This window comes from Strix uralensis, chromosome 7, assembly GCF_047716275.1.
Source record: "Strix uralensis isolate ZFMK-TIS-50842 chromosome 7, bStrUra1, whole genome shotgun sequence".
NCBI classification, from domain to species: Eukaryota; Metazoa; Chordata; class Aves; order Strigiformes; family Strigidae; genus Strix; species Strix uralensis.
In genome coordinates, this window is record NC_133978.1 from 10,123,911 (window position 1) to 10,268,089 (window position 144,179).

Consider the following 144,179-nt stretch of genomic DNA (forward strand, 5'->3'; position numbering starts at 1 on the left):
TCTTTTTGGTAGAGAGGTCTCTCTTCCTCAGCCAATTATTTTTCATACCCTTGGTCCCTGCCTTGCCTAGGCAGCTGTACAGAAACTCTTAAGAATCTACAAACAGTTGCTAAAGTTGGATCTGGATCCCTTCCAGTGAGGAAAAAACATTAAATTGAACTGGTTCTGTTTACTACAGCTGTCCCAAGGTCAAAATGCTCAAGAGAAGGGATGTTGCAGTTACAGTCACAGTTTAAAATAGATTAGAAATAAATAATACAATCTTATGTTTGGTAACTGTTTAAATTCCATTGGCTTACAATGATGTGGAGAACTAAAAGTTTGATGGGGCAATAGCAGGTTTCCCCTTGGCTTCTTACTTCACTCCTTCACCTCTGACTTCTACTATCTTGAGTATTTTAATGAAATAAAATTAAAAAGTCACTGTCTGCTACGGGCTTCAAACGTTAAAATAAAAATGCCACAGTTCTGTCTCTTTTTGCCTTGTCTGCAAGCAACTCAGACAATGTGCTATTAGTATGTGTCTAATATTTGGTAGCAACAGAAGACAGGAGTCAGGATTTTGGTAGTTTAGTTTTTACATCACGTTTTACTTTTTATTCATTGACATCTCAGTTATACTAATAAATAGGGCCTCAACACTGGGGAATTAATGTATCAGCCACAAAACCTCTGTGAAATGGGACATCATATCTGTATTTTCAAGAGACGCTTTAATGCTAAATGCTTCTATTTTGGCGTAAGCAGCTTGATAGACCTTGGTCTAGGGCTTCTTGGGTATAAAACACTCACATGTTCTAGTCACTTCCATTATTGCTATGGGTGTACCAGGCTCTTCTGCAAGAAAAATCTGGTGTCTGAAATTGATCATCCAGAAATGTAGAATGCTTTTGAAGATTTGACTTTGTGTCTTCATCAAGTTCATATAGCAATTTTATAGGAATCAGAATGCAAAATTCAGGACCCCAACTCTGTGGTCTTAACGCCAATGCACCACTTAATTAATTAAGTGGGTCATTACTTTTAATACAAAAAGAATTTTTTTTTTTCAAAGTGAAAAGAAATGCAACTAAACAGCAGTATTCTGTGTGCTGCTCGATCACATCTTGTTAATGGAGTATTATGTTGACACAACAGCTTTTATCCAGGATAGTAATTACCATATCGCATAACTGGTGGTGTCAACTGAGCACTGCAGTGAGTTCAATTCAGAATTATTCTGTCTCTGCTCTGAGCTAAAGAATCAGACTTTTAGTCTTACTTTTAGCCTTTCTTGAACTGCTTGGATTAGGGGTTTGACAGGAGCCTGTTGGCCTTTCTGTTCTGCTCTCAGGAGCATTGAAGTCACACGTGAAAGGGAACCACAGATTAATTGAGGGTAATCTTTAGTGTACTCTTTTCTGCTAGTCCTCCTTAAAGGCTATTGTGAGAGCACAGAAGCATTAACTTACAAAGTTTCAGGGTCATTTTACACAGAGCCTTTTGTCATGGTTGCTTTTTGATCATAAACTCCATGTTGTATTCCACCGATGGATCTGAACACATCGGGAATAGCTTTATTGGCAGTTAAACATGTGTTCATGTAACTTCTACATACTAAAACTGGGAGGGCAGGAGCAAGGCAGAGAGAAAATTTCTGTTCTTTTCAAAAAACAAGAGTGATTTAACATCTTGTCAGATGAACAGATCAACAAAAGAGCTTAGTCTTGGAGTTTTTCTGATCAGATTAAAGGGTTTCCATGGTGGTAGGGAACTTTACAAATAGAATCAAATATCAGAAACTCTGTGGAAGAAGAATTCACTCAGAGGGAATGTCTGTTAAATTACAACTATTTAATTAAATAGGTCTTCAACAGCAGATGTCACTGAAGCCTTAAAATTTGAGGGAGGATTTCAGAAAGCAGAGGAACTGAAACAAATGAGCCTTGGTGTTACTTTAACCTTGAACATAGTATGTACATCACTTCTATTACTCTGAGAGTCTCAGCTATAGAAGATGCAACAAACTGATATTCTTTATTGCACTCATTATTGTTGTTAGTGATATATTTGACTCCAGCTTCACTAATTTATGCCTGTGTTTATTTTTTTTTCCTTAAAATTGACTTTTATATCGACAACTCAACTTTATCAGCAATAATATGTGTAGAAGGTATTAGGATAAAGATTATTCATATTAGCCTTCAATCTTCAGCCCCTGATTAGACTTGGCCTATTCCATACAACTCTCAGAATCTGTTGTTGTAGCCTTTTTAATATATTCACTTAACTACCAGTAGTGGTGTTTTTCTGTTCAGAGATCCTAGTGACAAACGATGCTTAAAATGCCAACTGCTCTCAAAGAGACAGGATCACTGAGAAACTGTGTTTGTTTGTGGGCCTTGGGGCATCTGTACTGATGGCTGGCTCAGCTGTGAGTCTGTCTGGGTCTCCTCTCTCTCCAATGTGGGTCAGCCAGCCGCTGTGATTTTGTCAGCAATGGTAGGCTCAGATGCCTGTGGTTTGCAGCCTTGTGATTATATCACGGGGGCTGGCTGCCCCAGTGACCTCAATCGCTCCGGGACACAGATCATCCCTTGCTGAGACAGGGTTGAGAGAAAGGGTCAGGGCAGAGAACCCAGAGAAGGAGCGTCCTAAATAAGGATATTGGAGATTAGTCTTCACATTGTGTTAGAATGATATTAAGCTGCTAAAGTGTCCCACTTTTCAGGTCTTTTTAATAATGCTGCTTCAAATGGAAGGAAGCTTAATATCTGTGTTTGTATCAGCCCTGATTGGTACAGCCCAAGACAAGGAGGGTGTGCATAAGCAGAGTCAGACTGATTTTTCTGTGCCAGATTTTAACCTTTCCTTATATTCTGCCTTTTTCTTCATCCTCTATTAATATAATGCAAATGCAATTCAATTTTCTAAAGAGAAATTGACCCAGGCTCTCTGACTGCTCTAAAATAAAGTGAGTGGACAGTCACAATCAACTAGGGCCAGTATGGGTAAGTCCAAAAAATCCATATGGATGCAGTTATAAAATATCTATATCTGGTTATGTATCTTGGAAGCTTGCATTTTTAAACATCTTTTGATTAGGGTGTCAGACACAGAGTTATCCAAGCTGGCACCTTCATGGAGTAAGCTTAGGAGAATGAATCTACAACTTTTTGTTTCATACCCCGTTGAGATGATTTGCATAAGAGAAATTAGATGATGTTACAAATGTCACACTCTTTCCTGTTAAAATGTGTAATGTGAAAAAGGCTAAATTTTTTCCATTGGTTTCATCTGCTGGTATTAAGCCACTGAAAAGAAATCAGTAATGTTTCCCAGGCTCTTCTGTATAGTTTCCTAATACAAAATGTCTGAAAGCACCATTACTCATTAGAGTAATTCATTCCTGATGTCTAAAAATAATCTGGAGCAAGGTCAGATGCTAAAGTCCTAACCTTAAAGTGTAAGAATTGCAAGCTGTCCCATGAGATAGCAATTATAGTCTGAATCAACAGATAAATATGCTGGATTTAGGTGAGGTGAAGAGGAAAGGAAAAAAAGCAACAGAGGAGGCATAGATTTCCCCTTCTCCCATGTGAGCACAGTTGGATGTGGCACAAAAACTCCCACATCCTGTGATCCGTTTGCCATCACATGGTTGAGCAGATCTTCCCTCCTCTCTCCCTCTTCTCATCACCTCGCATGGCAGGGTTGGCTCTGACTTTGCCGATAATCACAGATATGTTGCTTTCTTGCCCAATGCAACACAAGAAGGCTGAGCTATGCTCAGCTAACACGGATGAATAATGAATACTGTGCTGAAGATGTTCAGGCTCAATCCCTAAACGCTTTGTAAATCATTGGAAGAGTTAGTAATACTCCTGCTTTATAATAAGAATTCACAAAAGGATACTCTTCACGATTCACCTCAGAAATTTCAGAGCTGCTTTGCTTTGAGGGAGAAAATCTCCCTGCACTGAGCTGACAAGATTTCCTGGCACACATACAGGCTGTGTTTCATACCTTTGGTTTTGGCTAAATAATTCCAAATAATGAAATCTATAACTATGACCGCCTGTTGCTTGTGAACAGACACAGGTCAAGAAGACTTCTCCTAATTCTTAGCTGTGCTCTCCAGGGGCCACTGGGAGTATTCCTAGACAGACTCCATATAAACAAACAAGCAAAAAAATGTTAGCATTATACTGTAATATTGTCACAGGTCCTATAAGACATTGTTGAAGAGTCTCACCATCTCAATTTGTAGCTGTTTGCTTAATTGCTTCAGCTCTGAATTGCTCCAGAGGAAGAACTCTCAGGCACAGACATAAATGGGGTGGTATACAGATGCTGACAAACTATTTAAATGCATCTGTGGAGTAAAATACAACTTACATAAAGAAGTAACAGTCAATAAAGAGGCAGTAGGTTATAGTGAAAATAGAATTACTAAGGGGAATAAAGACACATCACAGGCTATACTGTAGTCACTGTATAGGACAACAATAAAAAAAATCATACTATTTGAGTAACAGTACATGATGGTAAGTAAGTAAAGATTGGAGCACAATGTATGTACCCAGAAGAAGGTATGTGCAATCATATGCTTGGAGTTTCCTGAATAACGAATGGTCAGCCATTTAACTAGAGAATGTCTCAAAACCATTTTCATATGCGATGTATGTTAACTGGTTGGCAGCTACTGAGGAAAGAGCATTTGAAAACATTGTTTTGCCTTGCTGCTCTTATTCTGCACCTGTTTTCGGCAAAAGGCAATTTCAAGAATTTATTGATGTTTTCCAAATAAACAAAACAGAGTATCAAATAAACCACATACATTAAAATATGTATTGATTACTGACAAAGTACATTTCAGAACTGATCTGAGTGGTGTTATGCCCACCTGCAACAGTTGTGCTGTAATGAAGGATTGTACCAACTTGCTAACGGGCCAAGAAGAGAAGCTGCGGTGGCCAGGACAGCCAACAGGGTCTTTTATGTTTGTTTTGAGACTCGCCTCAGTTCCCAGCACTGCAGAACACTTCTCCAAAGCAAGGATGCTTTGCCTGTCCTAAATTTAATCTAGTGGAAAAAATCTTCTAGATTATTACTGTGTTCTTTACTGACCCTCAGCTCTTACCAGTAGGTCTTGGTGCCAATATCTTAATTTTTCATTTTATGCTGCTTGCTTTAACAATGTGTTCTTTGGCAGTCAGCCATGTCTACAGCACTCTGCTGTTAAAATGTCTGCTCTCTACTGCAGCTGTCCATTTACTTTATGGACTGATCAGCCAGTAGAATGTAATTTAAGAGAATAGGAATAAGTCATAGTTGAGGGCACAAAGTATCAGCTGATTTGCTGTATGCGTATCTGTCCTTCAGAGATTTTTGAACCTAATTTGTCATACTACATGTTTATTTTTTAATTAGTGCATAATGTGAAAAGAGTGACTCGACAAGCTGCACATAGTGGGTGAATAAAACCAATGCGGCCCTTGTGGAAATACTCTTGGTACCAGGAGCACCCAGGAATGACGCAGTTGTCAAAGTGAATACAAAGCATAATAGTTCTCTTACTTAAATGTTATTACAGGTCTACAGGGCAGAAAAATTTGAATTTGTAATGGCATTAGCTTTAACATTTAAATAGCGCAAAGATGATCAATTCTTAGGAGACATTCACATACTAGATTTTCTCTTGTAATTGCTGAGGTCTTATCGGGCCAAACCAAACTGTAAGCTGGATTTTTAAGCGAGAGACATTTCATAAAATGTCCTATTTGCCTGTAACAATGGTTGTTGAGAGAGATGGTGGAGACGGTGGCTTACTGAACTAATGAAAACATTGACTGATACAATGCAGGGACTGGGTTGACATCATGTCTGGTAAACAAGGGAATGAGAAATTAATGGATCATAATTGATGTGCTGGCAATTAGAACTAACTAGCAGACAGGGTAACAGGGAGCTGACTCTGCTCCTTGTGTTTTCTGAAGTCATTAAAAAGTGTGGGAAGTGGCTCTGGGGAAAGGCTGGGAGGATGGAAGGAATTTCACTGTTATCTTTGCCATCTTTAATATCCCTGGGATTTGGAGAAGCCCACCTGCTTCCCCCCACACCCTCTTCAAAACTGCATCATTACTGGGCCTGATCCAGGGATATACATTGATTAGATAAGCCAGAGATAAGGAATATTGAGATTGCAGTCTCATCTCCACCAGCAAACAAAACTTGGAAGACCTCTTTTTCCTTCTCTGCCTTATTTTTATTCTCTCATGTTTTACTTAATTCCAGCATTAGCAAGACATGACTTACTCTGTCTCAATATTTCCATAAGCCGATGGCCTGTAAAGCAGTTAAAAGCAATGACTGAAATGGCTCAGCGATGGTGTATATTTGCCAAGTCTCTGAGCAGCCAGTGGGACTGAGTGCTTGAATTCATTCCTCTAAGAACAAGGTGGCAAGTTATAAATAAAAGTATATATGATATGTATTTTTATATATATAAATAGATGTACAACATTGAGGCAGGAAAATGAATGATAAGAATAAGCATAAAACCAAAATATGACTCTATATTCTTAAATTTAAGTAAAAACAAGAAAGAACCACACCTGTAATAAAGGTAATTTTTTTCCCCTCGGTAAGAAAATAAACATCTTTGTCGACAAAAGATCTCCAGTATATTCTTTCCTTCTCATTTTTCCTCCAGTTTATTTGTAAGCTGACCAATACAGAATTTACTATGCTACTCAAAATATAGTCTCCTGCTGTTGACTGTATTTTGATATGGAAATGTATTCTGACTTGCATATATTATTTTACAGAACTCAGTGTTGCAGAGCAAATGTAAAAACTATTCTCACTAATCTGTTTTTATGCTTTCTGTTTACTATACACATTGATGAACTTTTAGTGTTAACTTCATTCCCTCTTGGCAGTGACCGAAGACTATCCAATATAGAGCTTTAAACAAATTATTAGCTTTTGAATGAGTAAATTTCACACGAAATTGCATGCTCTATAAAGACAAAGGTAATGGATAATAGGATCTTTATCTCAAAGGAGTAGTAAAGGGAATATAGTGAGATTCAATTTGCAGTCACCAACTGGGTCACATCTCAGTGAAGATGATGTGTTATTTCTGACAGACAATATGGTCTGACGACTATTAAAAGACCAACAGAGTAAGTTTTAGTCCTAGTCTAGTCCTCTGTGATGAAACTTCCAGTGAAAACTGGTACTCTCCGTGGTTATCAGTATTTCTGGCTTGTGACCATGTGCTCTTTATTCTATGAAGTCGACTGCTATGTTAGTAGTTTTGGCAAAAAAGCCATAGACTAGTTAGACATGAATCCTGTAGTGTCTTCTCCTCTGAAGAGGATTTCATAGCTTAGAGGAGGGATATGTTGGCAGTGCAATATATTCCTTAAAGCTGTTTCTAAGTCTTGTATAAATATAGGATTTTGGTTTTCAGGTTTCTTAATCTGGTACCTTTATCATCATAGCTTTCTAAATCTGTAAGAGGCCCAAATCCTCCTCTGCTGAATTATTAATCATGGAAAGATCTGAAAAGATCCACTGATATATCTGTGGGTTGTTTTACTTCCAAATTAACTTTACTCTTAGAGTTGATGTTTGCAATCAGCTGTGGATCTCTTTAGTAAGTCTTGGTGCATGTAAGCTGGTATCAACATACTTTTGGGCAACAACTTGGTGAAGGACCAGGCAGCTGAGTGTTTTTTATGATCTTTAACAGTATTAAGAGATTAGGTACATTTTTTAAAAATAAAGACCTGTTGAGGATGAAGGAAAAATGATAATGTCTTCTAATATGCCCTTAACTAAAATACTAATGTTTAAAATTTATTTATGGGACCACATTAATTTAAGCAATAATTCTGTAGGTTTATTGTGCTTAAGCCAGAAGTTTATGAGGATGGGAAATGTTTGTATATCCCTCATGAACCTACAGAAAATATGTGTATAGAATAATTTAATTTAAATTATAATTGAAATAAAATACTACCCAAGCTGATATTGAATTTACAATGTGTACCTGGAGGAGCAGGACAGAACTAGAAGTGTCATGGGACTGCAGATCCTTGCTCAAGCTTTTTTTAAAAGCCTGTAACCTGGGCTACTAATGCACTAAAATTGCCAGGTAAGCATTTCTGCATTTAAAATGGCAACGAACTTCCATGACTCATGAAATGGTACCTATTCATTCAGTGACAGAGAGATTCACATGTACCTATAAACACTGATTTAGAAAACAGATCTAAAGATCATTGTGCTTCTATCGGATGCATAGATTTTAATTCATTCATTGATTATGCAAAATATATTTAGCTAAGTACTTAAAATTGGCCTCAGGTGTAAAATTTTACAGATTGCAATTGTGTCTCCCCAGTGAAACTCGTATGTATCTATCTATCTGCGAGATGTCCCTGTATTAGCATCAGTAATTAAAAGCAGCATGAAGTGAGTGCAAAATAGGCGCTTCCACCACCCCAGGGAAAAATAGCAGGCCTATTTTTTTTACTTCAATATTCCAAGAGACCTGATTTCTTGCTAACAGGGTTGCCTTCTCTTTCTGATTTGGAAAACCTTTTTCTGTCTCATTTTGTATTTTTCTGTTTCCTCTTCTTTCTAGTCTCTTATTCCCCTCTGTCTTCTCCCATTTTGGACCACTCTGGGTCATCATAATATTCGCATCTGCAGCTGCTTCTATGCTTTCCACAAGCAGAAGACATCCAGGACACTGGAACTATAAGAGAATAACAACTCTGGGGAGAACTAAGGTTCATTTCTCCTAGCTTGAGTCTGCAATACTGCTCATGATTTAGATGCATCAGCAGCACATGCTACTATTTTCTTAGTATTGAAATATGTCACTTTAAATGTACACTATTACACTACCTCTGCCAGGATGAAGGGTACAGTTATTTATTTAGGTGATTATACCTTTAAAGAACTCTGTCCTAAAGAAAAGGAACACAAAAACTTTTTTTTTTCATCTAATTTCTCTCTTGTGAAGTATTTTGAAATCAGTAAGAGAAATTCAGTTGCTGAATTTTCACATTAACGATGGTCATCTTTGAAGATTTTCACAGGACTAGTAAGGTGTCTTTTATAACAAAAATTCCTCCAAACCCCCTTTCCCTCTGGATACCACAGTGTGTCTTGAGTTAATTATGATTAGAAATTCTGACTCCAAAAGGAAAACTTTTTTCCCCTTAAGTGCTTTCTGATGAACACGAAGAAAATGATATTCCATGCAATGGTGTGTACATTGTATGCCACTTACACAGCAGCAGAATCTGGAGTCTTGGTAGGAATTAAGTACTATAAACATACAAAAATGCATGTCACTGCATGCATTGGAAAAGCCATATTTCCGGTAGTACCATTTTCACTTTAGTAAGTGAATTATTCAGAAGAAGATTCCCCTTTCACCAAGATCCTCCTTTACCCATAGACACCATATTCAAACCCAGCAGCTGTCATTATATTACTGATTGAATTGTCTAAAATATTTGTCCTCTTTTTTTTTTTGCAACTTAGAGAGTCATGGAGAGTATCATAACGTTCTTGAAAAAGGATTGCAATGGATTATAAAAATGTAGCATAAAAAAACCCCAACTGATGTCTAAAAAATGTTTCCAATCAAATACACAGTTTATATCAAAGGATGGAAGAAAGCCAGACATTCCCTAAAATCTTATCCACCTCTCTGTGCATTCTTTGTAGGTTTGTCATTTATTAAGTGGTTATCTAATACAACTTTCATTATGTCCATCACTGCAGTTTGAGTTGGTTCTGCACTTTAACTGCATTCTCAGTAAAGAGATATCCTTCAGCTACTTTGTGTTGTCCTCTTTTTCCTCACCTGAGACTCTCTCAACCTCTGTTCCGAAGTTCTGTTTTTAACCGTAAACATTTAGGTGAATATCCACAAATATTTCTTAATTTACTCTCAGTTGTTACTGTCAAAGCTTTTTTACACTCAGTGTATTGGATTTTATGCTCTATCTCTACACCAGTTTGGTATGGGATAGAGTTTCATACAGGGTATTGCACAGTTCAGTACTAACCGTACTGATCTGACAGAGATCAGTGGTGGATTCCAGCTTTGTCCCTGCCAGTAGCTTGCCAGTTTGATCCTGGTGCCTTTCTGTACCTGTTTATTTAAAATGAATTAGAAATAGCCTTAACTCTGTTACAGCATATTCTGAGGATGCATTCACATTTGCAGAGCAGCAGAAGTTCACGATTTCAAAGACCTAGAGCAAAAAATATTTTTCATAGCTATCTTTATAGTGAGACTGAAAGAGCAGAAGTTTTATTCACTTATAATTTTGCATGTAACTTTTTGTCTGCCAGCATTTTCTGTTTCACAATGTAGATTGAAGACATATTTTTAGCCATTAAAATGCCAGAGTCATGCTGTTTAGAATTTGTCCTTGAGCCTTGTGACAACCATCTAAAGCATACCCATTATTATTTATTGCATGCATTTCTAAAATGGTTCAGTCTCTTTCAAACTTACTCCTATCTACAGTTAGTAATTTTTAACTCAGAGAATAAACCTTCAACATCTCCTGGTTTAAAAGTACAGCAGAACCTTGCTCAGTGCCTTACTAGATTGAGCAGTGATTGAACCTCTGGTGCCAGTATTTCAGGAAACTGTCAGAATCTCTTGGGCTAATGTCTTCAGAAGTCCATAAATCAGAGTCAGGTGCCAGCTTGTAAGAATAAAATTTCTGTTTTGTCTTTGCAAGAATCCAGCTTTCTTACTTGTCAGGAAAGCAAGTGCTTAACACTAATTGCAACTGAACTATGTCTGACTTTGAAAACAGTTTCCAGAAAGATTCAGTGTTAAGGAAGGACCTTGGAGACAGACTGATAGCTTATCCTCCAGCCTACGCTGAGATGGGCTAACCAACCCCACTCGGAGGAGCAACCACTAGTGACCTGTATAAATTATATCTCCAACTGCCCAGGGTTGCTATTTAGGTATCGTATAATTACCCATTTACATTCTCGACATGATTCCCAATGACTAGAACAACTTTGTTTATACACACACACACATATACACAAACATACATATATACACATATGTATATATGTAGACATACGTGTGTATCAGGGTATATGTAAAAGTTACATTTTATATATTTTTATTTACACACACATGCATAGATAAGCATTGCTTTCCTGGGTAACTAGAGCTAATAAAAAAGGAGGGAGGAAGTATAAAATTAAAAAAAATCCTTATAAAATATTTTCTGAGATAGTATTTGATGATTTTTCCAAGCAACTATGATTTTGAGCATATAGTGTTACTGTCCTTGATGTTCCTGTGGAGCTCTGAAACATTCAGTTAATTACTGATTGGTCATGTACATAATTTTGGATAAGGTCAATGCTTTTCTCAGTGCATATTACTGCCATGTGCACAAGAGGAAAAGCAATTGCATCCTTTAATCTGCATCTTTGAGCTCTTTGTTTTTCATTGCCATTTAATACTGAAAATGTAGTCTAATCACTGAAAAATGGAATTTCAGCTTTCATTTTTTATCTTCTGATGCTTTCACATGTTCAGACAAGAAAGGTTAGGGTCAAATATATAAATGGAATAAAACTATTTTTAAAGTCCTGAACTGTATTTTGAAAGTGCTCTTTGCTACTGGAACAGTCTGCTTTAAGTCTCTAAGTTAACTAAAACTAATTATTTGCATATAAAAAAATATGATTGAATTAGTATTCATGAAAACCATATCACTTTATTTAATTCCTTTCCGCAGTCTGCTTCAGCTATGAATCAAGACTCAGAAAAATGTATGATTCCTCTTAAAAGGATCCTCTCTGGCGTGAAAGAATGAGAATGAATTAATGTTTCATCTGAGGAAGTGGGAAGTATCCCCTGTGGCCATTTCTGGTAAACTGGAATCCTGCACAAAGTATAGCTCTCCCTAAAGGAATGCTCAGGCAAGGACTGTCCTGTGGTGCAGAGCCAGCAGGGACAGCGAGTGGGCTGAGAGATGAACCAAGCTCAGGGAGGTGCAATACGGTCCCCATCTATCAGGCGAGAGTCTGAGCTGTTCTTTCACCTCTCCGGGAGCATCTGTAGCCTCAACAGTTCAGGCTGGTGTGGCCAAAATCTCTGTGAAGGACAGCTACAGCACAGGATCACTTCGTCATCTTTTCTGTGACCTCTGTTATCTATCTGCACTGCTAAGTAGATAATTAAATTGATCAGAGGACATATTTTAATCATTCATGCCTCCTTATAGTATGCATAAGCATTTCATTTAATACTTTCAGTTACTATATACTTTTTCATATAATTCCCTAGTCAGTGGGAATTTTCCCTAAGAAAGGAAGGTGGGATTAATCTATAATTCTGTCTTAGGTTTCTTATATAGTCTCTCACCATATTACAGAATATCTGTCATTGGTAAAAACAGTATCTAAAGAAACAAAACTATTAGCTCATAATGGTAATTGCATACACTCCTTAAACCTTCTAAAGCAAAATAACAAGTGTTACAATGAAACGGATGACAAGATAATGCAGGAATTTTATTTTAAAAGGGTTTTGATGGAACATCATATAATCAAATTATTGTTAGGACTGGTTAAAATTATTGGCAATCCTAGCAGAGGGGATAACACTGAGTTTGCCTGGAATCAAACTGGTGTGCTTCAGCTGTCTTGTCAGTTCAACATACAGACTTATCAGTGGGGGCATAAATGAACAACTGCACTTTGTATTGCATTTATTTGTGTGCTAACAGCATGTAGAAATCACCACACAATCCAGGTGTCTTTTGTCATTTTTTGAACAAGGCTCAAAAGGATCACGTTTCGTTCTTTGCCTCTAACTGCTGAGTGATGCCGACAGTCTTCCCTGTGGATGAATGTTAACGTGAATGCCGCACATTGAGCAGTCAAATGAAAACAAACACATAAATGTGAGATGCTCTTACTGTGTGTATTGTTTTCCTATATGGTTTCTTTCCTTTTACATTTTATTTCTTAATATGTATAGCTCTGATGCTACATCATCCACTGCATTCTGTGCTGACTATAGATTACTACTTCTGCAAAGTTTGGGATTAAAAACTGTAATGATATTGTAAAATGGAGCACACTAGCAACATAAACAAAACAGGTTTCATATCATCTTTGTTAAACATTTTAAGGATTTTAGTATTTGAAATTTTATTAAATAACGAAATTAGCAAAAATACAAATTATCCACATCAGTTTAGGATTAGCATTCATTTAAAACAGGATCCTTTGTAACAATGTTTACATAAAAAGAAGACATATGATGCCAAATATATTTTAATGTTTTTACTGAATTCTACTGAGAATTGAATTCCAGTCAACTTTTCTAATTCTGTTAAATTTTGGAGGCCATTTGGATGCCATTATTAGAAATATAAGTCTGTTAATTTTTGTTGTGTAAGTGAATGGTGACTTCACAGATTACATAAAAAAATCCCAAACACACTAGATAAATTTCCATAACAATGTCAGTAGCAGAAGGCTATTTTTTGAGTTCTGAGATTATCAGTCAACCATTCAGTTATAAACACGATAAAAATGTTTATCTGGCCTGATTTAGAATAATTTATAATTATACAAAAGGAAATAATTTCCATACCTGTAAATCAAGGTGAAATAAGAGGTTTTATTTATGTTTCAGAATCCTCAAAAATCCCACTGACTTACTGGAAATGTTAGGCATTTGTATTCCTTTGGATATCCAGCCTTTGGGAATACAAATTAAGTTGCAGTGAAAAATAAAGAAACTGTATCATACTTACATGAAATATATTCTACACTAATTCATTTTAACGGTTAGATACTGAGGAGCAGATGTTTAAAAAGAAATGAAAGACAGCGCATTTGGATTTTAGAAATGTGCAATATGATTTTAATCACTGTCTGGAAATGCTCTTCTGTGTAAAAATGCTATGTATTGTAGGAATATGGCTACTGAAAACACACAGGAAAAAATTGACAGTATTTTACAAAGTAGCTTAACTAGACTGCTTAAATAGTTTAACTAGTTTGTTTAAATAATTTAGACCTAAGTAGGTCTAAATTCTTTTGACTAATGTAGTGTTTTGAAGCATTACCCATGGTCAGCCCTTGAGAAGAAAGGGCAACAGCAGCAGCAAGGTGTAGATTGCCCGAGGCAGGTTTTAATGGCAGATTTTACTGAACTGGTCCAGGCTACTTCTGCCATAGCTCTGCCAGAGTAAAGACAGGATAACATCAAGCATGTGATCTTCATCTATGGGAGTTTAACTTACATTTGGTACACCTGCCTTGAGAGAGAGGGACAGAGACAAAAGCTTTCTGCCCACTTGTTCATTCACATGAGACATACTAAAAATAAGAGAGTTGTTTAGGCCTGTGTAACTTCACTGTTTTTCACAGCATGAATAGACAGCGTAATGCATTCTGAGCATCTCTGAACATCGGCAGTGCTAGCCACAGAGTAACACACTATCGAGTTTTAAAAACAGACATCTTGAACTAGTATTTAAATATACTTTAAGCAATGTTCAGAAGAAGAATTTGACTTAAAAAAGACCAAAAAAACCTTTGCTGAAAGGAGAAGGGTGAGAAGGGTCAGTTTGTCATTCATTTGCCAAAACCATAAATACAGCAACATTGTCTTTGCATGTCCAAGGCAGACATCTGAAGCAACTATATAAATAAGGAAGCAGCTGCCAACTGGTAATGAACGTTCTGCACTTCCAGTTTGCAGAAATACATGAAATGGAAACCAATCCAAAGTTAAAAGAATGAACAGGGTTTCCCTTCAAACCAGGCTATGATATGGATACTGACTGGAAAATATTCTTATTTACCATAATCCACAAGGTTCATACTGTATGGCCAGTTATTTACACCTGTCTCAGTAACTATCAGCAAGTCAGCTGAAACTAAAGAAGCCAGCAAGGTTTTACGGCTGGATACTCTCAAAATACCTGTTCAACTATTACTAGGAAAGCTAGGCCTCCCTAACGCTCCCTGCACTGAACCTGCTCATACTTCAGCAAATCTGTGGGAAAGTGTGTCCTTGACTCATAAAGTCCCTGGCCTGCAAACTGCTGAGGGCTGGGAGAGTATTTGTGTGAATATCGCTATCTGCTCCTCCAGCTCTTCAACTCTTCTCTGGGTGGCTGGTGATATCCACTGCTGTGTCCCTGCTTTTTGGAGGCAGCACAGTGGCAGGTCAGTGAGTGAAGTGGATAAAACAATCTTCTAGTCCAGCTCCTAGGTAATATAAAGTCCATTTAAACCAATTTAGAATAAAATCAATGGAATGTAAAGTCCTCAAGCTGAAGATGTATCAAACATTAAAATGATAAGATACTGCACTTAATCATGGCTAGATCTTAGCTAGATCTTACTCTGTCAGTACACATATCAAGTCTATCTTTTGAGTTAAATAGTCAGAAGCTGGAGTTGTGTATGTAATGATTCCCTTTTTTGAAGTTATTTTTCAAAAACTGTGAATTCTGCTTAAAGACTGGATCTTAATCTTTAGGCTATATAAGCACTGTGGAAATCTGTTAAATGTCTAACAGATAGTGGAGGCCCTCAAATCTGTCCTCAAATATCTCCAGGTTGTTTTCTTCTTTTATATATGTAGTTTTCTTTTAGAGTTTTGTTTCATAATAATTTTCAGATAATAAAAGTATGAGCTGGAGTTAAAAAAGGTGGTTATACCACCACTTCTAGGTCAGTACGTATAGGTTCTGTGCCTCCTTTGTGTTGGTTATGAGTCCTCCTAGTCTTCTGATCTAGCTGAAAAGTATGATGACAGGGTACGATTTGTTCCTTGATCTCGTTCACTGTGCATTTGGGTACCTGCCTAAGAGATGCACCATGGAAGCTCCACAACAGCTTTGTGAGCCAACGCTTGAAGTGTTGGGGCTGAACGAATACCTGCTAGTGCCCACAGAAAGGCAGTGGAAAATTTAAGACTCTCCCAGTGAGTCTCTAATACCATTTCACTCTCCCAGTGACTCTGTAATATAACTTATTTTACTTTTGGGAAGGAAATGGAGAAGAAAGGTAGCTAGAGGAAATTTCACTGGGAACAGCTAAGTCGTTCTGATGAACAAAAAATCCAATCTATGCTAATGCAATTGATGTTTACATTAATGCTCAGAAGCTGAGAATGACTGAAAGAAAGGATGGTTGTGTGGTTAAAGCAATGACGCCTGACTCAGGAAATCTGAGTTCATTTCCTGGCTTTGCTATCTCTTTAGTTTTGTGCAAGAGATTTAATCTCTCTGCTTGCCTTTTTTTTTTTTTTTTTTTTTTTTTCCTTCCTGTACCACAGGGAATTGTGCTCCAGATTGTTCTAAGAATAAATGCATTAATGTGGCTGGTACATTTAAGTTCAGGCAAAGAGACATTCAAAAGCTTCAGTTCTTGTTCCTGGCTTCTTAAAAAAGGACCTTCTACTCTCTGCGGGGCAAATGTCCTGGAGCCTTCACACCCTGTGTCTAGAAAGGTGGAGGCACTTGTAGTGCCTGGGCTGACATCTGTAAGCAGGTCTTACACCCTGGCAGCATGCCCAACTCTTAGGCAAGAGGCTACGGCAAATGATGCTTATCAATTACAGGTGGTGTGTTCTTTTTCTACATGAACATAGCTTGAAGCTACTGCACAGTTTTCTTCCTCTGGGAGGCCTGGTGAAGCAGGCAGACAAAAAATTTAGAAGTACTGGCAGTCAAAACTTTTGAAAAAGATGAAACGTTGAAAATCTGAAGTTGAAGCACAACCACAGAGATGCTGAAATGGTACAACACATACACGAAGATCCCAAATCATGGGAGATGCAGAAACACAAGCCCCAAAAAGCGTGCAGGCAGCTAAGAAAAGCATTGAGTATAAACGCTGAGTCAGTTAAATGACCCTGAACCATCTCACGTAACCACAGGCAAAGAACTTCCTGACCTTGCAGAAATTTTTGATATTGTCAGTGCCTTCTGATTCCCGGCACAGGCTGAAAATTTGAAGAAATCAAATTCGCATGTCCTTCCGCAAGCACCAGCATGGAGAAAGCCTCGTGTCCTGTGGGTTTGCATCTCACTGTTGACTCCAAGAGTCCTTCCAGGCTTTCCACGTAGCTGGGAGATTTGCGAGGCCTCTTTTCCATTTTGACAACCACATTTGTATTTGATTCGGCCAACGCGCTCACTAATTGTCAGGGCAGACGGGAAACCGTGGCCAGCGGGCCCGCAGGCCTCATGGCCTCGAGCCCGGCGTGACCCTGTGCCACGGCAGCCCCGCAGCCAGCCCCGCCGTTACCGCGGGCGGAGGGGACGCGGGGGCCGTGGCGGATGGCGTGGGCAGCCCACGGCCCGGCTGGAGGGCGCTGCGTGCTGGCGGGGGGGTGAAGGGGCTGAGCCGCCGCCATGAGGAGCCGCCGCGCCACAGCGGCGGTGGCGAGCCGAGCGCGCGCGCACGGCGCCTGACGGGCGAGGGGGGGGGGCGGGTCCCACCGCTGGGCGCGTGCCGGCCGCGCTGACGTCAGGGTGAGCCGAGGGGCGCGGAGGGGCGTGGGGAGGCGGCTCGCGCCGCTGCCGGGGCATGCGCGGCGGGGCTGCGCGCGCCGGCCCTCCCACCGCGGGCCGGGCCCGGGCCGGGCGAGGCGGGACCGGGCGGGGCGGCCGGTACCTGGGAGCGCAGAGCGGCGCGGCCCTGCCCGAGGAGGGGACAGCGCCGGCCTGCGCCCGTCCCGGCGGTGAGTGCGGTGGCGGCGGGGGTACCGCTGCTGCCATCCCCTTCCTCTCCCGCCTTCTCCCGGTGGGGCCCGCTGCTGGGGGTCTCCTTGCTGGCGGCGAGGGGGGAGCGGCCGGTGCCCCCTCCCTGTGCCGCCCCCGCCCTCCCGTCGGGGCTGGGGTCGTCGCCTCGTGCGGGGGATGCTGCGGCGTTACCGGCCGTGCAGGCCGCGGGAGGCCGGGGCAGGGCGGCGGAGGGCCCGGCGGGTGGGGCGGCCGCCTCCTGCGCGTCCCTGCCGGGCGCAGCCTCACCTCTGGGGCGGCCTGAATGTCGCGGAGGCTTCCGCAGCGCCGCTGGCTGCCGGCCGGGCCACCGGGGTGGCCCCGCAGCTGGCGGGGCGTTCGCAGCCGTGCCAGCTCGGCTGGCGGCGTCCGGGGCTTGCGCTCGGCTTAGTCAGCTGCGCGGCGCCCAGGGGTTAAGGGCAGTCTGGCACGGCAGGCCTGTCGCTCTGTTCCTCCGTCGGCTCCTGCTCAGCAGTGGTTTATGCGTCTTTTAATTCTGTGTTTGTTGAGATGTATCTGCAGGTATATTAGGAAACAGCTGCTGAAGGCCGTGGTCGCAAAAAGGGGAAGAAGCAGAAGTATCCAGTATGTGGTTGTTCAAAGACAACAGTTTAAAAAAAAAAAAAAAGTATGGTGGAATATCTACTTTAGCTATAATCAGATTTGCTTACAACAACAAGGGAATATGATGCAGGTTATGGCAATTTTGCTTTAATGTCACTAGGACTTTGCTTTCATCATCCAGAGCCTGCTGTTAACACTGTGTTCTGTCAAATGTACTTTGACACACAATGAAACGTAGGCAACTTCAGCCTTTAACTTTGAGTTGGAGCAAGTCGAGGTGTTTATCTTCAGTTAAAGAAAGCAAATCTGAGTGGGAACTTGATGCTGTAGCAGAGCATTAGTGTCTAGGCCAGACACCAAATTAAGGTAAGGATTGTATATCTGGTACTCCATCTGGTACGTCATATAAAGATGTTTACTGCTTTTCAGGGGAATTGCTTCACCTTGTAGGACTGGTGCTTCATATTTGTAGCAGGTTTGTGCCTGGTGTTTGTGGGCTCTGAGCCTTGATTTAATGCAGAATGGAATTTTTCATTATGAAGATATTAAAAGCGAAATGAAGTTGGATCTAAGGGCTTGTTATGTTCTTATAATTTGAGAACTACTTTACATATTCTCTGAAACTTTAAAAATATCTCTTCTGGAGTAGTCAAAAATACAAAACTCTTCATCATATTAGTGGGAGGCAGTAAATATTTACATCTCTTGGTGATACTGAATGAAATTGGACAGGTATTTTCTCATTTATGTAATGATCACATAACTCCAAATTCTCTGGGCCCATTTTGAATTTAATGCCTCCAAGCTGAAGAGGTGAATGACTAACAAACAGAATATTAATAATAACCAGTTTCCTAACTGATAACCAAGGATCTACATGAATATCCAACTTGCAGTAGAAAAAATGTTTTTAAAGTCAAAGTTTAATCTTTTCTTGCAGTTAGTACTTTTATAAAAATTCAGTGTTTGGGCTCCAAAAACTCCTGAGTATTGTCTTCTAATTGTCAAGCTATTTAAACAATAGAAGTGTTTCAGGTTTAGAAGACTTCTGTATTTGATATTTTTGACCACTCTAACACCTTGGGTTTTTGAACTGAAGTAATAATATGTATGAATATAGAAAAAATTATTAGTAATGATCTTAACTAACAATGATCTTATTTAATGTATTGTTATACTAATGAGTTATCCCGTTTAATGGAACTGTTCATTTAAAAGTTCGCTGGAGTAAAACCTATTACTTTCGGACCTGATCATCGTTTAAGAGGGATTGGTTATTTGGAATAAACCACTTAAAACAAGTGTTGGCACTGGCTCTCTAGATAAAAACCCATCATGTCATCAGTCTTCAGATGAACATTGCTCGCCTAAAATCGTTAGAAAGTGTGGATCTCTGAAATTGGAAGAGATATGAAGGAATAAAAGGTAGCCAGTTGCAGCAGTGGTTGTGGTTTTCTCTTTTAGCCACTATTTGGAAGTGTAAACAGCAACACCATCTTAATTAGAAGCTTTTAGGCAGGGTTAAATTCTGTGCCAACAGGGATACTAAGAAGATCAAAATACTAATGGTGTTTTTGATAATTAGGTTTAAAATCCTATATTATATTTCAATTGAAGCAATTAAAAAAGCTTATGTAAATCTCTGGATACCTTAACACATGTATGTTACAATAAATTCCCAACAGCATTAAAATAATTACTCCGAAGTTGAAGTTTAGCTAGTCAGCGTAGGTCTTTGCATTTCTTTGTACCTCCGGGACACATAGTCCAGCTCACTTTTAAACTAATATCAAATAGGTGCTTTTTGGAGGACATTCTGAGAATATTGTTTCCTCCCTGATCACAAGTAGCTTGATTTGTAGAGATCTGGACTTTGCTCGCTAGCTATTCTGTATTCTAAAGGGAGGATTCAGCTGGAGCAAGTTCTGTGGGTAATATTCTACAGTAAGTGGAGCAAGAGAAGACTTTGTCAGGGTGGGGGATGCTTATCCCTGGTCACATGGGGAACTGGTGTCACAAGTTCTGAGTAAAATGCTTTTTTCACTACAGATTGTTGGGATTTTCATGAGCACTTAGTCTGTGATAAGCTGAGGTAGTTTTCTGCAGAGTGCATTCTAATGGCTTTGATTGAAGCAGAAGTATGGTTAATGTTGGCAAGATTCTCACTCCAAGGAAGCTTGGCTTCTTAGCCAGAGGAAAATGGCTGATAAGATTTTACTTTTATGTGGTGGTTGAATAAGTTATAGATCTGGAATAATCCTTAAATTGCAACCAATTTCTGAATTTATTCCCTGAAGCAAAAGAACTCCTATGCTTTTAGCCTAATTAGCTCAGATGGCTTGTGACACACACAGCACAAGTTATGGGAAGTGTCAAGGGAGAACCAAATATCCTGGGTTCTCCTGACTCAATAATATCATGTGTACTTTGAGCTGGAGATTCAAGAATCTCTTCTAGATGGATATAGAGATTCTTTCTCACTACAATGTGAATTTGCATGATACTTCAACTCATGTTCTTTCTGTGAATCATATTAAAGATAGGTTTTATTTAAGTGCATTTTTTCTCATATGCTGAAATTATTATACAGACATGTTGATCAGTATTTGTGATGATTTGGGGTAACCTATGGCTTTTAACTAACCATCGCAGTAAGGCAAACTTGCATAGATGGAACCTTGGCAAGCCAAAGCTACTGCTGTTAGTAGCAGGAGACTTGAGGATAGGACCAGAATCTTTCATCCTGCATAGCCTTGTCCATCAGTAAAGAGAGTTTAAAAAAAAAATCCTAATTCCTCTCTGTAATCTTTCAGTCTTGAAAGCTCTGTGAAATGCTAGTTTATAAAAATAACACTTTACCATGACTAAATTTGAGATCTTGATTAACCAGAACAAATGATATGTATCAGCTTCCTTTATATTCAAGTAAAATATCAGCATAGATGGCTGTCTCTGTGTAACTCTGTAAACTAATGTGGGAGAAACTGCTCCTGTGGATAAACTGTCACTAGTAACTGAAGTTACACATGTCAGTTTCTTTGAGAATCTTTTTTTTTTTTTTTTTTTTTTCCCCCCACTTTCAAATGTATGAGATACAACAAGTATCTGTAGAAAACTGACCTTGGTAGGTACATTCAGAGATAACTGTGTTAGTGTATCGGATCGATACAAGTGGTATGTTTGGTAGCAAGGAGAGCAGAAATCAGCGGCTGGTTCTTGCAGTTTAGGGAGTTTACAAGTAGTTTTCCTCAGGAGTCTGTACGAGGTGATGAATTAACCCTTAAAACAGTTATTAGTACGTCTCTGCAACTCCTTGCTTAAGGCAGTCATGGATGGAAAAAGTTTGGGGGCTCAAGGACAGGTTGGACAAAATACTGGAGGAGAGATCCGTGGAGGGTTCCTAAACAAACTACATCAAATTCAAGAAATCCTATGAATTGAAAGTAGTTGAAAGTTGAGGAAGTCCCATTCTATGCTTGCCCTGTTCATCCTGTTCCTGGTGCATTTCTTTAAGGCTACCACAGGAGACAATGTGACTTTTTATTCTTCACCTTTAAAATAAGATTGACTGCTGGAACTGTATGGCTGAGCTGGAGAATTGAATCTGGACATTGAATTGCCATGATCCAAACCCAGAGAAACATTATGATTTATATAATATTTCAAGCTTATCTGGGGTTCACTTGCTGTCTTTCATGAGAGAAGTTTTAAAGGTTTTCTTTGTCAGTCCTTTTTCTAGTGTGTTTTTTTAATCTATCAGTGACTGATTTAACAATATGTTTTTTTAAAAATCTGTAGCAATGGTTTGACATGTTCTTGATTCAGGATCGTGATTTTGTGGGGAAAAAAAACTATGTTGAAACAGCATTGGCAACATGTAGAAAAGAAATTCCCAGAACTGTTTTCTTCTATCTTCCTTCTGCTTCATCTTGTCTAGTCTTGCTCAGTTATCACCTGTGAACCTCTTCATGCTTACTGAAGATATCTCAGTACCTGTGAGTCTATGCATTACATGCAGTCTCCTTCAGTTATCTCTGCTTGTCATTCAGCTTAACCTATAAGTAGAATTCTTACTCAGGCAGCAGTAGGAAGAATGAGCATGTGTGGCTGGAGGGGAAAAAAAGATCTTATGTATTGGTGGTAAACACAATCTTGTCGCAGATTTAAACTAATGGGAATTCTTAAGGTACCTATGTAGATAAACTCTTCAGCAGTGGTTTGGATGGGTAGTATTGTTCCTGTCATTAGTCATCATATAATTGATACAAAAATATATTGAACAATATCTGTTTGTATCACCGTAACAGGATTTTAGCTCAAGATGGCTCAGTGTTCTTATATGGAGAAGATGCACCAGTTGAGTAAACAAGCTAGAGGAGTAGGATGGACAAGGTGGCAGTCTAAAAAGGGGTATTTCCATTTATAATCAGTTGTATTCAAAGTTTCACTTAGCTTCCAGCCTGCCTATTCTTATCAGCAAGAAAATCCTGCTCCAGGTAGCGTGCATTGCTAAATAAGTAGCAGAAGAAAGTAACTGGAAGCTGACTCCTTAGGTTGTTACTGGTAGAGATTAGGTTGTTAATGGTAGAGTAAATCTTTCCTAGTGGAGTTAGAGATGGGAGTGGTGGTGTCAGTGGGTAGTTCTGAGGGAAAAGGGAGGCTCCTCTGTTTTTAAGTGAAATATGTGCCAGGCAACCGCAGGTAATCCTACTTGTTTGCAGAATGACATTGCTTTTGTGTCTGAACTTGGAGACAGATTAATCTGTTTTGTAAGAATAAATTCAGAAAGATTGAAATTACCAACGTGAAATGCTGTTGCTGAAGCAGTAATACCTTCAGCAAAACAGTGGCCTGTTTCTGCTATCAGTTGTTTCGTTACTGACATAATCACAACATTTTTGAAAGGAGAGACTGAGATGCACCATTTCACTTCTAGAAAGCTTGGATTCTAGACTGTGATTGATGTTTGGGGTTATTCAGTTGATTTTAACTACAGTATAAAATTTAATTTGCTGTATAAACTTTAATATAAACAGTGATGTCAGCTTTAAAACTTTTCTGAAAGGCAGCTATCTACATCAAATGGGCAAGATCAGAGTCTTTCAAATATGTATGTACACGCGCAGATACATATACACAATTATGGGTTATCTTCTAGGATGGAAATCTTGGCAAATACAAGCAAGTGTTAAGACAGCATAGGAGAGTAACCTAGATATAGATGCCCTTTATAGTCACAGTACTTTTGCAGGGACAGTGCTTGAATAATATGATAGTTTCATTCTTTCTCTGTAGCTGTATGACTTTGTCTTTAGGTTGCAGAACATTAGATCTTTAAGGCAGACAGATAGTGTATGTCTCTTCTCAGTTTGGTCCCCTTCGTGTTTATTATTCTTGCAAATTTGGTAACAATTTAAACTGAATAATGTCATCAAATAACTGAAGCAAATAAAGACTCTCATCTCCTCGTCAACAAAGATTTTGAGAACAATGCATCTTTTGCAGTGCTGTTAAGCTACCGTACTGAAGAAGCGTGGTCTATATGACTTGCTCACTAAGGTTGAATCTGTTGAATTGGTTCTGTTCATAGAAGGCTGTTCCTTGTGTAACATAAATGGAGTAATCCACATAATTTAATTCCTTCTAGCAGGAGTGTTTCTGCATTGGAGCTAGGTATATCAGTCATGATTGTGTCAATTGTTTCTGCTTCTGATTTATTACAGTGTATCCCACCCATCTTTTACAATGCTTTGAAAGCTGTTCTTGGGGTCAGCACACCTAAACCACACCTTTTATCAGCTGCACCTTGTGTTCTCTGGGTTTCCAGCAAAAGCCTTGCTGTGTTCTGGATCTTTGAAGAGTAGGCTATGCAGGAAGTGCCTGGTGTTTATGTCTGCAGGTACGGAGTTGACATCATTAGTTCAGAGTTAACAAGGTATGACTGTGCTACATTTGGATGAGGGATTGGAAGAGTGTACAAAAGCAAACTTAAGGATAACCCAGTGTCTGAGCCACCTCTAGTTCTTACTAAAGGTGTTTTCCAAAATTCTGGAAAAGTCAGAATAGACCTATGTTTTGTCTCTGCTGTGGCAGGAAGAGATCTTTTGAAGAAGGGAATTGATGTCTTCTTCCAAGAGGATGCATCAGATGATAGCTTAAGAGAGAAAATGTGCTTCTGCAATGCTTTATTCCAGTTGCACTAATGCAGAAGAGTAAGTGTCATTGCATTTCACGTCTCGTTTATGAATGAACTAAAATAACCTGTATCAACGTTTAAGAGGAATGTGCAAGTGCACTGTTTCAAGTCCAGTTCTTCCTTTTTGCAGGACCTGATATTCTCCTTTATTGGGACTAATATATCCCTACGCCCAAGTATCTTATTCCGTCATCTTTTCTTTGTCCTGAAGCTGCTCCCTTACTGCAGCTGGCTAAGCGTCTGGACCTTGACTGCCTTCTGCCTTATTAGTCACGTAAGAATGCAAAAAATCAGGGCAAATTTATCTATTTGAGAAACCTTAGCAAAGGTCTTACTTGTAGCTAAAATTCGCATGACTTTTTTTTCCAATAAAATCTTAAGGGTTTTATGATAACTCAAATCCTGTTTTATTTTAACCTGTTGATAAGGTTTGATGTAAAAATTTGGGGTTTAAAATGTATAGTCTCTATTTTACTAATATGCAAAGCACAAGTGGGCAAACTATTACAAAGCACATTTCTGGGCGGATAGCACTTAGCCCTGTTTTTTCCCTTCCTTGAGGTGCCTGATACTCAATGTAAATAGCATTAATGGCAGAGTGGATTGAGAGTGTGGCCCTGAGGGATATGAATGGAGGTTTTGATTCTTGAAGTATTCTGGTAGCTACAAAATAGAGCTGCATTTCCCTGTTTCTCTTTCTCCAGTAAGGGCTTGTGTCCTCTAGCCTTACAAAGCATTAAGAAACTGTATTCTGATGAATAACAATAACGCTTTTAAAGATTGCAAGGAATGTCATATCTTTTTACTGTATTGACTAAGATACTCTTCAGTGTAGAAATACAGAAGCCCTGATCTCTTCGTGATATCCTTCTTCTGCTCTCCCTTTATCTCTATTCATTATCATGCTCTGCTTACATTCCTTGACCTAGTGCATTCTGACCAACAGTAAATAAAATTAATCACAACAGCAGCTTGGCTAACTGATTTGCTTGGTGTTTATTAGATCAGACTTTCCAAGTGGATAGAACATCAGCACACCTGAGCATGAGGGAGGAAGACTAGAAAAGGACTTAACTCTAAGCTCTCTGAGATCTGGGAACAGAATCTCAACTTCGAACACAGAAGAACAAAATGATTTCAGAGAAATGGAACAATAAGCATTAAGTGTCTTGGAATTTCTTACCGTACTTCATGACTCTGGTACCTTCAAAAGGCAGACTGTCAAGGATGATAGTATTCATCACTATGCAGTTTGGACACAGGAAAGGGAGAGACAGTAAAATTCATGGATGTCTTCATAAAGCATTGGGAATTGATTCAAGGACAGATGTTTTGGAAACACTGAAGATAAGGAGGGAAGGCTTGGAGGGTTTTACTGCAGAGCTGATAAATCTTACTGGACCTTGGAGTTGAGAGAAGGTGGCTTTTTTGACTGAACTGGAGTCAGTCTGTGCAGGGTAAATAATACAAAAGAATATGTGACAGTTGTAAATAAATACTCAGAAGTTCCATCTTGGAGCCATCAGAATTTCTAGTTATGTTATGATTCAGTTCAATTCATACAACATGTACAATTTCCTTAGGATTCACCGCTGATTCCTCAGGGCTTGTCCTGCCCAGAGCAGGTGTTTGCTAGCTAGATCTCCTGCCTGTTTCTTTCATTCTGTTAAGCTCCCATGGTCCTCTTAAATCTGAAAATTGGCTTGCAGCCATGCTACCCATCATGGAGTGTTCCAAAGTACTTGCTAAAGAAGCCTTTTGTTGCATCTGTTGCAGGGGCCTCATGATTTTTCCCTTATGTCATTCAATACCTCCCTACGCTGATGGAAATAAGATATTTTCACATAACTGCCCTGATGCATTTTTAATTACATTCTTAAGAAAAATAGTTCTTAAGTTATGCCTAAGTTTCACCACAGATCAGTGGTGAAGAGATCTGCATACTGGGTGTCCTGAATAGAAAAATAAATAAGCAGAAGTTGTAGTGTTAAAACAGAGGTGTACAGAGGTTGTTTTTATAAGCTATGCACAGTGGACAGAGTTGAAATACACATGCACTTCAATTCACAAAGGCCATGTGGTGTATCTAGATTCAGCAGATGATAATTAGAAGTAAACTACAATCTTGTTTCAAATTGGCAAGTTTCTTTTGTGTGGAGGGCATCTTGGTTATCATGAAAACCAGTGGGAAGTTAGGGGCAGCTACCTTGAGGCATGTCCATAGCACCTTGAAGAGCTGGTCTTGTGTCTCAGGTTTCAGCAGGGCTCTCCTGTTAGAAGTGTGGTGCAGAAAACAGGATATAATTGTTACTTAAGGTAGTAGATTGTGCTTGCCTCAAGCCATCTGCTCCTTGCCTGCCGTTTGCTCTTCAGTTCCCAAGGGTGGGCTTCACTCATTTTCTGCATTGCTTGGGCAGTAGTTAACAGTTCTTCTCTCTGCCATAATGTAATGCTGCGGCCAAGTAAGCTTTTTGCTAGAGGAGATAATTTAGGTTACCATTGAAGAAATGTTCTCACCTTCCTGTTCAAGCTGTTTGTATACTAGAAATGTGCTTCTGTTACCTAGGAAAAAGAATGAAGGTCCTTAGAAATTCTAGCACCGTAGAGTTGGCAAGACCAATATACATGAATATTGGTAAACTGCTGCTTCAGATCACCTGTCACTGAGATAAACAAGTAGAATAAATAGATAGATTCTGAAGAAGGCAAATAATAGGAGTATAAGGTCTGGCTTGGCAAACGTCATCATTAAACTTCATTGGCTTCAGTATCATCCAGCACATGATGGCAGAAATATGAACAAGTCATTTATTCAGAGCTTCATAGCAGTTGTTCTGTCAGTCTGCTCACACTAATTACCAAAAAAATTGGCAGATTAATAATTGGTGTTTGCTGATATACGGACACTGATGGACATAATGTTTCTGGATAGGTAAGGAAGCTTGTGTACCGCTATAGCTTCCTGGCTTGTTACAGACCCAAAGGAAAGTACCATTTTTGTTATCTAGAAGCAGCAAGGAGGTGTTGACTGTCTTGGTTTTCCAGCACAATCCTGTTACACAAACTTGTGTGTGTTTCTGCCTCAAGAAAAAAGTTCTTCGCGCTGGGAAGGAAGTTGCTCTAAGAAAAGCATCTTAAGTTAGCTACTCAGTATTCCTGTTTAGGTGGTCTTCAAATTGAGAAGACTGGAACTTGGCATAGCAATAGTTCTGCAGAATTGCTCTTGTCTGTCACCAGTCTGTCAGACATGTTTCATCTGGCAGCTGTTTATTCCACACTGCTGTGACAGTGGGAGGGGAACTTTGTCCCCTCATAGTAATCTGTTTGGAACTTGAAAAGACTATTAGCTCTATGATGGCATGGATCATAGGAATTACAGTATTTTAAGGTGCCCAAATGTTGATATGTATGAATCTTAAACTGTCTTTTGCTGTAATAATCATTCCACAAGATGTAATGCAGAGTCTCAGATGCAAAACTGAACTTTGTTGAGAATCTAATATGTAGGAAACTGCCTTCTTGGTGCTGTTGAAATGGACTGAATGAAGTTTAAAAGTGAATGTTGTGTTTGCTAGTTGAAACTAACACTGAAGAATCTTGTTGAGGTGTAAATAATCCTATACAGAAAGCACAAAGGAGAGTGAGAATGAATACCCTTTTGCTTATCACCAGGATCTTGAATATCCGTGAAGGTAAGGATGTAGCAGCTTTTCAGTTAATTCAGATTATACTTCAGAGAGGGTCTGTAAGTTTTAATTCCTTTTCCCTGGATCATTATGTATGACTAGGCTCTTTATAATTAGCTTACTTCACCATTAGGCTTGTGTGCAGTAGATAATGTATTTCCCAAGGCAAAGCATATAAGACTTGTTTGCCCAAATGTCTGTTTTAAAAAAATCCATAGATTGCTGAAGTCTTAAAAATAATTTGGCTTTCTTTACAGTACAGGAGAATACGATTTAAATTGTATTGAACCTGGGTTTTGTGGGATGCAGAAATCATACTATAGCTTGTAGGTACTGTTCTTCTTGATAAGGGAATTTCATTGTTAGGCTAATGTAATTTCTAGTAGTAAATATATGTCAAAATTAAGGATGCTTAAGAGAACTAAATAAGAAAATTTTCTGGGAAAAGTAACATCTGCCAGACATGATACTGTTAAGTTTTGGGTGGTTTTTTGATGGCATTGTTTTTCAACTAAACAAATGCAACCTGGAATTGAAAAGGTGACACAGTAGTTACAGTTATGTAGCTAATAAAACACAGGCAGGTATTGCTTGTCTTTTAATTATCTGAAGTGTTTTAAGCAATCAGTACAATTTTCTTGAAGATAATGTTTTGTCTTTCCCTAACTAAGGATAAATGAGCAAGCACCCTTCCTAGAGAACTGAAAGGTCTTCCTTTCAAGTTTAATTTGCAGCACTTGGTGGAGGATTAAAGTAATCTAATTAAATGGCTTCATTTAAATTTTGCAGTCACCTAAGAGATGGAGGACAGATGTGTAAAGGGAATTATCCATAAAGCATGAAAGTTAAATTAGCAGGTTTCTAATTTATAATTTAGAAGATTTCTTTGAGACTTAAACCTTTCTGTTAGAGTTGGGATATCTTTTGATGGATCTGCAGTATGATGCTTGCTGTGAATGAATTCATCATGATGTTAAAGGCCACTTTTTATGCATGGAGTTATTTTTTAAGAAAAAGTGTACTTTATTGCCTTTATATATGTGACATAAAGTAAATATCTTTGATGTTAACATTTGATATTAAAACATAATGATCTTTTCATTTCCAAGGTATACAGGTACACTGTAGGCAAGTTCCTTGTTTATGTGTACAGATACATGAATGAGATGCTGTGAATGCTTTTCTTAATAGATGATGTTGGTCAGAGTGTTTTTGAGATAGGTCTAACATGAGACACCTGAATCCACATACAGGCACATACTGTATACATAATGAGTTAAACGTTTTGCTGTTGCTGGGGGGAAATACCTGTGTGTTTCTTTACATGCCTAGGTGAGGGTTATGTCTCTGGTGTGCAGGAATTCACTTAGTATTTGAAAACTCTGGATTTGTGTGTTTCTAAATGGAAATGCGCCCTACCAGTTGTAGGATGTGGATTCTGATACTTTCACTATGTTGAGAGCCCCTAAAAAGCCATGTCTCTGAGTATATTTCTCTGTATCTTCTTAATGTAGATCTACTTCCAGAAGTACAGCTCTGGGGCATCCTATTCATTTACAAAATCCTAAGGGTACTTTGGTTTGCATGAATTTAATGCCACTTTGATTTTTATCTTAAGTGTTTCTTAGTGAGGTCTTGTAGCTTGGGGAGTGACTCACTTTAATGCTTGCTGTGGTTACACAAAATATTTTCTGTACCTTGGATAGGTATAATGTTACTTGCTGTGTGTTGATTCTCATCATGATTGCCGTGGTTTAAAAATTTTCATGGGTTTTTCAGTCCTGCCAGCTATGTGTAAGTCTGTGAAAAGAGAAACGCAGGTAATAGTTTCAGGGAATAGCATATGAACAACTGCAATTCTGTGTCTTTACACCGTTGTAAGACCATTGGGTGGAACTGATGAAGACGTAAAATCCAGGCTAGCAAAAGCAAGATACCCTTTTACTACTGTCTTGGAAAAAAGAGAAACCTACTCTTGCAAATACAGAATTTAACACAAGAGTAAAACTTGTTTTAAGACGCAACATTGAAAATTGGAGACTTCTCAAGGCCTTACTGTTTGTATTGCGAGTCTTTAATAATAGAATTTAGACAACTTGTTCATATTGTATAGCCAGGCAAAACAACAGACTAAGTGTGTACAAAAGGGTGATACAGACATAGTTGTCCAAATAGTAGGATGGATATGTAGATGAGTGTGGAAGAAACAGAAGGCAGTATATAAAAGCAAGGAGATTGGAATTCTCAAGGCAAAAACTTCTGAGGCAAAGGTATATCTCTAATGCAGATATGGCTTTATAAAATAAATGTGATATAAAATAGACCAAAGTGACATGACTGTAAATTGGGATACAACAAATCTTCATTAAAGACTGTAGTGGAGTGCCCGTATTCCAAATCAGGTGGATGGGAGCAAATTCAAGATACAAGGGAATACATGAATGCTGTAATTATCTTTTTATCTCATGCTTCTGTAACTAGAGTGATGTGTTCATGTATCACTGCACAGAAGTAAAACTTCTGAATTCACTTACTAATACTGGCCTGTACCTCAAGTCTTGTACATGAATAAGAAGATGGCCAAAGTAGACTACAGTTTCCATAAAAAGAGGAAAAAGTGCCTAGGAATGTTCATCTTGAATTGGGGATATCAATAAGATCTGGAAAAAATGCTATGGTGAAGGTGAATGATGAGTGGTTATTTTGTATGTCATAACAGACATTGCGGAAACTGAAAAAACATTTTTGAAAAGTTAGCTTTTAGTCAGATTTTACATTATAGTTTTTGCAGTTTTACATTGCTGACCACAGGTGTGTGCTATGTTCTATTTGTGGGATTTCTTAAATATAAAGTTTTAAGTATGTAATGTAATAATTGTAACACAGTTGAAAAATTCAGTTTGCTGCTCAAAATAGGTAAATAGAAAAAACCAACTCCTTTTTGAGCTTATTTTCTAGAGTTCAAAAGGAGGTTAAAGGCAGTTTATCTAGAGAACAAAAATTGGTGGAGGAACATGTGACATGAATGACATATTACTGCCAAATAACTGCTGGCAATGGGTATTTCTCTGGAGTTTACAAAATTTGCATGGGTTACTTCGTATCACCACGCTATATTTACACACAGGAACATAGTAAACGTATAGATGCAAATGTATATAAAATTATTGTTTAAGGTGTGGTTGATCCAGGTCTAACTTTTTTTTCCTTTTCCTTAGATTCAAGCACCATTTAAGGACCAATGTACCCAATAGCTCATGGAAGAAAAAAATCAAATCAGGACATCCTTGGTTTCCAGGCTACCGAAATATGGAACGAAAACTTTAGGAAGTGTTTTGCAACCTATGCCAAATGGGACAGCTGTTAGTTTAGCAGGGAATAATGGTGGCAAAAATTTCGGCAAGCACAATGGCACTGTTCGCATGTCTTCCTTTTCTTTCAACTGGAAAAAATCAAATCAATATCAACTTCATGATCAAAATGGGAAAGAGACCAACTCTAAACATAACTCTAATGAAAAATTAATTGATTCTGAGAAGTGTTCTCAAGGAGCATTGGGTAATGATGTGCTCAGGGTGGGTTTGAACAGTACTGCTTCAGTTGCATCAAAAGCAGCAAAGCAAACCAATATGTTTGTATCTTCTACTGAGGAATTAAACCCAAAGTCTTTGCCTGGACTTCCTAGTTCAGCAAAATTCGCCAAAGGTACCCTGTCAGGAAGGACCTCATACTCTGGACTCAGTGCTCCAAAATCACATTTAAATGGGTTTTATGGAAATAGGCCAGTGGTAGGTTTGCAGAGACCTAGAGCTAATTCCAGTGCCACAAGGACAAGTTCAGGAGAAAGCCTGGCACAATCTACAGACAATAGCAAGGCTTTTTCCTGTGAAAAAATGGTAAGATCACAAAGTTTTTCACATTCCATTCAGAATTCTTTCCTTCCCACTGCATCTTTAACCAGGTCACATTCCTTTAATAAAGCTGTGGATCTTACAGGGCCTTACCATAGTCAAAACCTAGCTGCCAGGACATCTCAGAGGTCGACTTTGTTGTCAAGAAATGCTCGGCAGTTGGATGTACCCAATGGAAATGAACCTATGAAGTATGGATTTACCAGGCCCTACTCTGGTATGTCGGCTCCTTGTTCAAAGAAGCCCCCACTGTCAAATGGATCTGGGTCAGCCCCTTCTTTTGGATATAGATTAAGTCGGCCTTCTCTGCTGAAGCCTACCAGGCAGCGATTTGCTGGAAATATCATTGTGGATGGCAGCAAAAGTACAACTTCTGACACGTGCATTGTGGAGAACTCTGAAATTTCAACAAATATTAATAGAGCAATTGAGAAAAGCAGTATTATAGAGAGCAATGCTCAAAGAACAGAATCTGATGAGAGCCTACATGAAAGTGTGGGAAAACATGGGTCAAAAGTCATGTGTATGAGTGATGATGGAGATGAAATATCTATATCTTCTTTGTCATCCTCTGAAAAAAATGATTTGAGTGAAGACTTCAGTGATGATTTCATAGATATAGAAGACCCAAACAGAACTATACAAATACAGCAAAAGGAGAGCTGCCTTCAAGAATTGGAGCATGGGAGTATAACATCGATTGAGCCGTTCAGTTCTCTCAAGGGAAGTGAAGGATCTTGCTGTAATGCTGACGACTGGCTTGATATAAACGTGTCTGGTAAATACTTTCTGTTTAAAATTTTACGTACTAAATCAAGATTCTGTAACTGTAATTGAGTTGTTTTATATAATTGCCCATTGCTTGAGAATTGTTTCAGAATGGAACTTGGCTCTGTGCTGGACCATTTGTTTCTTACAGTACTTTGCTGCATGATAGCTATCTTTCCTAAGCATGACTTTGAAGAGCTCTTTTTCTTTGGGATAAGAATAAATGATACCTAATTTAACCACGCTTGCAGTATGGTTGTAGGATTCCTCATATCCTTGCTTTTCCATGCATTTCTCTGGACTAGTGATCTTTTAAAATTTTTTTCTTCCCCCCCTTCCACCTGTGTAGGCAGAGAACAGCTATAACTGCTTCTAAGCAGTGGGAATATGTGTGGGGTGTCTAAATCAGTTAAATTATAAATAGGAATACCATTGTTCTTTTTGTTTCTTGTTTCTCCTGATGCATGATATAAGTTCTTTTAAAAGCCATATTATCAAGTCTCTGATGGGCTTCTCATATTACACACTTGTTTTGAGAGAAGAGGCAGTTGAAAGATTGGATCCAAAGGATATACTTCTGGACTCACCTTCTAATACGTTAAAAAACTACAGAATTCTAGAAAGTAGCTTCATGATGGGTGAATTAGTGCAGTATAAAAGGCTAGCAAAGATGAAGGTTGGAAGGGTACTTTAGTTGTAGCTACCAAACAAGCTTGAGCTTTTTTCCCCTCTAGGATGAGTGAACAATACTGTAGAAGGCTTTCAGATATTTCTGTTACAGTACACTTTCAGAAAAGTTAACACCCAATAATACACATCTTAATATTTATATTTGGAATATTGGATTGCTTTTGGAATGTTAACTATTCCTGTTTTCTTTAAGCAGTGGATGACAACAGTGAAAGCACAAAGCATACTGCCGAGAACGTGATTTCTCCGGAGATGAATTACAGAGCTGGGTCCTCTTTTGAGCTTTCCCCATCTGACAGCTCTGATGGCACGTATATGTGGGATGAAGAAGGGTTGGAACCTATTGGAAGTGTCCATCCCTGTGGAAGCTACGAATCTTCAGAAATGAACAGCATAGTATGTATTTATATGCATAACTTGCATAATTATAGTGTTTTGCATTTACTGCTTAATAAGTATATTTTAAAAAGAATTAATGTATTTTTTTACTTCATAATTGTTTCTTCTTTCCTCTGTAGTTCATAGCTTTTTGAAACTTCTTGTTTAGGAACTCCTGTTTCTGGATAGGTGACCTTGATTAGACTGTTTACATTTTTTTTTTTAAAATTATTATCAAGCTAGGACAGAACAGGTCTTTCCTTATGCGGTCTCATGGTAGTGCTCACAAAGAATAAAGGAATGAATTTCTGCAAATGATAGGTTAAATATCTCCTACCAATCTAAACCTGGGAGTGAAAATAGCTATTGCCTACCTGATACTTTCCATCGTTTTGTTTCTCTACTGTATATTTATAAGACCCTTTTGAACTGAAGTTTATTTTGATTTCTCAGTTTGTTCAAGCATAGAATCTTTAAGGTAGATACCTGACTGTAGCTCACTGTAGCAGGACTCTTTGTATGTCTCAAATGTGATACACAAGATGCATAACTACCTTTTTCTTGTTGCTAAACTTGTAACTGATCTGCAAGAAACATCGTTCAGTCTGAAGAATGGATGGAGAGTTGTTGCAGTGCGGTGATCCTCCACTGAGGTCAGGGAGCCAACCTTGGGATTGTCCGTTCTTCATTGCTTTTCACTGTTCATATTCTTTTATCCAAACAAACTTTTGAATTAAGCAACTCGGATGTTATTAACATGATAGTAGCAATCAGAACTTCTAACAAAAAGAATCTGGTGTAGTTGATGTGTCATGCTTCAGGTGTTTCAGGTGTATTGGATACTGTGTCACCACTGCCAATTTAGTAAGGTAGATACCAGTTTTGGACTTGGACAGGGTTTGTGGCACCTACTCAGACTTTGATTTGTAATTTTAGTAGGGTTGTCTGCTGTAGTCCAAGAGAAGAACAGCAGAGATTTCTCCTGAAAATTAGGTATAGCTGTGTAATTATACTTTTATATGTAACTACACACAAATTCCTGATGTGTTTTCAGCTACTTGTGGTATTGTTTGCTTTCTGTCTTAAACTATGATGTTGGGATGTAGTGCTTAAAAGTTTAGAAATGGTTATTAACTTTTCATGGTAATTGTGGCCAGCTTGGAAGAGCAGTTTGAGACTTTTCTGGTATGTACTTTGTAGCTTTATTGCTGTTTATAGGGGACAAAAAAGTTTAACGGAGGCCACTGCAAAAACAAACACCCTTTTCCCCGGGCACATGCATGTACATGCTAGGAAAAAAAGTTATAAAACTTTGATCAAGTTTACATATTTTTTGATACATACAGTATAATTTATCAAACAAATGAAAAACATTACTTTCCCATGCTTTTGGGCTGTGTATCTAGGTTATCTATAAGTGTGACCTCCATGCATTAATTTGTGCACGTGTATGAATTGATAGTCAATCAGTGTTCTGACTGACAGAAGCTGTTGTAAGCCTTGTGGAGCAGAGGTACATTAGGAGCTTTTGATATTTTTGTTCACTATTTTGGTTTATTCCTTTATTGAAAGTAAATAGCTTTTAGAGAGGGCTTGAAAACGGCAGAATGTACTTTCTAGGTTTTGAGGATGTGGAGAAAGAGGGCGTTGTAAGTAATACTGTTGAATCTAGAAAATTTTATGTTTGTTGCATGTTTTGATTTTTATCCTGTTAGTGTTCCAGAATTACAGTGCTTACTCTACTGTGGATTTTTATCTTAAATGAGAGAAACATCAATAATACATCTTATTTTTACAAGGCAGAAATGTATTTTCAGTCAGCTTTGTTTTTGAGGGCAAATTGTAGCTCTCAAATATTTGTTGAATTGCCTTTTAGTGGTGGCTTTCTCCCCCTGTGCTTGTTGTTTTTTGTAGAAAACATGATATATTTGACTTCTTTAGCCTAAAGATTAAACACCAATTGTTTTTAATCTGAAGGTGCAGAAGAATTACTGATACAGTTTTTCATTATTTCTGAAGAATTATGTTCTTGAGTACGTTAGTGTAAGCTTTTGTTCCATGTTATTCCTTTTCTCTGCAGGCAATGAGTGTGAAGACAAGTTTAAAAAAAAATAGAACTGAAGGCGTTGAGAATAATCATTGTGATTAGTCAGCATATCAGATGTTTTGATTGCTGGGAGATAGGTGATCAAATTATGCGGTTTCTATCCTCCAGTGTGGTGAGGGTAAAAGCAGTTAATATCTGTGTGTCAAAATCCAGTTGATAAGAGTCAGATTTAAGAATTTGGAGTGCTTGAGCTAATGCCAGCATGACAGCCCCTTGGAATTAATATTTCCAGGGAAATCTCCAAAGCAGATAATCAGGTCTGGAGTTTCTGTGGCATCAGATTGGGGTGAGTAGAAGCAATGTAGCCAAATAACAATTCAGATAATTAGATGGTGAGTAATTGGTAGTGTTTAGTGGAATTCACCTTTTCTTTTAATTTCCATCCTGCTGTTGTATTGTTTGTCTTTTAAGCTGTATCACCCTTAGCATCAGCAAATATTAAACGTTTTTCCTAAACTTTTCTATAGATGGCAGCATAGCTCTTAATGGGTAATATTAGATTAGAAGTGTTTTGACCATCTTTGAAAAGGCAATTTTTGCAGAGGGGATTTTAACTAGGCTTCTGAAATAGTGACCAGAGTAGGAAGATAATGGAAGGTGATTGCTGGCTACTAAATCATATTGTTCCTTTTTTGGGAGAAGAAAAGCAGATATCTTTGCTATTCTTGGTAGAGTTTAGTTTTAAGCATATAGTGGGAAAAAAAATAAAATAAATTTGGCCTCCTTCAGGACAATCCTTCTGTTCCTCACTGAGCCAACAGCTATGGAAAAAATGTGCAATCCAGTGTTGACGGTTTAAAAGTTATACAAATCTAAATAACCTCTCATAAGATGATGCCATGGGAGCTTACAGCTAAGTAGGACATGCATGGGGGTTTTGAGACGACGTCAGGATGAAAATGGGCTTATTCTTTAATTGTGTAACAGAACATAACTTATTCCACTATCCCTACTTTTGTTTCATTTCCAGTTTTGAAGGCAACAAATCAATTGGTTAACATTCCAAGAATTGAACTCCCTTCAAGTTTTAGGAGCATTCATTTAATTGGTATTCTTTATACTCCTTTCAACAACTGGATTTTGCTGCTGAGAACCAGATCACTGATGCTATTTCTGCTCCATTCTGTGTGAGAAGACTGAGGCTTAGCAGAGCAGTTGTGGTGGCTCTGTAAATTAGCAACATAGATAATACTTGTCCACATGTATTCTCAGTTAACGTTTAGCTGTACTGTTTGCTCATGTCCTGCGTTTCAGCTACCTACTTCAGTACCTAGCTGCTTTACCATTTCATGGCAGAAAACTGCTCAACAATGTGAGATACAACTTCTGCTGTGTTTTGTTTGTGGGTTTTTTGTTTTGGTGGGGTTTCTTTGTGTTTTTTAATACAGGCTTTCATCAATTCTGTTGCTAGCTAACTTTAGTCAGGGACCAAGTTAAGCATTATAATGAAAATGTCTCTTCACTGCCACTGAGTGAGTAGTTATAATGAAGTTTAGATTACAATTATTTAAAAACAAAAAAGGCTTGCAAATGAAATTAAGAGTACAGAAAGGGGAAAAAAGCCAAAAAACCCCCTAACAAACCATAATGTGGATCTACACATTTGCTGTGTCTCTAGCTTTGAATTGTGCTTATGATCATAATGTACCAGTCTTCATTAAATAAAAAAACCTTACAGTTTACAGAGCAAAGCTGAAACCAAGATTTTTAAGAGTTCTTAGTTCCTGTAGATGAATTCTGTTTCATTGGAGGGTGAGACTGTGTTAGTATTTTGTTTGCTTGTGCCTACTCAGTTAGCAGCTGAGAGGGTTAGCATTCCCTCAGTAGAAGTCTGGTAGTTACACAACTGAAAGACTGAGTGTCTGATTTCTGTGATGATCTTTGAAATAGCTGCTTGGGACTGAAGTGATTTACTTCAGAGTGCAGGAAACAAATGGTTTTTCCTATTTCTTGGAATGAGAACTTGGACTATAGTACATCAACCTTGCTGCACTTTTGCTTTCCTGAATTTTTGTCTGGAAATACTGTTCAAAATAACATATAAGTAATGTAGCCTAAAACATGCATCCTACTGGAGTCTCATTGCTCCTTTGCTTAACTGATAATAAAGCACCCTTGCTGTAGCAAGGTTTCAGCTGTTTAGTTTTCTCCTGTCCATTGTATTAAGTAGACATACGAGAAACATAAGCTTTAATATGTGTTCGTTCAGAGTGAAGCTTTAAATATTTTTGGAAAGTCAAAGTGCTTATTTACATTAAGAATAGGATAGATAATACAGTTGTTATTGTGTGTATTGTTCTGAGGTATGTGCTTTTTTTTAAAGACACTATGATATTCTAATGCACAATAGTCTGCAAGAAGTAGAAAGGCGAACTGAAAATATTCCACTAGCTTTGTCTTCTTTCTTTAGTACTCTAGAGAATAACTTAATGTGGTGTGGGTTTTTTTTTTCTTTTAAAGCAATTTCATTTGGGCAAATAGGAAACTTTTATGAGCATTCTCTGATTATCAGGTCATATCAAGACTCTATCTTAAAGATAAGAGATTGAGTCCTCTGACCCCTTGTTACTGTAGGCTCTAGTAACAATATGAATGTTTGTGCTATGTTAATTTTTACTGAAATAAATAAAGCCAGTATTTTAGGTGTATATATAGAGTGGCTATCAATGTAATTATAAGGATATAGGATTATGGAATAATAATTGAAATCTGGCTTGAAGAGACAGATGGGTTTTAGCTGCTTTGCTGAGAATTTAATTGCTCTTGGGATGAAATCTGGTTCTCATTGTATGAATCTGTTTTGTCATTTATTGACATGTGGCCAGAATTTTAGCCAGAGTGTGAAATAGTTACATTTTTCTCTTCTTCCTAGGCAATTTTTTAAATCTCATAATTTCTTTTTTACTTTTGTTATGTTTTTTTCCCTTTGTGATTGAAATTTGGGAAAAGGCAATTCTGAATTAGGTTTTGAGACTGGGCAGAATGCTTTCTGGTTCGAGAGGCATAGGTACTCACAGTGAAATATGCTGAAATATGCTCTACTTAACGAAAATAAGCTTGCTAAAATGGCATTGTTTAGTTAAATCACTAATTTCTTCCAGTAATTTAGGTATTTACAAGTAATTTAGTGTTAATTACCTTATTTTTTAATAATTCACTTCTCAAAATGACTTTATAATAAGTAAGCTTTAAATTGCCAGTTTGATTTCTCAAATCAGTAATTTATTACGTGAATTCTGACTTGTGTGTATTTCTAACACATTTCCTTCTCTAGAGTGAAGTGTTCTGGGTATTGTCTTCTACCCGTCTTTCTTTAGTTGTACATTCTCTTCAGGAGGTTAATGCCAAAGCCATAGCTCTTGTTCTATGAGAAACCGGGCTTTTTAAATTTTAGGCTGTTTTGTTACAAGCTATAGTAAAAATACAAGTGCAAGTAAGTTTATGATAATGTGAAAGTATGGAATAAAACAGCTATTTGGAAATGTAAGAATTGTTTCTAAAGTAGTGTTTTGGAGACTTATGAAGTGTGAATCCCTTAGAGGTTACCATTTGAGATAAGCTATCTCTTGCCCAGTGTGGTTTTTTGATGGAACTATGTTATGCTATGATAGAAGCATTGAAATTATTTTGGAAACAGTGTAATGCTAATTCCAAGCAGGTAAATATTGAGTCTCCATACTGTGCTAGCAGTGCTTATATAACAGCCATTGGAAGCATTTTCAGCACAAAATTTTTCTGAATTAAAAGCAGTGTTTACAGACTTGAACACAAGTTTAGTATACTGAAAATGAGTTGTATACTCATGAAGTTTTTCATAAGAAACAGTGGTTGATTTATTGAGGCATTCTGTACAGAATATTCAGAAGGTCTTGTGCTTTGTTTTCATCCATTTAACGGGGTGTATTGAAACTATCTTTTCTTGACATAGACATTTCCTTGGTTTTGCTAAAAAGAGCAGCCTTGAAATGAGCCCTTAGTGCAAGCTAGGTTCAAGAAACACAAAAAAAGCAGTTTCCATCTAATGAGCTAGTTGAAATTTGATTCCTTTTTCCGCTCTTCATGTTGCAGTTGAAGTGTCATAAGACTTTAGGATGCTGAAGGTAAATGTAAAAGAAAAGTTAAAAATAATTGTTTTGATGTAAAATCTGCATTTTCATATGAAAATATATATACATATAATTTTATTAATGAAAGAAAATATCTTAAATTTACTTAGATTTTTCACGATATCTTTAAGCCATTACTGAAACCCCTAGACTTCCAACATCTAAGGCTTTTTTTCTCCCTGTTCTTGTATTTGCTTATCTGTCTGCAAGTTGATATTAAAATCTTCCATTAGCGAAGATGTTCCAGTCAGGAAAGACTTTCACGCCGTCCAGCTCTTCCCCGCCCCCCCCCCCCCCCCAGTAAGAGACAGAATCAACAGAATATTTTTGGTCACCAATAGATCGAGTGCATAGAAAATAGGTCACTGTTCTATGAGTAAAGATGTCCCAACTGGTGATCTGCCACACTTTGTGACCTTGAGAGGGTCTTAGGGAGTCTGTCTTATTTGTCTATTTTTAGAATGATGGATGAATTAACACCAAGTATTGCTATTCATTTTTATCATGAGTATGTATTAATTGATATATTTTTGATTCAGTGAAGAACAATAAAGAACTTTATCAAAGCAGAGGACAGCATTAAAAATACACTTGTATTTCTTTTTCAGTCTGTACTCAGATGAACAGTGTTGACTAATTGCATTTCCTCCTTTGTTAGAATGGATGTCTTTTGGCTAACCAAAGGGTAAGCTGATACAGAGGATTAATTGCATTGTGTGCTCCTATGGTGCTTCCTTAAAGTAGTTTGTGTACTTCAACTGGGCACTTTCTTAAGAAGGGTCTGAATTTGTTCTGTGCCTGAGACCAAAGGATGGTTTCACCTCAGTCAGTGCCATTCTGACTTGAATTCATTATGACACTAATATAAATACACACTTCTAATTTTGTCTCTGGTTAGATAATTTTAAAAAAATTATTTCTTTGCTAGAGAATTTGGTACAGGGACCGCTGATTACATGACTAGATGCCCAGTACTTTAGTGGACAGAGTGAGGTTGAAAGGAAGGAGAAGTCATTATTCTTGTGGTATAACAAGAATAAGTATAATGGCTCTAGTCTTGGGGAATCTTGTCATACCTGTATTAGAGTAATTTGGATTTTGAAGTAGCTGGTCCTTTTTTGGCACCTGAAGGTGCTGCCTAAGAAGCCCCTGAGACCCCACACATTTTAGTCTTTCTTGCTGCTGCCAAGTTTATCTGGCCACTGTTGTGATATAACTGGACTACAGGAAGAAACTTGGTGGCAATCTCTCCCTATAGGTATGTGAATTGATGTTAGAATTCGTTAGTACATTAGAGTAGTGAGACTGAGAATGCAGTACCAGTGTAGGGGGAGATTTTTATCTACCTATTACCTAGAAAGTATTTAAACAAACCAATGATAAAGGCACATCAGAAATCATCTGATGCGGATGTGTAGATATCTATGGGCAATAACTAAAATTCTAGAGGTGTCTAATCAGGTGTGGACACACTAGAAAACACAAAAGTATCTGTGAACATCCTGGGAAGTGACTAAGAGCAAACCTAGAGGGTGTCAGATACTTTGCTGTTTGTATGGTTCTTTCTACATTTCCCTGTGTGCCCAGCATACTGGAGACCATTTGTACGGACGGAGCTGTATAGCACATAGCATCACTAATGTGGAGTGGCAGTGTGGAGTTCTGTGTGTTCTGCTTCTGCTCAGAGAACTTTCATTTGTTGCATTCATCACCAAAGAAATCCTGTCCTGCAGGACAGAGTGAATAATTCATTGGTTCTTCACACCCCTTTACCTGAAAGCCTGACTTCTGGGTTTGTAAGCCAGTATTTTTCTTGGCAAGAGACATTGGTGCAGCCCTGGAAGTGGTCTGTGAGATTTTTAACTTTAACTGATGCATTGTAGAAAATAGCAAACACTGTGCCTGAATTTTACTTGTGATATAAAAGGATTTCTTGGGAATATATTTTCTTGGTAAGCTGCCATTTCTGCTTTGGAAGTCTGTATGAAAGTTTTGTCTTACTCTGTTTTCTAAAATTTATAAAGTTCAAACTTTCTGCTCAGAAATGCAGTGATTCTGTGATTGGAATCTAATACAGATGTCAGCCTTGAAAGGTGCTTTTCATTGGCATGCATCTTGTGCTAGCATCTGTGTGCCACTTACCTGAAGCTGGTGTTGCTGGTAAACTCTGTTTAAACTCATAAGGTCACGTCCAAGTTCCACCCTTGTTTGTCCCAACATCTTCATGCCATGCTCCAGAATCTGACAAAAATGATGCTGACTCACCTGAATTGTAGTGATCTAACTTCATAGTTTTCATTAGGTTGATATAATTGATTTCATTTTTCCAATATTACAGGTATAGGAATCTCTGGCATTTGTTTTTCATATCCTCAGTTTCTAAAAACCTTTGTTATGGCTAAAAATGTGTATCTGGAAAACCATTAAATTACTTGTTTCTGATTTCAAAGCCTCAAAAGTCAGTGTCACCTTCTTGCATTTAGCCTCCATTATGAACAGGTAATATTTGTGGACATATTAAATTAGTGGGAGCATTCTTGATCAACATATCCGCAGTTATGGTTTTAGTAGAAAACTGCAACTGCTATGTAAAACTCAGTCTCTATTATTACTTGTCTTAATACAGAATAAGGGTACAAGCTTGATTCAATATGTTCTGTTAGCAGGGTTCCTCAGTCATTCTTTCGGCAGAGTTTGCAAGCAGACGGTTTTCTGCTCGTGGCAGAGAAAGGAAATGTTGTGAAAATAGAGACTGATTTCAGAGGTGTACTGCGCTCAGAGTGAAAATAGCCACTGTCTACCCTCCCACCATTGCTCTAGTCTTCAGCTTCAGAGCTCAACTATTAGAGCAATGGGAGGTAGTAAGAAACTGAATTACTTAATGAGATGGCATTTCTGTCTGCGTCTTGTGTAGTGTACATGTCCCTGCTGTCAAATATTATCAAGAGGTTGTATGACTATTACAGTGCACAAAACCTCTTGTGATGTTGGTTTGAGAGGCATGATGTTTTGCGAACAAGCTTGTATGGCAAATTACCTTTTTTCCTTTGGGATGAGAAAGTACATATATGCCTTTCAGAGCTGCTTGATTCAGAACTGACACAGTAAATCTTCTCATGCTGTTTTGGCTGGTAGAATCAAGTAAGGCATGTTCACTTGTACTCCTTCGTTTCATTTGTGGGAGCCATTAATGACAGCTTTGAATTTGTATGGTGGAGAGAGAGCAGCAGTTGATATATTGTGTGAAATATGAGAATAAATACTGGTAGAAATTAGCACTTCTTTTATTTCATAAGTTTGAAAGTGACATTTCCTGTATGACTTGGTAACTGCATATCCAGTGTTACATTTTAATAGCTATTCTTTTCAATTTTTTTCTTTGTTCTACCAAGTAGCATAACTTTTTGCTTAGCATAGTTATGCTTTCTACCAAGTAGCATAATTTTTTTCTTTATTCTACCAAGTAGCATAACTTTTCAATAACAGGAGGACTTAAGTGTACTTCATCTAACTGTATTGCTGAATTTAAGTCTTGTTTTGCCTACTCCTTGGAATTTAAGTGTTTTCCTTACTCCTAGGAAATCTTCAAACCATAGTGAGCAAATAAACATGTGCCCAAAGAGATCAGAAGTCTTAAAGTTGGAGTATTTTTCAAAGTTATCAGTATAAACAAGAAAAGCGTTTTAAAAAAAAAATACCAAATTGAGACAGACATTGAACCCATCTAACTGGGTTTCTGAATGATTTACAGATAATTTGATTAAAAACACCTAGATTGGTGCACAGTCTCCTTTTTCTTTTTACCTAAAACTGTGTCCTAATAAATTATAGGAACATTGGTGTTGAATCTTCTTCCAAATTACTTTCTGTTGTGAGGCATCAGAAATGTAGGGGAGAAGCAGTTTCTTATACATGTTGGGGTCAATTGTTTTTGTAGTACATGCAGCTCTGGTCCCTCGGTGTGAAACGTGAACACCCAATTTCCGTTTTACTGTCCCCATAGTTCTAAATACGAGATGCACTTCAACGTCTTTTCAAGAATGCTTAACGTTACATTCGGCCCATATTGATGCCAACTGCAATCTGTCATCCTTCTTGAGACTGGAAATTTAACAAAGCGCCATATGAGGTGGCTCTTAGTAAACAGCGTTTCAGTGGTTTTGTGTTCTTGGTTCACACTGAAATGTATCAGGATAAAGTAGTGAGAATATACTTCTGTAGCAGTGCAAGTAAGTGACAGGACTATTCCTGTGTTAGCAGTTCATTTAGAGATTGGTCAAAATAAAATTACTTGAAAATAGTTAGGAGGTATTTGAGGATTGTTTTGTTTTTAATTAGAAGCAAGCACATTAAGCTTACTATAAGAATAGAACACATTAGTGCTGCGTAACAAGTCATATTCAGATTACCCCAAAAATCTAACTAGGGTATAATTAAAATTTACTACATAGAGGAAACTTAATTGATCTTCTGGTAGCAACACTGCCCATGGTGTTCCTCTGAATTTTGAGGTTATGGTTTGGTTCCCTTCTCAGCTGGGAGTTACTTGAAGCCTCTCTGTTTTCCTTTAAGCTGAACCTCACACTAATACAAATGCAAGTCAGTGGAGTGAGAATCATTTACAATTATTTTTGCCAGTTAAGAGTATTTGTAATAATTACGTATTGCTTTATAGTGTAATATGCTCCATTATTTGTAGGTAAACTGTAAAAGTAATGCTGAACTGATATCGGGAGACTTCTGAAAACAGACTGGAAGCAATGAGTGGAAAGGATTGCTTTTCCTTGGCCTCTGCTACTTATGTTACTATTTACGCTTACTGCTGATGGCTTTCCATTATTAGGCTCAATAGTAAAATGGAAACTTTATACTTAAAAGCATCTGCCTATTTAAAAAAAAAATTAGAGAACGTTCTTAATTTTTCTTGGAATTCTGCAGAAAGATGGTCAAAACGCTTCCCCCTTGTTCAGTTTCATTTTTGTAGGTTCACTACTGAAGGCTAGATGGCAGTCGAGGAATGTTTTTTGTGGCTGTGGGATTTAACTTGTGCTGCATGTTTGGAAAATGCTGTTGCTTAGGAATTGATGAAGTCTCAACAGAATGGTTAATACTGCTGGTTTTCTTGTGTGTCTCCCTTCATCATGCTATTGAATTTCAGATTTCTTACAGTCTGACATGTGTTTTTATAATTAAAAAAGTAGCAAGCACAGCTGCTTCTTGAGGTATAGTGGGTAATAACCTAATAATTATTTCCTATCTACTTTTAGTAAACCTAGGTAGAACATACAATGCCTCTGTAAAAATGTGTTCAAGAGCAGTAAATCTTTATATCTGTTGTATCTAATAGTTAAACATAAAATGTCTTGGTTTTTCAAAACAAAGTGCTTGTTGCATTTGTTGTCATGGCAGCCTTCCATTACAGAGCATGAACCAAATGATGGAATACTAGTTTGGATGTTGGACTTAATTATCTTTAATGTGACTTGCAATGTATAGCATTTAAAATAAATCTCTTCCTCTCCTATTTTTTGGTATCTGGCAGAATTCTGCCTTTTCTCTTGCCTGTGTGGTTTTCTCTGTTCTTATGACTTTGTTTACAATGGGTTTTTCTCTTCAGTGCTATAGCATGGTATGTTCCTTCCTGTGTCTGTACCCTCTGTCTCTGTTTTCTGCCTTCACTTAACAGTTCTGTTCAGTTCTTATTTAACGCTGCCTTTTTGGAGACTTGTATTGAATTCCTGTTTCTTTACTTCTCTCTTCTCTATCTGGGGTGTTGTCGAATGCTGAAAACAGCATTGAAAAAGACCCTGGAAGTCTCTCTCTACTGTCAGCCTTGAATTGTATTTGACTTTAGCAGTTATCCTTTAGCTGCCCTCCAGTTGACAGATTTACACAGTCTGTTTAGTGTTTGTTTTTTAAAAGCTACCTCCTTTTTTTCATTCTTCAAGTACCTGAAATGATACTTTGTTAGTTTCTGTACTACTCTTAAACTCTTAACTTCCTTTGAGTTTTTTGGACAGATTCCTCCATAGTTATCTCGTTTTTTCTAATGCTTACCTTCTGCTTGTTGAACTTTTCTGTGGTCTTTTTTTCAGGCTGTTTTTTCTCCTTAATCTCTTTTCAATGGAAAATTCCAAATCTTTAATTTTTAGCATCTCACCAGAAGAGATGCAGCATGTGTAACTGCACAGAAAATGAGTGTGAAAATGTCTGTGGAATTTCATGCATCTAAAGCTGCTGGTTCAAAAGAATGAAATAGAAAACAGTGCCTGTCTCTTAGTATAGCATAAGACTTGCAATACACTTTGACACTATAGATACATGAATCACTTTCAGATGCAAAATAGTACAATTTCTTCTCATTTCAGATATTAAAGCACAGAGAATCATATAAACACAGTATATTTTTGTTGTTCTGCAATGATCCCTACTTTCAGTCAGCTGAATGAACTCTTGTAGACAATAAAAGGCATTCTGTTTTGAAAGTAGACCACATGTTGATTGTAGTGTTGAAATGTCACACCAGAAGCATCCAGCTGGGAGATCTTAACTGCAGAGACATGAAAAAGTAATAGTACATTTCATCTGGGATGCTCTGATGCCTTAATACTTTCTTCATGTTAGCTGCAGATCATACAAAGAGAATCGATATGAATAACTAATACAAAGGTTTAAAATAGTGTTCTCTATGTTAATGTAAGATTTCTTTGTGGGTATTTCTGCCATACTGGGGCTGTTGATGGATTTTTTTTTTTTAAATAAAAATATTTAGATGCACTGTTCTATGTAATGAAAATGTAATCTAAGAAAACCTGTTGTATTACGACTAAAATGAAAAGTAGTATGTATTTTTATATATGTGGAAAAGATAACTTTTCACATTTTTCCAGTGATGCTTTTTGTCAACAAGAATTCAAATTGTGGAGAAATGACTGCAGAGGCTTTAGTTCTCCTTCTCAGATTTTTGGAGTACTTGCCCTTCTGATGCATTGCAGCTAAACCCTCCAGTTTAGACAAAACAAAAGCATATAAGGCAGGTTCAGTTTGAGAGTAGGTAATTTTTGATGTTCTAAGGAGACTTACTCAGCACTTAACAGAGCTAGTTTGAAAGCTGTCTCTTACTTTGTGGTGGTTTTCTGTTGTTCAGAACTAGTGTCCTGTGAATCAGTTTCTCTTTGTTTTTGTAATCTTCATGCTCTTTTTAATACTTTTTTCCAGTAAATCCTGGAAGCTAGGTATCTCTAGCTGGCCTCATACTCAGTTCCATCTTTGCCGCTTCATATAGTGATAGGACTTTACTATGCAGTTGGGCTGCTGAGATGAGTATCAAGGCTGTATTGTGATGCTTTTCTTAACTTCAGAAATAACGAAGTTTGCTTACTCTGTAGAGACACTTGGACTTGAAGTCTTTGGCAAAAGCTACGATGTCTGTTCAGCTATCTTATCAACACTTTTGTGGATAACGATCTCAGAAGGAGCTTTGCCTTTTTGTTGCTAAGTGATAGGATGGGGAATTTCTGAAACTGAGTTTGTTACAATAAAATACAACTAGGTGTACAATGCACTACCATAGTCCTGTTCTAAAGGGTCCTCTTGTGCATCAGAAGGATGTTTTGAATTGTCCTTATGTACAGGAATTGTTTGGTGCTTTTGGTGCTGCAGGCATGAAGACTCACACTGCTGGGTGAATCAACTGAGTAACTGGCTTGAAATATGAGGTAGTACTTAGAGCCTTAACCATTGGACTACAAATTGAGCTTTGTATCCCAGTGTCGATCCCTTCATCCTCTGTTGTTTCAAGGTTGTTTTCCTTTTTTTTTTTTTTTTTCTTTGAGGAGGACTTACTTTATGATTACTCTTTTCTCCTGTGTGGTATTAGGCAAAATCAATATTGCTAAATTTGTAGTAGTATATTCATTGCCATAGCATCAGACTCATGTAAACACAGTATCGTGGCTTCATTGTCATGCTAACATAGACACCAAGTGGTTTATTTAAACAGGATCTCTTTGGTAGTAGTAACAGTATGGTGACATCTGACCAGGATGTTTGACTTTTTTTTTTCTCTTGACTTTTTTTTTCTCTTTATTTAATGTAATGTCACAAGGACGTGTCTGTTATAAATGATTTAGTGACTTTGACTACTGCTTTTCTAAGTTTACAGAGAAGTCTATTGTAATACAGAGATGCTGTTTTTTCTAAGACTTGTTTTTTTAATGTGAAATTATATTTTAAAAATGTCTTTCTCATAGTAATTATCCAAAAGACGTATAAAAGTAATTCTTGTATTTTGGAGATTCTGATAGAATTCTTTTCAGGGGGCTTTTTATTTATGCATATTATTTTTCTTTTTAGGATGATTTACATGTCATTCTTTAAGCCACTGCTTAAATTGCTCTATGTTAATTAGTTTTTCAGTAGCTTCTAAGTTTGTTATCCATGCCCAAATTTGGCTCAAACTGAGATCTCAATTTAAGAGAACTGTCAGAGAAATTTAAATGTCAAGCTTTCTTCTAGTATGTGTCCATGAGATCTTTTTAACCTAAAAAGTGGAGAAAAAAATTTACGCAGACAAATGACATTGCTTCATCTTTCAGCGGTTTTTGAGAAACTATTTCCTCTCTTAGTAAAAACCAGAAATCAGCTTGAGATAGGCATAGAAAAATTGAGCCTAAAATTTGGCTATAAAGGCTAACAACGTTCAAATTAAGTAAAGCACCTTTAATTAATGGAAGTCATAAAATAACCTTGATTTCATAGTGGTCATTACTGATACTTGCTATAATACAATTTCATCAAAAGGAATACCTCATGGTACTGTAAGAATAAGTACAAGTGTGAAGTCTGTTTCTAACCTACTGACGATTGTACAAAGAGATTAAAGCATAACTAAATAAATGGAGCATGTCATTAATGTGCTGTCATTCAACAAAGTGACCTGTAAAGTACTGCTGTGTTCTTTAAGTAAACAACTTTGAAAATATATACTGGAAATAGCCTGGCATGTTTACCGTTCCTAATATTCAACCATATTTAACAGTAAGGTTTTTATTAGATTACCTTAATGTCAGATAAAGCTTCTACAGATGCATTGTCAGTAACCTGGGGAAGTATTATGTGAATACTAACATCAAAACTAGTTATGCCAGAAAGTTATTTATATACTGGTGCTATAGATGACACATGATCTTTTGCTGCCAAATTTTGAGCTTGTAAACATGCTTTCAATAATTACATTTGTCTCCTCAAAGTAGTGATATCTATCCTTTAATATTTTTCTTGTTTGAAGTTTTTAAGGAGTTGTAATATTTTGCATTAAATGATCTATATGCGTTGCTCTTACAGTCTTTTTTGAGCAAGAATGTAAAAGATCAAAGAAATTGTGCATATAGGCTTAAAATCAGGATGTAAAGCAAATCAAACTGAAGAAATTCGTATGTGTATTTAATTTAAGTATAATCACTGTGGAATACTTAAATTGCATGTGAGTTTTACTTCTATTTTCTGCTGACTTCAGAAGTGCATGGTATTATTGGAAGCAAGACCTAACACACTAAATCAGTAACAAAAATAATGATTTTCCTTTAACAGCCTACTTTCTAAAGGCAGAACAAATGAATGAGGTCTGAGACTCTGAATTGTGGAAAAAGGTATTATATTGGTCCTAATATTCACCAACACTTTGACTACCTCAGTGCAATTGCTTTTCAAAGAAGGTAGCATACCTTGGCATGAAGAGAAGGGTACTGAATTTGTATTTTGAGCTCAGGCTCTTCTCAATTCTGTGAATGCTCTCTGAAATGCTTTGTTTGAGGGTTGCTTATCTGGAGTTGCTTTGTTTTTCTGCACTAACCCCAATGCCCAACTTGTTCCTTTTTTTCTTTTTTTGTTTCCATTGTAATATACATTGTCATAAACTTTCACTGGTCCAGATCTTTTATGTTCAATAGGGAGAAAATGTAGACATCTATCCTTCTAGTTTGGGCACATTGTAATTTATTTTTAGTTGCATACTTAGCTCAAGAAATGAGAAAGCTGAGAGTCAGGCCTCTTGCCTAGGTCTAATGGTTAAGCTAAACTGAACTTAAGTTGGTAGACTGAAAAATAGTGCTGTTCAGTGGAAGAGAGCTTATGATGTAGCATGAGGAATTTTTAGAAACTGAACTTTGTAAAAAGAATATTTTGCTACTCCAGTTCAATATAAGTTCATGTCCATCATAATGAACTTTAAACTTGTTCAGCTTCAGCAAAAGTAGTTGCTCTACAGTACCCCAGTCTTCAAAGCATTGGTCTCAAGAACTTAATACTGTTATGCTTCTTGAAACTCTGAATTTTGCACATTCAAGAAATTAAGCAAAAAACCTGAGCGGTTGGTGTATGCTTGATTAACCTTTGGTAAGACATAGGACCCGAGGGCAATCACTACAGAGAGAATTTGCAGAACATTGAGGTAAACTTGCTAAATGTGGTGTAATTGTTCTCCAGCTTTACCCTTGTCTATTTAGTCTTTTCCCATCTCCTCGTGCAATATGAATGTTCCCTGCTGTTGGGGTTCTCAACTTACTCGCTTCTTATACCAGTAGTCATAGATCATCTGTGTCTCACCTAATGCTTTTCCTGTTCTATTGCAGTAAGAAAACAAAGCGCTACTGCCTGTGTTCAGCTGAAAGCCTTTCTGGAGGGAGAGCTTGGGGACAGCATTGTAGTTTGATTTGGGATTTTGTAGTCCCAAACTTAATCTCCTTCTAGGTTGTACCATATCGAAAATCTAGTGCTAAATCAGCCTTGTGAAGTTACATGCCCCTTTTAAAATGCATTATTCTTTTCAACTATACAAATAAAATAGGATTCTTATCTTACTGTAACTTTTAATAATTGCTGAAATGCATGCTGGGTTTCTTTGTGGTGGGGTTTTTGGTAGCAGGGGAGGGGGCTACAGCAGTGGCCCCCTGTGAGAAGCTGCTTGAAGCTCCCCTGGCTCCTAGTTGGATCTGCCTCTGGCCAAGGCTGAGACAATTAGTGACTGTGACTGTGCCTCTGTGATAACATATTTAAGAAGGGGAATCTGAGAGGAGGAGTTGGAGTTGCGAGGAAGACACCTATGCAAACAGCAAGGTCAGTGGAAGAAAGGAGGAGGGGGGGAGGTGTGCTGGAGCAGAGACCTCTCTGTAGCCCATGATGAGAGAGTAGGGCCACCTACCTGCCACCCATGGAGGTCACTGGTGAAGCAGATGCCCACCTGCAACCTGTGGAGGACCCCATGCCAGAGGAGGTGACTGTGCCCAAAGATGGCTGGGACTCTGTGGGAAGAAGCCCCAGCTGTTGAAGTTCGGTGCTGGGAGGATTGTAGCATGCAGGAGGGACCTGCACCGGAGCAGTTTGGGAAGCACTACGGCCTGGGGGAAGGACTCACGTTGGAGAAAGTTTGTGGAATACTGTCTCCTGTGAGAGGGGCACCACACTGGAACAGGGGAAGAGTGTGAGGAGTCCTCTCCCTGAGGAGGAAGGAGTGGCAGGACTGGCTGTAATCCCCCCCCATTCCCTGCCCACTGCACTGCTGGTTTTTAAGATGTAGTAATGCTTCTCACTGTTCGACTGTCTGTTAAGTGTTGCTGCTGTTAGTGTCTGAATTAAATTGATGTTCTTTTTCTTCCCCTAAGGAGTCTGTCTTTTGCCCATGACTGTAATGGGTGAATCATTCCTCCATGTCCTTATCTCGATTCCCAAGCCTTTTGCTTTATTTTCTCCTTCCCATTCCTGAGGGGGAAGGGGTGAGTGAGCGGCTGCGTGGTGCTCAGTTCCCCTCTGGGCAAACCATACAACATGTAATATCTGGAGCTGATCCACTTTTGAAGAATTTTGTTTCCTGTTTTGTTGGAGCTCGTTGCCCAGAATCACTTTGATAATTGCTGTTAAGCACATATTATTAACAGTAATAGTGCCATTTAGTTAACTTCAGTTCATTATACAGTAGTAAGAATAACAATGGAAGTCTGTAAATACAGGTTTTATCTGTACTAATGTGTTGATGAAACCTGCACTTTATCTTATGACTATTTCAAGATGATGCTGCTGACATCTACTTTTATATTACGTTTACCAAGTAGATAGCATTGGTAAATACTCAAAGTGAATTCACATATGGCCCTGCTATTACAAAACCTTCATATTCACAGTTTTGTTTTCTAGCATGGAGTTACCTCAGTGTGGTACAGGAATGTATAATTAGGGAATAGCAATGAAATGTGCTGTTGATGGAAAAGTATGTTTGGCATCTCAAATGCTGGCCTTCTCTGACATCATTAGACTTCTGAAGTTCTGATACAAAGATAGTAAAATGGTTTATCTAGGTTTATTAGTTAACATTGACATACTGTGTTTTTATACTGTGCTTTTTTAAATGCTTTTGCACAGCAATGACAGATGTCTTCAACTTTCTTATATGTTTGTGGCCACTATTTGTAATGTATTTGTCATGATCATTAAGGTTCCTGCAGTAGAAGTAAATAATGCTTGTCCATGCTAATTTGGAAGATCAAAGCATGGCACAGAAACAATTTGTCAACTAACAAACCAAAGCTACCTCTCACACACCTATGTTTTGCAGAATTGTTTGAAAAATACATGTTAATAATCTTCTAGTTCCTGGAAAAATGTAAATTAATGAAAACAAAAAGAAGTAAATATAAACAGGCAGTTTGTTCTCCCAAATGTTAAATCCACATTTTAATTAAATGTCTTCCATTTCTCTGTGAAGCTTTTCCATGGTTGGTTTTATTATTATTCACAATGCCATGATATGTAGGTTTTTCTATTTTTTCCTGTAAATACTTAGAATACTATATATAAACAAAATAATTCTGGCAGGACTTTGAAATATAACAAAACCAGGTGCTGCTTCTGTCTCAGGTATTCCATCTTTCCTTTATATTGCTCATGTTTTACAAAGTATATATTAACTATTTTCATCTTATATCTTCTCTCCTAAGTCAATAACTTTCCCTGCAGAAATGTGGAATGTTTAATCTCTGGGTCACAAAAACATAAGCTTAAAATATATTTGGCTCTTTCCACCATTTGTAATAAAATACAGTAGTCCGTTCGGAATACTATAGGAAGATTGCTGAAGAGCAGTTGGAACAGCAGTTTAGACAAATGCCTATTAATGGTCTTCATTTTCACCGATGTATCTCTGACAAAGCAAATCTATTAAATGCTAGCCAGCAAAGGGATAGCTTTCCAAGTAAATATTGTTTTGCAGTGTATTGATAGTCTGCATGCAAGTATTTCATTAAGTATTTAATGATCACTTTATTGTCTAGTGAGAAATAATTAGTAAAACACTTAATATTTGGTAATTTTTTTAATATTGGCCCCATGAATCATCATTAGGTGTAGCTGTTAGACCTAAGAAAAATCTGCATTTCTGCTCTTAGAAAAGAGCCAGATGTGAAGTGCCTGAGTCTGATCTTGGATCTTAAAGCTATGGCTTTTATTTGTGGGATATGGGAAAATAGAGCTTGAAACATAAAGCTGTATAACCATTAACAGTTTCCTTAGACCTACTTTGTGTTATAATCACTTGGTATTAATAAGTTTAGCTTTCTTTGAATAATGAAATAAAATTGAGTCTGGATTCTCTCTCTGATCAAGTACTGCACTTTGTTGCCTGATGTGGCTTTTTACCTGATGCTGAATATGCTATAGCCTGGGTCTCTTGAGTTTTTCCTGCTGTTGATATTCTTAAAGGAAGAGGGGTCAGTTAGTCTTTTTAACACTGACTTGACTTGCCCACACTACAGTCCTTTTTCTTTAATATACCTGTCTGACTATAGAGAATATGTATAGTTCCATTTAGCACTCTTTATTGCATTTTTTGTACTATTAGCACACCCATGCAACAGGACAGTTTTAGTCTCTTTAGAAACAGGTTAATGTGAACCACAGCCTTAAAGACAAAAGGCAGCAGAGCGTAGTGCTAATAATAGCATATTTTAAGTTTTGTTGGCCCAAAAAGTCAAGATAAGATAGGTTTTCCCCCTCTTCCTTTTCAATGATACACAGTAGTATATGAGAGCTAAAGTAAAGTGTTCTAACCTCTTCACAAAGTTGTTTTTGAATTCTAAGTAAGCAAAGTAATTTAATTTTAAAATGCTTCCAATTGCGTAGAAGGCAGGAGATTAATGAATAGAAAAATCTTTGGAGTACTCCATAGGCATCAGGGAGAAAAATGTTTTAATCCATCCTTGTTTAATCTAGCACTGTTACTGTATCATATTACTAGAGGTGTGAGGATTGTTGTTTGTATAGATGGTCTCAGGTAAGGTTGATCTTGGCCTCTGGAGAGGAGACTGCTGATAACATATGTATACAATACAGATGTAACAGAGCTTTGAAATAAACTTTTTATGATGGTAAGGTAAACAAAGTATTATGAAAGCAGCTGTATCTGACATTTTTTTTCTTACAGGATATCTTGAATAATCTTGATTCATGTGATCTTGAGGATGATGATCTTATGCTTGATGTGGACCTGCCTGAGGACTCACCTCATGACAAAGGTTGGTAAATTAGCCAATCAATCTTATTGTGAAACTGCATTATGGGCTTAAGAAATTTTTGAGTTGCTTTGTTCTGACTTCTGCTTTAATAAGCCAATGCACTCCTCAAATTTCTTTTTTCAAGTAACAACTCTTTCTTTTCCGAAATCAGGAAATGTGATATTTATGTTTGCCCAAATAAAACCCTTGTGTTTGAAGAATTCTAAAGTTAGAAATTTACTGTCTCTTATAAAAATGCAACCTTGTTGCACACTGTTTCTTTAAATTATTTTAGTAGAATAAATTTCAAACTTTTAAGTTCTTCAGTCTCATGCTTCAGCTATATTTGAAAATGTTGGAACAACATTTTTTCAGCTTTGGTGAATGGCAGTATAATTCTTTCTGAGATGATAGTTTTTCTTCTATAAAATGCCAATATTTCCTAATACATTTTACACAATTCAGGGTAACAGAAGCCTTAAGATTTAAGACGTGTTTTTTTCAAGATGTCTTTTATGCACTCTTGTTGTTGGTGAGGATGCTGGCACACCTTTCACAGGGAGGGTAGTGGTACCTAGATGTGACTAAAATAATACAAGTCCAGACTAGAGTGAACTGGCTAAGCAGATCACTGCCACACTTTCCCACATCCTGGCCTGGAAAAGTTTGAGGCATTGCTTTTGGTCATTCCTGACCTACTCATAAGGATTGTTGCTGTCATTTGAATATGAGTACTAGCTTTCCCTCCAGGTTCAGTGGGGGCTAAGAGATCTTCAAATGAACAGAAACTTTGAATGTGGGGCACTGTAATGCCCTACCCTGTACAAACAGGCACTGAAAGGAAAAAAGGCTTTCCTTATTTCGTGTACTCTTCATCTGCCTACTGAAGTTTGGGGAAATTCACTTTCTTTGAGTACCTTTGGGTTTAGACTCCTGTGTGTGTCTTTAGATATGAAGCCATATTAACAGTAAATAAATGCATAGACTTCCATCTACTGCAATGGAGGCACATCATGTTTTAACAGTTGTGCATATATGAAGTGCAGTACTTAATCTTGTGTAAATGTCAGAATAAGTTTTCCACAGTACTTTTGTGAACAGGGTTTTATTGGCAATAGTAGTAGTATTCAACTTTTCAGTCCAGATAGGTGTACAATTTTTATTTTTTGCTTTTTCAGAATGGGTAACAATCCAAGCTTAGGGGATGTTCTTTCAATAAGGGTGATTCTAATTCTGGGAAAACTTAAGAAACAATTTTAAAGGGTAGATCAATTTCTTGTAAGTTTCCTTGTGTATAAAACATACACTACATCTGCATCAGTAATTCCATTTCAAATTATTAATGTAAAAACTGTTAAAAATACCTGCATTTTAAAGGTGAATGTTTGCCATAAAACCATAAAAAGTTAATGTTTGCCATTTAATCTAGACATGAAATACAATTTTTAATTCACTACTTTCTTAATTGCATCAGTATAATAAACTTAAATTACTTCCACTTCTACGGCTAAGTATCAGTAATGTTTGTGTAGTTAGAATATGTTTTGTGACTATGACAATCTGCTGTGTAAGCTGCTGATTCGGGAGGAGGAACTTACTATTTGAGATAAATATTAGTTAATTACTATTATTTTTGGCATTTTTTAGAAGCTGGGTTTCCATATAAAATTAATGTGGCATAAACTGGGTATCTCTGTTATAATCACTTCTTATCTGAAATCACTGAAAGAGGATCTGAAAAGAATTGAAAAGCTACTTCCAGGCTTTCCCTTAAGTAAACATGAAAAAGCAAAATTTGTTCCTCAATATTCATGTGTCTTTACTCAGTGTCTCAATTTCATTTTCCAGAGCTGAAAATCATAATGAAATTACTTATAAACTTATTGAGGGCTTATTTTGAATAGACACACTTGAATTTTCATGTGTTATGAGCTGTAGAAGGATGCTTCCAAAGGAAAGTAAGTTTTCTGTTACTTTAGGTGAACAAGTTTATTTTCTTATTTTTTTGGTTACTGAACTAGCTGATAAAAACTGAACTGTAGATATGAATATTTGTTATAGTAATATTTAACAGTACATTTGCCAACATATTTTTTCGTAATTATGTGTGACTCCACTGACGTCAGCCTCTTAAGACTTTTCAGGTCCTCAGAAACTCTGCTTGTTTCACTTTGGAGTCCGGGATGCCGCTCGGACACTATTTATAGAAACAGTTCTTGCTCAACAAGTATGCAGCGAGTGAGGATGGCAGTTTTAAATCACAGGGTAAAACTGGGCTTACGTCCCAACAACACGCAGGCTGGGAACTAAGCAGGAAGGAAGGCCTGTTTATGAGAGTCTTATGCGCAACTATGTCTGAGTAGGCAGCCGAATAAAACAATGTTCTCTTGTGTAGAGTTATTCTCCTAGCAAAGGACTGACAATGTGACGAAAAACTCTTTGGGTAAGTGAAGGAGAAAGTGTAATGGCAGAATAGCAGTTTATGACTTTTTTTTTTGCTGTGTCTGACCGCATGGGTAGCAGTTGTTTTGGCTTTGTTTCTAGTGGTTTACAAGCTGTTGCCAAATATAGCTTTTGTTCCCTTAAGAAGTTTGTGGAATCTACTTTGCTTTGCAGAAGTTAGTGTTTTAAAGAGATTATTTTGTTTGCTTGTTTTAAATCATGCTGCTTTCCCAGGTAAATAAAGGTTAAATGTGTCTCAAATTGAAAAACAAACAAGATGTGACTAGGTTGAGATGTATATGTATTTTAAATAATGAAACTGTTCTGTTTTGGAAATAAGTACTGGCCTTTTTCTAAAAAGTCCTCTTTCTGTGTTTGTGTGTTTGAACTTTTTAAAGGCCTGAAGATACTGTTGGTAAGAAAGACAGGAAAATGTTACTTTTGGATTTTTTCCCTCATAGCTCTACCCCCTTCAAATGATTTTATACTTAAACCAGAAATACTGTTAAGGCTGAATTCTGTAGTTTCTGATACAGGTTACTCTTATTCTTGTAATAAGTTTATATGCTAGTAAAAACGTCTGTTTGTCAGTTCTGAAATGCATACTTTTTTGGATCAGTTCAAAAAGAAATAAAAACCCACAGATTTTACACTGCATCTGTTACCAGCACATAATATTTTATTTAAAAGGTTTTAGGAATGAATTTTATAATTTTTTTTTTTACTTTATGCTCTCTGTAGAGGAATGTGAAAATATGAGCCGTTATGATAGACAAGACAGAAATGCTAGGCAACATCAGGAAGGATTCTGGAAAAGAGCACCACAGCAGCGATGGAATACACAGGATCACTATCATCTTGGCCATACTGATCACTATATCCATGGTAAAAATGATTTGAACAGGTAAAGAACTTGTCTCTTTTTTTTCCCAAACAATTATAATAGTGTGATAAGAAATCTCTTTTGGCACTAAAGGGTCTCGAGTGATACTGAGTGCAAGACATTTTCAGAATAGTTGTATGTCTATAGTATGTCTGAGTGGAAGCATCACTAAGATCTATAACAATTTGTTTTCAAAACTTTTTTTCTGTCAGGGTCTTTAATCCACATATTTGTTACAATTATAAATGCCTGACTAAATTACCATATATATTCTATGGAAAAACATTACACTGTCGTCTTACTTAAATTTTGTACGTTTGGACAGCTTCTTACTTATTTGTTTTTAAATAAAATGTAATCCTATAGTTCTTATGGGCTAGCTTGAATTAGAGAGTTTATAGAAGTCCTGATGAGCAAACTGGTGTTAGGGTACTGTACTGGTTAGTCTGAGAGATTTATGCAAGTGGGAAGGAAAGCCTAGTATTTCAGTGAAGTAGCACTGATGTTTTCTGATTTATTTATTTTCTGCTTTATGCCATAGTGTGTGAATATAGCCCATGTTACATGACACTTTCTTTTTTACTAAATGCTCTCTACCTCTAGTTTGTCATGACTGTGTTTTTTTAAATTTTTTTTTTTAGGGGATCAAACTACCTAGAATCTCCTATTGGTCACTTTGAAAGCTATGGAGCACCAAATTTTTACCAGGCTCCTAGACAACTGGTGGGTTTACCGGAGAATACTGTGATGCTTGATGAAATGACACTTCGGCACATGGTCCAAGACTGCACGGCTGTAAAAACTCAGTTACTGAAACTGAAGAGATTACTGCACCAGGTAAGCTGTTTAAATGGAACAAAAGCAGTAAAATATATTGGAGAGTGAACCTAGATGAGCTAATGTTCTGTTTGGCCTTATTAGGCTATTGCCATTTCCTTTATACATTGAATTATGGTGTTCAAGAAACACTTTTTATTGCCATTTAAAATGGTACCTTTTCTGCTTTTTCAGCACTTACTGCAAAAAATACTAAATATTTTTCTGCTTCTCTGAGAAAATAATGCTAAATTAAAAAAAAAAAAAAAAAGACTGGATGTGAAGACAAGTTTTTATTTAATAACATCCTAAAAAGCTGGAGTAAAAAAACCATATTAAAATCAATGTCATTGATCAAACTTGCATTCAGCAAGTCAATGCTAATAGCTTTTTCTTAAGACTTTGTTTTCCTCATTCTTTTCATCTTTTCTTTGTATTTTGACAAAAAGCTTAGCAAATCCTACTGGGTCATCTCTATTGGAAGTGCTCAAATTTGACCTTTCTAGTGTATGAAATCATTGAATTGTTGTAAGCTGTTAAGGAGTTTTTTCATTTCACCTCAAAACTTGGCCAATTGTGGGAGTTGGTAAACTGTTGGATGACTCAGCAGAAATATGGCATTTCAGCTACAAAAATTCCTTTGCTACCTTAAAGAAAAGTCCATGAGACTTTCTTTGGAGGCATGTACAAATTGGCATTGAAAAGTATCTGTATGATGTTCTCTTTAATACTAGATTTACTGCTTTTCTAACAGATAATGTAATGGAAATAAGTTTGTGCACTAAGACACTAAAAAGCAGGAAAACAAAAAGCAAAAACCCTGAGGCTAATTCAGAGGTATGACTGTGCCTTTTAGAAATGTGAGCATTTGCTTCCTGTGGTAACTGAGAATACTGAAGATGTTTTTCCACTGACAAAATTGGAAATACAATTATAACAAAAAGAACATAGTGTCAGAGAGGGAAGGTGTGTTCTGGGAACCTGATGTCTGAGTAGTGGACTGCATAAACTGCGCCTCTCAACAGCCTCACGCGTGCAATTAGACATGAACTGGCAGGGGATTTTTTTTTACCCAGAGCTTTTAATATGTTTAACACAAGGACAAATAAGGAACTAGATAGATGATCTGTGTAGGTGTAGTTCATTGTGTATAAAGCTGTGCATGTTATAGCCAGAGAGTGTGTGGCCCTGCGGAGTATTGTATTTTAAATCTGGATCTAGTTTATAATAGCCAACTTTTCCTAAAGGTTACAGAACACAAACCTTGCCTCAAGTATCTCCAATTAAGTTTTTAAAAAAGACTTGAACTCACAGAAGAAACAGCTACTCCTAATATGTACATTCTTCAAAACTTGCTGTTTCTCTTGCCAAAAGCTTGATCTTCTCCCCCTCCCTCCCTGTAATAGTGAGTTTTGTAGTAACAAGTGTTATTCTTCCCTTCAAACTTTGTCAGGTATACTTCTCCATATTTTCCTGACTTAACCGCCTTCTGTTTTGACTTGCTGCTTCCAAAACCTGCTGGACTTCGAAATGTTTATTCTACTCTCCTGGGTATTATCCAGCCTTTTAATCAAACTTGCTACAGAGGGGAAAACTTTAGACCTTTACTACCTTTATTTACTACACGATTAGAATAAAACTTGTATGAAATATTTTACTATTTTTAACTATTAAACCTTCCCTGAAAATATTGAGCTTTATACTTGTGGTTTAAATCTGGTAAGCGTCATGCAGCTGCTCGCTCACCCTCCTTCACCTTGGGGAGTGAGGGATAGAATTGGAGGGGTAAAGGTAAGGAGACTTGTAGGTGGAGATAAAAACAATTTAATTGAAATAAAATAAAATAATAAAGATAATAATAGAAAATACAAATGACTAATGCACAGTGCAGTTGTTCACCACCTGCTGACTGATACCCAGCCTGTTCCCAACTAGTGATCCCAGAGAAGTGAGAATCCTGAAACCACAATCCTGGAAGTGAGAGTGAGTTTCCCCATCAACCCTCCCCTATATACTGGGTGTGACACTGCATGATATAGATTATTTCATTGGCCAGTCTGGGTCCTGTGCTCTGGCCGTGCTCTCTCCCAGTTTCTTGTGTACCTGCACACTAGTAGGATGTGGGAAGTTGAAAAGTCTTTGATTTCTTAGCAACAGCTGAAAACATCAGTGTATTATCAGCATTCTTCTCATACCAAATCCCATACTGAATCCAAAACACAGCACTATTCTAGCTACTAAGAACAGAAAAAAAAAACCTAGCTCTATCCCTGCCAAAAACCAGGACAATACTAACAGAAATGAGTAAAAATATTGCAGTTCTTTTTACTTACTATAAAGAACAGAAATATAATTTTGAAAACAAGTACATGAACTTCAGCAGTCTGAACACTGAGCTAGAACTTGATCTCAGTCTGGGTCATATGAGAGGCCTCTTATTGCAAAACATGAAAAAGCGAGAGGCAAAGTCAGCTCCTTTAGAAGACTAGCTTTAGTAAAGGAAGCAGAAGTTCTTATATTTGCTTCACCTGTATTATACATTCAAATGTGTGTTACCTTTTTCCAGTTACGACTTTTAACAATATTATTTAATTTGGCTAGGTAGAAACAGAGCTGTAGTCAGGTCTTAGGCATGAGGTCTCACAGGAACAGTTATAGTAAGATAGTAAGATATAGTAATTAAATTCAATTTCATACGATGATCTAATCAACTGTGGTGTGACTTACTGTAGAGCATAGCATGTAATGAATGTATACCTAGGGAGACTTAATGTGCTATCCTGGATTCATTGCTGTGATTGTAGCTCATATACGGTATATAAATTACCTTGAATATTGCTAGCAGCATAGCTGCAACAGCACGGGTTTGGTGGTGTGTTCCCAGTTCTGCTTGGAAAAATAAGTAACTATTTGAGTAGTGTAGCCGTTTCTGACCTCTGTGTGACCAGGATAACAATGCCAGCAGGACACATGCTCTCTGCTTACTCCTCACATACTGCCATCTTTCTGTATCATCAAACAATGAAATCAGGAATAGGAGTCCATCTCATGCAGTGTTTTTTTAAAATTTTCACTGTAGTAAGTATAACCTTCTCTGATTTTGCAATAATGTGTACCTGTGACAGCCATGATGGAGCATTATTCCCATAACCTTTAGCTCATGTTCTTCAGATGGATTAAAAATGGCAGATGCAGACTTGAGAAGATAATCAAGTGCTTCAGTTAGTGTAACATTTGGTAGTGGGTATGTAAAAATGTTCAACTTCTGGAAAACTAATTGTCCAGCAAAATAAGGTGCATGATGGTGTTAACACTTCGGGAAGAAAGGATTGTTACATATTTTATCTAAATGTACACTTAAAAATTGTATCTGTAACTGAGTTTGTCCTAAAACAATAAAATCAGCTATTTGTGGAAAACAAAGGGTGTTAATCTTCTCAGCATGTACCCTTTGCAAAGGAATATGAAGCTGAAATAATATTCAGCATAAAATCAGGCTACTTAGATAGTCACAGTTGTAAAGCTTTAGGCATTCCTCTGGATTTATTGTATAGGCACTATGCTGATAATACTAAAATGTTGTTAGAGAGGCGGTGAATTATACCTCTTTACACTTGTCTTCAAGAAGTTTAAAGTTTTTTTCAGAGCAACCTTTTAGTCGAGTATTCTAAAAGTGTTTGAAAGCAATTTGTGAGTGGATTTTTTTTTCCACCACAGCCACCTGTTCCCTTTGTGTAGCTATTAGTAAATTTAGGATGATTTTCTAAGTCTTACTTGGGGTATTTTGTAATGGTTTCTGACTGCAGGTTTGCTGTAATGTTATAAACCACCTTAAAACATATCTTAAGGCATGCGATTACCTCAGTTTATTATGTAGGGATCACCCAAAACTGGCCAGAAGCTGAAGTATATGCTGTTGATCAGCAAAAACTTTCCAGTAAATGTGATGAGTTGAAAATCACTGTAGACAGGTAGTGATTCAAATGGGTTGCTGATACTCATAGCAACAAGGACTACCATATTACTTGACTGTTTCTTAAATGAACATATTCTTGATTAAACATTGCATGCAAATATATATATATGAATTTATATCATGTTTAAATAGTCAATCTATAGCTGAAAACTGTCCCTACATAACTAATTAAATGTAAATGTGTGCAACATTAGTCCTCTGTCAGTTTACATACTGCAGGTTATTTTCATGCCTAAACTGCCAGTAATGTTAAAAACAACTGTACCAGGATTGCCAGAATGTATGAGGTTTGAGTTGTTTGTTGCAATGTTTTAAATTTAGGAAATAGTTACAAATATTAACAACTATTTTTTCTTTCTAATGCTGCTGTTCTTCAAAAGCAGTCTTCTGCTAAGGAAATTAGATTGCAATGTTTTGGTGCTGCTATGTTTATAAGTAAAACTTATGTTTCAATGCATTTGTTTTTATATGGCTAACAAACTACCCAGAGTTCTTGTTTTTGCAAACATCTTTTACATTTGGCACAAATGAGGCTAGTGCAACTGCTCTGAAGACGTGATTATACTGTAATAAATAATGTATTCTACTATTGTAAAAACGTTAGATAAAAACCAAGAGGTAGTAGCTTTTTATATAGCCTGTTGCAATGTGATGATATCTTTATAAAGTTTACTGTACTTTTACCTAAAGGTTAAAAGTGTACGTTCTCTCCAAGTTTCTGAAATCTAGTGATATTTTAGCATATAATTTCTAGGATACCAAAAATAGCATGTGTGTGTAACCAGTTACATTTGTTTTGCGAATTCTATTGTCTCTTTGCTTTTTTTTTTGTACATGAATGAGCCTTATTCTGCTGGTTTTTCCCTTCTCTAATCTCAATCTAGCAATATGATGAGCAAGAAAGCAAAAGCAAACCAAGTTTCATAGCATATGTTAACAATGGGATGCTTAAGTTCCCACTGATAGTGTTAGAAGTGATTTTTTTTCATTTGCCCTGTGTTCATTATATGTATCAAGATAATAAAGACAGTGGTAAGGGAATTGATGCAAATTACCTTAGTTCTTGCTTTGCTAGTGAATATTATTCAGGTGTAACATAGTGCTAGAATACTTGATTAAATCACCAGAGAGCATGGACATACTAACTTTCTTTGTGATTAGGTTGTAATCTGCTGTTGTAGAATGTTTTATTGCTCCACTTATGTGCCCTTTAATGGGAATAAAAGGTATACCAGAGGTATCAGTGATAGAGCTTTTAAAAGCCAGGCAAGATACTTTTGCTTGAAATGGTTTGTCTCATTTTTTGTTTCCCATTCCCATGATTAATCCTTCACAATTATAACAGTGACTGTAGCTTTTCTTCTGAGTACACATATTTGTTTGAATAGTTAAAATAACAAATGTTGATGAAATTTTAATTGTAGAATATAAGACATATAAAATACAAAATATGCAAAATATAATCTGTAAATGACTCTGTGATTCTAATTAGTGTTCATTTCCTCCAGTATTTTAGAGATGTTTTAGATGAAGTAATGTTTGTTTCTTTAAGATATTATTGTGCAAATTATTTCAAAACACTCTATTAGAACTTGTTCATGACAGACTCTGAACTGCTGCTTCATCAGCCTGTCACTGGCAATCTGCCCAGAAGGGACAAGCAGTTACTTGTGAATTGAATACAACTGTGTTGGACAGTGTAAGCTGAAATACTTGTTAAGTTAAGGAGTCAGAAACCTTGAAATGTGACTGTTCTCACAATTAATAATCATCTCCAAAAATAAAAAAAATTCCAAGAAGTTTAGGAAAAAGACCCCAACAAAACAACACCAAAAAACTGCAAGACATAAAATTACATCTAAGTGATAGAAATGAAATTTAACTGTCTGTAGTATGGTAGAAGCATTTTGGAATTGTATGGTAGTTCTTATATTTTTATCTTTTAAATCTGGTGATGGTTGTATATGTTTTAGCTGCAAGTAATTGGTGACTATAGGAAAAAGTAGAAATTTAATTAAAAGTTCATCAGTTTTAATTTTTTGCTTTTTTGCATCTGGACAATCTTGATGTTTCTCTGCAGTTTAGTTAACAAGAAATATTTCTTATGGATTAATAAGATACCTCATGGACATAAAGAACATAAATAGGTGTATTGTGGGTTTTTTCTCTTAATTGATCTTTATAGCATTTGAGCTGCAGTTTTACTCTTGTGGTTTTGGGGAGTTGCTGGCCTCAGGTTTTGAGACATGCTACTCTTATATTCTACAAATGCAATCTTAGGCAGTGAGGCCATTGGGTAAAGAAACTCCCCTCTAAGAACTCTAAAAAATAAAGAAGGATACTGTAGAGTAGAAGATTAATTTTTTTTTTCTTTAAGAAAGTAGCAAATGGAAGGGATCAAGAAAAAAAGATGGAGGGAGTGGAGAATAAATCTTTTTACACCAAGGAAATGGGGGTTATGATCTTCCATGACCATGTAATTGTCCTGTAGTTTTTTGTCGCACTAAGAGTGGACGCAACATGGCGGCACGAACCTGGGAACATACAACAAGACTACACCCTCAGTTCAGTCTGTGACTTTGTAACCTAACTGAACCTTTTTGGGGTTGAACGCCATGGGTTAAGAGTACTGCACATAATGGCTGCCTGTATTTTTGTCACGAGAATGTGAGTGCTTCAGGACACGTCCAGGCAATCGTCTTTTGGCATCTTTGGTTATTTCCTTTTCTACCTACTGTGCTTAATTTCAGAATCCATGGCTGTCATAGTGGGGGAAAGAATATTCCTGTGTGGTTCCAGTTTTTATAATTGATATTTAGTTCTGTGAATTAATTTTGTATTGGTCTGCCCAGTAGAAAATGTTGGTTTTTCAGTTAAGAATTCCTAGCTGAAATACTTTGGCTATATATTTTGGTATTGCTAAGATATTTTTTTTTTAATGGATATTGAAGGAAATGAAGCTTTTAAGATCACATAGCATCGCCATTCCTTCCTGATACAAACCTTTGAACACAATGGCCAGTTTTTAACAGATTTTTGTGCACTTTGACATAGCTGCAGCTGTTCCTACAGCTTTGAAGAGAGGGAGGCTGTTCATGGCCCTTATTTGGGTGCTGTACACATGCTGCAGCAAGGGAGGCTTTTCTATCAGGGGAAAAAGGGAAGAATCACAGTGAGAGGTCAGACATTGTAACAAGTTCCACAGAGGGGTGATGTGTCTCCATCCTTGAAAGCAAGTTTGCAAGGGAGATGTTTCAGCAAGGGAGATGTTTCAGCAAGTAATTCGAGCTTTTGTTCTTGTTTTTGTTCTCTGATAGAATGATGAAAACGTGTCACTCCAGGACATCCCACTCTCAGTTCCATCAAGTCCAGAACCACAAGAACCTGAGTCAACTTTTAAGGTAAATGATGCTGATTTGCTCTACTTGTTGTTAAACTTGTTTGTGTTTTTTAAACACAAATCAAAAGCTTCTGTGTTGGTTTGAAGTAGTTCTGCTTGCTTCTTTCTTCTATTTAAATGCAAACCTAGCAAATGTTTATATACTTCATTGTTTCAGTTTTATTAAAATAGAAGGGTTTATTTGACTTTTTAAAATACATACTTAACAACTGCTACCACGGTTTAAATAATTAAAGTAACTTTGCCTTTTGGTACTTGTAGCAGTCGTGTGGGAATTACCAGCTGTAGAGTAACTTCTTCCAAAAATTTTCTGCCTGCTTGATAAGTGTTAGAATTTGAAAAGACAATTTTTGCTTCGAAATGTAATCATACCATGCTTATTCAATTACTTCCTCTGTTTCATTACATTTATTGTTGACTTCAGTTTAAAATATTTTTCACCTAAAGTAAGTTTTCCCTGAGATAATGCAGATGTAACTTAGAAACAACGTGAACCCCACAAAGTCAAAGATGAGTTTGTTTTAGAATGGGTGTTAAAGGAAGAAGCAATCACAATGGATATTCCAAAAAGGATCATCTTTATGGTCTCAGACTTCTAATGTTGTACTTTCTACAGTGGTAAGGTTTTATAGCATTGCTTGAGGCTCTTACTGTAAAATCAGTATAGAAAGATCACTAATTCTGCACTTACGGAAGGGGAACAATACTTGCCGAAGATATAATGAAATTAGAAATACCTTGAAAGGGAAGAACACTTACAGTCTTATTTCTGTTTGAAGGTCAGCTGTCCAAATCCTGGTTTCAGGGTTTAAGAGGTTTACCAAAGCTGTAGATAATCCTTTAGCAACCCTGGTTTCTACACTGTTAACTTTTAGGCCTTTTCTCTTTAATTGTTGTCTGATGTATTTGTTGTGCTTGTCCTTCTACACTCTTCTCCCTCAAAATCTTAGAATCTTAGTCTTAATTCCTAGAGGAAATACTATTGCTTTTTAACTTAAAAAAAAATGCTAGGTTGAACTGACATTTTGAATTGCCAATTCTTTAATTGATACTGTTGTATGGTTTGAAAAATTGCACAACAGATCGGTCTGGGTGTTGTCCTAAAGCAGTAACTAATAACATCTTCAGTGAAACTGAAATAGCAGATATATGCTACTAAACGGAAGTGTGCCCCCTAATTTATGGTCTAGCTATAATGACAGATTTATAAAGTACATTAAAATAACTTACTGATGAAAAAGTATTTTAAAAAAAACCTCACTCTTGCCTACTTACCAATTTTTTTAGTCTCTGAACTTTGCGTAATTATTTTAAGTCTTCAGTTTTTAATAGGATGTATTCAAATTGGTCATGCTGTTTGCATTCAGTATATGAAGTTATGTTTGTTTCTCAATTATTTTCTTCTTGTTTCTATCACTTCGTTAATGATTTTTAAATAGCAGTTCACTTAACTTTGAAGCATCAGTATTTTCTGATGTTGGTAAGGAGAAGTATAGGTAGTGTTTGACTAGAGATGTTCATCTACATGATGTCAGTTGCTTGTATAACAGATGACTTGCTGCATCAAAAATGCAACTGATTTACTTGTGTATTCTGAAAATTTAGTGGGTCACCTCAACTCAGCCTCTTAAAGAGACTTCTAGTCAAGTTTCTTCACTCTTCAGGTTGTATGCCTACAGCCCATCTCACCATGCGAATAAGAGGAGGAAAGCATGTTGCAATGTTACTGCCAGCCCTCCATGAACATCTGATGTAATACATCCCATAGATGCATTGATTTAGATTGTGTAACCCTTACAGAAAACCTTGTATTGCCTACTGTTCTATTGCAGATGGATGATCTGCTGAATGAGATCAGGCAGCTTAAAGATGAACTGAAGAAAAAGGATGAAACAATCAACCAATTAGAGCATCAACTTGTAAGTGTAATACTAAATGTTTAACAAAATCCAAAGTGTGCGCTGCAGAGTGTAACTTCAATAGGTAATTCTTATGAAGGCTTTAAGAGGGTTAGACATCTAATGTTTTTCCTAGACTTTCTTTATAACAAGGGTAAATTTGGGTTCTGTTTAGGCCTACTGGACTCATGGGCCTGTAAAGGTTCTGTTAGCAGTCTGATTCTACATGTTCCAGTGTGTTTGTAGCTATACACCTGGGATCTTATACTTCTGTAGGACAGTCATGATTGGTATGTGAGACACTAAGCAAGGATGTTTATATGATTGGTAAATATATTTCATTTCCAAAACAAATGTAAAATTCTAAACGCTGTTCAGAAATAACAGTAAGCAAAGACAAGGCACTTAAAGCATAAAGTATTTTAAAAATTCTATCATTCTGCTTGAAGATTATTGGTTTTTTCCTCCTTTTCCTTTCCCCTACTGTCTTTGATAAAGAATTCCACCATAGAATTTAAAGATGAGCAAGGTAATATTCAAAGTTGATTCTTTTTTAAGAAAACAAAACAAAGCATGCTGAATAGTAAGATTAGATTAAATGAAAGTTACGGGAGCACTTCCATCATAAGACAGGTTCAGGCAGACACATAAGTCCTTAAGCAAAAGTAACGTATACCTTTTTGCTTTTTCCTCTTGCTCTAACTTAACTTTGGATTTTGCCATGCATATCTCTGCATTTAGTTCTGGGGAACTTGCCTGCTGTGTCAATTCTTGTAAAATAGTGCTGTGTTTTCAAGCCATTTCAAGCCATGGCAAGATGCCAAGATGTGCACATTGTGTGTATTTGTTATGGCTGGAGATAGTCTTGTGTGACTAATCTCTAATTAAATGTTTAGCATGTGCTTTTTACATACATGCACATAAACTGACCTGTGATCTTCATTCTCTCCCTGTCTAGCATGTGATCATTCCCTCTAAAACAAAATTGAAAGTGTAAGATTTGACTTTCTGTTCTGCTGCTTAAACAGAATTCCAGATCACAGTATGCCAAAACAAATTGTCTTGTCTATCAGTACTCTGCAATAAGTGTTGATATTTCAGTATGCTTAGTCTCACTCTTACCATCAGCCTTCAAAGATTTCGTCAAGAAAATCTCCTTTCCTGCTAGTTTTGTATACCTAATTACTGCTGAAAACTTTGTTACAGCTAAGGAACTCTGCCATAAAGATGGGTAAAACTTAGATTTGTAATCATTGAAAGGTGACTTAATGTGATACTTCAGAAATTTAAGTGAATCAAAAATCCTTTCCAGAAGTCAATGTTTATTCTAGATTATTTATAAATATACATTGGGAAAAAGATGTGGTTGCGCAGCACTGTAAATACTGGTTTCTACAGTTTATTCATATTGTGCTATACTGTGAAGTAATGCATAATATTTGAACACTGGACCTTGACTGTGCTTTTCAAGAGGCTTAGTTAGTTATTTTCTAACAAATTCTCCTTCCTTTTTCTCTTTTTGGTGCTGATCAAGGCCACTAGATGTAACTGCCAGAAAGACAGTCAAAAACCTACAGGGGCAACGTGCGCATATGCTGATAAATTTACGCAAACCTCCTGGAGGAGGAGTTCTGTGAGTAAAGTGTGCCATGCCTGCTCAGTTATGTCCTCCTGCATTTCATTTCCCAGTTCTATTACTTTTGTCACTTGCTGTCACACAAGTTAGCCTTGTTTAAGAGATTCTGAGCTGTATGTGAGTGGTATGCTTCCTGCTGTGCATCATTGCATTCTTTTGCAACCCTTTTATTTAAACATTTATTACAAACATTTCTTTTAAAATAAGTAATTAAACTTTATAAGTCTCCTCTTAAAATAATCACCCTTTGCACTATTTAAGTTACAGTCAGTGCAAGCTGTGTATCTTAACACATGAGATATTTTCCTATATCCTGACTTTAAAGACATAGGTATCTGGATTTAGTTATTTTCCTGTTCTCATATTTGTTGAGGAAAAGCAACAATTTATTCTAAGTTTCAGTCCATAAGTGTAAAACAAAAGTTAATCTTTATTTTTTGAAAAAAATTAATTTTATCATTGATTTGAATAACTTGTCATTCAAAAAATTATTGGGTGAAAATCACTTTGACAAAGGACATCTTCATTCACATATATTATTGCATTGGCTTCCATTATATAAAACGTACATTCTTCATGGAACACTAATAGAATACTTAAGATGGGGGAGGAAGAACGTATTTGATGTTATATAATAATAAGGAATTACCTTTGAATGATAAACAAGATTTTTGTCAATCACCAGCAAATAGTCTTTTGATCCTGAAGCTGCTGCTCTAGCTAGAGAATAAAAGATTTCTTTGAAAAGTTAAAAATGGGTTAGATTTTTTGTTTCTGTTTTTACCCTGACTTGAGTTATTTGATGTAAGATTGTACTAAAGATAAATCAAACTTGCTATCCTTCCCAAATTCCTCTTTTCAGTCAAATTCCTCTTCTCATAGACTCATAGAACAGTTCGGGTTGGAAGGGATCTTAAAGATCATCTGGTTCCAACCCCACTGCCATGGGCAGGGACACCTTCCACTAGACCAGGTTGCTCAAAGCCCCGTCCAACCTGGTCTTACCTTTTAAATATACAGTGCTAGGATAGTAATACCACCATGCCGTGTGTTCGCCAGCTGCTAGCTTTATCCTGTTGAGACCATGCTTTCCAACTGTCTTCTGTCTGATAAGAACCCAGTGTAAAAAGTTCATAACCTTGAGTAGCTTTCAGTTTGCTCCAATATCTCTGTTCCAGAATGTATGTGTAATGTCTTTGTTTACCCCATACATTTCTATTTTCCTGTTACTTTGGAGCTTTTGAGCTCTTGTATTGTTTCTTTTTCCCATGTTTTAATTTAATATGTGATGTTCATTTGATGTTTTTATGTGTTGATACTATTACTAGGTTAGTGGCTATTGTTGTTTCCATGTTCCTTTTTTTCCTATCTCATTTTCTACATAAATTCAGAAACAGGTTAGTAACCATTGAAAGTTAGTTGCTAACTACAGAAGCTTTAGTTTGAGCAACTGTGGCATTAATTGATAAGGCAAAGGTATTGGAGAAGATGGGAAATGTGAGCTGATATCTCAGGTGGAGGGAGTCATTTAGCTCAATTGTCTGTTTGCATCAGGTCAGTCGGTATATTTCTTTTAAGCTATTCAATAGTTTTGTTCAAAAAGACGCTTTTGTCACAAGGAAGTTCAGGTTAAGGGAGTGTATCTTTTTAAAAACAAAACAAAACAACAAAACAACAGAAAAAAGACCTCTACTGTATTCGTGGTTGAGTGTATGTATGTGTGTGGATAAATGTATACATACGTGTGTGATACACGTACATGTGTGTAGGCATATGATACTTTGATGCACATCTATAATCTCAGTATTTTTATCTACGTGTAAAATTTCTCATGAAAGTTGATAAAGAAATTAAATTTCATGAAGTATTGAGAAACTTTTGATATACTGTTTTTCAAGCGCTTTTTTTTGTAAATGATAACTGAAAAGTTTTTGGTGGAATGTGTGGGGTTTGGTTTTTTTATGTCTTCTCACTTGCATATTTTTAAGTTATAGACTTTCTGTAAGCAAACACAAATTGATAGGAGCTCCTTAATGTGGCATTTCTTAAAGGAAGACGATAGTCTTGCTGTTGTAGCCAAGTTTCAGTTCTAATGATCAGACCTCAACTTTCTGCTTTAATAGTTCCTCTGCTAACATGCATTTGTATGCTTCCTTGCATGGCTTAATAGAAATATAAATGTAGAAAAAAAACCTTGACATGAAATCATTGTTGATCTGGAACCCAATGACGTGAAATATCTCTTGCAATAGAGAGACAATTGACTCTATTTTCTTGAGGTAGGAATACAATGAATGGAAACAGAAAGAGTGAAATGTATTCTCACTTTCTCACTAAAAAAAAAAAAAGTCTTAAAGTAATTGTTTTGCTTTATTTCCATTCCTGTTTAGTTTAATATCATGGTCTTGAACTGAGTGTGCAGGCTGGGAGAAATCAGGTTTATTGGTTCTAAATGTGGTGTGAATCATGAAATGTAGTTAATGTTTATGAAATTATGAAGTTTTTATATAGACTACATGTTTTAAAAATGAATTATAATTAAAGTCTTGGCAATGAGAGAATAGTTCCTTTGAGGCATATAAGCTTTTTCTTCAAGCTTGGTAATAGTTATCAAAGTTGATGAATATTTAACTCTTTCATTTTTTCCTATAAGTGTTGACCTGCCAGTCACGTTAAATGATGGTGAATATCAGGAAGTTACTTTAGTTTGGTTATCACAACTTTCAAGATTATTCTGACAGTTTACAAATTCTAGCAGAACTGATAATTTCTGTTGATTCCTGAAGTGTAAATAATGGTCTAGGAACACACAGTAATTTACTGTTTCAAGAAATACTTTAAAAGATTCCAGAAATGTGCTTAACAAACGTTGTTAATGTAGTGTTTCATGAAGAATAGGTGCTAGAATAAACTAGGAAATGGTGAAAGTGAAAATCAGCTAATAAAATATTTCAGTTAGGAATTTAAGACCATATGAATTGCAGCAATTTATTGCAGTTCTTCTGTCCATTTGAAATAGCAAATATTTCTGATCACTTCATGGTTCTCCCAGTAAACAGACAAGTGAGTATCATCAAACATATTCTTTTTAAGAAGGCATATTCTAATCTGTTTGTTTCTTTATTACCAAGTATTTCTAGAAAATGGCCCATACTGATGTGATACACTTGTCTGAGGTTGTTCTCTTTAGGGACTGCAGTTTTTGAAAGTACTTTTAGGGTTTTTTCCTATTTAAAGGTAAATATGTACATAAATGGAATCTGTATAACTTCAAGTTAATCCTTGGAATTTCATACTCACGTAATAAAACATAGTGGCTGAAATGTTTTGAAAATTGGACCTATTAAGAATTAATAGGTATCTACCTACTGCCTAGCTACTGTGTCTGTTACATGGTATTTCTTGTAAGTAGTGTCCTGACAGTATGCTCAAAACTTTGATTTCTGACTGTATAGACAATGGTGACTTACAGGGAAACACTATTTTTGGTTAGCCATCCTCAGGATAAAGGCTTGTACAAGTACTCACCTACAGGGTAGACCATGATGTCTCTAGATGGATTGCTTATAGATCTCTTACATGGAACTTGCTTCCAGTTAATTTATGTCCATAACTTAACTATCATGGAAGAAAAAAAACCCACAAAACTAAAACCTGGAAGAAGATATTGAACATAAACTTACCTGAAGAAATTAATGTTGATGGACAGAATTTACAAAGAAGAAAAATGTGAGCATTTATTGCCACAGTTGTTTTGCAGGCTTTGCAGCATTGATTCTGCAATACTACATATTGATATTATTTTTAAGATTTTGAGGGTAGAGGGGTTAGATGTCAAGTTTATGTTGACAAATTATTTGGCTTCTTGAACTGGGAAAGGTTGTTTGCAGATGCTGAGAAGTAAAAGACAAACAAGCAAACTACAAAGCCCTGAATTTGTTTGAAGATGTTTGTAAAAGATTCTGACCCCTGAGGTCCGCTTCCTTAGGATAACCCAGCTCCTCTTAGTTCATATCTGCTCTCCCATGCCATGCAGCAATAGATAGTGTACAGTAAAAGCTGATTTTTCTCCTTGGTATCAGAGCAGTACACAGTGATGAGAATAAGCTTTGCTTCCTAAACGTGTATACAAGCTCACTCTTGTCTCTGGTAAAAGGACAGCAAAAAACCCCTCAGTTTGCATGGGAGCTTGTATGTTTTTGTTCTTTGCTACATCTCTTCTCTACTTCTGCACTGACATGTTCTTTGCCTTCCATTTGAGTATTGTTCCAGTTTGTCATTCCAAAGCCTTTCACATCAACTGTTTTGATGAACCTTTGTAATACCTAGGCTGTCTCTGTACTGTTGTCTGTCTTGTTTTTAGTATCTCCTTCCACCTTAGCCTTTGAACTTCCTAGATGCTTTGACTCTGCAACTATGAATTTAAACTTGCAGGTGTTGAAGCCTAGTCACTATATTAGCGTTCATCTTCACATTCAGCCTAGGTTTCTGTTGTTGCCCAGTACTCTGCTGTTGGCTTGCTGATCCGTTATAACGTACATTCTTGGTGAGACAGAACCATAGCTGGACTAAATAGATAGTCATGCTGTGCACATGTTTCTTGCGCTTTTACAGTGACAGTGTATAGCATGTAGGCACATACACAGAAGATAGGTCCTTTAAACTTTCACAGGCAATTTTTGTTGGTTTAGTGTAAACCAGCACATAAGACTGTTTTGACTTGGGTTGGTTTTTTTGACATGAATACTTCCAAAAGGACTGTTGCATGTCAGAACTGCGCATTCATAATATCTCTGTGTGCTAGGCTAGCAAGAGGAGATTGCTGCAAAGACATTTTGTTTGCATTGATACTTGAAGTATGTCATTCTAGGTTTGTTCATGACGTTGAGCTCTGAGTTTGTATGAGACAACTGGCAAATGCTAGGTGAGATGCAGCAAAAATCATCTCTTCTTGTAAGTGCTTGAAGTCTCCAGCTGTATGGATCTTTCCTGTATTTGTGTTTCTGCAGCAGAAAAGACTTTTTAAAGCAGTAGCAGGTTTGGATATTGGTGTATCCTTGGGAAAAGAGCCAAAATATTTGGCTGTTGACCTAAAGTTACTGTGCAGCAATAGCTTAGAAATATTTCTCATGTCCTTTTCTGGCAGAAGCAATTGCTTTTGTTCATGTGACTGCTTATTCTAAGGTTGAGGTCTCTTCATAGCAATGGGAAACTCTGGCCTTAATATCTTCATAGTAGCCTTTAAAAAAACCAACCAAACAGGTTTTCCAGTGCAGTTAGGGTCAGAACTTCATAAAGCATTTAGCAGCATTTGCACAGTTGATCCGGATCTCTGAAGAACATTCATCATTTTGTTCTAGTTTTTAGGGTGCTTTATTTCAGCTGCTGTTATTTTTCACTCCCGAGTCTCCTGTTTTGCCTCATGTTTAAAATTTTGAATCATTTCTCTTTTGAGATCTTTTTGCTATTTCACAATTCCAGTATCAGGGAAAAGAGAGAAAAGAGAGAAATGGGATTTAAGTTTAGTGGCTGGATGCACAATAACGGCTGGGGGGAGGAACTGTTCTGACGGCTGTCTAACATTAAAGTGCAAGTGGAAGGACTTGCATCAGACTAGGCTTCAGACCCCAGAAGAACCCCATCAAATGTGTTTTGTTTATTTATAGAAGCTGAGGTAAGTCACGTTCTCATCTTTCGATTCTAGCATTGTTTGCTTATGTGTTTAATAGACTTTTTAATAATCAAGCATAAAATAAACTGTGATTCAGGTTTTACTTCTTCCCTATATTTAGTAGGAAACTACAGCATTTTCTTTGTGTTTTGAAGAGGTACCATCATCTGAGGAGGTGTGCTTATTAGTGTGTGTTTCTTTTCTCCTGTTCTTTGGATTTCTTGGGAACCTCAGCACACATTTGACTAATAGGAGGGGGTGGATGTGAGTTGTTGTTTAAAGGAGAAAGCTTTGCAAATTTGCTGGAATTTTGTAAAATACTACTAAAAGAAAAGTCATCTTTTCATAAGCCGGGCTTATTTTCAGATACTTATCTCTTAGCTTCCATATCTATGGGATCACTACAAACATTATAATCTGTAAAATCAGTGTAAGTCATAACACCCATCTTCATAAATTCCCAGGGCTGTATTTCCTGGTCCTTGGTTCAATTCATGTTGATTTTAATTACCTTACTCGATGTACAATTAAACAATGCTTGTTATGATTTTTTTACAAATAAGAAATCTGGCATTTATTTGACATTTGCCTCTATGGAGCAGTGTAAACTCTGAAGACTGCCGCCAGAGGAAGAGCTCTTTCTTCTGCTTCTCAGATGATAGGATGTTCTCCAGCATTTGGGAGGATTGAGCCATGCCTGGAGAGCAGTTCCATTTAGCAGGCAAAACACTGAAGGAAGTTAATGGCACTTTCTTCATTTACTTCTCCAGAGTAATGATTAAATACCATGAAGAATTATTGAGAAGACTCTACTTAATGCTGTGCTTTGAAGTGCTAATATGGATGCCTAAAAATTACTGGAATGTATCAAGACATCTAAATATTTCTTTGCTTTTACAATAGTATTATAACTGTTATTTAGCTCAGCTGGTTTGTACTTTATCTTTTTAGAGAGAGGAAGGGAGAGGATATAAAATTTTCACCTCCTTTCTTAATGTGTTAATTTCAAAGAAGTCTGGAAAAAGCCCACTGCCAACTCGAAGTCTCTGCAAGATGAGACTTATGCCTGACAATACTGTGCTTTTTGCTAACTGGAGATTCAGTTACGTTTAGAGAATGGAAATAATTTGTTGCTGTTGCTCCACCACCCTGATACAATCTAGTATGAAATGTGAACAAGCCTGAAAAATGAAGTGTTCTCTTGTACAGCGCTGTGAAAATCCAAAGCTTTTGTTAATGTCTCATCAACCATTGATTGATTAATCTTGTTCCCAGGAATATTTCTGTATTTAATGCCTACTCGGCTGATGCAACATATTATATTAATTTGTCATATTGTTTGACTGAAGCTAGTACTCTTGTTCTTTCATGCAGCAGTCTAAAAATTATGTTGATGTTAATGGCTACTGATGGAGGACTGTAAGAACATGTTAGGTAATCAATATCTCTATCTAGAGATAATCAGATTGAAGAACTTGTTTCATTTTTTTCCTTGGGTTTTGCTCCAGTAATTGTTTTATCTCGGCTTCTGAAGAAGAATAAAGAAGTCTTGTCAGATTTTTTATTGCCTCCTCTAGTTTAAAAGTGTTCTGGCTAGCAAATTCTAATGCTTGATTAAATACATATGTTATTAAGTTACATCTTGGCAGTACTGAAACTTGGTATAGTGGTGGATAAAATCTTAACTAGATCAGGCTAACCGGAAGATCAGGGAAGTTTTAAAATGCTGCTAGTATAAATAAAAGCAGAATATATCTTTATAGAAATAATGTCATGTTTAAGATTGTTTTAAAAGGAGCATGGAAATAAAATACTACTTTATTGTTTGTCCATCCCTGGCACTATGATCTGTAGCAGCCAGCAGAGAAGCTAGAGAGGAGTGGCAATCTGTGTTCATGTTTTCTTTGATACAGATGTTCATTCAGGTATCTTATGCCTGCTGTCTGAAAAAGTAGCTACAACTGGTTGCTGTTGATATCTGCTGGTTACTGGTAGCCAGGAGGCAATGGCAGTCTTTATTGTTAGCACCAGTATTCCAGAACTTATGAAAACAGAAGTTTTCACTGCTAAATGGTGACGGCGTTGTAAAGACATAAACCCGTCTTGCTGAAATAGGAAATCAAGATGATGTGGTTTAAGGGGGAGGGCAGTTCCAGCTTGGATAGTTTTCTTTTAAAGGTAACGGTATGGAGAAAATGATAGACTGCATAAAATTACTTTTTCTTGTTTTGAAAATGCAGCAACCACAGTGTGTCACTTTTGCGGTGATCTGAAACATTTGACAGGCAAACCCTGCATGGCATTGATGTGTGCAGTTCTCTGATCCTGTAATGGAAGACTCAAGCTCCAAGAGCAAAGTGCAAGGAAAACAGTTATATGTCACCTCTCCTGTTTCACGTTCAGTAACAGTATCAAAATATGAGTGAAGTGGACTTTAAAGCACCAGGATTTGCTAGAAAATCTGTTTTTCTCTGCATTAGAAATTTTTTGTTGTAAACTAAAGCTGACTGGTTTTCCAGTAGATTAGTGTTAAGCATCTTACTGATTGGTGAGGCATTTTAAAAACATTTTTGAAACCTGTAAAAATACAACTTTTAGCATGTATTTTTAACATGAAAAGCTTAGCTCCTGTACTTTTCCCTTAGAAACATCTTTAACAGAAATGTGTGCATATGTATTGAATAAAAATGGAGGTATTTTGAAAGATTTCTGACTAGTTTAGGGCATCATAATGTTGTTTTTCCTCTGTGCTTTAGCAGCATGTAGCATTTGCTTTTACTAAGTAGAACAACTGGGAAATATAATACCTTTCTGGGGGAAAAAGAAAAAGAATGGTGTGGCTTTTTGGTGTCTTGTTTTTCCCTGTTCTCTTTTTTATTATACTTCTCCCCCTCTCTCTTTCTGCACAGGGTGGGTATTCTGCTCCCTCCTTCTCTCCCTGGCAGGGCTCATTCCAGGGCATCCCTCGGACTGTTCCACCGCACCGCAGACAGAGTGAGTCTGTACCTCTCACTCATCTCCCTCACCGTGTTCCAGTAGAAGCTTCCCCTTTGCACGCACTGTTCATCTCGTAGTATCCTCCTTTCTCAGGCAGATTTACAGGCATACACAATAGTCTGTGCCTAACCAAAATGCTTCCTTCAGCCAGCATATAAGCAGCTACAACTTACAGCTTTATAACAGTTATTAAATGCTGATTTACTTCAGCAGTTCTTCAGGCAAACCTGAGCCAGGCCCTTGTTTCCAGTCTTGTCTTAACATAAATCTTGCTTGCTGCATTTTCCTTTTCTTTTTCATGGCTGCAATATACTATCCTGTTTGTGTATGTGTTCTGTTTGCTCGTAAGTCCGCACGTGTTCATATGTGGGTGCATTTACATAAATATGTTGTGGATGTACATAAAAGTCTTGGTGAGAAAGTGTCGTTTTCATTGCCTCTCATGAGAAGTTTTCTTAACTTTTCAGAATGGCTTCCCTGAAACTAATTTTTTTTTTTCCTCTTGGTATTTGTTGTAAAAAGGCTTCTAATGCATTGAAGTGGCTGTTGCAAAACTTGCATGATTTATTAACATTCCTTATGTGCTAGCTACAATGTGGGCTGATATAAGATGCATTTGTTCTCTTGGCTTGGATCTGCAAAACAAAAGACAATTGCTGATTTTAAAACTGTTTGCTTACGTAGACATAGAGAAATGGTAAGTCTTATTTTGTGCTTTGGTATTGCATTATAAACAGATAATTGTTCGAAGAAATATAACTGGTTCATAATGCTAAAGTTATATTTTTTTAAATGTACTGTAATTTGAGAATTACAGTGTGTTTGACTGCCTAGCAAAGCCCAAGAGTGTATTTGGACAGGAAACAAAGGAAAAAGTAAAATTATGGAAAAGATTTCCAGGGCCAGTGGAGATCTGAAGAGTAAGCTGCACCTTGAAAAACTAAGCTTACATGTATTTTAGATTGCAATAATCCTAACTTATTTCCATTACAAGAAAAAAGTATCTTGTAAAATATTTTGTAAACTGTGTTTCAAATACTCTCTTGACATTTCTGTGACAATGTTCATTTAAACAACTCATTGGGAATGCACAGCCTGTTTCATAGGCTTGTCTCTATGCAATGAAGGGATGTGCTTCACTATCCTGTGGTGTTTGATGTGGGGCTCTGTGTGTGCGTGTGTGTAATGCACATAGAACCCCTAAAACTGATCATCACATCTTCTGTTTCTGGGTAGAGGGCCAGCAGTAGCACAGTCTGGCTGTTTTGCTGTCCTGTCAGCAGAGAGTCTGAGTTCCATAGGATCAGTTTTAGACCTGAGGAAGATACAAATGTCATGGTTTTGGGACTTAGAGATTGAAGAGTCAGAATGGGAGGCTGGTGTCTGAGCTGCCAGATGTGTGCCTCTGGTGTCACATTGTTCACATTGACTGCTTAACTGAAGAAGAAAACTTTGTAAGCTCTTACCAGTTCTCTGAGCCCTCACCTCATTCCTCCACTAACGGCAGCAACGTCTTACTCAAGGGATTCTGTAGCATAAACTTCCGTTACTAAAGCAGGTTGGATTTTTTAGTATACATCTTATATTAAATTCTATCAACTACTAGTAAAGGAAATAAAGTAGGTGAAAACTGACCCTTGACTAATTAACTTCAACAATTAACCTATTGCTTAGGAAAATAAAGGTTTCCTATAACTGAGTGTTCCTAGCCTTTTTCTTTAAGTCTTAGGTTTGATCAAAAGATACCGAGAATAAAAATACAGTATAAATTAGGAGGTGTCTTAGACATTTCTACTGACACTTGCAAAATTAATGATTTATTGCTGTGTGAAGAGTCCCATAAAGTAGAGCATTACTGGAATTATCAGTAGCATCCTTCTTTCCTCACATTACCTCTTCCTTGGTTCAGTGGGTTTTGGTCTGCTGGTTTTTGAGCTAGTATGGAGTGCCAAATGTGGGCTTTCCAGACAAGTGACGAGCTGGGTATCACCACTGAGAAAAAGAGAACAGCCTTAATGTCAATGTCGGTGTTCTTTTGCAATAATATAGAGAAGGTGATGGGAACATGAAGTAGTTTCAGTTTTTGTTTGGCTGTGTTTTCTGTCTGGAGATCTTGGAATTCAAGCATTTATTTTCCAATTTCCGGATCCTGAACCTAAAATATCATCCGTGCTTGTGAATGCTGCAGGTTTCTTCACTGTGTTGTTGATAGCTGATGGATGTGTAGATCACTTACAAGCACTGTAGATTGAGGGTATAAGTCTGTAAACTGTTCATTTTTAGTTGCTTATATACTGTAATATAACTTTACTGCTGCTGTACAGGACAGGTAATATATATCCTGGCTACGTAATATTACAATACTGTCATATGCTTACAGTTCTTCTCTATTAGTACCAGCTCCAGCGCTAGAATACCTACTGCTGAACTTGCCCTATCAACTATCATTGCACTTTGTTAACACACTTTAGGGTTGGATGTATGTTTTGCACTTCTAATAATTCATTTTTAATACTTTCACATTTCTTAACTTCATGTTGTTTCAACAGCCTTGGAAACAATTGAGCATTTTGTATTTCATAAACACTTTCATAACAGTACATGATTTTTGTCATTTTATGAACAAAATTATATGGTTTTTATTCCTATAACTGCCATATGTGTCTTGAACTCAACTCTTATGTGGCCCTTTATTTTTCTCTTGGCTATAGGATAAAACTTGATGACATAGTAAACTTTCTTTGATACAATTTAAAACTTTTGCATTTGTGTTCCTGGAGCTTTAATGATGCAGCTCTAGAAACACAGCATTTAGAATACACATTGTCAATGAACCAGTTATGAACTTTTGTTGTAATACAAGAATATTATACCACCTTCTCAAGGCTCCTAGCCCCAAGTTCTTCTCCACACAGAAACACCGATGAAAACTGGTTTGCTACTCAAGCATTGCAGTTGTTCACATCTCTGCTTACTGTGCACTTCATGGAAAAAGTATTTAGACTTTTTGTATGTAAGCATTACAAATAAAGATAATGTAAGCAATTCTAGCAGTTGACACACAGTTATTTATCATCAGCAAGAAAGCTGCTGTATGCACTTTGACTATAAATCAGGTCCAGGCTTTGATTTTTTTTCATGCATTTTTTTAAACAAAGGTATGTTGCTTAACACTATGAAATGTTTCCAAGCCTTTATTGACCAATTCAGGTTCTTTGTAGGGTGTACAAAGTGTTGGTGTTAGCAGAACAAAGTTGCTTCAGAATATTATCTTGGAAGTTCTATGACTTATGTTGAGGGTGACAAATTATTAAAAATGTCCTGGAATCATTACTTTACTATCCTTCATATATAATTTTTTGCTCTGAGAAAGGAGTGTTCAGCTATATGAAGCTTTCTTTTAAGAAAAACTCCGTTCTCCCAAGTTGGGTAGTTGCTGATTGGACTACAAGAGAAATGTCTCTTGTACCCAACAAAGTAAATATTTGTAGACAATGCTTAATTTTACATGTGGTCATATTTCTGTGTTGCACATACCTGTATTTATGGATGAAATGCCTTTATACCATATTACCAATTATTTTACTACCTTCATGCTGTGGTGAATGTGTTTCAAAAAAAAAATTAGGATGTTTTTGTATCATTATTTGAAGTCATACTCCATACTATGGAATCCTATTTTACAGTGTTGAAATATGGGTATAATATAGCTAACTAAGAGAGGAAAAAAATAAGTAAATCCAAAATGAAGGTATTGGCTAATGCTACAGATATAAGGTGTGAAATCTTGATGTTTTCCAGAGGTAGAAAATGAGAGCTTTCCAGTGTAGCCGTTCAGCAAGGCTGTGTCTTCAAGTGAAGACCTGTGAAATGACAGCTTATCCTTTGCCAAGTCAGTGAGATAAGGAATGTCAAACCTGATCAGAAAATGAAAAACTTACGTAGCAGGGTTTTTGTCCCTTCACCCCCACCCCTCCTCCAAAAAGAAACCGTAAGAGTTTGGAGTTGCTTCAAGCTCAAGTGAGCTGCTAGGAAGATGGGTTATTAAACAGCGTGGGCAATATGGTCAAAATATGTAATGCTGTGTATCTTATGACGTTCTTCATTGTTAGATATCTAACATGTATGTGCATGGATGCAAATATTTTTGATATATACAGTTGTAATCGTACACAAATTCTAGTTACAGCTTTAAACAGTGTTTGAAGTGTAAGAGATTAACTGTTAAGACTTTGTTGTAAGAGCAAAGGTATTCTGTGCAGGTCTTGCTATAAAACGTTGTTTCTGGAAGGTGGATTAAAAACCAGTGGGGGACATGGTAATTGCAATTTAAATGGTGAAAAGTTGCAGTTCTGTCATGGCAATTGCTCATTGTTTTGTCTTGGTCCTCTGACATCATTGTCCTTGTCTTTTTCTTGTCTCTGCTTTCCCATTATGCCATTGGCAAGGAGTTGAGAAGTTAGTCCATTACTTCTGTGATAAAGCGTGGTACAGTACAACTTCAGATTTCTTCCCATCTCCTCCTCATGCATTTTCACTGTTGTTTTGTTGGGGTTTTTTTTCCTATGCATGATGCATGTCTATCGGAGATGTGCATGCAGTTTCTCATTGCTTCACTTCCCTTCGTTCCTCAAAATACTGCAGGGAGAAAATGCCTTTATTTCATTGTACAGAGGTATTATATAAGGAATCAAGATGGGGATTGAGGTTAGAGATGCAGAAAAACCAAAGCGAAACTGAAGGGAATTTTAAAATAGTGATACTGCAATGAATATTGCTGTCATGACCACATTGATTTAACTTCTTGATCAATATAACATGCTTGTCTCAGTTTTCCAGTACAAAGCTAATACAATCTCAGTGGTTTGATAGCCATGTAGTCCTGGTAATCCTCTTTGTGGATATGTTGTCATTTTTCTCTGGATGATGTAACAGCCAGTTTTACTGGAGAGAAATAAGAGAAAAATCTCTTAAGCTAATGTGGCAGGGTATTTTTGATTGGTGCATCAATACGTGCAAGTCTCTGAAGCTATTGCTGGTACAGAAAAGTCTGTTTCTTTGTTGTGCAAAACGGAGCATATGCACAAAGCATTTTGTCTAACATGCTTTCAATTTGGGGAGAACTAATTTTCTTCAGTTACACTGTACTCAAAATGTTTTAGAGTCCATCTTTTCGTTTCAGGAGTATCCCAAAAGAATGCAGATGTTTGTCCGTCTGAATATTTTCTTTATGAGACAAAACCAGAAGTCTGGTTAGCATGACAGTTGACACCAAGTTATAGTCTGTCCCACCCTGAAATATTATCAAAAGTGCACTCAAAGCAATGCAGATGACAATTTTTTTTTAAAAAAAGATTTCTGTTAAATAAAATACTATGCCTAGAGGGTGGAATGCTTCTTTATCTTTCTGTTCCCCCTTCCTTCTTGTGATGGAATTCACCAAGTACTAGTCCTTCTGCTGGCTGGTTTTGTTTTTTGACTAATAACATGGTCATAATTTATTAAGACTTTCCTAACAAAAGGAAAACTTGTGTATAAGACAAAGATGTAAGCTGTGGATGAAGATAATGAAGTTTTCAGTGTTAGATACCTTGTGAACTGCTACGTCTATATTTTGGAAGTGGTGTTTTTCAGCTTTCAGTGTCATCTTGAATGTTAATGCATATAGCAATTTGAGTAGATTAAAATTTATAATCGTAATAATTGGACAAACTTTGACTAAGTAGAAACACAAAATTAGAAAACAGTACAGTATTTAAAACAACTTAGCAAAGATCATAGCAGAGCTTTAGTGTCCTTATAATTCTGAGCATGTGGCTGTCTTCTACCTTTGAATTGCTAACTTTCTGGATATTAAGCTGCATAGACCTTTTTAGGTCATGAAGGATAATGAGGAAGATACATATTTGGCTATTTTTATATGTAAAAATGCAAAATTGTCCAAATGGAAAAGCTCAAATATTACCTAGTTTTTGTCAAAAGAACTCCAGATAGCATTATCAAAAGCTTGCTGCTTTCACATATTTCAGATGTTTTTGTGTTTAACTCAACTTTCCATACAAATGTAGTTTCTTCTGTAATTTACAAATTTTTTGTTTTGCTGATTAGTACAATGAGAACTTTTTGATTTAGAGTTAGGATTTGTAATGCTCAGATATCTATGCATTTCTGAAGACTGGCATTTAGAAAACCTTTCTAGGTGAGGGGAAGTTTTCTGACAATTATTTTTACATACTAGAATTTGATACAGTTCTGTTTGCTATAAATGTACTAAGTTTTGACTTCAAGTAGGATTAGAAAATTTGAATTATTTGTTGAAGTATTTATATGGGAATTGGGTATATATTGCTTTGGATTCTGCACTCATTTTTAGCAGTCTGGTTTTTGCAGGTGAGATCTCAAATCAATTTTGGCTAACATCTGTCTGTTAGCTCCTAAGCTGGAAGGATAATAACTTCTGTAACCCATTACATAAACACTGAAAAATGACAAAAATATCTGGAGGATTCATTTTTCTTTAAGCTGTAACTCTCTTAATATACCAAATTGTTAATTGTGTTTAGTACTTCCTTCCTGTAAGATTACTCAGCTAAGAAGGATTCACAAAGTTATGCTAGTTTTGGTCACATAAGGAATAACATTTTGATACCATTTCAAAGGCTTTTTTTTCTTTTCTTCTCCCTTTTTCTAAAACAATCGTATTCAGACTGCTCAACATATTTGCACTTATCTATCACTTGCAGATGTCTCTGGTCCAGCTTTGTTTGCCTTTGTTTACAGGTAGAACTGGTATATTCTAAAGGGAAAAACTGCTAGGAAGTTCTCAATTAGATTGAGACATCTTGATATTTCTCTCATTACTCTTAAATTTTTTTTCTTGATGAGGAATTCTGAGGAATCAGTTTTCAGTAGTAATCCTGCCAGGGAAAACATGAAAACCTTAAAGAATCCCGAGATGTGCTATTGTCCTAGAAATGTAACAGGACTATGGCATGCACAGCTATCATTTTCTTCCTGATGATTCTAAGAGCTAAAAAGACCAGACAAATAATTGGCTTCAATTTGAACTCACAACTTCAACTTAGAAGTTGTCAATAATTCAAGAGAGTGACTGAAGTGACATTTTTAGTCAAATCTCTTAAAGAAAAACATTACTTCTTTTTTACTATGACTATTTCATTAGTAAACAAATATTGTAAGCGTGTTTACTATGTACATGCAATCTATCAACTGGTAAGAATTCAAGTAGTTTAGGGATAAGACTAGCTTGTAGTAGTTCAGTTCTTCTCCTTTATAAAGAAAATGAGAAAATCATCCAAATCTGAAACTTACTAAAACTATAGTTTAAGTTTAAATAGGTTTTGGGTTTTGCCATGACTTGCAGAATTTTTAGTATTTCTTCCAAGATCTGTATACAAGTTGCAGGTCTAGGATGTGTTTGTAAAGCTAGTGCACAGATTGATCTTTGAAGTCTTTTTACAGGGAAGAGCAAAGAGGAAACGAGAAATGACCCAGAAGATGTACCGGCAATTCTCTTGTATGATACGTGTCTGATTAGAGTGTATTTTCTGTTAAAAAGTAAAATCTTCATTAAGATAATTTTATCCCTTGGTTATCAGTGTAGTAGTATATGATCTCTAGCTTGATATGTACTCCGTTCTGCTGCTTTGTTGAAGATTTTCTTTGTCAGTCCATTTGAAATCCATTCAAGATAAAACAATTACTTAAGTCTAGTCATCAGTAGGAGAATTACAACATACCTGTATCACATTTTCTAACCTCAGTAAGGCAAGGAAAATGCACTGTAAATTCATGTGGTCCGTTAAACTCCTTTCCTGCCTGTACAGTATAGAACATTGATAAGAGTTTTGGGATAGTTAACTTGAGTATGCAGTGATAGAAATTAAAAGATGGATACAGTCTGATAGCCGTTGCATTTGTTTATTAAGCACTTGAATCAGAATTGATCAGTACTTTTGTGCCATTTTTACGCTGTCCTGCAGATTTAGGTGAAACCATCAACCATGCCTTTCTCATGTTTTTTTTAAGGTAACTGGTTTCTTTTTTGTCTTTATGTTGTTGTGTATTTCAGTGCTGGTATAATTTTTTCCACCTAAGTTACGAGTCACATTTGTACACGTCCCATGAACCATCCTGTTTTGCCAAAGTCAAAGTTTTGATTTTTCAAAAACAGATATACAGCCCTTATCAAGCATCCAGTCAGCACACGTTGGATTCAGAATGCTATCTGGCCTTTTCTTTGCCTAATATATTATTGTATTCTTTTCTTTTCAACAGCCTCAAGTACTACAGCCTTCCAGCAGCCTTCCCAGTTCCACAGACCTCGCCCAGGGAAAACTAATAAAAATGCCACATATCGAGGTCCACAGTGAATATCCTAAACATGGTCTGCATGAAAATAGCAATCATCAGAATCAAAATGCTGCAAATGTCTCTCTCACAAATAGCCTGAATGATGTAAACTCTTTAGTGAGCATACAATTAAACATAAAAGATGAGAATACATCATATTTGGAAAATGTGAAAAATAAAAATACTGAAGGCCCTGGAGAGGTGGCTAGTAATAAAGAAGGTACATTACCATCTCATTCCTGTGTTCAGACCTCTACACGAGCTGATGCTAGAGAGGTGCAGACTGAATTAGCTGTGAAAAGTCAACCGTCATTCAAAAACCAGGCTTCTCGGCCAAAGACTCTCAGAATTGCAAAGCCCCCAAATGCTTTAGTGCCTCCTACAACGGCCATTCTTGCACGATCTGCAAATCATTCCGCTGCTTCCAAGGAACGTGAGCTGCTACCATTAAGTAGTTCGACTCAGCTACAGCCAACATCTGGTCAGGATAACCTAAAGGCTAAACAGAATCAGAAAGTGTCTAAACTTCGCCCACCAACTATGTCCTTTGTTAAATCTAAGCAAATGAGCAGTCAGAAATCCACACCAGTATCTCCAGAGCCTCAAAACACCTGTTTGAAGACTAACATCCCAAAGCCGCTGGTACAGAGAAAAGAAAATGTGCAAACACAGAATACTGGTGTGCATTCTGCGGATAGTTTGCCCTCTAATCGGTATTCCCGCCTCCCTAAGCCAAAGATACATTGAGAACGTACCTACATCTCATTGAATGATGCCATACATGAATCTTCTTCCTATGTTTTGACTGCCTTTGAGGCTGCTTTATCTACAGCCTGCAAATCCTGAGTGAATATTAAAAATAGCATCTTTCTTTAGTGTTCGCATGCTCCATCCTGTTATGTTCTGTGCAGCTGTGCAGCTTCTCTTGAGAGTGTTTTATTACATCATAGGTTTGTATTAAAAATCATATTGCCCAATGATCTTAGTAATTAAGCAAATACTGAAGTCTGTGGTGACCAGGAATCCTAGAGTGCTGCACTGTGCATTTCAGGATGGCAGAAATAATTTCTTGCCTCTGTTTGAGTTATTAGACAATGAAATTATTATTCATTTTAACTTCTTGGTTCTGAGTACCCATTAGGTTAGAGTGGTGGAAAATTAGGCTTACTAGCAAATGTTTTATTGGCCATAATTCTGACTCTGTATTCCAGAGGCCTATGCAAAATTCCTTGTATTTATCATTATCTCAAGACTGACATATTTAATGTTATTTAATCTGATGGGTTGGGTGGGTTGTGTTGTTTTGTTTTGCTGTAATCTGAAGTTGCTCTGTTCTTTATTTATCCCATTTTCACTGTTCACAGACAATAAGCAGATTTCACAGGGTGAAACAAATCTTTTCTCTTAAACATCATAATTTGTTAAAAGATTGTGGTATGTTTTTATTGTGTTGAATAGACACGTTATTGGGTAGATTCTTGAAACGCAGTGCTAAGGATACTTGTGCAAAACTTTCCGATACAGGCTCTTATGAATTGGTAAGTAGAGAGCCTGTGGGAATAAGGGGTCCGTAACACCGATGTCGAGGTTGCACAACATGCATTTTAATTAATATTTTTTAACTTTTATTGTACTACTTGTATTTATTGATTTAATGTTGAAAGACTCTGAAGTACCTGACTTGAAATTTTGCACAAACTTTGACCTATGTGTAAGGATTTGAAACTATTTTACAGAATAAAGCTTGTATTAAAAAAGGAACTATTTAAAAAAAAAAAGAATTAACCCCACTTACTTGCTTTGAGCAATCCTGTTATGTCCTAATCCAGAGCTGGTACTCTTAAGAGTTTTTCAGAGATGTTTATTGTTTTTGGGTTTTTTGTAATTTTTTTTGTAATTTCTGAAGTAGTGCATGATAACTGGGAAGGAGCTTTTTGGGGAAATAAACCAAAAATAATAAAAAAAAAAAAAATCCTGCTCTCTAGGAGAAGTATTTTTTTTCTGAAAGTGGTCTGGAAATATATGCCCATCATGGTGCAACTATGGGACCATGACACATGTGCAGTGAGTTAAATATATGCATATCCAGTGAAGCTTTTCAGAAACTTAATGTTATGTGCCATCTTCAGTTCTTCCCTTCTTTCCCATCACTGTCTCTTGGATATTTCCAATTGGGGTTTTTTTCTGTTCTTGAGGTGGTTTTAAAATCAGCAGCAGAACGCTGTTACAGTACCTCTGCTCAAAATCTGTTCCTGAACAGCATTAAAATGGAGCACAGTAATAGTTTGTTCTAGGCTTTGGCTATAGGACATTGACATATTACAGCATTTTCTTTGAGAGAATTAAAGTGAATAAGTATAGACATTTCATAAATAAGTTCAATAATTAACTTCTGTAATATAAGCCCCTTAACTAGGGGTATCCTGATGGATACCTTAGTTGGGTGGGAGAAGGAAAAAAATATAATCATGTCACCTGCATTTCTCAGTAAATAATTAATATCCAAGAAAGTTTTTGGATTTGTCACACTAAATTCTTTTAACTGACAATGAAGTGGAAAAATGAAAAGCTTGGGGGGAAAATGGGCAGGGGGGAAGTTCTATTTCAGAACTGCTTATATCAATCTGAAATAAGAGACCTGCAGGATTTCCTGTTAACTGGGGTGAAGACAGCGTAAGCAAGAAGTAACAAGGGTAACATTGTTACAGTTGATACAGGATCAAAATAGCTACAATTCAAGATTGCTGTAACAATTATTCTCCCAGAAAAATTCCTTCTTTCCTTGAAAAGCATTGAATTAGATGGCCTTCAGTGTAGGCATTTACTTTCGATAAGAAAATAAAACTGACTTTGTATTCCCCAAAACTAGCTCCTGGCAGCTAACTGTGTTTCTCAGGAGTTTAAAAACTGCTGAGGGAATGATCAGATTCCTGGTTTGTTTTCCGGTCCATATAGATTTCTGTGGAAGGTGGTTTTTTTAAGTTTGCCTTCCTTGAATAGAAGCTGATTTTGTTCTTAGTTGTATATGATTTTGTGTAAAAAGATGATTTTTCACTTAATGCTATTGACAGATATTTCACCGCGAGTTCTTCTGCTTCTTATTCTGGAGGTATCACCAGCTTGATTTAGTGATGTTAAAATTTTTATGTTTACATTTAAAAGTATAGATATCTATCTGTCTGCACCTTTACTGAAAACTAAGGAATGAAGCAAAGAGATAATCAGGGTTTTCATAAAAAGATCATTCTTTATTTTTTTCTAGAAGAACGAAAATATATTTATTGTGGGGTGTTTTTCTGTGTTAAAGGAGCAGAAGTAAATTGTATTCTTTGTTATAGCATTTCCCCATTTTGTTCTGACAGATTAGTGAGACACTGACCTAGAAACAGCAGGATTTGATCATGGATGAGACAGATGCTAGCCTGAATTTTATTTGAATTCAGCTGCTAACCTCGCATCTCTCTCAAGACAACTACATATTTTGGCTTTTCAGACTTTACCAGGGAAGGCTCTGTTGCATGTATTAGTAAGTCCAGAGTATGAGCAAAGCCTGTCAGCAGATGGGCAACTGGAAGAGAAGTAGTGAAGTTTGAAGCTTCACTTTAGTGAAGGACAGGGATTAGGGTGTGATGGACAAGAGGGTACTGTGTAGAGTTTGTCAGATGGGATTAAGTAAGTATTTTCAGGTAACATATCTAATTTCTGGAAGGTGCAGATATATCATCAGTATTGGTGCAGATTATCCTATATATGTAAATTAAAGGATTTGATATCTTCAGGGGTTTTTTTAGGTTTCTAAAACTGGTTTATTGCAATTTTTTTTTTGATTTCTCATTCTTTTGTGCAATATTCACAAAAGTATTAAACTACTGTTCAGTATGTGTGTACAGAGGCAATTACGCATTTTAACAAGTGAATAAACACAAAAGAAAAAAACAGAATTGCACTTTAAATGAGCTTTATTGCTTGGAGTTGTGCCTAAAATAATCTAGATGCCTCCTGCTGTGTGTGGCTTTTGTTTGAAACTAATTTCCCTGCTAGTGTTGCTGTTTCCAAGGTATCTTCACATCACTTTCACAGAATCAATATGCACTCTAGCATGTTTAAAAATATTCATATAGCATACTGACTTTTTGTTGTGCAATGACTTTAATTTAAGTGTGGGATTTTAACACTGATGATGCAGCCAGATTATTGCCTTCCCCTTCCCTGAAGCTAGCACTTCCTACTGCCAGTCAAGGCCAATGGCAAAACGTCCCTAGGACTAGCATAGCCCTTGAAGAATAATGTGCCCAGCATATGTTTTTGTTTGAGAAAAGAAGTGCAATATTATCTCTTACACTTTCTCAAAATAATTACAATGAAAATCCAAAATGGCACTGAATTTTTCATATAGTTCCAAAAAAAGTGGGTTCCTCAACTTTACATTTCATAGCAGTGAGACATAGCAACTAGGCTGCATCATAGGTCAGTAAAATTAATTTCATCCTTGATCTAAGTGCTGCTTTGTTGTAACAGTGCTAGAAAACTGAATACCATTTGCGTGATTTACTTTGTTTGCATGTCATGACCACATGCACATTCTAAAGTGTCATACTCGTGTAGGCTGCATGTTGGGGGGGAAGTATTTCTGGTTTTGCACAGCGCATAATCCTCTCAATATGGACATGTTTCTTGCCATACAAATAGAAATCCGTTCTTGAATTGGGCTTCCGTAGCTATTCCTTATCTCATTACAGTGGCTTTTTCTGAGCAGAGTGGATTTAATACATGATCCTGGTGGTAGGACTGTATAGTCATCTTACAACTATGCTATCAAGGAGATTCAGTCACTGTCGTCGTAAAGCTGCTCACTGCCTACTTAATTGTAAAAGCACCACAATAAAAACAATGTAATTCCAGTGTCAGTGAAATCTTAAATTCAATACTAGCTGAAACAAGAGGTACCCTTACTATCTGCTTTGTCGTTTTTGTTTTTTAATCCAGGCCAGAGTAAATACTGTATATTGGAATTTGCTTGTAAAGTTGATTAAAAAAACCTGTATGTAAAAATTCTTTCCTTAATGTTGCTCTAGTGAATAAAAGTCATAATTCTAATAAGTATCTCTTTCTCCTGACTGTTCACTTGTATGTTTAAGTCATTGACTGTGCAGAATTATAGGACTGTAGATAAGAAATTCTGGGGAAGGGGGAGACTATGCTTATGCTTACAGTGTTTTCTCATAGAATTATCTTTCTCCAACAGAGCTGCAGGCTTTTAGCATGAGACTTTTTTATTAAAGAAAAAAGAAAAGAAAAAACACATAGAAGAGCTAAACATTTAAATGTATTGTTTCCAGATGAACAAGGACTTATGTGGCTAGTTTTTAAATGTATATTATTTCACTTATAGTCACAGTTGAGAATAGTATTTCATAGCATTTTCTTATGTAATTAACTAGTTAGAATTATTATCAGAAAATATTATGTTGCGAAGGCTATTTCCCCACAGGAGTCCACATCAATACAATGTATACATACATGTAAACATTCATAAATGGCTCTGAATTGCACAACTGTATTTTGCCCGATTTGAATGGTTTATGGGTCTTGAGAGAAAAGGAAATCTGCTCCACTAATTGCATCTGGCCTGTTTCAGTAGATGGAAGTTCAAGTTTGAAATTTCAATCAAAATTTGAGAATTAGTAAAGGGAGAATCCTGTAGTTTGAAGTAAGAACATTTAAAAAATGCTGCAGGCAGACTTGTCATACTTAAGGTTTTATTTTGAGCTTCAATATGATCTTTGAAGACTTCCCCAGGTTTTATGGGTGAGGGCAACTCCTGTGTAGGGTTTCGGAGTTCAAACACATGGTTTAGGTACCTTCCTCAACTGAGGCCCAAGAATGTAGTTACATACCGTGGATCTTCCTGCCTTCTTGTTCTGCTGGATAAGTGTTCTCTTTGTTACCTGGTGGACAAGGCTGTGTTACAGGGATGTCTAATCCTATCAGTGTGATCATCAGATGTTAAACAGCTGATGCAATGACTATGTAAAGAGTGCTTCTAAAAGCTGTAATTCACTGCTTCCTTATCTTCCCTGCTTTTCCTATCCAGAGGCCTTGTGGCAGTGATGAGCAATGTTCTGCTGACTGCACTGAGAGCAATGGTCTGACACTGCTTTATTGTCACCGGGCAGAATATTACATGTGAGGGGAAAGTGTTAGATGATAAGAAACTCCTGATGTTTCCCTCCTTTTGCGACCCAGAATCAACACCCTTGGCACCTTTCCTTGCACAGAAATGGTTTATTTTTAATAAGCATGTTTGAATGCAGCTGAACTACAAGACCAGTTAATATCAAAGCATATGTAACATCAACCAGATCTATGCAGTTGCTGCTTTCCCTAGGTTATGAATGTTAGCTGATGTTTCAAATAAGAATTGGCTTTTAGCAGAGGACACTGAACACAAATGCCACAGCTCTAAAACTGAGTTAAAGTATCTAGTGCTAATCAGTCAATCTGAAAGATAAGAAGAGGATTTTCTGTTAGGAGTTCTAGTTGTTTTCTGTGAAACCACAGGCAGTAAGAGTGCAGGTCTAGTGCAATACATGGGATAGTCCTGCATGATTGCTCGAAGTCCTCACTGAATATAGTGGGAGTTGTTGGTATGAAGCTAAAGGCAGAAGTAATTGCCTTACATAACAGACCAGAAACTCTTTTAAGAACGATTTTGAATTTGTTTATTCCAAAGCAGAGCCAAATCTGAAAACTTCAAAGCTGTTTGAAATGCTCCCCTCCATCGCAGCCTCTGAAAATCACTTCAATTGTTGGAAAGCATTTCATGACAGAGGTTGGCTTTTGAAGGCCTATTACAATGCAAGCCTCTGAAATAGCCCAAACTGGCAGATGTTTAAAAACAGTTGTAGAGATGGGACACTCCAGCAGTTACTTTACTTGGTTTGAGTTGTTTTTTTCAGAAAATTCCATAGAAATGCAGCAACTTGGGAGAAACATCAGATTTCAATGGAGCTTCGCATTCTGTCAGAATGTGGTTTTAATACCTCTCCAATCAAAACAATTGTTTAGATTTTACTCTGAAGAGACTTGATACATCATTATCTTGGGTGCTAGTTAGAAAGAGAGGCACCCTTGAAATTCAGGCTGTGAAAATGTCCCTGATTTCCTTACGATCATCAGTATAGAATAGCTTTTGTCTACACACAGTGGTAAGTCTAGGGATGGTAAATACCACTAGTTTAGCTATATCAGAAGTGCATACATATAAAATTTATGAGCCTTTAAAGACTCAGATCACTTAGTTTGATAGATTTCAGTGCTTAATAATACAAAAGTCTAGTGATTCCTACACTTCTTTATTTCAGTTTCTATTCAGTTTGCCAAACCATGCGAATTATCCTATGCCACCTTGGTTTCCTCATATATAAAATGAGAATAATACCACTGTTAGCAAAGTCAAGGCTTGCAAGATTCTTTGCTGACAGCATGATAGAAATTCCCTGAGGAAACATATCCTCCCTTATTTTCTTGGACATTATATTAATCTCCCTGTATTTGCCTGCTTAGGAGTCTTCAAAAGCCTGAGCTCTGTACAAAGCTTAGTTTTAAAATAAAATTTTTAAAAATTCTTAAAGTAATTCCTTGCAAGGCAAGTTTTGTGTACCTTATTGGAATTGTTTTATTACTACCCGATCCAGTAAATTTTTATCTTATTAGGATTCCACAGCATTTATTTGCAGGAATTTATTAAATGTAAATGAGAGGGAGTAATTTCTCTCTTCAAGTTACATGCAGCACATCAGACAAGTTCTCTGAAGCCCTGTAAGGATGTTCTCATGGGAACATGTATCCCAGACAGTGCACTGATAGTATCATGGGGTAGTAGGAATCTGTATCCCCATCTTCCTGGAGGATCCCAAAGGTGTACGTTATGTTTATACAAAAAGTGAGTTTGTGGAATACTTTGGTTTTTTGTAATTCCACTCACCTTTGGCAAAGTGATTTGAGCAACCAAGTTCTGTGTTATTTAGACTACTACAGGTAACTCTCAGAGTTCAGTCTTGGTTTATAAACCCTCTCAAGTTCTGCTCAATAATTTCTGTGCGTTGCTGCTGTGTTACTTTTTTTTGTACTATGGTATCAACCTAGAAGCCCCTAATCACAGGTGAGAGCCCTGTGTGTGAGATTTTGTATCAAACAGTAGCAGCGAAGCAGTTATTGCTGCAAGATACACGGCAGAAGGTTGTCAAGCTGAGTTGATCCTGCCAGGATCTGAACTTATGTTTCTAGAAAGTCTATGATGTTCAAACCATATGCTTATAAGCTGTCACAGATTTGCTATTAGCATGCAGGGAAGCTCAATGATACACAAGCTCTCTGCTAATAATACTCCTGTGCATTTTATACTGGCATTCGATTTCTTACTTCAAAAGAGTTAAGATCTCTGTGTGTGCATTATATTAATGGCTGTTGAAAGCTCTGTGTGTGGCATTTCTGGGACATGCAGGGTACTGAAAAAATACTGTGAACTTGTAGTTTGTGTTTATACATGCAAAATACATATTTCCTTTAAAATAGGCTTCTAATGACACTTATTTTTGAGCTACTTTGAGGGTGTTAGTTTTCAAGGGATTATCTTTGACAGTTATTATTCTGTTATGTAATATTATCTGATTTCATACAAATGTATTTCTTTTAAAGGAGGAAAAGGGTCATGGAGGTTGTTTTCACATGGCAGTATTACATCTTTTATACTGCTGGCACGGAACACTGCATCACCTCTGTTTTGTATGTTTTCTAGAGTCTTATCCTGGAATGTGACTAGTACAGGTACAAACTAAGGCTAAGAAATTTGAGGAGGGGCGTTAGAAATATACTAATGGTCACAGGATATATGTTATAGAAGGGCTTTTCAACTGTTACTGTAAGAGCGAGTATGGGTCTCTACATCATGCTATCTGCTTTGAGTACCAGTTGCACATGCCTTAGCAAATGTGTTTTAGTCAGCATCTGCAGGGTAAACAACAAGGTTGAATAACATGCACTTTCTTGGTAAAGCACTTGGAGCTCTATTGAGAAAAAGGGAGAAAAATTACATATTATATTAATTGTAAATGGATAGAAAGCAGGTGGATAAGAGCAAGAAAAATGGCATGGTTTTGGAAAAATCCCTTGGAAAAATACTTCAATCTGCTCACTTCCCCTCTTCAGATTAGCTTAAAAGAGAAATCATATTTTCATGTGTTTCGACAGGAAAAACTTCTTGCCCTTCCTCCCCACTACTTTAATACAGACAGAAGGCTGGACTTTTGCTCCTGTAAACAGCAGAGGGCAGTGCAATGCAAGCAGCCGAACTACTGCACGTTTACAACCATCTAATTTCTGCATGTGCCAAAACACCTTCCTAGGCATAGGTGGGTTATGTCTTTTTGACTAGCATACAGACCGTGCGTCTCCTCGCCCTGTCCTGTTTGCTTTGATGGGTCAGCCCCAAGCTGAGCAATACAGATTTACTATTTTCAGTGAGCGGGAGCAGCATAGCGCAGTGGAAAGGAGCAATCATCTATTTGGAGGTGGAGGAAGTAAACCAGACACTGATAACCCCAACTGACGAATCTGTATAACTTGAGCTGGAATAATTTAGTTTTCCCCACTTGGTCTCTGTGACAGGCTTGTTTTGTTTCAGCTGGCTGTATTTATCATTCAGTTCACTGACTGCTCAGGTTGGAAATCCGTAAGGGATATGGGAGATAAAGACTAAATGCACAAATGTGTTTGCAACTCCAAGGCCTTGTAGAAATCTTTAACTGCTCTTTCAGTGCACAAACATACCCTGCGGAGAAAATCCTCCCTTCCTGGCAAGAGGCGTTCTCTTCGCTGTACTGCAACAATTGCTGGTGGTCACTCCTGGAAAATTACTCAAGGAGAGCATATGTGTGTGTTCTTTCCTGTCTAATTGTGCGTAAACTTTACTGTATATAGCATAGATTAAATAATCAGAAATCACGATTGCCATTGGGTCGGTCTCAGTTTCAGTGTGCTTTAAATAAGCCTGATTTCTTCGCATACTTTTGTTATATCTTTTAAAAAAATAATTACTCACTCCTAAGGTTCCTCGAATTTAGTATCCAGTAGGAAACACCTCCTTCTCAGATCTTCAGCAATGGAAGTTATCACTTGTGTTGCCTGCTTATACAACCATATTTCATTTCTCAGCAGTCTTGATTGTCTGTTGATTTGTTAGGATTTGCACTTTGGTATGCAGAGGTGATAGCAGTGCTGCAGTAAGCCTTCCATTCTGCAGAGGAGGAGGTTTTTACATATGAACATGTTTGAGAACTTGTTTTAATTTGCTTGCTACTGAGAATGCACTGAAATCCTGTAAGAATATTTAATGTGGAACAAACTCAGGGACAAAACTTAATTATTTGAATTTCATTTTTATGAAACATGAGGCCTATTGTAGTCATATTAATTTAATGATAATATTTCTAGAAGTAGAGCAAGTATGAATTAAGGTTAGATGAATTTATGAATTACATGTTACTGCCCTGAATTAGTATAGATACAAGCAAGCAATTTTTCAGGGAATTAAATTAGTGATGTATTAGACCTGGGGATTTACATTGTGATTCGCTTGTTTGTTTGATTTGTAGCTCAGGGAAACCTTGGACTCAACTGTTTTTTCTAGCAGTTCTGTTCCAGTACACAATGAAAAGATTATTAATGACCCCTAAAAATGTTTGAAAATTTCCCTTTGAACCTTCAAGTAAATGGAGTCCGTGTTAGCCTGTCACCATATTCTCATACAACTTTTGCTTTTCAGTGCTTATTCAGAAAATTTTTCCTGGTCTCTCTTCTCTGACAAACTGGTATTCTTATTTTGACCAATAGCAAACAAATCACTCTTAAATGACAATTTACATTGATTTTAACAGTAAGTAATCAGGGCTTTATACCTTGGGTGTAAGCTCTGTAGAGATACAAGATGATACTCAGCAAACATGGCTTCTATTGCTAGATCTGTGTGATTTTCTCAGGATAGTAGTGCTTTACACCATTACTGAAGAATAATTCATTTTTTCAGACTGAATCCAGCAGAGGGAGTGGTTTTGTCTTTTTTTTTTAAACTAATGATGTCTTTCTCTCCTATGTTCCACAGATGCTATAATATGAGTTATTGTGGGTATGTACTGTTTAAGCACGAAGAACAGGAAGGTAGTGCTGACTTATGCCATTATAAAAGGTTTGCCAGTAGATGTCGTAGGCTGGAAGGAAGCTGCATTACTGAAGCTGTATGAGAAAGCTGTAACATCAAATCTGGTAAGATCTCTTGGAGAAAGGACTGTCCATGCAATCCACATGTTTGCTGTGCAGCAGAATACAGTGCAGACTTGCCTGAGACTGCAGTAACTTCAAGACCATAAGCAGAAAAACTATGTTAATAACTATGACTGTCTGATCTAAATGACAATGCATGGTAGCTGAAAAAATAAATCACCTCAGTGCTAGTTTAGGCACCTGTTAACCACATCATATTCTGGCATGTATGTGCCTCTCGATTCCATTTCCCTTTTCTGCCCTTGCAAAACAAATTGCAGACAATAGGGCAGAACTTGCAAAGACAATTCTTTTTGAACTTCTGAAAGAAGCATATGGATGCAGAAGGTACCTAGCCAAGCTGGAGCATCACTGTATGTATGTGTGTGACTTTTCTAACAAAAAAGAAAACGGGGCAGTGGAAGATTCATTTTAATATTTTCTGTCTTGCCAGCTGTAACATACTCAAAGTGATACTGGTGCAGCGTCTGGAAGAAAAGATTCAGTTCTATCCTACTGAAGTATTTTGACTCCATTTCTAGAAGGTTGACACTTCTCCTTTGACATCTTCATTTCCACTACAGACCTGATTTGCCCTGTCCAAGTTGGGAGACTAGAGGAGTGAAACAGCTGGGATTCTGCAGCTCTGCAGACACGGCTGTACCAGTTTTATCCTCTTTCCCCTAGAATGTTATCATACATGTACTCTCACCTGCCATGACTGTCCACAGTCCCCCTAGCTGTTTACATATGTGGATTCCTTTTATTTGTAATTATATATAAGTGTATCAGCCCAGTAGCAAAGCATTCTGAATCTTTTCCCTTCCTTTCTTTTTTTAAAGCTATCTGCAGACAATTTACTTAGCCTAACTTTTGATCTCCACATAATTTTACCTGCTTTTCCTCTCAGTCCCAGATTACATTTGGTCTTGGCATTTATATATTTTATTATTGGTAACTACTTCCTTGTAACTTTCTTCCATAGTGACCGGAGGACACTAATGAGTTTCTTTTCACCACATAACTACAGAGGACACAAGCCTTTCAACAGCAGAGTGCGAATGCATTAATCTCTTACTACTCTTACTTACAAGGAAATAACTTTTCAGTCCTGAGTCTGCTCCTCAGAGATGCTTTTTTGCTGTCTAAAGCCATGTTGTCAGCCTCTGTGCTATCAAAGGTATGGGAATAATTAATTATCCTTAGCTTTGGGGTTTGGGTCATTTTGTGGAGAAACGAAACACTGTCTGATTTAATTTTAAGTCAGCTATTTACAAGTCTCTTCAAAGCTGCAGCTTTGATAAGGATTCCACCTTTGTTTTCTTCCTTTAATTTGCTCTATTAAAACATGTATGATCTCTCATCACACCTTTGGCACTTGCCTGTGTTCTGCCTGGCTGCAGCTGAGCCTGCTGCCATGGTGGGGAGCCTGAGTGAGCTCTGCTGGAAATGCACAGCCCTCAGTCCAAGAGCAGCTGGACCAGCTTCTGATAGTGATGTGCAGAGCTGTGGCTTTTTGTCTGTCTCTTCTTCTTTTGGAAAGTAACAGCCATGGTTCAAACAGACCATTTCCCAGAATGGACCATTTATTCAGACATGTTTTGTTTGGTTTGTTGGGTTCCTTGGGTTCTTTTGTTGGTGTTTTGTTTTGTTTTTATTTTTTTTTCTGCACAAAGCTAAGAAGCCTTCCTACCATGATGAAAGGTATGTGGAAATCTCTGGCCATTTGCCCAGGTGTTGAATGTCCTGAAGACTTTCTTCTTTGCCTGTTCAGCAGTTATTAAGTTTAGGTTGGATACACGCCAGTGCTTTGGCTTTCTGTTGGTTGCAGCGACCAACTGTCATGATTGACCTGACAAATCTTGTGATGATGAACATGACCAGTGGTGCCAGGGATTACAGGAAACCTGCTCCCACAACCCAGGGGTCTCACTTAATTTTACGCTTCTGTGACTCTTTTTGTGGTCTGTGGGCTGATGCTTTGCAGAGGCTGTGGCTTTGCCTAAGGCAATCCTGAGACTCCTGTGATCCTTAGGAGCATGCTAGGCCTTGTCAGACCAGGAGGGAACTGAGCATCATAGTGAGGTCAAGGCAGCACCATTCTGGTGCAAATTTCCACATCTCTGGAGACTTCTGAAGGGGAATTGTCATTCGGTAGGCATTATGCTGGTGGGGGATGGACCCCAACCCCAACCCCACTCCCTCTGGGTGCCGAGCCAGCCCAGCCGTGCTCTGGCCAGGGGTTTTACCTCCTGGGCTGCCTGGGGGGTGGCTAGCAGGATGGCTGCTCCTGGGTAAGCAGACCTTGTGCTTCTCCCACCCGGCCAGGCGGCTGGGAGCAGGATCTGCCACAGGGCAGGGCAGAACCAGGGGAGCTGGCTGGGCCCCTCGTGTGCCCTCGCCATGCAGCAGCGTGGTGGTCGGGAACAGCCGCTGTCCCCGTGGCCCTTTTGTGTGTGTGCCATCAGCCATTTGAGACAGCTGGACCGTACACTGGGGCGTATCTGAGGGCGAGAGTCAGAAGTCTTGGGGTTCTCAAGAGAAGGCGGGGAAACCCACCTGCACTGTGGAAAGGGCTGTAAATGAAAAAGCTGCTGCAGGCCCATGGCCTTAAGGTGCATAGTGCTTTGTGCAGTTTTTAATTTAAAAAGTACAGCTGAAGCACCTGGTGTTAAACCCATCTTGGACAATCAAATTCTTGAAAAGGATTAGCAGTGTGTGTTGCTGTACGTGGGTGTAATTCTTGCAGGGTTTGAAAGGTACAAAAGGTTTCTTGGCACTTTTAAATGGCTGTTATTTTCCCCTTCTAAGTAATGGGAATGAAAAAAAGAGTTGCTCTGTTCTGAAAAAGAAAATGGTTTCATTTTCTTGTCCTGGTGCTTCAGATGAAAGACATGGAAGACAGTTCATCTTCCTTTTACTTTTAACAGCATCAATCGTTCAGGTGACATTTGTATTTATTTCACCAGCAGCTAAATAGGACCTTATGGACTCTTGAAGATCTTACCAACATGAGTGCCCTGATCAAAAGATACTACTTTTCCCCATTTGGGTGCCATCACTTTGTTTGAGCCAAGCAGACTGCTAAATGTCAGACTTGGTGGCAGACTTGGAGTTTTTGTTGGTGTATCTCTGGGGATGGAGCTGGAGACAAAAGTCTGACCCAGTGTCAGCCACCTGGGCTTTAGTAGATTTAATTCTGCAAACAAGTGATCTGGTGTATGCAATATAGCTGATGTTGGGTGTCCTAAACCAGAAGGCAGAATGATTCCTGCCTAATGTGAGCATTCAATGGACATTCACTCTGTATTTGTGTGTAAATGTTTTTGTGCGTAAATGTGCTGTGCATGTTATTTGCTCAGGCAATGGCCTCATTTTTTTTTTTCCTCCTTTCCAAAAGATTCTGTCACAGATATACAAATGCATTTTATTTTTCAGCTACAATGAACTTGCCCACTACTGTCTGAGAGCTTATTATCAAGTTGTGGCTGTTAAACTTATGGATGCAATCACTTTTAAGTAGTTTCATGGGCTGTGGTACCAAGTGCTTTGCTAAAACCCAAAAAGGTGTTTTTTTTGACAACGCTGGTGATATTATTGATGAACATCGAAGACAATTAATGCATCTTTTGTAAACACTATCACTTATTAATCTCTTTGTGCTTCTGTTTCTGGCTGAAAAGTTGCCCACTGAGATTCCTGCTTCAGCTGGTGCTCCTTCAGGGTCTGATAAGTATGAGGATCCTGAGCTATTGCTCATTATTATTAATTAAGGACCAGCTCTATTCTTGGCAACCTGAGGCACAGCTTCATGAATCAAATGCTAACTGTGCCGAAATGATCAATGACGAGAGGGGTCTGTTGTTTTGTAAAACCAGAACCAATGGTTTATAATATAGTGACTTTTGGGTTATTTTATTTGTCAGTTAATTGGTGTATGATCAGCCATAAAAAGTGGTGGAGGAAGATCTGCTTTCTGTTGATAACTGTTGCACTATGATTGTCCTTCACTTCCCATTTGAATGATTGGGAGACAGATACATGGTCTTTAATTGTTTTTTAATTCCCCTCAGCTCTGGGAGGTAGTGACTGAACAGATCTCCAATTTATTTATTGATCTCTGTTCACAGCTCCAAATTATTCTTTTAGCAGCCTTTATTGCTGGTTCATGTCCTCTCTTATGCAGGTGGCTAACATTTTTTATTTTTGTTAAAGAATCAATAGAAAACAGCAAGTAAAACAGCAACCGAGAGTTTTCAGCTGAGTTCCCTTCTGTATCTTCCAAAAGCCCCATTCAGGAATGAGCACAACTTGTATGAAGAAGCTAGTCACTTCTGGAGGAGAGAACTGAAGGATCAGGTTGTAAATTCAGACTGACTAAGCGTTTATTGAAGTTCCTCTACCAGAAGATCTTAATATTCTTTCTGATAGACTGTAGTGGCTTCTGTACATGCTGTTTATCAGTGTTGCAGTTTGAGACCCATAAAGCTGCTACCTGAAGCTCATTTTGAATGTTTGCAGAGCAGTATTTTCTCAACAGAACTGCAGCTGGACTGGATGCACTGTTCAGAGGGGCTGAGCAGTGTTGGCTTGCTTTTTCAATCCATATTATTTTCTGCCTTTTTTTGGGCGTTGTAATTGCTAGCTGGTCTTGTAGAGTGCAGGCTGTGCAAGAGCATGCTGTAGAGATGAAAATGAAATTATTTGCATTGCTTCTGGTTTCTGGAAGCATTGCTATGTTTGACGTGGACTGAGTTGGTCCTCCACCTCCACTCTTTAGCATTTTTATAGTCTGTGTGTGGAGTCAGGGCAGCTGGACCCACCAGGGCTACTAATTCTACCTCAGGACTCTGGGCCTGATCATCTATAGCAAAATGTCTGCTGGCCTGGAGATGGCATGGGTTCCTGTGTGTCACCCTCCCAAGTATAACTGGTTTCAGGGTGCTGAGCTTCTATCCGTGTCTCTGTTCTTGCCCACGTCCACTTTAGACAGCAGCCGTGGGTGTATTTCAGGAGGGAAAAAAAAAAAAGCATGCTGCTGGAAGTCAGGCTTGTATATGAGTCATTTGAGAGCCTTTTGAACATTGTACCCTACCTGTTGGGGGAGTTACAAGGAGAGAATCAATATGGACATTGCTAATCCAGAAGGTTGTAAAGATTTTCCTTGCTGTCAACAGCACTCTAGTTGTGTGGGTGATCAGGTGTGCCTACCTCCTGCTTGAATGGGAAAAGGAGAAGGCAGATCTCCCCACTTCCACCAGTAATTGATTTCCTGGTTGAGTGCAGCGGGAAGATGCTGCTGTGTTAGAGACTGGCTGTGTTAGTGAACAGAATTCTGTGAGAGCGAGCAGCCCCTGCTGCACTGGGCCAAGCTGGGTCACTGATGGTGTGAGCTTGGTAATTAAATCTTGGAGGAGCAGCTAAGTTGTTTCCACCCCTCATGTGCATGTAGTAATTAAAAGACCTTGTAATTAATGGAGACTGGGGAGGGAAATCAACTGGAACCTGTCAATTTGAGCTCTGGGTTGATGGTGAAGATTTACACAGCAAAGCAGCTAGTTTCCTTTTACAGCTTCCGTAGATCAGAGCTTTACATGACCCTATGAATAGCCAGTGAGGCTTTGCAGCTGTGCTAGACATAGTCTCCCTGCCTAGCCAGGGGGGAAAAACCTGAACTCATTAAGTATGTTGAATGATCCTAGATCTTTATTTTTACCTATAAGTATCTGAGATTGCCACTCTAGTGATATAAGAACCTATGTGTTTGTGGAGGGGAGGGAATCCTTGATTTAAATATATGGATATATTTCCTTGGCAATGATAAAAGCCTACTAAAATAATAATTAAAATAAATGCAGTAAATTCCTCCCCTCATTGTTAAGACTGCAATGCAGAGCACTCAGAATAGGAAGCTGCTGCAGTTGGTTGCCTGTGTAGTCTAAGTGATCTCACACATTTTTTCCTCTGGTGTGGAGATACTGCAAAGCTAGTCTCACTGAACAAATTTCAGCACTTCTTTAACACTGAGAGTTCAGGTCTTGCTTACCTCATGCTTTTCCACCCCTGTGCAGAATATGAAATTATTGACTGCCTCCTGGGCTTTATATGGAGCCTGTTGCCAGGGTCTCATCTTGGAACATTTTTGGGGACCTTGAGAATCCAGTATGAGGAGAGTTGCAGAATCAGTGATACAGTTATTTTTCTGTACAGTCTGGCCAGTGCCAATAGAAGTATTATGTTATCCTTCCTCTCTTACTGATTGTGTTAAGTGTACCTGCTTTGAGAGAACTACATCTGAAGCGAAGCCAAAGTCCCCTTTTTTCACTGTTAGACTATAGCGAGTGAGTAAATTGTTTCCATTCTCTGAAGTCCTTCCAAAGTCGAGCAGGCCTTGAAGTACAGAACCATAGCAGAGACTGGGAGCCAGGATCCTGCAAGCACTTCTGGGAAGCTACTTTACATCTGTGTGAAAATTTACAGATGAAATAGATTTAAGGGGACAAGAGTCTGAAGTTTGTGCACTTGTATGCATGTGCGCATTCTCAAAGGGATATATACATACGTGACACCGAAAGGAGCCAAGAGTAAACTCATACAAATAGGTGGGAAGTGTTGTCATCAAAGAGAAAAGGTTTTTTTGAGTGACATAAGGATGTTGAAATTAAGAAAAACTGTCAGGATCATCAACCAAGATATTGATTTGACTGTGAATTGGAGTAATACACAAAGTGGAATTCTCTTACAAATACTTGTTTCTACCTGTATCTTCAGCAACAGTTTAACTGCCAGGTGACCAGGTGGCTTTTTGTTGACCTTTACTAGTTGTCATTAGAAGTTTTATGCTGGAAACTGATAATACGCTAACAAGCACGTACACGTACTTTTAGTCCTCTGGCCAAGACTCCTGGTCAGTACTGGTGTGTGTGCATTGAGCAAAAGCTGAAGATGGTGCAGAACATTGTGTTGTCCCTTGTCTTGTAATATCTGCAGGAGCTATGAGCTGGGAGGAGCAGCTACTATGGCTAGTCATCACTCGGGACAGAAATTCCAGATCCTGCTCCTTGGTGACTTCTGCAACAGTAAATTTGGAGAGAGATCAAATGTAGCTTACAAGTGCCCTATACCTTCCATTTCTTTGTGAGAAGCCCACTGCACTGCAAAGGATAATTACTGTCATCTGATACCTGGGGAAGTGATGGGGGGAATCATCCCTTACCTACAGCCCATCAGCCCATGCTGAGCCAGGCTCACTTACTGAGATACATCAGCAAATCCTCAGACTGCCTCATAAACTGGCTTGGTCTAGTCACTGTGTGTATTGTGCTGGCTGGTAATTCTGTGGGAGCAGGAGCGATTAATCTTTATTACTGTTCAAACAGAGATTTGCTTTTAGTTGCACAGTTTGTGTTGAACAAAAACATGTATAAATGGGTTCTGATCAGTGACATCTGCACTGGCAGTATTAGGGCAAAATGAGTGTATATTTATTGAGGCAGTGCTGCTTAGGTCTTAGATCTCTAATTCTTCCCTTTTTGACTGGATTTCCTTTACCTGTACTCTAAGCAAAGCTCTATACTGTACTTCCTTTGGCTTGCATAGCCATTATGTCAACAGGTATGAGTTTGTTTCCTGTATTTCAGGTAAATCTGGTCTTTCACAGGGACAGTAATTTCATTAACCAGAGATCCTCCTTCTTTTTATAGAGCACACAAATGTTTTCTTTTTTGTGATAAAAGCATTGAAGTGAAAATGCTTTTTTGAGGTTACTAATCACAGTCTGTCTTTTACAGACGTTCTCTGTTGCATGGCTGGGAGAATGTGTTCCATCAGGCCTTTCTGTGGTTTGGATAGTCTCTTCCTGTCCAGTCCTCCTCAACCAGAGTGGAGTAGTCTGAACTAGTTTTTCAGAGGAGGCCAGACTTCTCGCCATTAGCCATTTGTGTTGATTACTGTCCCCTTGACCTTCAGTTAGACAGAAAACTTGCCATTTGATTCAGAAATGCAGATGTATTTTAAACTGTTGCTGCCCTGATTAAATTGCTTCTACAGCTCCATAGTGTCTGTCATACTTCAGAGTGATTATTTGCTTTCAAACACCTGTTACAATCCTACTGATAAGGTTGGCAGAGAATCCGTGGAGTCCCTATTCCAGAAATTCTCTTTCTTCAAAGAGACGTCTGTCGTCTTCCACTTGTGTTCAAACTAGACTAGAAATCACTGTAAAAAACTCTAAGAATTTTTTTTTCTGTAAAATGATTGTGAAACTTGCATCTCATTTTGCATATTTTGGTGAGTTTCGTTCCTTCTTGCAACAGAGGCAAACAAATTCGCTATGTCTGTAGGACCTGTAGCTTTCTACTTCAAATTGCTACTGTATTGTTAGGAATCATTATTGGCCTTCTCAGCAGGTGCTTGAACAACTGAGAGAATAATGGACCACCTTTGCAGGAGTGGCCATGGTAGGATCTCTGTTATGATATTTCTGGGAACCTGCTTCTATAACAATGAACCTGAATTCATCCTTCAATGCAAATTTTTGAAGTTTGTTCCCAGCATCCAGAAGTCTACATCAATCAGGAGAATTGATCTACAAACAGGTTAAGAAAATAATTGAGCTGTACTGACCAGAGACAAATGAGGCAACAAGGCAGTGAGGGGAAGAATATAGGCATTGCCCAAGACTGTATAGATGTGTCTGTATTTGCAATAAAAACCTTGTTAAAATGGCATGTCACCTCTCTGGGATTTAAGAAGTGTTGTATTGGAACATTCCTCCCTGCTCTTAACTGACACTGTGAAGCAAGATCCCAGAATGGTTTTAGTCAAGATACGTGTTGCAGGACTCCCAGCTGCTGATTTGCTGCCAGAGATATTTGGAGGATCCACCCTGCTTTGGCAGCTGCTTAGGCAGTTTCACAGGCCAAGCGTAAAAATGCATGATGCAGTGGGCAAAAAGCTGGCAAAACAACCCCAAATCAACCTGTCATTGAAGAACAGAATAATCTGCTGCTTTGGAAGTTTCAGTACCTTTTCCCACATCTGGGAAACTTAGCAGAATTAGGGCCCTGTGTAATGAAGCATGAAGGGGAGCTGTCAGACTCTTCCTCGAGGTCTTTTTTGAGCTGCTGATTTTGTAACAGTAAAACTTTGCTCTTGTATTCCTCCTGTCCTGCTCTAACAGCTCCCCCATTCCTCAGCCTCCCCTCCCTCCTGCCAGTTGCTGAATTGCAGAGAGGCACTGGAACATTTCACAAGTAGCTTTCAAAGCCTTTTTAGGGATTTTAACTGCTCATTTCCTGCTGTTCCTAATGGAGCCAAGCAGCTAAATCCTGAACTTGAAAACCTGAAAAGGTCAAGGGAAGTTAAATTCCAGGTATGTGGTGTTTCAGGATTGTCCCCGTGCACGGTAGGAGCAACTGTGACGGTGTGTTTAACACACAAACTGCCTGTCTACTGAGCCTTTAAGTGCCTCTGTGGTGCTAATGTACTAGCATGGCCATCATTCATCGTGCTACTGAAAACAGCAAATTTGCTGGGCCAGCATTGGTGCATTCACTGTGGAACGATAGTGCATGACACAAGGTTACCCAGGTAGACATAGTCCTAACAACTACTTGTTGGGCAATCTTTGATCTCCACTTTTGAAAACAACTGAATATGGATTTGCTTTCTGTTTGGTTTTCAAACTGAAAAGTGTCTTAGCCAAATACAAAGTGAACTGGAGAGACCTCAGCTACTGGATGTACGGCAGAGAGACTGTTTCTTGGTATAAGCTGGAAGAAAAGTTTTCTAAAGGAAGAAAGTTTATAGGCAAAATCTGTGCCTTGTTAGAATGGAGTAACTTGATTGCAGCAGCACTTGACTAGATCCACTAGGATTTTATGTGAAAGAGTCAAGTAAAACAGAGAATTTCACTGAAGAGTTTGTATCTCTAAATATTTTAATTTGCTAAGTGTTTTTAAAAGAATTACCATAAAATTCCAGGTTGAAATGCTTCCTATGGGATTTTTCTCCAAGTTGTTAAAAAAAAGTAATGCCATCTGTTTCAGCCAGCTACTGCTTTTAGCTGACTGAGATTTATATTACATTGTGATGTATGTCTTGTTTTGCAATTCTATAATTAGACTATTGAAAGAGTTAACAGATGTCCATTTCAGAGGCTGCTTTCAACATCTTAAATGCAATATAATTAAGTTAAACCTATGTACTTATCAACATAAGGTAACAAAAGCAGTCTGCAAAGTACTAGTAAGTGTTCATAGGATTTTTTCTTGTGCTTGATATTATGAATCTTTTGATGTTTGTGATTCATCAGTGGTCAGTTCTGTTTTGAGAGTCTGAATCTTGTGATTGACACTGCATGATCTCATTTCCAAAAGCTACTCGTGTGCTTCTAGTGATGTCTGTGTTTGAGTTTGTTATTGTTCTCAGCCCTAGAGTGAAAACAGGAGCTAGAAGCTTTTTCATCTTACTTGATGGTATATTTTTATGTGTATACAGTTCTGTTCATGGACTTCACAGAACTTAATGGAAGTAAGATATTATATCCTGTCAAGGATGGGGACAATTAGAGGAGAGGATGTTGAGGCACTTTAGTTACTACCAGATAAAAAGTTAGCAGTATTTCTGGACTACAACTCAGACCTTTTCAGATATATTTCCTATGGAGTACATTGCATATTTGTTGCCATTCTGAAATAATGAGGAGGACTTTTTATAAAGAATGATAAGACAGGAGATCGTAGCTTTTTTTTGGTCTTTCTTAAGAGAAAAAACGTGTTGTTGCTGTTCTTAGGTTTCACATAGCTTGATTGTCATTACAAACAAGATAGAGATTTAATAATGTGTCAAAGTAATATGCCTGAACAAGGTTAAAGTGTCAGAACAGGAAATGTTCATTTCTAAGTGTTCAACTAATCACTCCTTAACAGCAAGCTACTGATGATGATGTGCTCTTCCCTTCACAAGAAGAAATTGTTATTCAGTCTTCATGGGAGGGAGTTGAGAGACTTAGAGCTGAGCATCCAACCAAACAAGAGGGCAGGGCTTTACAACTCGGCCATTATCACTGCATCACCCTGTGGAACAATTAGATATCACTTTCCATGTGAGCTGCGTACATATGCTTCTCATTTGCCTCTGCTATTTAGTCCTAGATGTGGTGCAAGATACTGACTATGGCATAAATTGGCTGTTCTCCAGTATGGGAATTACCTGTTACCATGCTTTTAGCTGCTGCCACCGTTGTCATGGCTGACAGCACATATGGGCATTGTCAGACACATCTCTGAAATGGCTTCAGATTTGTGGGTCTACTTTCCCTTTACCGGAGGTTATTTTACTAGTCCTCAACCAGCACTCTCTATTTTCCCCGAGTTTTGTTTCTGTAAACTAAACTGACCAAATTATGCTCAGGGACCCAGACTTCCCGATTAGTTTTAGATTGTGAAAAGCCTTAACAGCATTTTGGATCATTCCCTTGAAGTTAAATCTTAACTGTGGAGTGGCTGCCTTTAGAGGATTATGACTGTGATACACCAAACTTATCACCTTTAGATTACTGTCTTAAGTGATTAAGAACTGAGCCTGGGTTAGTAATGAATCTGATTTGTGTATGAGACTCAGGTCCACCTGCTGCTTTGACCTATGACCTGTGCCGATCCTTTCATGGACAGTTGTTTGCAGCTTAAACCTGTCTTTCTGATCAGTGCAAATATTGCCTAATGCACAATTTATCTCGCTCTCTACCATTTATGCTGCTGTGATGAACAAAGTCCTTAGTTCCAAGTTAATGAATCGATATTAATGAGTAGTCATTGTCCACAGATGCCCACACTCCTATGGCAGGTGGAGAGAACAGTCACTTAACATCCCAGTGGCCGCAGGAGGCACGAGGGAGCTTTGCTTGTCTATGGCTTTTTGTTGGAAGCTTCCCAAAATACTCTTTCCTTGCCTTGAGTTGACTCTTCAGCATTTCTTTGTTGTGTCTGTCTTGAAACAGCTTTCAGCTCACATGTGCTGTTAAAGCATGTGGGCATCTAACACGCATTCAGCAATGGCCCCTGTTTGCTTTGTGAGTTTCTTTTGTCTGTGAAACTGCTCTGTGCCTGAGGTTGGCTTTCTGTCTCTTACCATAGTCTGATGATCATAGTGGGGAACTGCTGCAAGGGAATTCTGGGTCTGCTGAAGTGTGAGAGCTTAAGGCTATTTTCATAGCTTTGGAAATGGGGCTGTGTGGGAGATACTGCCAAGAAAGATGAGAAATCTGTACCTAGCTGTGTCTAAAGTGCCCCAGCAAGACATGGGCTTGTGGGACTAAGGTTTAGGTGCAATATGAGACAGCATAGCAGGGAGAGAACCTTAGCATGTTTGAAACAACCTTTTACAGCCTAATAGGTTATATAGGAAGGCACTTTGGAGAAGTTGAAAATAAAGTATATAAAAACAGCGCGCTCTATTTCTGGGTAGTATGAAACATCATTCACAATCCTCATCTCATGCTTTGCATGAAGGTTTAGCACACATGTGTCTTAGTCTGTGGTGCTAGGACTAATAGTGCTAACTGTTCTAAACACTCGCCTCTCCTTGTTTTAGCAGTGACCACTTCCTGGAGTACAGGGTCATTTCCGTCTACAGAAACAACACTTTTTTCAACAACACTAAACAATACTTTAGAGTTCTGGGTGCCTGTTTAAAAAAGGTAGATCTCTCTGGGTTTTATTTTGAGAGATTTTAGTTTGTGTGCTTTTCTGTCCTAACATCCTGGTCTAGGCTTGAAGAGTGGATGTTCATGATCTGGTCCCTCTGACTTGCAGAGAAAGAACTGCTACCTGGGCCAATTTACCAGGTTTTAAAAAAAATAGAGCTGTGAAGATTTTGCTCTCCTTACTGAGCTGCATTAGCAATTATCTGAGTAATTCTGCAGTTTTTGCCTCATCCTCTGTGTCACCGGATCTTCTCAAATCAGCTTAGAGGAGACTTCAGAGAGGCAATGTTAAGAACTGCCTTGTAAATGAAAGTGTGTAGTCAAAGGCTGCCTCAGTCTTTTCACCCTTCCTTACCTTTTGGGGAAAGAGAATGGAGCTGAGCAGCAGCAGTGATGGAAGTGAACACTTCTAAATGAAGAGCAGTTTTGAACATCAGTGCTTAAAGGAAGATGGGCAGTGGGACTTGACTGACTACCTCTTATATACCACAGTTTTATAGGTCATTCAGGGAGTATTGATTGCCAAAAAGTAGTCTCTGAGCTGAGTGGATTTTTCTTTTCCTTTCTCATTTTCATCTTCATATTTATTATTGCAGTAACAAAGATTGTGGGAACAGCTTATACACGTGTCACTCCATCAGAGTGAAGCCAGAAGGGGTCTTTATATTACTTTATTACTTTTTCTATGTGTTAATGTGGCAGGGAGATTGTTTCAGGTTCTTGAGGGCTCCCTGCAGTTGTGCAACAACTGGGACTGGACCCAGAGTCCTCAGCTTTTAAATCAGCCATACGGCAAGGGAACTGTCAGCTCTGTGCCTGGCAGGGACTACATGGCACTGCCTACCTCTCATCGCACCGAGGACTGACAGCAGGGTCAAAGCAACCAAAAGCAGTGTTCCCTGGGCTGTCATTCCTGTTTGCATACAAACACAGTCTAGCTGTAACAGTCTTTTCCTAAATGCTGCCCCTCCAGTGTTTTTTTAGGGTGGTTATTTACTTATTTTGACCTACAGCGCATAAGAAACAGTATTGTCTTGAGAGAGAAATGCGTCACAGAAAGCTCTATTGGCTGGTAGATCGGAAACCTTTCTCTACTGGTTGCTTTAAATTTTTGATTTATTTTTTTTACTGGCAGTGTTAGGAAGAGTTATTTAGAAATAATTTGGTGCTTTGAAAGTGGGATGAGATAAGTCCTGTATGGTTAGGAGTTGTTTTAACAACTTTCTGGGTTTTTCTGCTCTAATGTAACTTTGTTTAGTAGTGCTCTTTTTCCATGCGACATATCTTTGAAATGTATAAGCAATACTAGTGGCATTGTGTATTGGTGGTGTGTTGGGATGCTGTCAAGAGACTCTGGCTGTTAGATATCCTGAAAATACCCTTACTTGTGATTTGAACTAAAGTTGATACTAAGAAGAATGGATTAAAATCTTTCACTTCTACATATTTATTTAGATTTTCATGGTGGGGAAGCTCACTGTAATAACATTTGCTTCCTGTTCTCCCTAAGCTTTTCTTGTCCAAATACGTGGATGACAACTTGTGTTTTAGACTTTATCAAACTATAATTTTTTATTTGCTGTGGGAGGTGAAATGAGAATCAAACATAATTTTAAACTTTACTTGATACATCTTAACCACACTTGTGGTTTACCATGAGGCAATGAAAATAAATGAAAAGTTGTCTTCGTATGGGGCAACAGGGGTGGGTGTATAGTGCAGTATTTTTCATCCGTTTTGCAGGCTTCTCAGCACTCAGTCACACTGATTTGGAATACTGCTCAGTATTGTGTTGTGTGGGTTTTTTTTCCCCCCATAATTTTCGTAATGACGCCTAACATTGTTTGACAACAGCATTTATCTTCAAGCATCCTGCTTTTGTCCTATCATTGTGCCGATAGGCTCAACTCATGTTTAAGTTCCCTCTGCTAATATTATTGACAGGTTTCAGTTCTGTGGAACTGCTCTGGATGCTGGAAGAAATAAGGGTGGGATATGGCAAAATTGATGTTCCCAGCTATGTTTTGCTGGGATGTGCTCAAATTGCTTCTGTAACACTTGGAACCAGTAGAAGAGAAAAAGAAGAAAAAGGTGTGTGCACACATGTAGCTACGAGGGTGGGCCAGAATCTGAGGATAGAAGGAGTTAAACATATTTGCAGAGTGCGGTTGGGCTTTGCTTCTAGATGTTGCCTATTTTGGTAAGTTTTTTGGCCTTTGCCTCAGGGAGTGGTGAAAGACAGATTTCTTGTTACTTGAGAGGAATTAGTTTTGTCTCAATTTTATCAGCATAAGAATAGCATCCAGCTAGAGACAGTGTATCTGTGATACAGCCTATCTGTGAATGAATAAATAATTAGCAGAAGTATGTGGGCTGTGCCCTTACAAAGCTCATTTGAATTTCAGACTAGGATAGGAGCAAGTTCACAATTGTTCTTGCACCGCAGCTGTCTTGTCTCCCTGTCAACAAAATTCTTGTGTCTTATTTTGGCCCTTCCTCTGTTGTGTCTCTACAAATGTTCCTCTGCTGGGGAAAGAAACCTTGGACTTGTGTTTACACTGAATGTTTTGTTTTACATTTGCACCAGCCTTTCTGTATGGAATTCTTTACCCTGTCCGCTCTAAAATGCCAGCATTTTCCTTTTCTTGAAATTGTCTCTTCTGAAGAGCATTTTGCAATTGTTAGATATAAGAATGCTACATAAAATTAAATGGTATTGTATTGTCTCAGCCTATTGTTTGTCTTGCAGCTCAGGCCAGGTTATATTCTGACTGGGAACAAGGCAATTACATGAGAATCTAGTGCTGACTGTACAGTGTTATTTCTTATTATAGGCCAAATAATAGGCTCAACCTTCTGCCAAATGCCCTTTCTTTACCACACCCTTCTTACCTTCTTCTGTTTGTATAAGATTAGTGAAGTATAGAGAATGTTTAATTAAGTTTAATTGCATGACAGCTTAAAAGTGGGAAGGTAATTACTCATTTAATTATTGTGCTGCTTCTTGCTTAAAGTGTGTGTATAATTGCTCTTTTTATAAGGACACTCAACTTCGCAAGCTTGCATGAAATTATAACAGCCTTATACCTTTTTGTTCCTGTTTAAAGTGAAACTAAGCAAGTAACATCCGTAAAACAAGAGAAGTGCATTCTGTTATCCCAGGCATTCTCCCTTCTCTGTTCAGTTTTGATGGTGTCATCCTCCCTTCATGACATTTCTGTACTGGGAAGGACTGTAACATTAATCATACTTAAACACATAACCCATTATCTTTTGCGTATTTTTCATTAACAGTTGTAGAACACATTGAGAACTTGGGATTGCAGACGTGCCAGTGTAAATTATTATTTCCTATACTGTATTCCTTAATTATTTCCACAGTGGCAACCAAATAAATCATGGAATTTGATTGTGTGAAACAGTCAAAGGTTAAGTGACTCCTAGTTATGAGTGCTGATAAAGGAGGCTTTTCCAGTGTGCATAAGGGCTCTCAAAGTCATCTAAACAACTGCCCTTCTTTGCAACAGTCCATTTCTTTTCTGCCCTTACTAGTACTAGCTGTAAGGCTGAGATACTGAGTTTTTGACAATACAATAACTCCTGGAGCAGCTAACCGTGATGTCCAAAAGATGATTTCCCTGTAGAAGTCACTAGAGTCGAGAGAAGCAGAGCAGTGAAGGAGAAAGTCAGCTATTCAAACACAATCACTTTTGTAATTGCAAAGGGACTCAGCCTGAGGTAGTTGCAGGCTCTATAAGATTATTTTTTGTTTAAATAGCAAACAGATTATGAGAAATCCCAATGTAAAAAGTCCCTCTGTAGTCATTAGGCAAGCAAAAGAATTTCCCTATTTCTCTCAAGGTTACTGCCAAATTAATTTCTGTTTTGATGAGTCCCCTTCCGTTTCCCGAGTGAGAGGGAATAGGTTTGTGTGGCAGGGGGTCATTATGGTAAGTTAGTGCTTTTCTTTGGTAACCCTGATGTGACACATCCAAATTAAGCCAATGCCAGTACTGTGTGATGCCTCCCTGTCAGACAACTAAAGGGCTCAAGCTGCACAGGCCCAGAGGACTGCATATGTCTGGATTGGGACCCCTCTCCAGTCTGCAGCTATCCTGGTTACTGCCTGTGGGCGTCCGGACAATTTTCCTCCTTCTGAGGGTAAGGAAATGTAGAGTAATTCAGGCCTGTTCTCTTGGGGTAGCCCAGAGCTGCTGTGGAATCTCTCTCCTGTGCGAGGGAGACTACTCCTTGTCACTGTGAGCAGCTTTCAGCCTTCCCTTCCTCTCGGTATCCATGTCCCTGTTATCTCTTCTCATGTCCTCCCAGACTTGGATGCTCCCAGATCTTCTCCACCTTTTCAGCATTCTTTCTGCAGTTCAGGCTTTTATTTCCAAGTTGGTACTTGATGATCTGGCCTTTCAGTAACCCTTTAGGAACTGCTGTCATTCAGACCATGTACTTCCCACTGTGTATCCTATGACTGTTATGGAAACTTTTGTTAGCAAGATAAGGTTTAGTCGTAAGGCAGCAGGAACATTTGTGGCTAGAACACTGAGTAAGACAATTATAGTTAAAATACATGCCGTTTTCTTAGCTAGTCTTGTGCTGGTGGATGAGGGAAGAGCAGCTGACGTCATCTATCTGCAAAGTATTTGACCCCATCCTGCATGACATCCTTGTCTCTAAATTGGAGAGACATGAATTTGATGGATGGACCACACGGTGGATAAGGAATTGGCTGGATGGTCGCACTGAAAGAGTTGTGGTCAACAGCTCGATGTCCCAGTGGAGAGCAGTGACAAGTGCCATTCCTCAGGGGTCAGTGTTGGGATCGGCGCTGTTTAACATCTTTGTTGGCAACATGGACAGTGGGATTGAGTGGGATTGACAGCAAGCTGTGTGGTGGGGTTGACATGCTGGAGGGAAGGGATGTGCCATCCAGAGGGACCTGGACAGGCTGGAGAGGTGGGACCGTGCAAACATCATGAAGTGCAATAAGGCCAAGTGCAAGGTCCTGCACATGGGTCGGGGCAATCCCAAGCACAAATACAGTCTGGGCAATGAGTGGATTGAGAGCAGCCCTGTGGAGAAGGACTTGGGGGTAGTAGTGGATGAAAATCTGACTGTGAGCCAGTAATGTGCGCTTGCAGCCCGGAAAGCCAGCCGTGTCCTGGGCTACATCAAGAGAAGCGTGGCCAGCAGGGTGAGGAAGGGGATTCTCCCCCTCTACTCTGCTCTCGTGAGACCCCCCCTGCGGTGCTGTGTCCAGCTCTGGGGCCCCCAACATAAGAAGGACATGGACCTGCTCGAGCAGGTCTAGAGGAGGCCACGAAGATGATGAGGGGCTGGAGCACCTCCCCTGTGAGGACAGGCTGAGAGAGTTGGGGGTGTTCAGCCTGGAGAAGAGAAGGCTCTGGGGAGACCTTATAGCAGCCTTCCAGTACTTAAAGGGGCTACAGGAAAGGTGGGGAGGGACTCTTTGGCAGGGGGTGTAGGAACAGTATGAGGGATAATGGCTTTAACTGAAAGAGGGTAGATTTAGATTAGATATAAGGAAGGAATTCTTCATTCTGAGTGTGGTGAGACACTGTAACAGGTTGCTCAGAGCAGCTGTGGCTGCCCCCTCCCTGGCAGTGTTCAAGGCCAGGTTGGATGGGGCTTTGAGCAACCTGGTCTAGTGGAAGGTGTCTCTGCCCATGGTAGGGGGGTTGGACTAGATGATCTTTAAGGTCCTTTCCAATCCAAACCATGCTATGATTCTATGAATAGACTGGAGCAGAACAGAGAGACTCAGCTGAGTAAAAATGAATTTCGTACTTTATTTTTAATCACCTGGGAAAAAGCATAGCCACAGGGCATGCAGATGTGGGAGCACAAGAAGTTGTGATTAGCTTATATCAAGGGAATGATATATATCAGGCAGTATTGACCGAAATGAGTGAAATACAAATATGTTGACATTAATGCTGAATTAACCTTATATAAAAGACTGTTTTGGGAATAACAGAGTCTTCATTTGATGAGTGCCAAATGAGCTTGATTTTCTTCTACTGGCTGCCACCTGAACTTCCTCTGCTGATTTGATTGTTGATTTAAAAAAGCAGATGATGAAGTGCTGATTTCATTAGCTGTGTGACCTGTGGATTTGTAGTCTCTAGAAAGTTCTGTTGACCATCCAGCGGCTGTAGTTCTCCAAATTTGGATGTTTTATTGGTATGTAGGTGCTCTCTGCTGTATTTAAAAGGAGCTTCTCTCTTGGGGTACAGCCATTTATTGAAAAAGTAGCTATGGGAAATAGATGTTGCCTGATATGAGCTGATACAGCGTTACTACAGAACCAATTATAGGTAAAGAGCAGTAGTTGGAAATATGCTTGAAAGCTTTGCTAAATAAAGGCCTGAACCTCAATTTGACTTGTTTGAACAAATGGATTTTATTTTTTTTACAGAGGAAAAATAATTAAAATCTTTCTTAATTGGTGTTTTGCAGATAATAATAATGTCACAGTGTCAATAAAGCTCATAAGGGTGTTCTACTCCTGAGATGCTTTTTGATCAGATGTTCTGTTGGCAATTGTGGTTTTTTGATAAAATGTGCTAATCTTAGGAGCTTTTTCTCCCCATTCAGTTTTTTTGTGCTTAGTGTGAGGAACAGCTGCTGACTGCAGTCTAAGTAGCAACAGGGCAATAATGATTTTTATTTCTTTTTCCCAGGAAATTAAAACCTTCTCTTATGCTTCATGTTGAAAGTACAAAAATAAGTTGATAAATCCAATGCCAGTGACTTTCTTCCTTGGAAATGTTGCATAGCCTTACTAAAAATCTCAAGCTGAAATACCTATAGAAATAGGTATTAACAAATGTTTTTATCATGATTATATATGGTTTCTTCAAAAATGTAGAAATAGTGTGTTGGAAAAGGAGAGGTCAATGGAAAATGGTTTCATGTAATTTTGGTCTTGGAAAGTATGAGCGTAACTGAAACTTCTAGCACTCTTCTGGAGGTAGGTCCAGTTATCTATGGGTCTGAAAGAGCATAAGAGATATAGGATGTATTTGATGACAGGCTTACTTTCCTCGAGAAAAAGGATTAAACTTGAATGAGTAACCAAGACTCTTATTTTTGAGATGTGAATTATCTTTATAATTTCTGTTTTTATTTTACTTTTTATTCTGAAAGATTTCAGGGGCACCTGATGCTCTGAAGTTTTCTGTTGAACAATTCTCTTATATTTCTATGATTCTCCCATACATTAGAAGCTGAAAACAAATCAATTTATCCTAAAACTTATTGGATACAGTAACTTGGCAAAATTGAACGTGAAGAGATATTAGCCTTCTCAGATGTTGCTAGCCTAAAGGATAAACATAGTTCCAGTGTGGTCACTGGTGCTTGCCATGTGATTAAGTGTAGGTTTATTAAAGTGAGGTGGTGCTAACTTTGCCTTTCTCTAGGAACAAAGTAGCTCTAGATCTCCTGAAGTGGCTTGTGTGCTTCTAGGCTGGTGCATGTGTTGTTTTGATCTCAACAGCTCTTTGGGCACTTTACTTTGTCTTTAATGATAGTTACACAATTCTGCTGGGCAAATTCTCGTTGTTTTTCTAGTCGCAGTGGCCACCACTAGCAGTGTGGCCATGACTGCCCTGGCCTCCCAGGGTTCTTATTTGTCAGGATAAAGCTGATATCCCCAACACTAGTGTGGGACCCTAGGAAGGAAAAACTACAAAGTGGGGAGAGGGATTAAGAAAGAGAACTACCCAGCTCTCTCTGTGGGGACTAGTCAGGGAGAGGCTGGCAGAAACTGCTGTGCAGCATGAGCAGAGGAGGCAATTTGTTGAAAGAAAGATGAGGGAAAGCAAGGTTTTCAAAGGGCAAGTACTTACAAAGATTAAATGTTACAGAGCTTGATCTGCAGCTGGTAAACAGGCAAATGCCAGGGTGATATTTCTGGTGTGAATGTCTCTGCAGATTAACAGTAATTAAAGCTGGGCATAGTCTGCTTGAGGCTTTCTTTTCCCTCAGTGTCCACATGCTTACCCATTAGTGTTAAGAATCAAGTATATTAATACCATTTTTAAATGTCTGTTTTTTCATATAAAGCTGTAGTAGATTATGGACAAAGTATGTACTGTGTAATCCCAGTTGCTCCAGAGTGACTGTGTGGTTTCCTCTGTATGTTATGGTACTCCTTTTTAACTGTATTGCTCATTTGTAATCACATATTTATGATATATCATGTTTAAACCTCCCCACACAAGCCACTCCGAAGTCACTAACATTGCTTAGAGTAGTAACATGAGTGGCAAACAAGTTGGGTATCAGCTGACAAAAGTCTCTTTTGCTGTAGACCTGCTTTGGAGCAGATTTTTTTCTGTTTTGTTTTGCCGTTTGTTTGGGTTTTTCCCCTTCTCTTGCTTCTTCTTCTGTTTTTCTTTTTCCAAGAATGTTTGCCTTGAGAAAGAACCTGACGGTGTCTGGAAGATGCTCTTTTTATGCAGGATGGCTTGCACTTGGCAATATAGAACTCATATAGTTGCATGCTTGCTTTATGTGTGTGTAGAGTTGTGACCTGCACACTCTCACTGGGTAGCGTACGGGTCAGTTCATCTCCTTGACTTGGGCCCTGATGTGATTACAGCTGAGTCTGTGCACTTTTCCCCTCCCTGCCAGACTCTGCTATCTCAGACACAGATTTCTGGCTTATGTACAACAAGCAATCACAAGACGATTGCATCAGAAGACTAAATCTAAGGATGAAGAGTTGTAGCCTAAACCACTGTATTAGCATGATATTGCATATGTATATATTCTAGCACCATCTAGCAGTTTTGCAACGTAACATCTATAATAATAAAATATAAAATGTGATTTTCATGTAACAAGCGGTAAAGCAATGAGTTAGAAGGAAAAAGAGGAGAAAAGAGAAATACAGAAGTAAGAAAATTATCCTGGTGGTAGCCTGGCTTTATTCAGAAGAGTAAACCATTCTGGAATGGTTTCCTGAAGTGGCAGCCATTCCGTGATTCATGAGAGCAGGGTATAACCACTATTTAGTGCTTTCACTGTGCAAATGGCTTTAAGAAATGTTTTATGATGACACCCGCAATCACTGGTGCTTTGTCTGCTAATGCATTAGCAACAGTAACTCCATTGGTGTCTCCTCATGTCAACCCTTTCCCAGTTTGCTCTTAGAGAAGCTTAGACTTAAGATTTTAATTTGCTTAAGCAAAGCTCATATCTAGCTTATAAAGAAAACCCCACTGTGTTTTCTCTCATGCCAAGCCTTATATGCAAATGTGATCTTATGAGACTGTTATATCCCATTTATTTCCCATTCCTGCTGGTACAAGTTGCATTTGGAATCAGGCAGTTACAGTCTGTCTGTTAAGTTCTACTGATAAGCAAGGTCATACCACTAAAGTATTTGTGCTTTTCAGGGCATCTCTTTGGCCACTTTGCTGTCTTCCATGTGATGACTGTGACACATCAAACAGAAGGAAGGTGACATTCTGAACCGCAACAGTGCAAAGCTAAAGTTTCAGTGACCAGATCCCTTCAGGAGGTGCAGTGGAGTCTTTCTGAGACCTTGTGCCTCTAGTAAAGCTGTTGAGAGATGCAGATTGATGACACACTTGGTCTAATGAATAGCTACCTGCTTCTTCCCCTCTTCCCCCAGGTGATATCCTGTCCTACATGTGCAGTGGTGCTCGGTTCCAAGAGCTAAACTGGCATAAAACTAACCTCATAGAAACCATTTTTCCCTGTGAAGAACATCAGCGTGCTCAGCAGGTATGCTCTGTGTATTAGACCCTTTAGACTATAATTATCTGGTAGCAGGGAGGAACATCAGTGTATTGACTTTAGGCAGTTTCAAATCAAAAAATAAGAAATGCACAAACCATTGCACGTGACATGAGATGAGAAAATGAGACCCATGACAAATAAAAAGACTGTGATTTTTTTACTTTTTTTACTGAGCATATAATACCTCTGGGATCCACCCTATTCTCACTGCATGTAATACAGTCAAGTAAAGGGTAGAGAGATATCTCAACAGTTGCTGGTATAAAAGGTCAGGATATAAATGCTATAAATATTAGGTTTCAAGACAAGGCTGTGTAAAGTATAGGGTATGGCTGTCATTTTGGAGGCAAGAAATAAACACAATCAAAGAAATAAAAAAACCCCAGTCACATAGTATCAGATTTTTTAAAAAGCCCAAAACATTATTTTATCATAACTAATAAAACTAAATTCCTACAAACTTTAAAAAACAAACAAAACAAAGCCCCAACCCCAAATAGCAAACCACCAAAACAAAAAAACAAACCCCAAACAGGCAAGTTTTGGGATCTCTGTAAATCACAGCTTCCTTAACTTATTTCTAAACAGGCAATTCAAGACCTCAGTGGTTGTCCTTCTGATGAGCGTTTAAATCACTAAGCCCTATCAGCGCAGAGTAGAATAACTTTTCTTTCAGCAGATTTATCCTGCCATTTCATTTGGATTCAGCAAAACCCATTAGCACAGTGTCATTTTCCCCAGAGTTAGTGTAGCTGTAGTATATTCTCTGTCTCTCCTCCTGGGGTGGGAAAGGCTTCACTCTGGGGCAGTCCTTCATAAAACTTAACCTAATTGTTTTGCAGTAGACCGTAGCCTATCACTTAGCTGTGCTGTTGGCCAGAGGCTGGAGTGCCTAGCACTCTGCTTTTGATGATCTTGTCTGTCATGGTGCCCCCATTCTTACAGGCTTATCCAAGAAAGCACATGATATAGCTACTGTGCTCTGATTTTGTTGTCTATTGGCTGTTTTATACGAGTGTTAATAGGATTTTTGGTTTTTGAAGGAAACTATTATTTTAGGTGTTTTTCTGTATTATCCCTGTCAGTGTCTTGGATGAGGCTGCAAGCTCAGAAAAAACATGGTAATGTGTGTTTTGACAGAAGGTGGGTGTTAGGTACAGGGCATTAGGTTTTACTTATCCATGCATCTATGTTCCTGGGTAGTTCGGGGCATCTTGTCATTGTTATCTGTAGTGATTTCTGTTATTTCTGTAACTGAACACAGATGGGGCATGTTCTTTTCTTGCAAAGTGCTAGAAATGGTAGCAGCAGACAAAGGAACTGCATTGGTCTGCTTTGTCTTTTAGGCCAGGGTAGGAGCACCCAAGTGATGGCTCTGAACTCTTTCTCAGGCTGAATTGTGGTAACTTTTGGGACATGGACTTTAGAACCTTGAGCCTATCCCAAAACAAGGGCTTGCAATCCCATTCATCACTCCAGAAAGGGAGAGAACTTCTCAAACTTGACCTGATTATGCTACTCTCTGTGTCTCTGTAGTCCCTACAGGTATCTGAGTTGCCTTTTCTAACACATTGTCTGCCATAAAGCAGTATTTTACCAACAGTAATGAATGAAAGTCAAAACCTTTTGCTTCAAAACCATGATCATTGCTTGTGCTTTTACAATCTCATGTCTGACCAATGTCCAAAGATCTCCTTACCTACTTCATCTTCCAAAATTGCTCAAACATGCTAGATGTTATCTTACTGTTACTTCTCTTAGTGCAAATGAAAATGTGGCAGGCTTCCAATTCCTAAATTTAAATAGGGTGTGAGAGAGACTTTATTTTTTCCTGTGGAATCTTACTCTGCATGGGAAAATAAAAAAATACGTGTGTTAAAACTGAACAGGAATTGGAAACAGATTGTCATCTTAAAGTGTTCTTGCCTTTGTGACTAGCTGTTTTTGTCACACCTGTGGTTAAATTCTGACATCAAGTATAATTGGATGTTTGGACCTTACAAGATTACAAGAGGAGGAAAATACATTTCTTTCCATGAATTGTGAAATGATATCATGAAGCCTTTCTAGATATTCTTGACTAGAAAGGGTGTAGATTCAAAGGTCTTCAGGTATACAGGAGAACCAAACTGACTTGACCAATAAACCTGCACCCAGGCATCGGATTAACCCAGGGTCTACAATCAGCTCTAAATATTCCTCCACTATCTTAGTCTGGGGAAAACAAATGCAATTTACTTGGCACATTCTGATTCACTGTACGCATTTGTGCTCTCTCTCTTGTGGGAAAGATTTATTACATTAAGGGAAATTATCTGAGTCTGCATTGTTTATATAGTCTTGAGTTCTGTTTCAAGTGACTTCCAAAAACCTAATGACTCTTCCCAATACATCAGTTCCACATATTCTGCCCCTTGTGTGGAATTGCAGTGACTTGCTGTAATTCACAGGCCAAAGCTTGTGAGGCAGAAGAGGTCCTGTGCTGTGAGGCACTGGATTGGGGCCCCCAGGAATCTGGAATCAGTTTCCACATTTCTGGTGGACTCTGTATGATGTGATGGTGATAGATATATTACATCCCCTCACCTGGCCCTCATTGCCATAGTGAGGAGAACTTTTTTTTTTGTTTTGACTACTGAATTTATCAAAAAGTTTGGAACATGAAAGAAACATTGGAGTAAATAGCTCCAACATTAAGCAATTTCATGCTGGTGAATGGCTAGTAGTTATATGGAGTGACAATATGCACTTGCAGCCCAGAAAGTCAACAGTCTTCTGGGCTGCATCAGGAGAAGTGTGGCCAACAGGGCGAGGGAGGGGATTCTCCCCCTCTACTCCACTTTCATGAGACCCCACCTGCAGTGCTGTGTCCAGCTCTGGGGCCCCCAACGTAAGGAGGACATGGACCTGCTTGAGTGGGTCCAGAGGAGGTCCACAAAAATGATCAGAGGGATGGAACACCTCTCCTAAGAGGACAGGCTGAGAGAGTTGGGGTTGTTCAGCCTGGAGAAAAGAAGGCTGCGGGGAGACCTTATAGTGACCTTCTAGTACTTAAAGGGGGTTACAGGAAAGGTGGGGAGGGACTCAGGGATTGTAGGGATAGGATGAAGAAAAATGGTTTTAAACTTTTAGTTTAGGGTAGATTTAGACTAGATACAAGGAAGAGATTTTTTTATGATGAAAGTGGTTAAACACTGGCACAGGTTGCCCAGAGCAGCTGTGGCTGCCCCCTCCCTGGCAGTGTTCAAGGCCAGGTTGGACGGGGCTTTGAGCAACCTGGTCTAGTGGAAGGTGTCCCTGCCCGTGGCAGAGGGGTTGGACTAGATGATCTTTAAAGGTCCCTTTCAACCCAAACTGTTGTATGATTCTATTATGGCCTGAGCCATTAAAGGTAACCAGACATGAATGGCAACCACTTTGCTCCCTTGCATACCACCTGGCTTGAGTAGCTGACATACTTTAACCTCTCTGATCAAGTGAACCATTCCTGTTGAGGGGTATCATGCTTGACTGACACCTCTTTCTAGATATTTTCACATTATTGAGCACAAATAGGCTCTGTTTTTAGCTGGGACCTTAAGACCTGATAAGAAACAAGTTCTGAATATTAATTAAACAGGCCATCTGAATAGAAAGCGAGGAATTGGTGGAGCATACTGTAAGTCTCAGAGCTCCTTTTGCAACTCTGATGTGGTTACCGGAAATGGATCCATGTATGGATTTTTAGCCTTTCACAGGTTTTTACTCTCCAGATGGAAAAGTGGATTGTGAGGGTCTGGGAAGGTGTTTGGAACTGCCTTGCTGAGGAAGAATGCTATTTATTTCTTCTGATGGTGTGGCTTCTTGTATCCACAGGAGAACGGAGAGGTTTAAGACTAGCGTTTGGAGATTTTAATTGCAAATTCATGTTTGTAATGCTGTTCTATTTTATCTCTTGTCCTATTTGAGCTTTTGAGTGCAAGACAGTTCTGTGTCTATCTTCAGTGCAAGTCAAGGAATTGCTTGATTTTTGTCAGAAAGCACTAGGTTTCATTTACAGATGGAATTCCTTGGAATCCTTTGAAAGACACTCCTGAGATGCTCAAGAAAATAAATAAAAAAAAAAGCTCTAAGGCTCTGTCTCAACTCTCTTCATCCCTCTCTGGCAGGGGAGTGCAGGAAGGCCTGTCTAAACAGGTTGGTTGCAAAAAGATGGTTTTTTAGCCAGCTGGATGGGTTGTTCTTATCTGGAACAGGTACTTGCCATTAAGCTGTTGATAGATGAGTACTAGACTGTAATTGGCATTCTCCATGGCTGCCAGTACTCGGTTTGAGCTCTTCCCTTATGTATTTACTTTCAGTCTGTGCACTGGCATATGGTTGTTCCTCTCTGCACTGAAAATTACCTCTGTTGTTGGAGTCATGACACTGGCTGTTTCGAAGCTCCACAAGGTATAGGTAAACATCATGTAAATGAGGTAAATGCTCCCTGGGGGTTTTCCACATGCTGTTGAACTCTACTGATTTGCTATTCCTCACGCCTCTGTAGTCCAATTTTCTTAATTTTACTGTCCAACTCCTGCAAAACACTCCTCTAGAGCCTCTACTGCCTTTCTAGATAAAGAAGGAAGTCTAAAACTAGACATAGCATCCTTTTGTTGATGCCTAAACTGCAAATTTCTAGCGTTCAGGTAGATAACCCATTTATGTCTAGTTGCACAACTTAATGCTTTTTTTACTCCACAATTAAAAGGAAAACCAAAGAATCAGAGCAAACTGAGGTTTAGAGGAAGTACGAAGAGTAAGTGGAGTGAAAATGAATGAATAAAATATTTCATAAAATATTTCATAAAATGGAGTCTCACTGTGCAAACTAATCACCTGCTTGTGATGATGTGAACTCCTTTGCCATCTTTCCCAGCTCTTTTTGCTCTCCATAGTTTCTGGTTTAGCTGCTGCCTGGTTTACCTTTGCTCTCCTCCAGCTTAACAGTCTCTAGGGTGAGTTTATAACAGTCAGCTCAGTGAAGAGGAGGAATAGGAGAACCACTGACCTGTATCACTGGAATAACAGCCCGGAAATTGGCATCATTACACTTGCATTAACCACTTAGATAGACACACAATTACATGCAATAGGAAGATAAGTATGTACATGAGAATAAAATTGTTCAGGCAATTCTGTTTTCAGGAGAGAACAGAAATGTCAGTTAGTGAAACAGTGACTTCCTGTGAAAGCTTTCTTTTTTTTCCAGATAGCACATTAACAAGATCAGCTTTGGAAGCTGGGAGGGACAAAGGGAAAGAGGGAAGAGGAGGTGGCAGGTAACAATACAGGCATTTTCCAATGCAGACAGAAAATTGACTCTTAAAATAAGCAAAATGACCTGTGGCATGAAGATTCCTTGGAGATTTATGAATGACCTTGTAGTAGCTTAGTGTTAGGGAGTGAGTAGAAGGAGCCACACAGCAAATGCCATGGCAGCTAACAGATGGGTGAGATGATCCATTGCAAAGGGTAGTTTTTATTAATTCTCACTCTAAAATTAAATCAAAATAAAAGCAATGTATTTAGTGTCCCACACATCTGGGCCACAGCCTGGGGTAAAATGCTCTTTTTTCACCTACTGAGCAGAAGTGAAAAGACTCATCAGTGTTGCATTCTGAAGACATTAGATGAACAGTTGTTGTGAGGCTGCACAGATGGTTTCACAGTATACTAGTGTTACAGCTGCAACTTCAGCCTGTGCCTTCAGACACTCAGGCTCCAGGGGAGTCCAAGGGCTGTCAGTGTAGGATGAACACGAATCCCATCAGAGGGACTGATGATTAAAAGCTTAGGAAGTCAGGCTGATTTGGCACGTGGGCAACTGGAAGATCCATTAGAGTATTACCCTGTGGCACAGAACTGTTAAAAACTGCTCTCCAGTAGGATCTGGACATACTTGTTTCTCTTTCATTAAAAAACTGATCTTCTGCATTTAGTTTTTTTCGGGTTCACGTTCCTCATTGAGTTAGATACATTTTAAAGGTATGAATATTTGACTGACTTTGCTCTCGAGCTTTGCAAAATCAAAGGGAGTTGAAGATATTTTGGTACTTTCTGTGTTGCTCAAAATGCACATGCTTGTTTCCTCTGGGTTCTAACAGATCTTTATTTAATGGAAGAGTTTAAGGAAGGCTATATCCTTACTGGAGGGCAGCTGCCATCAGTTTGGCTGGTTATTTAAATGGAAATCTCTGATTAAAACAATAACTGCTTTTCAGCAATTTTCTGGAGATTTGAGGCCGGAAGGGGTGGATGCAAGGGTCTAAAACATGGACCAAAGGATATCAACTACTAATCTCTGCCTGAAACCATAATTTCTGTTTTGACTAGAACATTTTTCTTACAAGGATGGGTTTTTGAGTGTGCTGGTAATAACATAAGATATGAATAGTGTTCCCTAGGCTGGAAGACTTAAATACACAGCTACATTACTCTAGTTTCTTTGAATACTAATGTAGAAGTTCCTGTTGCCAAGGGAAGGAGAAAGATATGCAAAATAAGCATAAGGCCTAATTTTGCTCATTTAGAGGTGAACATCTTTAAGCTTGTAAGTGGGGTTATTGGACTTGATGGAAGTATTTGTGTTTCAAAAGCATGTATTCTTAAAAGTCTAGCTGAGTGGGGATAGGGTGGTTTATTTATAAATGGCTTTTTCATGTGGGTAGGACACAAACAAAAGGGAATAATCTGAATTACCTTCTGGAGTGGAATAGTTACTTGACAACAATCCTTTTATGGAGGCTCTCACACATAATTAACTGAACTTTAATTCAGTTTCTCTCTATTCACTTCCAAAGCTAGTTAAGCTAAGTTAGAGATATACATTTACTAATGACTGTAGCTCAGACATATGTTTGTTTAGCAAATGCCAGTGTTGCCAAAGGCTACACTTCCAATCCTGGTGCAGAGAAGATAAGTGCCTTGCAGCTGCATCAGTCCAGCAGCCCAAACTGTAAGATGGGGTGGTTTGACTAACCTGGTAAGATATGCTGAAACCTCAGCTGAAACTCCAGGCCATTGAGATAAGACCATTATCAGAGGCTTACTTTCTCTCCAGCATCTGTTTTACAAAAACTCTTCTGCAACAGTTTATATGCATCTTTCAGCTGGTGCTATTAAAAAGATGAGTCATGCATTTTAAACATTGAGGGAATTACTCAGAAGTGGGGAAAAAACTGAGACATATTTAAAGGATATTGGAAAACTTTACTGGGACTTCAGATGTGTCTCTGGTATTTGGGAGAAGGAAGAACAATCAGTTTTTCAGAGCTCCTTATCTGGCTGGTATTGTACCCCAGAAAAAAACAAAACCCATGTATCTTCTCTGAGAGTGTCTAATTGTCTGAATTTTGATATGCAGGCATGAATATTGAGTTATATATTGAGTTAAAAATCTAAGCACTAGTTAAATGGAGACACAAACAATCTGCTCTGTGCATTCTCTGTTGCATCTTGAAGTAGACACTTCCTCTTTTATGTAATCTTTAACTGGGGCTGTATTACTTGGGTGAGATAATAAGATGCATCATCCTTAACCAGTTAAATAATTTAAAACTAACAGCAAAATAAATAAAATTAACTACTTATGCAGTTCCACTTCCATACCACTACAACAGCTGAGATGAATAACCTCTCTAAACATTCTTTGAACAGCTGTTCGCCAAAGATTTGTGAGCAAGTACTAGCAAACTGAGGCTACTTAGTCATGTCATAAAAATCTAGGGATGGTTTCTAGACGTGTTTGAGAAACATGCTTTTGCAGATAAATATGTAATTTTGACCGTGCTCATTAAAGTATCAATCTCGGAAGAGTAAATTTCTTCAATCTCTTGTTCCTGTGAAATTGTCCTGCATGATGGTCATTGTCAGATATTTTGCAAATATTAGTTGTTGATAGCATGCAGTGTATTTGGGTGAAATATTATTTCCAAGTATTATTTCCAACTATTATTGTCAACTCAGTTTCTATGGTAATAGAGGGACAAATGTCATCACCAGTACTACAGGGATGCCAACTGGATCCCTTAAATACTCTGCTGTTCTATGCCTTTGTCTATTAGCACAGACTTGTCATGACTAATGAATGTGTAGTACACAAAAGTGGAGCTGGGTTTAAGCTATAGTAGAAAGAAAAAACATTATTGATTTACCTTTTTTTTTTTTTTTTTTCCTTGTATCTCATTTGGAAGACTCTGATGTTTGTTTTTTCTCTTTAAGTGCTTGCAGTGTTTTCTCTTTCGTAGTTTTGTGGCTCTTTACTTGGGGTCTCATGAGCAAACTGAAACTGTATCAGTGAACATCAACCATTGACCCTGTGACCAGGAGAAGCACTGACAATGCTCTACAGGCGATCACTCTGCAGAAATGGGTCCAAAAGGAGGAAGAATTACCATATTTTTTGTGAAGGAAGTTCTGACTCACAAATTTATCAAATTTTTTTTGAGTAGCTGAAAAGCAAGTGGGTAAGGGCCATCTCAGTGATGCAGATACCTTAATATTGAAAAGATGCTGGAGAGTTAACCTTCACTAAAGGGGCTTCACATAATGAAGATGCTCAATAAGTTGCCAAAAGTTGCATATCCTTGTCCTTGCATGGATAAATAATTGGTTAAAAAGTGGAAAGAACATAGAAATGGATGATCAGTTTTCAAAGTGGAATAGTACTGGTGGTGTTAGAAGTTTGTATTTGAGTCAGTGCTGATCAACATATCTTGAAAATGATCATGGTCAAAATAATCTTGAAAATGGAGTGAATATGCAGGTGGTAGTTTATTGACAGTCCAAAGAATGTCAAGATATTAATGACAAAGGACAACTTCAAATAATTGCAGAGAACTCTTATAAGCTGAAGTCACTGATTGAAAGAAATGGCAGATGAAACTGTGTATATAAATGTAAAATGATGCATGCAAGAGAAAAAAAAAACTATTTGTACATATAAAATCATGGTTTCTGAGCTGTTTGTTTCTGAGTAGGAATTGGATTTTAGCATCCTGACGGATGGTGTGGTAAAAATATTAGGTCAATTCTCAGTACTATCCTAAAAAGCAAATAATATGCTAGGTATATTATGGAAGAAATAAAGCAAATCAAAATCATCCAGAATTCTGTGCCTACTCCTGATTCTCCTTCCTCAACATTGAAATTCTATGTATAACTGAAAAAGATATATAGGAGGGTGTTAAGGAGGTCCTGAAACTATCAGTGATACAGAGAAAGATTCTTCAGGTTAGAAAAGAGATGTCTGAGAGCTATGGAGAGGCAGAAACAGGAAAAAGTTTGTTCACTTTTTTTTCACCTCCAATACAAGAATTAAGGGATATGAAATGAAACCAGCAGGTGGTCAGTTCAGTACTGGTAAAAAGCAGTAGCTGATCACACAACATGCAGAATGTTCTGAAGGCTGGAAGTTTACATGAGTTCAGAATAACAGTGGGACAAAACCACTGAGGACTTGTAAATATCAAGACACTGCTTCTGGCTTCAGAAATCTCTGAACTGCAATTTCCTGGAGACTGAAAGGATATTTTGGGGAAATAATACTACATTTGTCCTGCCCATGTAGTTCTTCTGTGACATACTCCACTATCAGACAGGTGGGGTTGGGCTACAGGACATGGTAGGTCTTTGATCTGATCTATGGTTATATCTGGATGTATATTAAAAAAAAAAAAAAAATAAAAGGAAAAGGAGCAAAGTGCTCTGACTTCTACTTTGTCCCTTCCCCTTGCAAAAGGTCCCTATATATCAAAGAATAAGAAAAAAAGCAAAATCTCTGGCTGATTTAAGGAGAACAGATTGTACAATTTCCTATGCCAATTCATTTTTGGAGTGTTGCCAAATGGAGAACTATGTGAACAATGGAAAAGCTGACTCCAATGTTTTTTCTCCTTTAAAAAATATACTTCAGAAAGCTTGTAAGCATTCTTGATTTGCTGGCTATGCTGGCAAATGCTATCTTTAACGGAGCATGGATTAGTGTTTCATAAATTTAAGTTTAAAATTAAAACCTGAAAAGGTAATTTCTCCCGTCTAACCCACAAGGGAATGGTGTTTTGTTCAGCATGCTGGAGCACTCTTTTCGTGAAAACAGCTAATTTGAAATACAGTAAGCTGTATTATTTCCCATTCCCTCTGCTGACCATTTTGTTAGGTTGTCCATACTTTCACATTAGCATGCTAAGAAAAAAAAATGTTTATTTGTACAATTGTACACTTATGCACACTTGCTTCCCCCAAGAAAAGAAATTATTTCTATTCTTACTGGTGCTCATTTCAAGCCCGTTTCTTCTTTGTATAAAAAGCCTTGCGTATGTGTTGGATTTGAACTTACCAGTGACTTCAGAGGTAATAGTCTGCTTGACCATTGACCTTGTATATGAGCAAAGGATATTTGACCCTCACTGCCATCTGATCCTGTTGGGACCAAGGAGCAATTTCTTATTGCATATAATTATTAAGCAGGCCACTCTTTGCCACCATGGCAGAATGGTTGTTCTTCATACTCAGCAAAGGTGCTCATCTGAGGTAAAACTGGAGAAAATGCTCATCAGAGAGAGGCATTGGCTGAACAGAAGATTTGCAGTGGTAGAAGCAGCCTGTTTTTTCCATTAAATTTCAGTAGTACATATCAAGTTCTCTCTGCTGAGCTCATAGCTCTGTGCTGTTGGCATTTCTATGGGACATAACCATATTCTCTATCTCCTCAGTTTATATTTTGTGATTTGGCTGGAGGAATCACTGTAAATGAATTAATGAAAAGCTAAACATTTGTTTTCTCTAGCATTTCTAAGTTTGCAGAGCAAGAGAATAAAACCAATAAAACCTCGGAATTATTATTACTTATTACTATTATTCTTACCATTGCTTTCCAGACTGTGCAAACATTTGTCCTACCACAGGGACAGCCTGTCCCTGTCTTCTCTGAACTCCTCAGTGGGATTTGTGAATTTCCTTAGAATTAATCCCACATTTAAGGGGGTTTCTTGTTTCTGTGAACAAGCAGGAATGCTTTCCAAGCTACCCAGCAATGAACAGTTTTACAGAAAGTGCTGCAGAGAAGCTTATTTCAGGAGATTTCACTCTAAGTTTTCCTCTACTTTCTCTGTTTTTCTAGCTTCTTTTTGTGTTTTTCTTTACCTGTCTTTGACTCAGAATATATGGAGAGATAGCTTTTAAAATGCCTGTATATACTTAAAGGCTTGCTTTTTCACAAAAATTTTAGCTATATTTTATCAAAGAATAAATAAAATGAAAGCGAGAGGAAGCAAGAGAAAGGATTGCCAAGTTTTGTTCCTAAAGTTTGGGGAATTTGTTACAGTCTAAGTAGGCCAAAATGGACACTTTTCTGGTTGTTTTTTTCATCATGCACAGATCGTTGATTCCAATGTCTGCAAGGGTAATTATTTCTTTGTTTGCCAGGAACATTAAAATTGCTACTGTTTCTAAAGAAAATGTGCTCAGAGTTCTTGAGAGTAAATACACAATAGGCTATTACAGCTGCCTTTTCTACTGGAATTATTTTAAGTAATAGTGGTACACAGTAATTAACCCTTTGTGCTTGAGGATGTACATTATAGTCTCAATCAATGGGCATTTAAAGAATAAAGGGACAGGGGATGAACAGTTTCAAGATTCATTTCTGAAAAGTGTCTAGTTGAACTGCCGGATCTTCAATAATAGTCATCTTTCAATAGCGTATTGGATTTCTGAGACCATTATCTCATGTATTACGTCAATAAAATACTTGGTTTTACTCACTTTGAAAAATGTGTGGGTGAAGTTATAACTGGGAAGAGTGAGATGCCACATCTGTTGCTGGAGATAACTCTGTTCTAAGGGGCAGGTGCTGTGTAGACTTTCCTGACTTAACAATCTTGCCTGAAACCTGACCAAATCACAGGCCTCCACGTAACTGTGCTAACATCGCCCCTTCTTAATTTGCCACACAGATAATTCCCCATTTCTGTTCCCTTGAACAAAGGTAGCCACTTGTGAAAATACCTTTCATTTATTATTTTTTAGCTGAAAAAAATGAGACCAAGATATTTCAACCTGAAACTGACAATGGCTTTGAAAATTTCCAAGTGAGTATATTGACTTACTTCAACAGTCCTGAATTGGAAAGCATGCAAAACTGATGCTGAAACGCTACTCTTCAGGGCTTCAGTACAGACAGGGAGTCCTGTGCTCTACACAGCAATGTATTCAAGCCCAAGTTAACTGAAGTCAATGGAGAGATATTCGTGACTGGTTTCATGGAGATGTATGCAATAATTTCTCTGCCACTGGTACTGGTAAATAAGTAATTACCTGAAAGGCAACACTGACTTCCGGAAAATTCACCCATCTTTAGTGCAGAAGTATGGGAGCCCAATTTAAAAATAAAAAGGTATTGAAAAAGATGCTTGCCATTAGATTTTAATCAAAATCCCAAACCCAAGTACATTTCTGTGGGGGTTTTTTATCATTTTATGGGGCAGAAACCTGTAAGCAGACCTCTCTGTGATTGCACCTGATCTGTTAGGTGCATGATGGATTTCTTATGTGGTTAAGTCTGCCAGATGCAAATGTGGAGAGAACCTTCCGTTTTGTTTTTTACTCTAAATCACTACTGGTGTTGGTAGTTGCATGTCCTTATTTACACTTCAATTTTTTTTGAGCACATTTTTGACAGAGAAAGAATGAGTAAAGAAATATAAAGCCTGGTGGCTTGGCTGAAGTTTCTTAATGCATTGTGTACACACGTTTAATATATTGACAATACACATTTTCATGTTTGGCAACTGTAGACTTTAGAACTATGTTTGCAGTGACAGAATTTCTATTTTGATAAAATGAGAGCAATAAGCTTAATAAATAGGGGAAAACAATGGATAGGAAATGCACTTGCTTTTGACAAGCATTTATCTTTTTACCTGGGGGTGTTGGTCAACAACTGGCTGAATATGAGCCAGCAGTGTGCCCAGGTGGCCAAGAAGGCCAATAGCATCCTGGCTTGTATCAGAAATAGCGTGGCCAGCAGGACTAGGGAAGTGATTGTCCCCCTGTACTTGGCACTGGTGAGGCTGCACCTAGAATACTGTGTTCAGGTTTGGGCCCGTCATTACAAGACATTGAGATGCTGGAGCATGTCCAGAGAAGGGCAGTGAGACTGGTGAAGGGTCTAGACCACAAGTATTATGAGGAGCAGCTGAGGGAACTGGGATTGTTTAGCCTGGAGAAAAGGAGGTTCAGGGGAGACCTTATCACTCTCTACAACTACCTGAAAGGGTTGTAGGGAGCCACCCTGGTCTCTTTTCCCAAGTAACAAACCACAGGACAAGAGGAAATGGCCTCAAGTTGCACCAGGGAAGGTTTAGACTAGATATTAGGAAAAATTTCTTCACTGAAAGGGTTGTCAAGCACTGGCACAGGCTGCGCAGGGAAGTGGTTGAGTCACCATCACTGGAGGTATTTAAAAGACATGTAGATGTGGTGCTTAGGGACATGGCTTAGTGATGGACTTGGCGTGGCTCAGGTAATGGTTGGACTTTATGAACTTTATGATCTTAAAGGTCTTTTCCAGCCTAAATGATTCTATGATTCTTATGAATCTGTATTTTCCTTTGTGTATCTCAGTGCTTCATAAAGCTCTCCAAGTGAAATCTGGCACTGCTTTGAATGGCAAAAGAGACAATAGGAACTGTACATTCATGAGGGTCACATTTACGGGGCCTGTCAATATTAATCTGTTAAATTACTTGATTGAATTTAGTGCAATGAAAAAACTCTTTGAAAAGTCTTCTGTTCTGTTAAGAGGCAGAAAAATGGTTAGAGTTCTATGCATTAAATATTCCTGCTTCTTCACGTTTAACTAGTTGTTGACAACATGTTTACTTGGGAACTGAGATTATTCTGTGTTGGGATTTAAACTGAGAGGCTCTTACTGCTGATGCTGTTTTCTTAAAGATTTGAAATCCTGCTGGATAAACACATTCCTTTTACAGATCTGATGCGTCTTGCACTTGACTGCATCAGTGGTTCAGATAATGACTTTGATAGGGATTTTATTGTGTTTTAATGTAATTTGCAATTGGAGATTCTTTTCCCTTCACTGGGTCATTTATACTGTGTAGTTATGGTGAATAATAAAATGTTGATTATCTATTAGACAGGATCTGAGGTGATGTTGATTAGAATGGGTTAGGAGAGCTTCCATAAGAATGCGTTGGGTTTTAGGTGCCTGTGAGTGTGTTCCTTGTGTTTCGTGTACTTTGTGAGAAAGTGTGGGTTTCTGTTGGGGGAAAAGATCAGGCAGAGCAATCAGGACTCCTGTGGTCAGGGCTGTCACCTGGACAGTAAGAAATCCAAAAGATCAAAAGTCTGTGGTAAGGACTGTAAAAACTTGAACCTGGATTCTAAATAATACTGTCTATTCTTATGAACTCTTCTAGAGTGTATATGCTTCTCTAATTATGAAACTAAAAAAGGGCTTGGTTTTTACATGGAAAATTCCATTTGTACAGAAAAACTTAGAAAATATTAAACATTTTCCTGTCAGATCTAATACTCAGCACTCTGAAAATTGACTTCTATTTTAAACAGTAATAATAACCTCCAGGCAAATCCTGAGAAGTGTTACTTTCAGTTTCAGTATGTGCTGGGAGCTGAGCAGCTGAACAGCAGTTTGGCAGGAAAGGCCCTGGCTGTCCTGGTGGACCAAGTTCAACGTGAACCGGGAATGTGTCTTCATGGCAAACAAGGCTAACAAAAAAACCATGGCATCTCACTGAGATAATTTATTACAGTAAGAATTTTGAAAAAGGGGATCAGAAGAAATGTTCCTGATAAAGCAGGCCTTATAATCCTCTGCCTCACCCTTTTTCACTTGCACATAAAGAAGGAAGTATGAGAGAGGATTGTGGGGAGCCTGTGGTTTATTACATTAAATAAATATTCTTCCCTCCTCAGAGATTTTGGTAGGCAGAAGCTTTGTTGTTGCTAATGTGTGATAGTTCTGCAAGTGCTCTGGCACTGCACTTGAACTAAAGCCAGAATAAATTTGAAATTAAGATTTGAATGTGAATGTTATGGAAATCCCCCCAAAGGCTCATATTTCACTGATAAAATATTCAAACAGGATTTGTTTGGAGCAGGTTTCCACCTGGGATGCAGCAGATCAAATTATAATGTATTGGTGTAACATACAGGCAGGTTAGTTCGTATGCTTGATGAGCAAGAGCTAGATTACTCTTAGCTTTTGCTGTGTAACATAGTATGTGTTTTACCAGTCAGTCATATTTTGCGTGTGTATTTACCTTCATTTCTGCATTTTGTCTCATTTGCATTTTCTCATAATTTATTGATGATAAAAATGAACCTTTTCTGAATATTTTACTAAACTTAAATTGCCCATCTCTTTGCTTACTTTTCTTTGCTATATTCCTCCTTTCCTTTCTCTTTAGATTCTTATCTAGTTTAGCTATTAGATTTCTAATTTATCTTCTAATTTCTATTTCTAGTTCTCATATTAGATTATCTCTAGTTTTCTCTGTTATGAATTTTGCTCTTCTCATATTACTTTTTCACTTTAGACACCATCCTTTCTTTTGAAAGCAACCTTAAAACCAATTCTATGTAATAGAGAGCATCTCAAAATACAGCACTATTCACTCAGTGCTCTCAGAGGTGTCGTTGCTCTTCTCAAAGGCAAAAGGCTACTCTAAACAGCACTTAAATAACACTTGTAAATGTTGATGGGTATTTCCACCACTCCCTTTTTTTTTCACACCCTCCCAACTTTTATCAGGTTGGATCTTACTGGTCATCAATGCTAGATGGGAGAAAGACAGCTATAGCAGTGCAGCTGAACATTGCCATTTCCAGAAAAGTTAGTATTCTGAGAATTATTGTCATACAGCAGTAACATAACAATTAAAACAAGCCCATGAGACCCAAATGTTCTCAACCAGCTCTGTGAGCACTATGTTGTGGGTCATATAAATTGTAAAGCCCTAGGACAAGGTAAAAGATTAAGCTACTGATTCATTCTGTCTGTGACTGACACTTGCCATTGTGAGAATGTGAATAATCTCTGACATTAGGCTTTGAAGAATCTAGCTGATGGTTGCTGTAGCCTTGATAATCTAAAGATATAAGAGAAGCAGCATAGGGTGAGTGTCTTTTATTAACCAGATTGGCAGAGTGGTAGTGGTTGTGTTAGCTATGTCTAAGGCCAGTTATTTCAGTAGGAGTTCAGAGTATGTTACGTAGTGTTTGGATATGGTTTTGGGCCTTGTGCTGGTATTTCACTGGAATTCTGTAAGTATATTAAGGATAGGGATTCTCAGCTTTTCTGAAATTCTCCTATGACATTGCATAATGTCCTTGAAGTTTTGTGAGATAGTCAAAGGCTAAGAGACACAAAGTGTCCTGGGGACTATGGTGTTTCATGCATATGGAGTAGATGTTGCTTTTCAGTTTGGCCTTTTTTTTCTTATTTTTGCATTATGCAATCTCTAAACAACAAATTTAGCTTATATTTTCTACAAAAATAGCCATGGTGGGCAAAGGATAAAATGAAGGCAAATTTGTAGGGAAAGTTATGTGTACATATATCTGTCTACGTATGTGTGTATACATGTATATATTTTAAGACTGTCTGGCAAAGGGTGTATAAATCTTTCCTGCAAAGACTTCTGATATTTGGAAAAATTAGGTGACTTACAGAAAGGTTGAAAAAGTAGTAGTTTGAAATCTGTAGTTATCTCCATGATTGCTTTTTTGAGACTGTATACCACTGGCATATTTTTATCTCTCTTTATTCGTCATCTTTGCATTTGTCAACAAAGTCCATTGTTCTTTGCACTGTATAGATGAGGGAAGTAGAACGAGTCTTCTTTTACCCCCACAAAGCATTTGGCTATGTATGAAAACCATTCAGATAGCCTGACAAGTACAGTTTGTTTCCACAGCATGAAGAGAGGTGCTAGGTCTTGCTGTTACAGAGCAACGGTGGATACTGATGATACAGAGCTTTTATGCAAACGAAGTTATGTTGGGAAGCCTGTGGGAGGACAGTAAACCAGCCAGAGAGTGGTTACGAACTTTGGTGGTTACGAAAATAAAGCATCTGAAACTACTCCTGTTTGAACTTTAATGGTAACAAATTAATGCAGAGTTCAGAAGAAACAATGACTTTCAGGGCCTTCTGGTTATAACAGAAATACAGCTGCATTTTCACAGGGACATAGTGACCATGGAGTATTCCTTTAAATACTCTCTGACTCTGTGATTTAAAGTGAAGTAAGTGAGGGCTGAGAATACCCTGTCACTGCATCTTCAGAACTGTTGAGAAGATGCTATTTGTACACGTTCAAAAGCATAACCATAGAGGAACTCCCCTCTACCCCCCTAAAAAAAAATAGTGGTTAGCTTTGAATAGTTTTTCTTGCCAGTTTGAAAGAGAAAAATCAGAATGCTATGCCAAAAGTGATGATAAAAGACTCGTGGCCAAGTTACAGTCTCAGTAGTTGACAGCAGCACTCTTTTAAGGAGCTACCTCAAATATATATCCCTGGGGTGGAAGCAAGTCTTCTGGATCATTATTTTTCTCCTATATGTGGTTTTCACAGGTCTGTGGTAGTTTGTCCTTACTGTGCTATTATTTTGCCCTCTTTCCTTCTATAAGCTTTGATTCAGCATGAGGCACTTTTTGTTTTAATTACTTCAGCTGTGCTTGTCTATTTGTACTAACTAATCTCGCCTCATTTTTGCCAGTTAATGAAGAAAAGGCACCAAACTTCATAGCCCATCGAATTTGGTTATACAAGAACAATCATCTACAGCCCTGTAAACCTTCCTAATGTTTGCGTCTCTGTTTTGCAAGGATATGTTGTAGGATAAAAAGCTGTATAGAGAAAAGGCAAAAAAAAAAAAAAAGAAAAAGCAGTGCTTTGATCCCCTGAATCAGATTACCATGCAAGAGCAGCCTTGCAGACAATGAACAGTGAATGAGCATAACGAACAAAACCAGACAAGCCACTTATGGTTGCATTTCATCTTTGATTCTGCAAATATGGCTTCAGTTAGTGTCAATGGAAACTGTTTATATATGCGAAACCAGATTGTATGCCTATTTAGAGATTGAAGGCTGCAGTAAATTACCAAAGAAAGTGAGAACATTCACTAGAAAGACACCCAGAAAAGACAGGCTAAACTTTATGATTTGTTTAGGGCTGGATAAAACAACTTAAACAAGATTTTAAAACAAACAAAACAACAACCACCCAAATAAAACAACATCAACAACAATAAAAAAAATAAACAAAAGCCCAGCAACAAACACCACACAAAACATGAAACAAACAACTCCCCCTATGCTGAAAATGGATAGAAATTGACCCTGAATTACTTCTGCACTTTGCAAAAGTTCAGTTACTCATTCATCATTTATTTAGCTGTCTGTCCTGAATGGAATGGAAGTGATGAAACAGACTAACCCACTTGAGAGAAGGAAATAGTTGTACTTGTGTTTGAGAGCCGGAAAGCCAAAAGCTTTTCTGACAAATGAAATTCAGGAAAGTATCTGAAGGTATTGAAAGACCAGATAGATGCCCTGATAATGTCATCTTAATGCTGCTGCTCATCAGAGACCTATTTTGTTACTGTGATCGATGTCTTTTGCTAGGAGGATCATTGCATTTAGATACCTTTCTTTCTATGTGTGGCTTTTTACTCTACAAAGCAGCCACTTAACCATCTTAGGGAGAAGAGATAGGTAGTGAGAAGTAAGTCTCTTTAAATGAGCTGCTCTGTGCCCAAGGTATGCAGGTAACTCACAGCATTGCACAAGTAGCTGCATTTAGTTTGTAGATAGTATGAAACTGCTTACGGACTGGCAGGAAGGCCCACTCTCATTTCCCCTCTCTATGAATTAATCTCTGTGTGAGGATTTGCCAGCGTCTACACATAGTTTTTTAGGTATTTGGAACTTCCTATGCAAAGAGCTCTAATTGTATTTTATTAAATAATAAGTTATCACCTCGAAACTAACAAATGCAGAAAAAAGCAGCCCAAATTTATGTTTGGAGTTGACAAGGTAGCTGATTGTTTAATCTCCCAACAGTCCATGTGCTATTACAGAACTTGTGTCTTGCTGTTCTTCTTTCAACTGCAGAAATAATTCTCTCCCAGGCACAGAGTTTGAATCATTTCCAAAGGTTTTAAATGACTTTTGAACACTGACAGAAATTATTGAACATTTTAAAGGCTCTTCCCAAAGCCAAGTGGATTTTTTAGGAGCCTGTGATAATTTTTATGGTCATGCTATATTGCCTCTTAATTGAAAAAGACTCTGGAAATGGAAGATGTAGCAAAGGAGTAGATGTAGGTAACAAAGGAGACATAATTTGTCATATTTCCCTTGATTCTAGAAGGGTTTTTATACTTTGGTGCTTGGCTAATTGAAAGACGGTGGAGCTGTGGGAAAGAGGAAAATCAGGACAAAACCTACTGCAGCAGCCTGAATGTCAGCGAATATAATACTGTTCTTTTCTCACTTACCAGGTGTTCTTACTTTCTATATTTATATTGACATGTAAGCTGGAACATTGTGCTTACAAAATGTATTTTGATACATGTAGCTTCCTATTCTTTTTGCAGGTACTTGAGGGCTTTTTTGGCACCATCTCTGTGCAGAGGTTTTACAATAAGAAAGAATTCATACATTTAAATCCTGATTATTATGAAACACCAAGGAAATATGACAAAGTACTAATGTAAGGTGAAGTCTATGTCCTGTTCCATAGGAAGACAGGATTGGATCAAGTAAAGTAGGCCTTTTCTCTAGAGATCTGATGGTGTGTGCTTTCTTTGGTATCTCTGACAAATGGGCTTGTTGGCACTCAGCCTCAATCTTAGCTAGTTGATCTATCTTGATGTCATGAAACAGTGGGGGCTTCAGATGTCACCATACTCTTGTGACTTTGATACTGCCTTTCTTCTAGAGATCCCAGTTCTTGTAGCCAGGTTGGCTAGGATGGGACTTGCACTTGTAACCTTTTCTGCTCCACTTCACAGTCTGGGCATTGAATGGAAAGCTGCCCTTCTTGATGATTTTAGGTAACAGTTTGCATTTTAAGTGGAACAGCCAGGGCTGGTGCTGATGTTTCCTACACAGGAGCCTCTCTGGTCACACTACTATCCCAGAAGACGGTGTGAGGACAGGTCCAGTTAGCGAGAAGATGGACTGGCTTAAACCACTGCAACATTTGCCAGAGCTCATCTTCCAGAGAATTTAACACAGTAGATGAATAATTACTGGAAAAATAGTTCCTTTTAAGTAATGGAGAAATCTTACCCTTCTTGAGTAGTGCTTACAGAGAAGATTTCAATCTCTCTGTGACTACAGGCCCTTCAGCCTGATGGGACTGGTGTTTAGAAAGTGTCATCGCTACTAGCCTAGGTGGCATTTTTGTACCTCCAGAGCTATCTGCAGAAAGGAGCAGATTATTTTTTGTGTGTGTTGAACATTTCTGTGCCTTGTAAAATTTTACAATCTCACTAAATGCGAGGAGAAATAACTTTGGGTGGTAACCTCTGCTGAATGATATTTAAATACATAGATACTTTATTGATACTGAAATTATTCCATAAAACATTGTTTCATGTGGATTTTTTGCTGATGATATGAGTGGCAGAATACTGAGTGCTTAATTTGCTTTTGTAACTAGGATTTAAATTTTATTCTGACATACCAAGGAATTTTACCCCTAAAGTGTAAAATTCTGGATATGGTGTTTGCTATATTGGGATTTTTTCCATGAATGATTCTTTGTATGCTTAAGAAAATGTTGGAAACAAAAAATCTTGCCATGAGACAAAAACATCAGTGGTTGTTTGTATACTTACAAAATTAGGTATTTTTCCTGTTTGTTTTGCCTACTTCACTTTAAGGGAAGAAGTTTTTTTTCTCAGTTTTTATACTTACACCAACCCTTTAGATAGCTACCCAAAGGAAAGAAAAAGTGAGCTATAACAGTTAAAAAGTGTTGCCACAGGAATGGCTTTATTTTGTTACCTCAGTGAATATCATAGTGTTTTGCTTTTCCTTTATCAGCTCTGTGATGCTTAGAATAATAATGATACTTTGCTCTTACACAATGCTTTTTTTCCATAGATCTCAGAGAGGGTTATAAGAAAAAGGCTAGTATTATTACCCCGTTTCAAGAGGTGAAGGTTATCCAATGTGAGAGCTGGCAAAGAAATTTCTGTCAGTGTCATGTTTCATTAGAAAAAGCTGATTCACTGAAACCTTTCATGGAAATTCATTAGTGTCCAGGAAATTACATAGAACAAGAAGCAAATGCAAATGACAAACACTGTAGCAAAAGAGTAGCTAGAAGTGTGGTGGCAAGGATACCCAGTGTGGACAGGAAAGACCTAGGTTTCACTTTTAGGACTGAAGTGAAAAGGAATTTGAAGCTGTCTCTCTCAAGGAAATATCCCTGTCCATAGACGTAGTATGTTGCTAGATATACCCACCTGTCAGACATAGTATGGCCTTTCTCAGACAGATAGCTCAATGAACACTGGGTCTAGTGAAGTGTTTTAGTCTTCTAAAACTGGGTCTTGTGGTCAGTCCTTGGTGTGGATTGGATTTTCTGTGTGTTATGGAGTGAGTGCATTTTACAGCTTACATATCTTTTGTATGTAGGGAAGAAAAAATAATCATTGGGGTCTAAGACTTTACAGCTAAGAAGACTCTCTTCTATGTGACTGCCTTTTTCATACAACTTCTTGGAACTGCTTATATTTCAAACTTGGTAATAGATTAAAAATGCACTTTGAGGAAAGGAAGGAATGAGAGCGGACATAAACATACTGTAAGGTCATGTATGATACATTTCTTCAAGAACCCCAGGCAGAGTCATCAGATGGTTTTGGTTTTATTATGACCCATATAGGAAACTTTGGTAACAACGACCAACCAAGAATTCCACTTTTCAGTCCACCATCTCCAGATGATGATTTTGGACAAGGGATCATGTTTACATGGAGAGAGGGTGGTGGCTTTTTTGCCAAAGAAAAGCTGAAAATATAAATCCAGACCAAACCCCTCTGGTTGAGTATTTCATATAGCAAATTCACTCAGACTTGAAAATACAATGTGCAGAATAACTGTGAAGTTTCTATTGCACTTCATCTATATAAGCATGAAGAAAATCTGTTTTGCTCAAAGGATGCTGGAGCATATGTTGAACTTTGGGATAGACATCTGGAGGCAGCTTGACTCAGCAGAGAACAAGATAAATAAGAAATAGCAACTTATTTTCAATATTTCAGACTGAAACTCTGAAGAAGGGCTTTATTTTTGTGCTAGTCCTTTGAAAAAGTGTTGGCAGTCTCACATAAGAGAGCTGAGAGATTGTGCAAGGGATCAGTCAAGGAGGCAGCCTTTGTACACCTTTTTATGCTGAGCCCAAGTCAGACAGGGAAAAGAAAAAGAGAGAAAAGGACTTCAGCAGGGAGGGAAAGGATTCAGAAACCTGATCGTGTTGTGAGTTGTAGCATGACTGCAGTGGGCAGGGCAGTTGTTTTCCTCCCGCTTTGCCATGGGAAGGGCAGCAGTAGGAAAAAATAGGATGTGAATATATAGCTCATAAAGACATGGCAGTGTCCTAAGGGTTGATGTGAAGTTCTGTTTAGAGAAAGCTGTGGTTATTTTTGAAGACCTGGTTTAACTATCAGAACAAGAGCAATCTCTGATCTTACAGGACCCTAGCATTTAGTAGGGGTGCAGGAGAAAAAGATGGGAGAAAAGAGACAGGACAGTACACAGGAGAGAAGAGGGAGTAATGATGCATTAGTGAATATCAGGTTGTAAGCCTGAGGGATTCTGTGCACCACTGCCTGCTGCTTTCTGGCTGTCTTAGTTCCCACAACGGATCTGCCATACCAGTTACCATTTTCTTGTAGTCCAGTGGTAAGAAGAATTGCTGTGTGTGGTCTGCCACTAGTGAAATGCTTCTCCTGTTCTCTGAGCATTTTTAACAGCAGGGCCCCATCACAGGAAAATGCTGCTGACCCCTCTCTGCCTTCTAAGAGATCCTTGCTATTACCTTAGTCAGTAATAAACTGTCCCAAGATTCACAGCCAGTATAACAGCCTCCCTGACTGTGACTGTGAACCTCATTATACCTTTTTTTTCCATACTTAAAGTCCACCTCTTCTTAATCTTTGTCTTATATTTATAAATCAGTTCCTGTCACAGGACAGTATTATACAAATTTTGAAAAAAACAATTGTGCAGCTGCATTAATCAGAGGAATACTGCCATGAAGGAAATGTCAGGCCTAATAGCTTGTCAGTGATCAGTGGCAGAAGAGCTACTTTCAGATACTTTGCATGGTTTCTTCAACACTAATTAACAGACCCAGTACCTTTTAAAATATGTTAAAAGGGGGTGGGGAGGAAGTCCCAAGA

General features: G+C 37.9%; 1 protein-coding gene across 6 annotated transcripts; it reads left to right on the forward strand.

The window, feature by feature from the left end:
- The first annotated feature begins 17,656 nt into the window (after positions 1–17,656).
- Positions 17,657–91,957, forward strand: CCSER2 (coiled-coil serine rich protein 2). Of its 6 annotated transcripts, none has more exons than XM_074874409.1 (12): positions 17,657–17,776; positions 31,481–32,951; positions 33,825–34,027; positions 54,693–54,783; positions 57,946–58,108; positions 58,729–58,924; positions 66,197–66,280; positions 68,112–68,198; positions 69,712–69,810; positions 78,394–78,478; positions 82,930–82,969; positions 86,780–86,980. In XM_074874409.1, exons 2-12 carry the CDS (start codon positions 31,520–31,522, stop codon positions 86,841–86,843), a joined length of 2,544 nt encoding a protein of 847 aa, XP_074730510.1. In that variant the 5' UTR covers positions 17,657–17,776; positions 31,481–31,519; the 3' UTR covers positions 86,844–86,980. The 6 variants fall into 6 exon arrangements, with proteins under 6 accessions (XP_074730510.1, XP_074730512.1, XP_074730511.1 ...); XM_074874411.1 differs by having other exon boundaries at positions 33,828–34,027; XM_074874410.1 differs by lacking the exon at positions 82,930–82,969 and having other exon boundaries at positions 86,780–87,068.
- Positions 91,958–144,179: the final 52,222 nt, after the last annotated feature.

Bases quoted from the DNA above. Each gene is read 5' to 3' on its own strand.
- CCSER2 (XM_074874407.1), top strand. From the start codon at position 31,520: ATGGAAGAAAAAAATCAAATCAGGACATCCTTGGTTTCCAGGCTACCG. The intron at 58,925-66,196 runs GTAAGCTGTTTA...GTTCTCTGATAG, and splicing joins TGAAGAGATTACTGCACCAG to AATGATGAAAACGTGTCACT. The intron at 68,199-69,711 runs GTAAGTGTAATA...GTGCTGATCAAG, and splicing joins ACCAATTAGAGCATCAACTT to GCCACTAGATGTAACTGCCA.